The following is a 115,244-nucleotide window of genomic DNA, read 5'->3' as shown; positions in this document are numbered from 1 at the left end:
ACATCCCAAATTATAATTCTCTGCTAAAATTTAAGTAAAATGTAAGAATTTGAAAAACCTCTTTTCAGATAATAGCCACTGCTGTTATCTCTTTCCTACCCCCGAGGTAGATCTACAAATCCAGTTTAAGTAAAACAGTAGCCTCTGAAGGGAGAGAGATTAAGGAGGGCCCATGAATTAGTTAAAGAGTAATTAAAAGTTAGGCAGGTAAAACCACACATTACCCTTTAGAGGAGAACTTTAAACCTAATTAAATGATATTTGTTCAATTAAAAGGTAAAAATATTGTGCCCTTCTCAAAAGGTGAAGAAGAGTTATATGTAAGTGTAGCCAAAACATGCATGAATGACTGTCTTAACCCACTGATTACAGATAGTCTTTGATTCATACTTGCTAAAAGAGTCCTAAATTAAGTTCCCCAGTTAGTGAGTCACTGTTTTCAAGACTGTTTTCCAGATTAAAGTCCATAAACTTGGTCAGCCTGAGAACTCCATTGCAACATTTAAGCTATTCTGCCTGTGGCTTTAAGCACATGGTTAAAATATATAATTTAAGTCTCTGCTTCTAAAGATGCTTTCAGATTTTCTTTTTAAACTTCACGTTACTTATTTCAGCTTGCCATCTTAATGATTAATGCAGTCAATTGCTAAGTTATGACTCTGATATCATCAAAATTCCTTTAAGTAAAATGCAATTCGAAGCCATATTGCAATCCCCCATACCAAATGCTTTAACACTGTTTACTGATGGGTCTGGTAAACATGGAAAAGCAGTAGTCTAGTAGAGACCACATAATCCAATCACTGGATCTAGGTTTACTGGCACTCAAAGAGCTCAGGTTACTCTGTGTATTTGGTAAAGAACTTTTACAGCCTCAATTAAGTTTACTCTGGTGCACACTCTGTGTACTCTTTTTCTGACTTCGGCAATTGCTGGACCAACGTACACATCCTGTTTTTATTACACATATTCAAGCCCACAGCTCACTGCCTGGCCCATTGGCTTATGTCAATGAACGAGCAGACCTTCAGGTGATGACATCACTGCTAGGCCTAGCCACCCAATCGCATCAATTTTTCCACCAAAATTGGAGAAACTTATCTAAACAATTTCAACTTACTCAGAGGCTGGCTAAAAAAATTATCCTACAATGTCCAGATTGCCAGCTCACAGGCACGTCCCCTCCTTCAACAAGTGTTAACCCTAGAGGATTGGAACTTAAGCAGTTATGGCAAACATATTACACACATGCCTAAATTTGGAAAACTAAGATATGTGCGTGTATCCATTGATAATAACACTCATTTAATTAATGCACATGCTCTGCCTGTACAGTCTACTCAAGATGTCATTAAACATCTTTTAACTTTTGCATTTATAGGATAGCCCACAAAGATTAAAGCTGATAATGGACCAGCTTATGCCAGCTGACAATTTCAACAATTTTATCACACGTCGAATATTCAACATTCCACAGGCATCCCATATAACTCCAAAGGTCAAGCAATAGTAAAAAATCAGAAAAAGGGGAATATAGGTAAAGACCCTGCAACACTACTGGCACAAACCTTGTTTACCCATAATTTTCTAAATTCAGATGACAAATTTCAATCAGCTGTAGAAAAACACTTTGCTAAAACCTCTCAAGGCATAAAACCAGCAGTTTTATGGAAAAATGTGAACAGTAATAAATGGTGTGGTCCAAATAAATTATTAACATTAGAAAGAATGTGTGCATATGTCCACCCCTAGAAAGAGAAATAAAGGGAAAGAATGATTTAAAAAGAAACTAGAAGAAACAGATCAGAAAGAGACACAAAAAGAAAGACTAAGGAAAGAAAGTGGGAAGAAGGAAAAGGAAATATTTAAAAAGTTCTTAATATAAGAATGCACCCTTAGTAAGGAAGATTACAAAACAGAGTTAAAAAGTTAAGGCATGTCAAAAATTGTCTGTGAAAGTCGTGAAGAATGTTATAAAAGGGATTCATGCAGGAAATGTATAATTTTTGTTTTGAAAGTCTAAGCAAGTTGTAAAATGTTAATCGTAAAAAATTCTGTATGTAAACATATTGGCTAAATTTAAAAAAGTATCCAGTTTTTTTCTGTAAACTAGACATTAAAATGAAGCACAAGTTTTTCTTGAAGTACTATCCTGCTCTTTAAAGATTATAAAGATCTCTTAGCACAGGTACCACCCCTAGAATTTCCAGTACACCAGCACCAGCCTGGAGACTGTATCCTCATCCAAGGATGGAAAGAAAAAAAACTCAAGCCAGCCTAGGAAAAACCCTAAGGACCCACAGCCTCAACAATGTGGCTTCCAGGAACAGCACAGGCCTCACACATTATGCTAAGGAAGCAGAAGGCTAAGCCAAATAATTTACTCATTTTTAATTCTCTCACTTTGCCTATTACCTATACCTGCTACACTCTATTAAGCTCATCTTCTGAATCTGCCTTTTGTCAGCCCTTTTACTTAAACAAATACTCCCTTTCCAGCTTCTAATGACATAACTGCTTGGCTGGAAGGAGTTAACATACCCTCAGTGGGGTTCCTTAGCAACAGTACTCACCAAACTAAGATGCCAGGTAACACTACCGGTCACTCTTAGACTGGAAACAAATGTTGCTAATTGTACTCATAATTGTCTTGTATTATTTGCTAATTCTAGGATGCAAAGCCGGAATAAGAGCAGTGACCACCTCACCTGACAATCCTATGGCTGTACATATCTGCAATCTGAAATCAAAAAGACATGATACCGAAAACAAAAACGGGGAAATGTTGGGATTCACTCAGAATGGTGCCAGAAATATTAAAGGGAAACATTAGGGAAAGCAACAGGGAATAGTTTACAAACCTTTTTGGAAGGCCAAAATGTTACATAGCTTGTAATAATTAAACAGGCTGAAGGCAGCTGGTTCTTACCTTAGAGCATTAGGTCATAGGGTAAATACTAGGGACAATAGAGGCTTCCCCGGTTAAGTCTGATTACCCTACCTCCACTAACTAATCTTTGAGCCAGATGGCCCTCTCAGGGTGAGATTGACCAAAGATATTGCCCCCTAATGGAATTTACTTTAAACCATGGTACCTGAGTTTTAATCGTTAGTAGAACTACAATCAACCATGTTAATTATCCATAAGTGTGTTTATTCAAAGCTTCTGTTGTTAATTCTATACAAAATAAATGCCTGGAGTGCAAGCTGCTCAGGGCCAGCCACAGTGACAAACCTCTCTTGGTGTGCAGGCGGTCAGACACTCAGCAGGACTGGCAAAACAGAGTATCTGTGTCTCAGTGTACGAGTTATTCATAGGTCGTTTGGGTCAGGGTCTGTGGACAGACCCCACAGCTAATGCCGTCTTGTGAGAAGCAATACCTCACTGGATGTTTTGGCCAGTGAAATTAAAAAAAGAGAAAGAAATAAAAGGGCTTCTGAATCAGAAAGAAATTAGTACAATTATCTTAATTCACAGGTGACAGGTAATTGTAGAAAACTCTGACAAGATATGCCAGACTTTTGTCTTAAAATATATTGTAAGAATTTAAACAAGTGAACAGTAATAAATGGTGTGGTCCAAATAAATTATTAACATTAGAAAGAATGTGTGCATATGTCCACCCCTAGAAAGAGAAATAAAGGGAAAGAATGATTTAAAAAGAAACTAGAAGAAACAGATCAGAAAGAGACACAAAAAGAAAGACTAAGGAAAGAAAGTGGGAAGAAGGAAAAGGAAATATTTAAAAAGTTCTTAATATAAGAATGCACCCTTAGTAAGGAAGATTACAAAACAGAGTTAAAAAGTTAAGGCATGTCAAAAATTGTCTGTGAAAGTCGTGAAGAATGTTATAAAAGGGATTCATGCAGGAAATGTATAATTTTTGTTTTGAAAGTCTAAGCAAGTTGTAAAATGTTAATTGTAAAAAATTCTGTATGTAAACATATTGGCTAAATTTAAAAAAGTATCCAGTTTTTTTCTGTAAACTAGACATTAAAATGAAGCACAAGTTTTTCCCCACTTCAGGTTCTCCTGAGTCATCAAAGACAGCCTTGAGGAGCCTCCTGGGAGCCAAGGGGAGGGGCAGGCTGGCAAGGAGAGGGATGCCCCAGATCTGAAGGAGTGAGGCAGAACAGGATCTGGAGGCAGGGAACCTAAGGATGATTCACACTCACTTCCTAGAACTCAATCAAAAGGAAAATCCCACCTCTCCACAATCAAGTAACAAAAGGATCAGAGGTTACTCCCTTTGCAAATCATGCCACCAATTCCCGCTTTCCACTGCATTGCAGATGAAAAAGGGAAAGTACCTCTGTTTGGTCCCCTCCCGCAACCATTCAAACTGGTTGCGGGCCACTACTTCATTTCCGTAAGGTGTAAACAAAGTAACCAATGAGAAACCTCTAGAGGGCGTTTAAACCCCAGAATATCTGGCTCATTCAGAAAAGCAGGCAGCTCCCCTGTGACTTTACCCAAAGTCATTCAAAGCAATTGCACGTAGTTTGTTTTCCCTCTAGAGTGAGAAAGAAGGAAGGAAGTTTACAATTCTACGTGCATCTCACATTGAGATGTTCACCTGATTCTATCACTGCCTCAGAGACCTGGTAAAAATCCTGGGGATTGACAAATGGAGAAATGGATGCCCAAGTTCAGAAGGGATTCGGTCTGAAGCAAAAGTCTGAGCAAGTGTGCTGTGCCATAACTGGGAGGAAATGAGAAGAAAATTATTGAGACCCACCCCATTAGAATGCACGTTAAAGAATTTTAAGAAAGGCTATGTGAGGAATTATGGAGTCAAGGTAACCCCTCAGATGTTAAGAACTCTCTGTGAAATAGTATGACTCTCTTTTAGTGTTGGCTGGCTGGCTGAAGGCACTATAGATAGGGAAACAATTGGCCATGTATTTAAGGTGATGACCACGGTTGGAGGACAGTCAGGGCATCCAGACAAATTCCCCTATATTGATTTATGGCTAAATAGAATTCAAATTCAACCAGCATGGCTGCAAACCTGTCTGGCAGCATACTGTAAAATGCTTGTAGCTCAAGCCAAACCCAAAGTGAAAGAAAAATCAACGGCATAGGAAGGTAAAGAGACAAAGGAAAAGTCACAGGAAAGGCAAGAAAAGCCAGTTTTGCAGTCACCTCACGTGTTCCAATCTACCACCCTTTACCAAGGCTAACTTCCCCTGAGGAGTCAAGCTCAAATGGATACATGTCCCCAGTCTCACAGGAGAGGGAGGAATCGGAGCTTCAGGAAGTTAAAGGAGAAGGCCCAGAACATCAGGCAGGCCATCTCTGGTCTGGCTGCACCTGAGTTATGCAAATGCCTCTCAGGGAAAGAAGAGGACCCACTTATTATAATGAGCATGGCCACGTCCAGGGAGGAGAACAAACCTTCATTTACCAGTTTTTTTGAACCACTGGTCTCCTAAACTGGTAGCATCATACTCCCTCTGACACAGAGAAGCCCTAGGCCCTTATAGATGTAATGCAGTTTATCTTCCTAACGCACCATCCAACTGGGCCAGACTGAAACAGCTCAACCTGATGCTATTTAACACTGAGGAGCGCCAGAGAGTAACCCAGGCAGCCCTCCATTGGCCAGAAGCCAATGCACCTGCAGGCACAGTTGACGCCCAGGCATATACACAGGGCCAATTTCTTGAAGAGGATCCCCACTGGGATCCAAATGATGCAACCCAGTTTCAGCACCCACAGAGCTAACAAGAGACAATCCTGCAAGGGTTAAGAGATGACAGGAAAAAGGCAATCAATGTAGGGAAAATCTCAGAGCTGCTACTATGTGCAGATGAGAGCCCCATACAGTTTTATGACTCTGTGAGGCATTCCAGTTATACACTCCATTTAACCCTGAGGTGGCTGAAAATCAGCGCATGGTGAATATGGCATTCGTAGGGCAGACCAGGGAGATATCAAGTGGAAATTGCTGAAGTTAGAAGGCTTTGCAGGCATGAATGCTACTCAGCTTATTGAAGTGGCTATCAAGGTGTACATTAACTGAGATCAGAAGGCAAAGAAGGAGGCTGAACGGAGGCTTGGGAAAAAGGCTGATTAGCCAGCGGCAGACCTCACAGGAAGAGAAGCTGGCTTTGCAAGGGGTCATGGATGCGGTCATGGAAGAGGCTGGTCTGGAAAGGGATTCGAGAGCCGGCCAAGGCTAAAGAGAAATCAATGTGCGTGATGCAAAAGGAAAAGACACTGGAAGGATGAATGTCCAGAGAATAATAACGTGGAGAATGGTTAAGGCCACGGTATGAAAAAACCACTGGCCAAGGGCTACCATACCCTGTGAGGAACCAGACACTGACCTGATCAGGATGGCAGGGGCTGAAGAATATGAGGTCTCAGACAGACCGGGCTCCTTCTCTTTGGGCCCCTAGGAATATATGGTCATATTACTAGTTGAAGGCCAGCTGATGGACCTTATGGTAGACACCAGGACTGAACACTTGGTAGTGACCTGACCTATAAGGCCACTATCCAAGAACTGTGAAACTATTGTAGGTGCCACTGGAGTCTCAGCTGTTTGTGCGCTTCCCACTCCAACTATCTGGCATCAAATAAGACAGTTCCTAGGAGCAGCAGGGTTCTGCTGCATCTGGATCCCAAATTTCTTGCTCATGCCTAAGCCATTATATGAAGCCACAAAGTGGGGAGAAATGGAGCCCCTCCTCTGGGAGGCCAATTAGGAGAAGGCCTTAAAAACAATCAAAGAAGCGTTAATTCAGGCCCCAAACTTGGGACTGCCAGACCTAACTAAGCCTTTCTTTTTGTATGTCCATGAGCGAAAAGAAATGGCCATAGGAGTCCTGACTCAAGTCATAGGATCTTGGCATCACCTGGTGGCATACTTGTCCAGGCAACTAGAATCTGTGGTGCTTGGATGGCCTACTTGTTTCAATGTGCTAACTGCCACTGCCCTACTGGTGCAAGAAGATAATAAACTGACTTTATGGCAGCAATTGAAAATCCGGGTACCGCACTCAGTTATAACTTTGATGGACCAAAGGGGACACCTTAGGTTATCACAACCAAAAATGACTCGATACCAAGGGCTTCTATGTGAGAATCCCAGCATAGCTTTAGAGACTGTGAACACCCTAAACCTGGCTACCTTGCTCCCCATCTTGTCAGTGCCAGGAAGCCCCCTTTAGTCCTGTGTGGATATGGTAGATTAAGTGTTCTCAAGCCAGAGAGATTTGACAGATCAGCCCCTCGGAGACCCGGACATTGAGTATTTTACTGATTTGAGCAGTTTCATACTAGAGGGAGTACGCCAAGCGGGGCATGCAGTGGTGACTTTGGACTCAGTAGTAGAGGTGCAGTTTTTGCCTACTGGAACTTCTGCTCAGAAGGCAGAGCTGACAGCTCTGACAAGAGTTCTCTGACTAGCAAAATACCTAAAAGCAAATTTTTAACCACACTCCAAATATGCTTTTGCCACTTTCCATGTTCATGGGACTATTTACAAAGAAAGAGAACTCTTTCTTTCCTCCTGCAGTTGCAGGAGGAAATAAACTAAAATACAAGGAAGAAATTCTACAGCTCTTAGACACTGTATGGGCCCGGAAACAGGTGGCAGTATTGCACTACAAAGGGCACCAAAAATCAGGAACACTAGAAGCTAAAGGAACAGGAAGGCAGATAAAGAGGCAAAACAGGCAGCAATGGCAGCTTTGCCTTCTAGAGAGAAAGCCTTAGCTATGCCTCCCCTCTGGGAGATCCCCCTCCCAGAGACCCCAAGCTACATTTCAAATGAAAGGGCCTGGTTTGCCCAAAAAACTGGGAAATACATTGAGGGAGAATGGTGGAAAACCTCTGAAGGGAAGCTAGCCATACCTGAAATGGTGGCCCCCAGGTTTGTGAAACAGTTCCACCGAGGAACTCATATGGGAAAAATGGCACAAGAAACATTGCTAGGATGACATTTCTATGTGCCATGGCTCACTGCCATTACCTGAGCCATTTGTGAACAATGTCTAACTTGTGCCGAGAACAACCCTCAGCAGGGGCCTACCCGAACCCCGGGAATTCAAGAAATTTGAGCCACATCCTGTGAAAATTTGCTTCTGGATTTTAATGAGCTGCTTCAAGCAGGAGGCTATTGGTACATGTTGGTGTTTATTTGTACCTTTTCGGGGTTGTTTGAGGCTTTCCCCACCCAGACAGAGAAGAAACGAGAGGTAACCAAGGTGTTGTTAAAAGACATTATTCCCAGATTTGGACTACCCCTGACTCTGGGGTCAGACAATGAACCAGCATTGGTGGCTGAAATAGTTCATTACTGAACTTGGCTATTAAAAATAAAATGGAAGTTACACACAGCCTACCGGCCACAGAGCTCAAGAAAAGTGGAGCACATGAACTGGACACTCAAGCAGCTGCTGAAGAAATTTTGTTAGGAAACTCATCTGAGGTGGGATCAGGTCTTGCCCATGGTCCTCCTCCAAGTCAGGTGTGCCCACGCCAAACAAACTGGGTATTCGCCCTAGGAGAACTTATTCAGCCGGCCACCTGAATTATATGTCAGATTAAAGGTGATCTCTGTGAGCTAGGAGAACTAATTTTAAGGAGGCAAATGCAGGCTTTAGGTATGGCCATGCCAAAAGTACATGGCTGGGTGCGGGAAAGAATGCCTATAAGTCTGACAGACACTGTATACCGTTTCAAACCTGGTGATTCTGTTTGGGTTAAGAAATGTAATCCAACCACATTAGGACCCATATGGGATGGGCCCCATCCTGTAATCTTGTCCACTCCAACTGCTGTTCAAGTTACAGGAACTGTGCTTGGATCCACTACAGTTAGCTGAAACTAGCAGCCCAGGACAAGTGGACCAGCCAGGAGTACCCAGACCATCTGAACCAGCTGATAATGCCATGAGACCGAGATGTCACTGAGGACCACAACAGCCTTGCCCTGGTCACTCCAGAAGCTAACCATTCCACACATGGCAAAACCTTGATAAAATAGCAAGCCCTGCTCTAGTCACTCTGGAAGCTGACTAGTCTAAGCACAGCCGAAGCTTGCAGAGTCACCATCAGATGAGTAAATGTGGCCAGAAATTTTAGGCCCAATAACTTTCCTTATATTATTAATTATACTTCCATTATTCTGTCGCTTTGGCCAACCCCCTCCCCTGGGAAAACACCTCTTCTGCCCATGCTGGGTGTAAGAATGTTAATCTTTGCTTTACCTTTGATGGCAACCATATCTATGCTATAAGGAGAAGAGCTCATAGAAGGATGCCCTCCCTGCATGCATACTACATGGAAAGGAAACACAGTAGTTAAGACTTTACTATACCATACTTACTATGAGTGCAGGAACCCACCTAGGAACCTGCATGCACAACCAGACAACCTAACAAATTGCTGCCTAGAAATCAATGACAATGGGAAAGCCATTATAGAAATGACTGCCAAGATGTGAAAATTAGCTCATGTTACAGTCCAAACCTGGAAACCAGGATGGTCTGCAGATTCCCTCTTAGGAGGTTGGTTTTCATTCTTTGGTGGATTTAAAATATTAATAGAAGTGGTGCTGGCTACATTAGGAGGTTGCTTAAGACTCCCTTGCCTCTTGCTCCTTCTTACCAGGAGCATCCAATCAACCATAGAAGTCCTAGTAGACAAAACAACCACCATTCAACTAATGGCTCTAACTAAGTATCAGCATTTGCCAAAGAGAGTAGATCTGCCTTGTCAGTGAAGAAAAAAATTGTAGTGAAGCTTTCTATTAAATTCCATTTATAGGAAGCATCAAAGGAGGGAAATGAGGCAGGAAATTAAAGAAAGAAAGAAAAATACAATTTAGAAGAGCAAAACATACTTTCTATATTAGGCTGAATCATCCCAAAGGCAGTAACAGGCAAAACCTGGACCCAGGTGAAGTCTTGATAACATTATCTAAGAAGCCAGGACTGAAAGGAATGTGCTCTGGAGACTTCCAGCATTCCCTCCACAAAGGGAGAAGAAAACAAATTTTCCTTTCCCCCATGATATGAGTAAACTTATGAGTTTATAGATTTCTGTTTTCTGTAACTAGTAACTTCAAGTATCCTGTTTTTATCTATGCAGCATGTGAAGGTCATGAGATGCCTGAGCAGGCAGGCCTGGACTGCAGCCATCTAGGCACCATAGCAAAAGTTATGAGATAAGCCCATGCAAAGCACTAGAGCAAGCCTGGATAACAGCCATCTAGGCTGTATAGCAAGAGTCACATGTAATCCTGAGTTATACACCTGTCACAACTTGATTAACTGCCTTTCTTCTGCCTCTGTATCCTTGCTTGTGTGCCACTACGTTTTTGCCACCGTAAGCTTATTTCAAGCTAGCCCACCTTAGAAGCATGTATAAAAGTCAAGTGCTGTCTTTGTTCTGGGACCAGTGTTTGGCTGTTAATCTGCTGGGTCTGAGTGCACTCAGTAAAAATCCTCCTGTTTAACTCTGTGGTCTCTCTGGTCCTCCTTCATTCCCACAGCAATCAAAGACAGCCTTGCGGAGCCCCAGGGGAGTCAAGGGGAGGAGCAGGCTGGCAAGGAGAGAGATGCCCCAGGTCTGAAGGAGTGATGTAGAAGACAGGATCTGTTGGCAGGGAACCTAAGGATGATTCACACTCACTTCCTAGAACTGAATCAAAAGGAAAATCCCACCTCTCCACAATCAAGTAACAAAAGGATCAGAGGCTACTCCTTTTGCAAATCATGCCACCAATTCCCACTTTCCACTGCATTGCAGATGAAAAACGGAAAGTACTTCTGGATGGTCCCCTTCAACAACCAATCAAACTGCTTGTGGGCCACTATATGATTTATGTAGGATGTAAACAAACTAACCAATGAGAAACCTCTAGAGGGTATTTAAAACCCAGAAAATTCTGCAACCAGTGCTCTCGAGCCCCTTTCTCAAGCCTGCTCCCACTCTGTGGAGTGTACTTTCACATCAATAAATCTATGCTTACATTGCTTCATTCTTTTGTTGCTTTGTTTGTACCTTTTTACCAATTCTTTCTTTAAAATGCCAAGAACAAGGACAACTTGTAGTCAAGACCATCCACTGGTAACAGGAAGAGGACTGGGGAGTCACTCCCTCACTTCCAAACCTCAGAGGAAGGCTTTGACTGGGGAGCAGATTCCTTGAGGGCCAGGACAGGGTCTGAAGTGGACTGAGGATTCAGTGCCAGTCCCAGATTGCACTGTGAAGCCTCTGTGGGAGGTAGTAGGGTCCAGAGGGTGGAAGCACACATCCAGGCTCTGCTACTTTTACCACCCACTGTGTGACCTTGGGCTACTTGTTTAACATCTCTGAGCTGTGCTTGGTAAGTGAGATAATATATGTAAAAGGCCAGGCTCTTATGGGGAGACTTGGTAAGTGTGAAGGCAGTAGAACCATATGGGGTAATTGTACTTTCAGCCCTAAAGGAGGATGTAAAAATCTGCCCTCCTCCTAATCTCCTCAGAAGCTATCAGAGAAGCAAACATGTCAAACAAATGTAATTCTTCTTTCTACAGTTCGATGGGACCTGAGATCTTAAAGAGGCACTACGGAAAAGTCACCATGCCAAAAGAGTGAAAGTGGCAGTACAGGAGGCAGTACAGAAAAGTCCCCATTCCAAAAAAGACTGGAAGAGGAAGGAGAGTCTAGGGACAGCAAATTCCAACTAAAACATGTCTCTTCCTTTCCAAGGTTGTGGGAAAGTATGTGGTAGTGGTGGTGGGTTTTCTGCTAAAGGTATAGCAAGATCTATAACTAAATAGGGTAAATCAAATTATCTGGCTCATTCAGAGAGGCAGGCAGCCCACCTGTGACTTTACCTAAAGACATTCAAAGCAACTTAACTTAAGTTTCATTTCCCTCTAGAGTGAGAAAGAGGGACGGTTACAATTGTGTGTGCATCTCCCACTGAGATGTTCACCTGATTCTATCACTGCTTCAGAGACCTGGTAAAAATCCTGGGACTTGACAAACGGAGAAACGGATGCCCAGTTCCAGCAGGGCTTTGCTCATGGCCTCTCACATTCAGTATCTATTGGAGAGCAAGGATTCCACCTGCCTGGCAGTCCCAGTCGGTGTCTGAGTGCTTGCCATCATTCTGCATCAGAATCACCTGGGGGTTTCTTGAAACACAGATTGCTGAGCCCTAACCCACAGGATATGACTTAATATATCTGGGGTGAGTCTTCAGATTGTGTTGATCTTGCTGGCCCAGGGGCCAGGCTTTGAGAATTCCTGAGTTAAGGCAAAGAGCAGCTGGCCAGGCCCAGCTACCTTAGCTCCTCTCTACTCTGAGACCTTCTCTTGATGGCCCCCAACTACCTTCCCCTCAGTCATTCTAGAATCCACTCACTCTTCCATCTATAGCTCTGGGATCCAGAAGAGGGGCTCACATGGGAAAGGAGGACCCGGCTCTGTTGAAGGTCCCTTCACTGAGCCTTAGAAAACTCTGTGGGATGGACTTTCTGGGACACAGCATTTCACCTCACCAGGAGGAGACTGTCTAGAATTAAAATCAGAATAAATTACTGAATTGGGTAATCTGCACTTACTGTATGCCTTCTAAGAGTTTATGTGTGACTGGCAGGCATATTTGGAGATACTGTTATGCTTTGTTGGTAAGAATAGAAGAATTTTGAATCAGCAGAATTTAGAGCAACATGTTCTGTCAGCAAGATAGCTAGAGAAACAGAAATGACTGAGGAATAATAAAGGGGAAATGACTAAGGGCCAGGACAGGAGCCAGAGCCTAGGTGTAATCTGAGCTGAGATTCTAAGATTTTGGAGTCTCCTACACACTGCCACTGTCTTGAGGCCTTGGGGCACAGCTGGAATTGACCACATCCACTGCACTCCCACAGTGAGATTACTCTCAACCCCTAGCAAAATAGCCAGAAAGGCAAATAATGCACCAGGAGGTACATATCCTAGTGAGACAGAGTAGGGACAGGACTTGCCTCCACCCCCATAATGCATTTTTCTCCACCCACTGACTACCAGACCTTGAACCTCCACTGGTGCCATCCTCACTGGCTGGAATACCATAAAGAAACTAAGATAAGAAGCATTCTATCATAATTCTCATTCAAGGGAGTTAATCCTATCACCTCCATGCACACAGGACCAGAACAATGACCAATCTTTACCCTTTGCCTCATTATCATATGGAAATCCCCATCCAGGGAGGGATTTGTCTACCATTTTTTGATCATGCGATGTAAGTACTAACATGATATCTCACCGGACCTGCACACTCTACACTCCTCCCAACACATGTAATGATATTAGCTTACCTTATGCTTCTCATGTCAACTTTCTTAAAACACCAAAAAGACCTGTCTTTGGGGAGCCATCCAGAGACCTCTGACTCTACTGCTGACTCCTATGTATTCAAGCATAAGCCCCTAATAAAGCCTTGTCTGGGAAACTCACTTGGCCTTGTGTCAATTTCTATTGCATGGGAGACTAAAAACTTGTGGCTGGTAACACAAGAAACAGAAAGTTTTAGTGTCATGGATGCCACAACAGTGGCAGAGGTGTGGAATTGGATGAGAGGGTGGGACCTGCACGTGTTAAAAGCAGAAACAGCATGGGAATGAGTGGTGGGGTCTGGAACAGCACAGAACCTTCCTATTCCTTAGCTTTCTCTACCTTTTCTCCAGATTGTAACAGAACCAAACCTTGTGTTTCCCTGACCCCTACATCTAAGCCTGGCCAGGGTTGGGAAAAGAAGAATAGCATAAAGAGAGAGAAAGTGGCCCATATCCCATCCCTCTGACCACTCTTGCCTCATGAGGAAAACCCACGCATGTTCCTTAGAGAGTTCCAAGTTTAATGGAAGGGACACAGGTACTGATTAGTAAGTCAACAAGCACTAGACCTACTTGTCAGTCAACAAGCACCCTCCCACCTCTGAACCTTTGTACTTGCTGCTTCCTCTGTCTTCAGTGTTCTTCCTCAATATATTTCCATCTAAGACTCACCTGCTCACTCCTTTGAGGTCTCAGATATCACCTTATCAGAGAAGCCAACTATGACCACTTCCAAAACAGCCTCCTCCATTCTCTTTTCCCTTCTGCCCATATCAAAACAGACACACATATGTGCATGCACACACACACAATTTATTTTTCCCTTCTCCCTCTATGGTGTCATCTCCAAGAGAACATGAATATCACTGTATTAACTGGTATATCCTTGGTGCCTGTGACATACATACCAGGCAAGTAGTTTTGTAAGAAGTGTTCATTGAATAAGTGATCAAAGTGATTGAATATCTACTACGTACTCACCACTGTGCTGGCCAATGAGAGACGAGGAAGAAAAAGGCAAAGTTCCTGTCAGTGTTAAAGTGCTTGGGTTTTAGTTTCAAAACCCTCTTGTCATTTCTCCTCCCTCTCTGGCCTCCACAGTTTAAGCCCTACATCCTCCATCTTTCATTTCCTTCACACCTCTCATCCACTCCATCTGCTCCTCTCTACCCCTCCAGCTCCCAGCCTCAGGCCACTCCAGGCCCCCTCCCTTTTAGCCTGGATGCCTGTGGAATAGCCTCCACTCTCAACTCCTCTGCCCCTTCAAGCATCTTCCCATCCCCTCTTTTCCAAGGCCTATGAGAGTGGAGTGTTCTGGCCCCTGTCCTCCCCTCCCTCTGCCCCATCTCCTGCTTCTCAGCTCCTCTCCCCTTGATCCCAGCTACATTGCTCACTCAGGCCCTGGACAAAAAGCCCTAGCCAGTCTCAGAGCTTGTGTACTCACCATTCTGTATGGCCTTCCATTGGATGTCTTCAGGGCCTCCTCAGAGGCCTCTCAAATTCCCCAGCCAGAGTAGCACTCCCAGGCACACACTTGCCACTTTCTCTTACCTTTGTATGTTCTTGATCCACTAGCAAAACTTTTCTATTTGTGTGTTTCCTGGATAATCTATTTCCCTGTTTAAAACGTAAGGTCCACAAGAGCTGGGACTCTGCCCCTCTTTCACATGCCCAGTCCCTAAAGTGGGAGCTGGTCAATAAAGTTTGCTGACTGAGGGGCCAGGCTTCAAATGCATTCAGAACAAATACCTCCCCTCTGTTTTCTGTCAAATTGGAAAACATTTCCCTCCCAGTGGTGAGACTCCCATAAGACGTAAATAAAGTACCTGGCAGACTGTCACATCTGGCATACAAAAGTCCCAATAACTTATTATCTTGACCATCCAGTTTTCAGAGGGCTCTAAGTCTGGGGGTCTCTGATGGAGACATGAGTACATCTGTGCAGAGCTTTTGTCTGGGGAGGGAGATTCCAGTGCTGGAGGTTTATCCTTTGAGGATTTTAGGGAGTGTGGAGGATGCAAGGGTTTCTGGTCAAAGGGGCAAGACAGTGCGGACACACTCCAGAGACCCAGAAGCAAAAGCAGGAAGTCTGCTAGGAGGAGCCACTAACAGTTGACTGGACAATCTTAAAGCTGCATGATGTCAGGATGACTAACCTTCTTTGTCACTCATGCCTTGTACTTCTGATCTTTCTAGTTCTTGCCTTGTCTCCTGGCCTTGGAGAGAGTAATGCACAAGTCACATTGCCCCTTCAAACCCCAATCCCTGCTGTACCTTCATTTACCAGGTTTGCCTATTCTCCCAGGTGCCCTCCAGCAAAAGAAATTAAACAAGACAAAAATAAATGGAGAATATACTTGTTCAAGATTGGAAGACTCAACATTCTTAAGATGCTAATCATCCACAATTGAGTTAATTTTTTACACAATGAACACACAATTTACACAAACACACAAAATTTGACCCAGATATCACACCATACAAAAATAAAAACTTAAATCAATCACAGGCTTAAATATAAAACTATAAAACTTCTGGAAGAAAACTTAGAAATGATTTTTGTGATCTTAGATTTAGCAGAGTTCTCTGATGTAAACAACAAAAGCATGATCCGCAAAGAGAAATAAACATATAAAGTAAACTTCATCAAAATTGAAAACTTTTCCCTCCCAAAACAGAACCAAGAGGATGAAAAGACAAGCCATGGAGAGATAAAAATCAGCAAATATCACAAATATTATGAGAAAAGCAATATAACAAAGGACTTGTTTCCAAAATATGTAAAGCCCTCTCAAAACTCAGATATAACTAACCAGTATAAAAATGGGCAAAATATTTTAATAGACATTTCACCAAAGAAGATATGTGGATGATATAAGAACATAAAAAGATGCTCAAATTATTGGTCATTAGTGTAATGCAAATACCACAAAAAGATGCCATTACATACCTATGAGAATGAAAGAATCAGAAAAGCTTTGTGTTGACAAGTATATGAAACAACTGGAACTCTCACACATTGGTAGCGAGGATGCAAAATTATACAGCCATTTTGAAAACATTTTGAAGATTTTGACAATTTCTTATAAAGTTAAACATACACTTTCCATGAAAGCAATTCCACTGCTAGGTGAACTCAAGAGAAATGAAAATTAACCTTCATACAAAAACCTGTATGCAAATGTTCCCAACAGCTTTATTTACAAAGCCCCCAAACTGGATACAATTCAAATGTTCTTCAGTGAGTGAATGGATAAACAGATTTTGATACATTCACACAGTGGAATGTTACTCAGCAATAGAAAAGAAAAACCTATCAATGCATGCAACAATACTCATGAATCTTAAATGGAATGTTCTGAGTGAAAGAAGCCATGCTCAAAGGGTATAATTCAGTCTATGTTCCATTTACATGATGTTCTGGAAAAGGCAACACTAGAGTAACGAAGAGATTAGTGGTTGCCAGGGACTGGGGTGAATAGGGGATAAGTGGGGAGCACAGGGAATTATTTAGAGTGATGGAACCACACAAGGAATTAGTAAGGGTGATAAAACTGCTTTGCTTCTTGAATTTGGTCTTGGTTACATGACTGTAGGTGTTTGTCATAAGCCATTGAACTGTATACTCAGAAGACTGAATTTTACCATGAAATAAATAAATATAAATGAAACAATAAAAGTTAAAGTCTTTCAAATAATCTGTAAGACAATCAATTGGGCATGGGGATTTTTGTGCTCATTTCTATCATCGTTTTTTGTAACTTCTACTGTTTCTAAATTTTTATTTCCTTGCTTTGTTGCCTCCATCATTTTTCCCTCTCATTCTATTTTCTCCACAAACAGTTTGGCAGTTTTACACTCTAGTTCTGTTCTATAAGTGGATGCCATAGACTAGTACTGCCTAATAGCATGTCTGCAGTGATGGAAATGTTCTACATCTGTACTGTCTAATACCACAGCCACATGTATTTCTTAAGTATTTGATATGTGATTAGTGCAAATGAGAATTTGTATTATTCACCTTTTTCATTATTTGATTTTAGTTAAGTTTAATTTAAATAATCACATGTGATTATGGCAACTGTCTTGAACAAAATAGCCTAGGCATTTTATCATTAATATTTAACTTAACAAAGTCTAAAGTGAGTTGAAGAACTCCTCCTAAGCAATACAAAGATAAAGTCTGTAAACACGTCTCCTTTATTTACAGAAGAAAATCCAGAAACCTACACATGGAATTCAAAGAAGGAAAAGATACTGCAGCTATTTTCCAGAAAGCTATTCTACCCCTCTCCCACTTTTTAGGAGCCATACATGTATGGAAATGAATTCATGCCAGTTTAAGAATATCTGTAAGTGCCCTCTCAGTCACAGGGTTTTGTGCAGGAATGGGTGAGCTACTTAAGTTGGGACAATTAGATGGCAAGAGAAGTTTCCTTAGAAAACCAGGATAGACTCATTATTGGGAGAGTAAAACATCTGATATTACTGCAGCTCTGTTTGCCACTATGCAGGAAGCCAGCCAGGGAATAATATGAAAAGCAGAACATAGAGACCGAACACACAAACAAGCCCTTGAAGAAATTGTATAAAACTGAATTAAGAGCTCTGCTGAATTCTGGAATATCCACTCATGTGAACAAATGAATCCATTTTATTGTTTCATTATTAGAAAATATTTTTACCAGCAATATGGAGAGCTCTTATTGATAGAAAGCCTTCTGAGATCTTGGCACCACACTACCTTACCAGTCTAGAAAGCATTATTTGCCTACTACATTATTGAATTCTCCTTATATACCATCAAATGCAGCTGTCTTATTCGCCAAATATATTTTCACGTGTACATGACTTTATTCAGGCCATTCCTTCATCCTTGATACCCAAGTGAAATGTTATTCATTCTTTTAAAAGAATAAATTAGTTTTAGACATACAGAATGCATAACTAATGTACATAATTAATGTATGCAACTTGATGAGTGTGGAGATACATTATCACCAGAATCTATGACATCAACCTATCTATCACCTCCAAAAGTCTCATCCATTCTTCCCTCATTTATTACTTTTGTAATAAGAACACTTAACATAAGATCTATCATTTTAGCAATAATTTAAGTATACAATATTGTTAACTATAGGCACCATGCTGTACAGATCTTGAGAACTTATTCACCTTGTATAAGGAAACTCTGTACCCCTTGACTAATACCTCTGTTTTCCTCTCTTCCCAGCCCCTGACAACCACTTCTACATCTATGAGTTTGACAATTTTAGATTTATTATTCATTAGGATCTGTCTCATATGACACTGCTTTAATTTCTTAAGTCTGAATTAAGAATTCTTCTCTCTGTACTCTAAAATCACTTGCTTATGTCTCAATTTAGTATTATCATTTTCCATATTTTGAACAAAATAGTGTGGGTCAAAAACCAGCCTCTGCAGTCTGATAGCCTGGGTTCAGATCCTTGCTCTGAAGTTCGTTATTTCTGCAACTATAAGGAAGCTGAGCTTCAGTTTCTTTTTTGGAAAATAAGGATGATAATATTACCAACTGCATAATAATATTAAGTGTTAAATGAGATAATTCAAATGATGGAACACAATTCTAGGCACACAGTGTTTCCTCAGGAAACATTAGCTAATTATTTTTGCCTGTGTGTACTTTCCATGATTTTAAGTGTCCATATTGTTTGTTACTCATCTTGGTGTCTTAAGACATGTTTATCATTGTTAACTCATACCCTATCATTTTGCTTTACACAAGCACTTATGTGTATGAGCTCCCCAAATATATTTTAAACAGCCTAAGATAAGGACTTATAACTATTATTCTTTAGGAATTTATCTCCAAGAATCTGAACTGGCACCACGGTTAGACTATCTCTCCGGTGAGGAGTTGTAAAAAAGTAGATATGCCTTTGAAACTTCAGGTCTAGCCCTCTGGTCATCCTCTATAGCACTAAATGACTTGTTCCCTTCAGTCTTGATGGAATTCATGATGAGTTCAAAGACAATATAACTAACTTCTACTAGTGGAGAAAATGGAGAACCAAGGATTGAATTTATTCTGCCACCTTAAATGTCTAAAAAAACAAAAAAACAAGATCTATGAAATAACCACTTTCAAACACTGGACATCAGGCTGTGTGGGATCTCATCTCTGATATCTGAGAAGAAAATCATATGCGGTAATCCCTATGGCTATCTAGCTTACTGTATGGCATTTCCAAGGCATATCTCAGGGAGGGGAAACAGGCAGAACCTGGCAGTTTCCCCGAGTTGAGAAGACAAGCTGGGAGTTGTGGGAGGCCAAGATGACTGGAGCTTGTATGGCAGAGTACTAGGATGAAGAGCGCCACAGGAGCACAGAGGATCAGAGATGTGCAGTGGGCAACCCTTGAGATTTCAGCTTGGTCAATGCATGAGTATAATGAAACTGTTGAAAAGGAACAGGAAAAGAACTATCGGAAAGGAGCAGATGTAACAATTTCTGAGGCTCATACAGGACAGAAAATGGTTTCAGTTCCCCAAAATCCGACTAGAAAACTTCATAATTCATAAAGTATCAGGGAGACTACTCAGAAAGTATTGCTTCCATAGTGGGACAACATTAGCCCTTGTTCTGGTCCCACCTAACAAATAAATGCAAGCTTTGAAAGTATGAAATGGTTTCCATGTAAAATAACAACGTACTGGAACAAAGCTCAAGAATATTGATAGGAATGTAAAAATTTTTGGCACCCAAAGTTGTGAAATTAACAAAGCTTGATATCTAGTCAAAAATCAGGAAGTATTTAAAACGTGGAAAAAATATGACCCACAATGACTAGAAACATCAGTGAATAGAGACAGATCCAGAAGGGAGAGAGATGATAGAACTAGTAGTCAGGAACATTAAAAGTCATTACCTTGAATTTCTGGCCAAAATGGAGTAACAGGGACTGGATTTTCCCCTAGCCTGAAAACAAAACAAAACAAAACAAAAAAGAGCGAAATACATGAAATAATGGTTTGCAAGGAACTAGACATCATGCAATTAAAGATGGTGACAACTGAGATGCGTCCTAAATTCCACTCCAGCAGACTACCTTGAGGGATTCCAGGCCAGTGTCGCAAGGAAGGGCAGCAAGACAAAGACAATTGGAAGTCCAGATTTCAGAAGACAAAGCTGAGAGACCAAGGTGACAAGAGATCACAGGCCACAAACCTGGCGGGAGACCTGCAGAGGCAGAGAGAGAGAGACAGAAAACTCAGGATATATGAAGAGGGTTCCCCTAAAGCATTCAACTGTGTACTGATCAGAGCCCCGGCTGAGAAAACTTCCCAAGGCCAGGAAAGAACCACCCTAAAACTATTATGGTGTAACTTTCCTCCAACCCTCTCCCTGTACCTCTGTTAGGGATCCCCATTTCCTCATTTCTAAATTAAGGAGTTTGGCTCCGATCAACCTTTTATTGTTCCTGTGAATTGGCTCCTCTGAGCTTTTTAAAAAAGGATTCCACATCCCACCTTCACAGACTCTGATTCAGTATGTCGGGGTGTAGCTATGGAATCTGCACTTTTACCTGCCTCATCCCACAACCCCCGCCACAAATGAGCACCGCGTTGTTTAAACAACCGTCTATGTGGCCACAGAATGACCTCAATGCTTTCCTAAAACTCCAGAACCTATGAAGGTAACCTGTGCTTGCAGCTGTGCTTGCTTACAGAAACAAAGGCTGGATGTCAGTAACCACCGTGCTACAAGATGGGAAAGAGCTCAGCAGCGCTACCCTAACATGAATCTTTGCTAATTACCATACCTAAATCTCTGCCCCGGGGAGAAATGCACCTTGCTAGGCACATGTAGTGCTGTGGTGCAACAGAAAGAATGAGACTGCCACATTCAGGTCTTCCTGGAAAGCCCCACCTCTTTCCAGGAATCCTTGTCCTCAGTCTCCACCTAGGACTCCTAAAAGACCTTAAAAAGCACCCCCTCACTACACCCCAGGAACTTTGAACAGGAGCTCTCCTATTCCATTCCCTGATCAGTGAATAAAGTTTCTGCTCTTGCTTAACCGAACCTGGTCTCATTCTATGGGTGCAAAGGGCACCAGGGAAGGAAAGGATCCACCAGGGTCAAACGACACTCTTGAGATTCAGGAACACCCAGACGATCTCCATGTATCTTTTCAGGAGTAAAACTCTTGGCCTTTGAAGCTGAGAGGCAGGAAGGGAATTACCACAACGGGCGGGGCCCAGCTCCCCATCCAAAACCTCCTTGGTTTTGGGCTGAGATCCTTCTGTCTACTGCCCCTGCCGGCCATCCACCTAACTCCGGGTCCGACCCAGGACCAGAAAAACCACTCAAAGAACCGGCGAGCCTGACCAGGCAGTGCACGTGCTAGTGCCCGCTGCTCCCGATTCGCAGGTGTTGGGAAGACTTCTCTCTTGCCTGTCTAAGCTGAACTTTTCCCGCCTGGAAGAGCAGGCTGGCGCGCGGGAGGGAGCCTGGGAATTGACACTCTCGCTGGCCAATGGACGAAGAGTCTCTGGAGGCTGTTTTCTCTCATTGGATGGAAATGATTCATCCTCTCATCCACTTTGGAAGCTAATTCGCATCACTCCAGACAGTGATTGAAGAGAGGAAAAGGGATGAGAGTGCACGCCTGGGCGCACGCGCGCGCGGGCGGGTCAGACGGCCAGGCCGAGGGGACTGCGCGCCCACCCGCCCACCCTCCCTATTTGTCCAGATGACCCATCCCGGTCCCAGCGATCCCCTCCCCCGAACCACTCGGTCCACAGCCAGTTCCCGCGTACCAGGATAAACTAAGCAGTCACTGCCCTGCTTCTTCCTGCTCATCGGCGTCCCCTGTCTCCCAGTGGAAGCCAAGGAGGGGTTGCGCGGCAGCCGGGTGGGTATGGGAGATGCCTGGCGGTTTCGCGCTTTTTCCGCCTTTTGATTGCGAGTGGGAGCAGCGCGCTGAGGAGAGCTGCAAGGGGAATAGCCCGCCAAGGTGATTCGGTGTGTGGCCATTGCTGCCCTTCTGCCGCTGGTGGGTCGGCGGCGGTGGCGGGACGTGCATCCAGGCGCGATCCAGCGGCAGCAGCAGAGAGAGCTCCACCCTGATGATGCAGAGGCCCAGCTTCCAGCTGACTGCAAGTCGCAGAGCAGGCTGCACCCGCGTCTGCGTGAGGTCTAGAGAGACTTGGCCTGCTCCGCAAATGATCCAACTTCGTGGAGGGGCTGGCGAACACAGACAATGCCAGCCTGGACGAGGAAGGGGCCAGCACTGCTTAGGCCTATTTCCCAGGACGCGCATTACTGGGTGCAGAACTTTACCCCTCAGATGAAGAGTATTTAGGCCTGTTTCCCAGGAGGCGTATTACTGGGTGTGGAACTTTACCCTTCGGATGAAGACTCCAGAGTTGGGTATCTCCAAAGTGATAATCAAGTAAGTGCTTTGCATGGGGCTTGAGAAAACATCTTACTGTTTAAGAACAGAACGTCTTACTGTCTAAGAACATGAATAGAAGGAGATGCCTTCAGTATTGAGTGTTATTTTTGAGAAGTTGGTCAAAGAAGGGGAGAAGATGGTGGATTAATAGATGATGGTGAAAATTATTTTGTAACTCATAGAAGGACAGATGTTTATGTAAAAGTTGATAGTTTTGGTGGAATCATGAGCATGTTTCTGAACTTAATGTAAAATACACAGAGACTCCTGAAATCACTGCTTAAATTACATGGGTCTTGTGGTGTTTGGAAAGAGCAAACTTTAGAAGTGTAATTGTAAAAATAATATCAAACAGAAAAAGGGAAGAGAAAACGTAAAGACAGCTTTCTCAAATCGCTGTTATTCTTAAATCATCTGAAAGCAGTGCACATGACTGGCACTAATATGCATCGGAGAGTAAATCATTGCACAAGGAGACTTGATCTTCTTTTCATTGTAGAATCTGGAGGAAAAAAGCTGTGAAAAGCAAGAGGTGGTAGAGAATAGTATTGTCGAAAGTTTCTGACATCACTGGAGATAGAGAATTTTCCCTGGAAAAAAGTGCTCCTTAGGGAGGAGCATCTGCACATTCCATTAGCATAAAGCACCTGGTCAGCCATATGAAGAAGTCTGGATTTTGTTATAAATATGAAATTTATTTTAAATGGAGGATTTGTAGCAAGGAGTAATATAACCTGACATATTTTTAAAAATCTCTCTGGCAGCTGTGTTGGGGACAAACTCTAGGAGGACAATAGGAGGTGTGGAAGGGAGAAGGTGGCTAAGAGTATATCCCAGGATTGCAAAGATGTCGGAGCCCAGCCTCAGACGGTAATGGTGGAGGTGTTAGAAAATGCTGAATTCCACATTTATTTTGAAGGGCGAGCCCATGGAATTGGCTTGTGAATGGGGTTTTCCATAAATAAGAGAAAAAGAGAGCTCAATGATGATTCTTGGGCTTTTGACTTGAGCAACTAGAAAGATAAAGTCTGCATTAAGTGATATGGGGAAGTCTGAGGAAGGAGATGCTGTGTGTGCCAGGAGTGATGAGTGTGTCAGTAATTCTACTTTTGATATGTTGACTTGGAGATACTAATCCATTCCAACTGAAAAATAAGGAGAGAAGTGGACACTCAACACATGTGGGTGAATGCCCAGAGAGCCTTAAGAAGGGGCAAGAGGCTGAACTTGGGAGAGAAGAGCATAGATCAAAATAAAAGACACACAAAAGGAGAAAGAGAGGGAAACTAGGACTTATGATGGTAATGTTGGCCATTAACTGAGAATTATTTTATTTTATTTTATTTTTTGAGACAGAGTCTTGTTCTATTGCCCAGGCTGGAGTGCAGTGTTACAATCTCAGTTCACTGTAAGCTCAACCTCCTGGGTTTAAGTGATTCTCATGCCTCAGCCTCCTGAGCAGCTGGTATTACAAGTGCCTGTCACCACGCCCGGATACTTTCTGTATTTTTAATAGAGATGGAGTTTCACCATGTTGGCAAGTCTGGGGTCGAACTCCTGACCTCAGGTGCTCTGCTTGCCTCAGCCTTCCAATGTGCTGTGGTTACAGATATGAGCCACTGCACCAGGCCTGAGAAATATAATTAAAGTACAGGGAAAATTAAAAGGGAGAAGAAAGTTCACAGAGAGAGATCATGGCAAATGATAAATACAAAAGCCTGCCTTGTTTCCCAGATTCCCTGTGTCTTAGGTGCCCTGTATTTTACCTCCCATTGAACCACTCTTATCCCTTTGTAATGGTACTCCAAGCGGCACTGCTGTACACCAATTCCAGAGCTTCCCTGCTCCTTGAGCCTAGGAATAGCTATGCTTCTAATTCCTCTTTATTTGCTCATCATTGGAGTAACAGCTGAACCACACAATTGGAATAAGTAACCTGATGTCATTTTTAGTACCAATCTTCCATTTCTTCCTTAAGTATAAAAGTGACCCTCACAGAGAAACTAACTACCTAGAGCTATAGGTCCAGAGCAGAGCTCTAGCTTTGATTTTCCTTTTGCAGCTATGATCTGAGAGCTTGGATGCAATCCACTGAAATTTGATATCAGTGACAGGGTAGGGATGCTCAGGGAATCTGTTGAGCCACCAAGGAAGCCTCACTTTCAGCTAATGCTTACATGGGGCTGTGGAAGTTGTCCAGCATCCCTGAGGACAGAGTGTTTGCCCTGAAAAAGAACATTCCCTTGGCACAAAGCATCTTGTTGGCTGGATTTTATTATAAATGTGATGAGAATACTTTTGGCCAAGTAACTGGTCGTTGGGTCATTTTGTGGTAGTCAAACCCATAAAGAAGAAAAGCCCTCACATGGTCGGGTGAGGTGGGAATGGATCAAGCACTAAGGCCAGGTCTGGTGAAGTTAGGGAGTAAGGCCAGTGTTTATGGAAAGGGATTCCTTCATGAACCCCTAAAAGATGCTTCTAAACTCTAACAGTAGGCTGATGTCTGTATTTAGAGTTGCAAACAACATGTTCTGGGAATATAGAGGAAGGCACCACTGCCTCTACCTTGGGAGTATATCACAGAGAATGAGATTTATATTTGGACTTGATGGATGAGAGATGAGTAGGAGTTTGACAGAAGAAAAGAGTGGAACTGTCTGGATGTACAATGGCAGAAGTGGCAGGAAGGACTGAGGAGAATTGGCTTCTGGGGATGTGTTAGACATAAGGGCCTGGGCACCACATAATGGAGCTTGCAATGGGGTATGTGAAAGCTTAGATGAGATGGTTTTTTTCCTGTCCTCCTGTGGGTTCATAGTGGGCTCACCTCACTCACTCCTGCTAACAATCTGCCCCTATTGATAGATAGCTGAAACGGGGTCTCTAAGCCTCCAGCAACAGCTTAGGAACCAGCCTTGAAGTACTGGCAGCTAACACTTCCCATATAGACCCCGTAGTCCATCCTATCTTAGGAAGACAATGCACTCATGGGGATGGTAACATCCACCTCCAGACTCCAGAGGCTCCAAGGAGTCTGGAGTCTTTACTCTTCAAGTAAAGAAATATTCACTGAGCTGCGTGTGGAGGTTTACATGGTTTGGGACCAACATGTGGCTGGGTGACTTCACTTCCATCCTCATACAGTGGTACTCAGAGATGAATGGGGGATAGAGTGATCAAGATTTAGTTCGATGTCTACCTCCAGTGGGGCAGTGCTTGGTAGTTGACTCATTTTGGTCTCTTTTGATATTCACAGTCACCCGTTGAGGTAGGTGTGACTGTTGATCCCATTTCACAGATTAGGACAGGATAATTTGCTAGAGGTCACAGGACTAGTTGGGGGAGGGAAAGGGTGTCAGGTAGGATTTTAACCTTAGAGCTTCACGTTTTCTTAGGATCTTGCAGGGAGACCTTGAGCAAATTCCTTTCCCTCTTGGTGGGGGTGGGGGAAGTCTCCATTCCCTAAGTATAAATTAAAGAGATCTGCCAGTTTGTGATTCTCTTTACTTTAAAGTTCAACCGTATCACTTGGATAGGTGTTTTGTTTGTTTGTTTGTTTGTTTGTTTTAATGGGGATTCTGGGAACCCAAATATATTTAAGTTCAATAGGTCTGGGGTGAGGCCCAGTAATCTGCAGCTTTTAACAAATCCGGACATCAACAAAACTACCTGAGAAACTCAAGCAAAATGTATGATGCATGAAAATCTTATTGTGAGCTGGTCAAAACACATATCGCTGAGCTCCATCGGTAGAGATCCTGTTTTGATACCTTTGGTTGGACTGTGGCTCGGTAATTTGCATTTCTTAGAAGTGAGTCCATTCAGCTGGTCAACCGCCCCGCCTGTCTCTCTGTGACCCTCCCAGGGCGTCAGCGGTGCTTTTTTACTTGCATCTTGTGGGAAAAGGATCCGCGCAGGCAGCCCCCGTTTAGCACCGCCCTGAGTACACAAGCCAAGCGCTTAAAAACCTCGCTCAGCCCTGGATTTGCAGTTACTCAGGGCAGGCGAAGGCGCGTTTCCGCGTTTGGTATATTCCCGCGTGCTGCCAGCTGATGGCGCCAGAGAACTAACCTACTGGTATAGGGAGGAGAAAAGAAGCAGGGAAGAAAAGCGGGAGGTGAAGATTGACATCCATTAAGGCCAATGGTAGCTTCCGTTCTCGGACTCGAAGATTCCCTTAATGGGTTGACATCAATGAAAGCCAATGGTAGCTTCCATGAAAGCCAAAGCTGACCACCTCGCCAAGCTTCCCATTCTCATAGGAGGCTGCATTTTTGGTGCTAAATGGAGGGATGGGCGTGGGAGATGCTGGAACATGTGTTGGCTGAAGATACACCTGTTAGTCCAAGGTTGCTTCGGCTCATAGTGGCTCAACCCTCTTTGTCAATTAACCTTCTCAGTTAACTAAGGCTGCCTCACCTGTCTTTAGGCAAACCTACCCCCCGTCACGCTGGGTTTTTAGAGTTTTTAAAAGCGTCACGGTGTAAGGCCAGCGTTGCTTTTCGTATTCTTAGCGGGTATTTCTGGTGCTGACAGCGGGGAGCTGCCGGGCGGGAGTAGGAGTGAAGAGAGAATAGGGAGAGAGATAACAGGTGTGAAGCGTCTCTCAATGCCAGGCATCCTGCTTTCGCACCTTCCATAGGTTTTTTCGCAATCGTCTTTCTATTTAATCATTTTCTGTTTCATAGATTAGGAAACCTCAACTAAGTTGCCCAAGGACAGCCCTTGAATAATTTTAACTTCTGTCAGACACCAAAGCCTAAGGTCTCTTATTTTGCAGAGGCTGCTTTGTCAGGATTTCAATGCATGCAGGTCCTGCGAATCACTGCTCCTCACTCACTGATCCATCCTGCTGTCCACGCGTTCATTCACCCATTCATTTCTTAGGGGTCATCTACAAGGCATGGGGCTAGTTGCAACTAAAAATACAAAAGAAAAGGGACTCTGCTGTAAAGCAGAGGAGATTTTTTTAAATGATTTACACAGAATTCCGGTGCTCCGCATGGTTTCGATCTTCCCCCACCCCCCAAAATACTACTGATACCTATTTTGTTCCACACAATTCGATGGATTCTGAAAATACAGAGAGGGGTGAAATCTATCCTTGCCTTTCAGGAGCTTATTGCCGTACGCAAGAGTAATCTCTGAGCTTTAATTTTACATACCAAATTTTTAACAAATTGAGCATCAACTATATATGTATGTGTGTGTATATATATATTCTGTTGTAATTAACATGTTAAATAAATATTAGGCACACTTAATTTCTTATTTTTTAGATGAAGATGAATCTAAATGCTGGTTCAAGTATGTCCTTTGTTCACCCTAGTGGACCATCTTGGGTGATTCCTGGAGTGCTTTCTCAGACTGCAACCCTAACCCGCTGGTATGTGCTTGGCTCTCTATTCCTTCTTTCTGCAGCTGTCTGTCAAATGCCAGTCTTTTGTGGAGGCCCGTCCTAACCCCTTCCTGTTTCCTCTCCTTTTTGTCTGCTCGTATCTGAGGCCTCTTTTCCTATTTATTTGTTGTTCTTTCTCCCTCCATCATCTTCTGTCGTCAAATCATGTGTTGTTTTTCATATACTACACCTGAGTTTATAGGAAATATGTTTACTGTTTTTGTTTTTTTAATTTTTGGTTTAGTTTCTGCCTCCCTGCTCCAGAATGTAAGCTTCAAGAGGGGCAGTGAGGAGTTCTTAACACCCCACACTGACTGAGAAACGGTTGGGGGTGGAGGGAGACAGCTTTACCCTGTACATCCTGAAATCCTCTGAGGTGGGGGTGGGAGTGGAGGGAAGATCAGGGAATGTCCATTCATTTTATGAACTTGAAGTTGGGTTGAACCCTATTATATCCTGTGATGTTGGTTGTTAATCTCAACCTGAAGCCCTCATCGCTAGTCATCCACTTCTTATTAGCTTTGTGACTTTGAATGAAGGTTCAAGGTTACCTTCTTTCTTTGCACCTCAGTTTCCTTATGTATAAAATGGAAAAAATTAAATTTGGTCATCCTAAAATGTGGATTCATAGGGCATCAGTCCCCTGAGTGTAAAAGAAAAATATTTGTGTATTTATAAGGCTGCAGAAATTATATTCTTCTGAGGGTCAAATAAATATATTTGTGGTTTTGAAAGTCTTCACATATTATATCAGTAGCATATTTACAGCCAGGAAATATTGGAGAAAGAATTTTATTTTATTTTTTTAAGATGGAGTCTTGCACTGTCGCCCAGGTTGAAGTGCAGTGGCGCGATCTTGGCTCACTGCAAGCTCCACCTCCCAGGTTCACGCCATTCTCCTGACTGAGCCTCCGGAGTAACTGGGACTACAGGCATCCCACAATGCCCGGCTAATTTTTTGTATTTTTGGTAGAGACAGGGTTTCCCAGTGTTAGCCAGGATGGTCTCGATCTCCTGACCTTCGTGATCTGCCCGCCTCGGTCTCCGAAAGTGCTGGGATTACAGGCGTCAGTCACTGCACCCGGCCTAGAGAAAGAATTTTAACTAATCAAATAGGAACAGAGATCTCAGATAAGAGCAGATAAAAAAAAAAAAAGAGGAAACAATAGTGAGTTAAAAACAATCTGGCCAATTTTATGTAGAAAGTTAACTCTAAATGGACAATGTTAGGCTCTCCAGGAAGTGTAATAAAAGCTTTAAAGAAGGGTTCTTTAAATAGAAGAGACACACTGCAAGGGAAATTCTGACCATCTGGAACTAAAACAGCCAGAGATTGGTCTCAGGGGGATGAATGGTAGAAGAATAAAAACATTTGTCTCACTTAGCACACTCATCTGGATGTGAGGAGGCAGCAGAACAGGGAAATGAATCTATTGGAAGATGTCGTCTTATTGGGGTACAGGAGAAAATGGAGAATAACTGGTACTTTATTTTATATAATAGTAAAGAAATTTGTGTTCAATTATGAGCATTAGAAACAAATACTAGTGATTGAATAAAAATTACTAAGGGAATATTATGGATAATTAAGTTAATAAGAGAACTTGATGGATAAGTGAATTAATAAGACTCCATAGTGGGGGCAATTTCCCCTTTTAAAAAGCAGTATCTCTTGAATATCTACAGGATATCCTTTTCAAAAGAAAAAAATGTATATGGGGAAACAATTTTCACTCATTTTCTAGGCAATCAATACTTTTCCAGGGATAATCTATGGCTATACAAGAATAATAATTCCTTTTCAATATATTTTCCAAGCAACTAAAAAGTTCAGTGTTTGTAATTGTAATAAGAAGACTGCTGATCTAGCATGAAATGAAAAGTTTTACCTTAGATATATGTTTCATAAATAGTTTTTATGAAGTCAGGGAATATGCTTACAAAGGGATTACCAAGGCCCTATAACACATGAGTTTGGGGGCACAGGGAGATCAAGATTTAGAATAAAGTTAGGTGAGATCTAGGGCCAAAGGATAGCAGGAGGATGTGTGTGTGTGTGCATTTATGTGTGTGTGTGCGTCTGTGTGTGTGTTGGTTGGGGCAGGTGGGAGCCTTTGGAGATGGCTGCTAGTGGGGTGCTGTGATCTCTAGGCCTTGGTAGGTCCTTGTGAAGACACACAGTTCTAAAAGGTTGGCACCCTTATAGGTTTTTAAATATTTTTGTTATCCACAGGGCTGACCTTGGACATCATTACAAAAATATAAAAATTTCACCCCTGGGCATGCAGGTTACCCTTCTCATGGTGGCACGGCAAGGCTTGATTTATAAGAGTTTCTTTTGGACTGTCCCCAATTTTTTCCTTTAAAAATGGGAGCTCCTTCAGGGTGAGGAAGGAAGGAGGAAATCATCCCTTCTAACCTACTTTCTCTTCTTCATTCCAAGGACTCTAGAAAGGCACAGCAGGTTTGGTTTTGAAATCTGTGGAATTTTAGTGCTGTCCATTCTCCCAAGTGGATGCCTTTACTGAAGGTAAAAGGAAAGACTGTTTGCTGTGTCAAGGGAAGTTTCATATGCAAATCCCAAGACTCAGATGTTATTTCAGAGGAGGTAGTGTCCATAGTAAAGTAAAACTGGCCCGGGTTCATCTGCCTACACGGGCAACTGTATGAGGCAAATATGAGGGAACTGGCAGAACAGGAGGTGGAATCTTCCTTGGAGAAAGAGTAAAGAGAATTCTAGGTGAAGAGGGGATCAAGGTGTGGACCAAACACATATCTGTCTTCTTAATTCCTATATGAAACGTTGGAAAAGACTTTAGAAAAAACAGTAAATATGTCATAGCAGGAAAACAAAGAGCAGTCTTTGGGCCAAAATAGAAACTGTTAAAATAAAAACAAAACAAAACAAACACGTTTAAATTTGAAAACGACAGAAGTTAAGAAGTGGAAAGTTGCCTAGGATATGCTTTTATTGCAGCCTCTCTAATAAACCCGTCCCTACTCCATCTTTGTGTCCTTGTTTGTCCTAAGCAGCATGGTGGCAGCCGTGGCATTCATCAGGCTAAAGTGACAAGATGCCATTTGGCACTTGGGCTAGAGATGGCAGGGAAGCAGCATCATTTGTCTAGGGAAATGTCAGAAGTTTGTTGTCTCACACTATGGAAATTGAAGATGTGGATGCAAAAGGAGTGGGTTTAAGAGTGGAAGTTTAATAGGCAAAAGAATGAAGAGTTTCTTCGTGCATTGAAAGGGTATCTGAGCAGGTTTCCGGGTTTGGGGCGAGTTGCGGTTGGTTTTATAGATGAGCTTGAGGAGGCAGTGTCTGATTTACATAGGGCTCAGAGGATTGGTTGTGCCAGATGTGCCATTTAGGTGATGCATGAAGAGGCTGGCCATACCACCCCAAACTTTTATTATGCAGATGGGGTCTCTACCTGGCAGGTGCCATGTCGCCTGCACAGGTGAAGACAAAGAAAAGAAAAGAGGAGGCCAGGTGCGGTAGCTCATGCCTGTAATACTCGCACTTTCGGAGGCCGCGGAGGGTGGATCACAAGGTCAGAAGTTCAAGACAAGCCTGGCCAAGTTGGTGAAACCCCATCCTACTAAAAAAATATGAAACAAATTAGCCAGGCGTGGTGGGCACCTGTAATCCCAGCTACTCAGGAGGCTGAGGCAGAGAATTGCTTGAACCTGGGAGGCAGAGTCTGCAGTAAGCCGAGATCGTGCCACTGCATTCCAGCCTGGGTGACAGAGCCAGACTCCTTCAAAAAAAAAAAAGAGGAAACCTCCATGTTGAATATGCCTGGCTTCCAGGTATCCCTTTTCTATTGGCATAGGTGCCGGCATTTACTTATGCAAGCTTTTGGCTTGCTTATCTATGCTTGAGGCTTGATTTTTCAGGCTGATTTTGGTTAGAAAATGAATTATATGGGGGCTGGTTTTTTATTAAAAGAAAAATCTTACCGAAAACTCCCTTACCCACATTAACTGCCTAAATGATTTCTTTTTAGCTTCTATATCAGCAGTGCTGGCCCCTGATAGGTGATGATCATGAGGGGGACCAGGAGCCTCTAGACTTAGAGACAAGATGCCAGCACTCTGAGATTGCAGCCATCAACAAGCTGAGAAAAGAGGAATGAGAAGGAAACTTACCTTGCTAGATCTTTGTCATGTCCCTTCCCAGGTTCCAGAAAAGTGAGAAATCAATTTCTGTTGTGTAAGCCACTCAGTCTATGAAATTTTGTTATGATGGCCAGATTAATGCATGCTTCTTGGACTTTGTTTTTAACTCAATGTGAAAAACATATATTTTAATAAGAAAATTACCCCATTCATTTGTATTGTGTTTACTGATAATTTTGGACTTACCTTGTGCTCTATTTAAGAAATCCTCCTTCCTCTTTCCCACGCTTTCTTGTTGTTTTTCTAATCCAAGTGCATGTTAAGGTTTGGGAATCACTATCGTAACAGGGCCATGAAGTGCTACGTAAGGGAAGCTGGTTTGCATTCAGGGAAGGGACAGAGGAGGGAAGCTGCCAGCTGGACAGTGCTAAGATGACCTGAGTCCCACACCCTGGATGAACATCCTCTTCTGGATACAGGACCTGCCCGAGGCACCATTTTGAAATAGGCAAATTTTATTCGCTTTGTCTTCTTTTGTCATCTGTATTAGCTTTTGCATGTTGAGTGAAAAATATAGCTGTTTTCACATTACCCCAAGTTCCCGAGTTTATTTTTTATGTAAGAATTTTCCACCCTTTGAAATTCCAAATGACATGTTTCTTCTCTTTTTCAGACCATGCTTTCATTTCAGTCAATGTACCAAATCAGCCAGGTCTTAGTTTAGAAATCTGATTTGACCAATTCATACTAAGATGTAACAGATCTACCACGGCCTTCTAAGATGAATTGGAGTTTTTTTTAAAGCTCCATGACCTACACAATTCCTTAATTGCTGGAACTGCACACTTTAAAATCACATCAAATATAAACATTCAATTTTGTGGAGGCTTACTTTTTATGGAGAGATGAGGATAGGTGTTGGTTAATACTGGTAGACTTTACTCCCAAAGCCAACTCCATTAAGATTTCCTTTGTTTTTTTAAATCTAGACTATCAGAAAGAATGAAAATGCTTTTTTTTTTTTTTTTTTTTTTTTGCTATAGCTGCAATGTTCACAGTAATCCAAGTTCCAATGGCAGGGTGACAGAGCAGAGCCAAAGGAAGCCACATTTTGTTTGTGAAGTGTAATTCTTTTTTAAGATCAGGGATTCAGAATTGTAATATAAGTATTTAATTAGAAAGTTCTTATGATAGTGCTTGGCACGTGTCCTTTCCATCATCTGAATTTTCTGCTTTTTTTATCTGGCTCACTCCTACTCACTCTCCAGTCCTCACCTTAGTGGTCACTTCTCCCAGGAATGCCCCGACCCCTTAAGATAGCAGTGCTGCAAACACCAGACGCTGAACTTATAACCATACTCGCAGGCAACACCTTGCCCTGTGCTGTGCTTCGCTAATGACAAGGAAGTAAGAAAGAGTAGGAGAAAGGAGGCACAACAAGTGTCATTTCCATAGCAGAGGCCCCAAGCCCAGCCCACTTGATTCTCTGGAGATTCTTTTCTGCATAACAATGATGAAAGGTAGCCTAGGAAAGCCATTTGTCTTAGGCTTTACCTTTAATACCTAGCTAGTCACTAAAATAAGAAGCTGATTCCATTTATGAGCCATTGCCTCATAAATCCATAAATGGGGTATTTATTTAAAATAAAGTATCCATATAGATTAGGTGTACTTTATTGACAATTTTATTAAAGTCCTTCATTTATCTTCTAGATAGTAGATTCTATCTTCCAAGTTTCATAAAGAGTTCTGATTCCCAGAGATAAGAACTGAGCCTGGCTTTCTAGTTACATGTTTACTGGTAACCCCTTCCTTCCCTACAACACTTATGCATATTTAAAGACTATATTCCCCGCTTCCCACCTCCAGCCTGGATTGTAAGTTCCTCAACAGCATGGCTGTGTTTTTTAACATCAAGTCTCCATGTAAGAATAGTTCCTGGCATATAATAAATGCTCAATCAACATTTGTAAGTGAAGAAAGCTATTCAGTGGTGTCTGCTTTAATATTAAGAGATGGCTTGCCCAAGATTGCAAAGCACCTTCATTGTCTAAAATGGAACTAGATTCTGTGGTTAGCAGGTCCATTGGTGCCACTCACAGGTGGCCACAAAGGAACCGACCTTCACCAGAAATGTGTGGGTGCCTTTATTTACCTCCAGCACAGAGAGGTAAAATGGAATATTCTTATGACGCAGATATTTCGTGAATCTCATGTTCACCTATGTTATGTTGCCTGTCCTTCGGTATTTTTTCATGCTGTAGGCCATTCGTACTTCACAAGAAGGGTCCATGGTTATCCATGAGACCAGCACCCCCTGTGGACCCAGGATACAGGCTGCTGGCATGGCTCCTATGCAGCGCTTGATGTAAGGAAGGCTCCTCTCATTCTTCCCTCGCCTCCAGTTGTCATTTACCAGCCCAGAATAAGAGACACCCAGCTTGGCATATTTAAAGTTGGGAGTTTCACTATAGAAAACAAAAAGAAGAGATCCCAGGCACTCCTCTTGTTTGAAGACCTACCATTGCAAAGTTGCGTATTTTGACCATTGACAACCTTTATTCATCACAAGAAAGGAATTCATCCTCTCTTTATTCCAAAACTGATTAATGTGAATTACAAAAAAGTACAAGGAATAGCAATTATAAATGATAAGCACCTGTTTTTGTACCTCTCAAATTCATCATCTGGGTGGCCTATCTCATCCCTACTTCCAAGCTTGCTTTTATTGCAGGCATTGAGCTTCAGGATATCTTCCATAATACAGAGGAATGCTCTCGAATGCTCTACCTTCACTGACTTTGAAAATGCAGCTGCTCTTATCCCCTCACCTAAACTTTCTTGAAAACCTGGGAAGAAAGGCAAGAAAGCAATATTGTCAGACGTGATGTTCTCGACTTACACTGCTCCCACCTGATTAATCATCAATGCTTAATAATTCTCAGACTTGAGTTTACACCACAATCAGATGGAGTCCTTGTCACACCACAGATTGTTCTACCTCTCCCATCCCCCAGAGTTTCTGTGAATTTACATTCACAATGTAATGGTATTGCTAAAGGTATTAGTTGAATGCTAATTCAACTAATGAATGAATGAATGGATGCTGATGGTATTAGTTGAAGACTCAATTTGAGAAGCACTACTGCTAGCCCATTTCTTCAGACTCCTCCAAGGGAGTATCTGTTTCCAGTTTATGATTTCACAATTTTTCAAAACTTCTTGTGATTTTTGAGGAGCTTTGGAGAATATATGATATACATTTGTGTATGAATCCATGTTGTCAGTCATATCCTGTATAGGATGGTGAAAGATCAGATCATTCCCTTGAACTTTTTCTTCACCTCCCACTGATTGCAATTATCAGAAAAATGAAAATTCAAAAGAAAATTTTAACAGTGGCCTACGATGGCTGCAGTTGGGCACATGGATAATAAAACCTAGGCCTATAAGCTACTGCTGACCACTTGCCTGTGTAACTGGAGTTTGTTAAATGTTTCACTGACAGATACTGGTTATAAACCTGCTTATTAGATACAGAACAAAGACAGGATGAAATTAGTCACCCTCCACCAGGCCTTAAGATGCCTCACCTTTCTTTCTACCCACTCAACTGCACATTTACCTTATTTTATATATAGCATCACCAAGCACCCAGCAGAATCAAAAGATTGCAAGAATTGCTTCTCTCCCTGCTTCTCTCACCTCTTGGGCCACACATATCCCCCTGTTATATATACTGTGCCCCATGTAACCTCCTGTGGAACACATTCTGGGTTGTACTGAGTCTGTGTTGCTAGGATTAAATTTTTAAACTTGGCTCAAAGTAAATTTAACTGTGATTTCTCTAATTTTTAGTGCCTACTGTTTAACCAGACACCTAGAATCTGTAGTGTCCTAGAGGGTGGAGGGAAAGGGGCTGGGTTAGAAAACTACTTATTGGGTACTATACTCACTACCAGGGTGATGGGATCTGTCCATCCAGGGCTTGGGCAAGATACTTTAGTGAATACAAACATTAATGAGACATTGCCTTTTCCCAAGGCTACAGGATATCAGCCTACTCAAAGAGCAACAATGTCTTTACAGCCAGAAGCCCACAAAATAGAATGAAGTAACTAAATTTTTGGTAGCATTCTGGGTAATTTATGTAGTGTTAGACTCATGGGTTTGAAAGAAAGAGACTTGTGATCCCATTCTGGTAAGCCACAAACTTCATGGCAAGATCAGTATGTGTTTCTCAAGGGAAATATAAACAATAAGTGTGAGAGGTTTAGCAGTGAATGTATTAATATTATGTTGGAAATTGTGTTGTTAAAGAGTAAAAGAAAAAATAGTGTAACTAATTTTAAAGAAACCTTCAAGAATTTGAGGGTGCTTTTATAAATGCAAGTTCCTGAATATGGCCAAAACCAAAATCTCAGTGAATTTAAAAGAGTAGATGTTTTAAAAGACTCAATTTTAAAAGAGTGACCGAAAATGGCCAAGTAAATATTCAAATAATTATAAAAAGAATATCAAAGTAAACTAGTAAAAAACAATGGAGCTGTTTATAAAAATGAAAGCTATAAATAATGAAATGGAGAACAAGACATAGTGCAAAGGATATATAAAGCCAAAAGTTCATTTTTAAATGGCAGAAGAGAGAGAGAAGAAGAGAGAGAGGGACATACTTCTGGTAAGTCATTTTAAGGAAATGCAAGAGAAAAAGGAAAAAGCAAAAATAAAAAAAATAAGCACAGAGTATGAGAGATGAGAACAGAAACAGAGAAAAGAAAAAAAGAATTATAATAGAAGATTATATACTACTCCAAGACAACATATTTACTGATAAAAGAAATGGATGTTATCCCTCAAGAATAAACTATCAAAATTGACTTTCAAAAAAACAGAAAACCTCAACAAACTAATAGAAAATATTGGAAATTAAATTAAACATCTACCATTTAAAAAGTGAACAAGTATTATGGCCTCCTACTCCATCCATATTGCTACAAAGAACAATATTTTATTCTTTTCTATTGCTGCGTGGTATTCCATAGGAATATATGTACCAAGTATTTTTTTAATCCAGTCTACCATTGATGGGCACCTGGGTTGATTTCATTTATTTCCTATTGTGAACAGTGCAGCAATGAACATACAACAGGATGTGTCATTTTGGTAGAATGATTCATTTTCTTTTGGCTATTTACCTAGTAATGGCATTGCTGGGTCAAATGGTAACTCTGTTTTAAGTTCTCTAAGAAATTTCCAGACTACTTTCCACAGTGCAATAATCCTAAGCAAATTAATGCTGTAACAGAAAACTAAATATCACATGTTCTCACTCATAACTGGGAACTAAGCTTTGACCATACATGGACATAAATGTGGGAACAATAGACACTGTGGACTACTAGAGGGTAGAAAGAAAGGGGCTGGGTTAGAAAACTAACTATTGGGTATGTGCTCACTACCAGGGTGATAAGATCTGTCCGTATTCCAAGACTCATCATCATGTAATATTCCCATGTAACAAATCTGCACATGTAACCCCTGTATCTAAAAGGAAAGTTGAAATTAAAGAGTAAAAAGTAGCCAAAATCAGATTATTTTATATTTAAATTCTACATAAGCCAAAAACAAACACATAATTTTAATACTAGACTTTGGTAACAGATGAAAAGTTCCTAATGCCAAATCTGGCAAGGAAATAACAAAAAGAGAATTATTGCCCATATTCCCTTATGAATACAGATACAAAAATTCTGAATGAAATGTTCAGTAGTATATCAGAAGGATGTGAACATGAACAGTTTGTTTTAGAAAGGCCAGAATGGCTTTGATCGGAAGATCTTTTAGTGTAATAAATTAAAGGAGGAAAAATTTCATGACTATATAAATTGCCAAAAAAAATACAAAAATGAAATAAGATAAAATTTACCCTCCATTCTAAATATAAGTTCTATGAATGTAGGAACAAGAGGAAAATGCTCTAAACCTGTAAAGACAGAATCAAATGTAATTCAGATGTAAGTTGTTATAGCTATTTCATTAAAATCAGGAATGAGACAAAAATAGAACATTATTTTTGTTAGTTGATATTGTTTTCTTAGGTTGTACATTATGCAATAAGGCAAGAAACTAAAAACCCATGTAAATATTGGCAAAGAAGCAGCAAATTACTTTGTTTGTAGAGTACAGTATTACGCGTTTAGAAAATCCAAGAGACTTTGAAAAAACACAAAAACAACACCCCCCCCACACACAAAAAAACAGGTTTTAAAGAACAGTGTGACGTATTTGGAAATCACGAATACAAATAAAAAGCAATAACAAAATAATAATGCTCAGAAATAGAAATGGAAAAATAATTTAATATTCTTCACAAATAGTATTAAGGGTAAACTTCATGGAAAATCACATAGTTTACCACAGGAAAACAATAAAATTTTGCCAGATGGCATAGAACAAAAACTGAAAAAAGTGAAAAAAAAGAGCATATTTGTAGATGAAAAGATTTAGTATCACAAAAAAATTAATCCTTCCACAATTGTCTAAAAAAGCTCCTCCAACAATAATCACAATTGCAATAATTAGTTGGGGTAGTTGGTGGGGAACTGGAAAAATTAGTTGATGTTCATATAGTTCATAAATTTATAAGAAAAAGGAAAGTAAAAACTTTCTTAGGTTGTACATTATGCAATTGCATACCTTGCATAATGTACAATGTATGCAATTGCATACATTGCATAATGTACATACATTGCATAATGTACAATGGTGAACCCTCCCCTTGGTGAAGGGTGATTTGCTTTATTAGATATTAAAATTTATCACAAAAACAATGAAATAGCATGAGAAAAGACTAGAAACAAATACAGAAATAGATACAAAAATATATAAACATGTTATATGACAAAATAGAGATTCATGTTTCAGTAGTGGAATCACTTAATAAATAGTACTAATGTAATTAGCCAGCCATAAGGAAGAAAAATATAAAAGAATGTTAATTCATGCTATTCAAAAATATATTCCAGGTAGAATGAATATTGATATGTCAAAAGTAAAAATTAACTCACTGTAAGATTAAATAAGAAAACACTTGTATGATCTTGGAGTAGGAAAAATCTTCCTAATTATTAATTAAAAAAACAAAAAATTAGAGGACATAGTGAAAAAGGTAATATATTTGATTACATGAAAATTAAAAATTTCTTCATGTCAAAATCTCCATCAATCAAGTAGAAAATAATTCTAAATTGGGCAACAAATTTGTAGCATACACCTTGTGTTAGTATCCCTAGTATCCAAAACACTTACAGAATTTTCAGAATGACAAAAAACCCCAGTGTAAAAATGGTCAAACAATATAAAGAGTTCAGAAGTAAACCCCAAATGACTGATAAACATATGAAAATATAATATGTTGAATATTAATAGTCAGGGAAATGCAAATTAAATCTACAATAAGATGCCATCTTTCACCCACCAGTTTGGCATAAATTGAAAAGGGACAACATTCAGTGCTGGTGAGAATGTGAGGCAACAATTCTTCCACACATTGCTAATGGAAATAAAGCTGTGGAATCCTTTGTGGCAGTGCCTACTTAGGATAAGGTAAACTCTGACTTGGAGATATCCCTTTTGGAAATCAATTGTATTGAGAAAAGTTTCCAGGATGTAAAGACATGTATACAAGGATGTTTACTGAAGCATTGTTTGTAGTGGCAAAGAAGTATGAACAATTTGAACCCAACAGCAAGAGAATGACTGCCTAAATAGCATTGCATTGACTCTATGGAATGCCACAGTTATTAAAACGAATATGTTAATGCTGCATTGATTCACCCGAAGGGATGTCCATATGTGAAAGGCAAATTAAAAAGTGATGACAGAAGAGATCATCAGTGATTATCCCTTTGTGTGTTAATATGGGCAAGGACACTGATTACCCCAAGGGGTAGAAAAGGAGGAGAGGAGAGAAGGGGGAGGAGAGAAGTTATTAACTTCTTAAAATCATGTTGGATTTTTCCACTTGTATAATCAGCATATATTATCTTTGAGATTAAAAACCAATTAAGAAAAAGGTACTTTTTTTCTAGATAAATTCTCCTGCATCCCACCCTGAAAAGTTTTACTCAAAATCGAATTGACTTTCAATACTGAAAGAAACGTGGTATACTATGGAATCAGACTAGATGAATGTATTTCCAAGTAAATTGCAGCATATTTCATTATTTCCATTTCTTTGGTCATAGATGTGTGGCATTCAACTTTCATATTTTCATATTTTTGTTTATTGACTAACTTTATAAAAACTAGCCTTGTTCAAAGCAATGCATATATGAAGTTATGGTTTGATGCTATAGTTATGTTGCTAAAATACACATAATAACTACAAAGTTACTGAAATAAAAAGAACTACTTGACCTCCTACAATTATTTAGAATATCACACTTTTAAGAAATTGGACCATGGATTAAATAAACTAAGCATTAACCTTTGATCCCAAATTATCAGGAAGCCAGGAGATCAAACGAACATCCCTAGGGAAGGTGTTAGGCTCAGCCTGGTTCCCACCCCCTTTACCCCTTTGTTCCTCAAGCTAGGGTCATTTTGTCGCTTTCTGCATCCCAATCCTGACCCAATGTGCAAACTAGTCTTGACCTGGGGTGGCTTATTTATTATTTGGAGGCTCAGTGTCTATACCCACATGAAGCTGGGCTGGCCATGAGGCTTCAGTTCACTAACCAGATATGCATAAAACACACACAAAAAAGGGGGAGTCTTTAGGACAAAAAAATAGACCTAGCTTTGTATTACTATTTCAGCTTAATCATGTATTCCTTGTATGTCCTCAGCCAACAATGGCCAATTCTGGTAGATACTATTTAAAATTATGTGCTATGTACTAAGTGTTTAACATACAGTATCTCATTTAAACCTTGTGTAATCCTCTGGAGAAGATCCTCTTATTTTTCCCATTTTAACAGATGATGAAACTCAGAGAAGGGCCTATGGTTATATAGCTAATAAAACTGGCAGAGTCCAAAGAACTTGAATTCAGATTGGACAATGCTTTAACATCTGGTATCCAGCAGCTATGTGATTTAATATTTCTCAGTGTCATTTCCTCATCTCTAAATTGGAAATATTAATGGTCACTTAATAAGATTGTTCTGTTGATGACATCCACTAACAAAAGACGTGCTTCCATATAGTTGACACACAGTAATTATGAGTCCTTGAGTCCCTTCCCTGATTCCTGAGAAATAACATTTTTTTTTTAAGACAGGATCCCACTCTGTTGCCCAGGCTTCAGTACAGTGGTGTGATCTTGGCTCAATGCAGCCTCGACCTCCTGGGGCTCAAGACATCCTCCCACCTCAGCCTCTTGAGTAGCTAGGAGTATAAACATGTACCACCAAGCCCTGCTAATTTTGTTTATTTTCTGTAGAGATGAGGTCTCACTATGTTGCACAGGCTGGTCTCAAACTCCTGGACTCAAGTGATCCTCCTGCCTTGGCCTCCCAAAGTGCTGGGATTACAGGTAGAAGACACCATGCTTGGCCCTGAGAGGTAATTTTACTGGTAGACTTCTGCCTTGGTTTTTGTTTCTAAGCCACTGTTCTGATATCTCAGACACCCAACTTTTCCTGTAAATTGACCTCCTTTTAGCCCCTGCAGGTGACCCCTGCCACCTCAAAGGGCCCTTAATCTATGAGTGTCAGCCTTGTCCTTTTCCTCCCCTTCCCCCTCCACCCCTTTTCCCAGAAGAGTCCTATGCTTTACAGAAAGGGTGGGAACATGTGGCACTCATGCAAGGTGCCAAGTACTGAAGGAGTGTTTTAAAATACTCACGTTTCCTTTCACCCTATAAAAGCAGCCCTGGTGTCTGAGCTGGTCAGTTCCTCATGCCCTTTGGGCCTGCCTGGCTCCACTAGTCCCTGTTTGTGTGCCTACCTGTTTTGGTGGTTGGATAATAACTATCTGATACTCGGGCCAGGAGTCCACCAGCACCTCCATGTTGAAGGGGTTCCTATGATTGATGTGATACACACAGCCATATACATGAAGGAGAGATGGAAAAGACTAGGAGAGGTTGAGATCCCTAGAGATGGGGATCTGGATGTGAAGAGGAAGAGAAAAACGGACGTCAAAAGACAGTACTGGGACCAAGTCAGTAATGGTGAGATGAGCAGCATCTCCAGGACCATGCTGATGGACGTGAAGTTACCAGCAAGCAGGCAGAACTCACAGATAGGTGTCCTTGTGATACCAAAGAGCTACTGTGCACTAGCTTGGCACTTGTCAATGCTCTTAGCACTTACATTGTATGGATTTATTCAGTGTTCACAACAATTTTAAGAGGTAGGTGCTAATATTATTCCCATTTCATTGATGAAAAGACCAAAGGTAAAGGCACAGAATGGTAAAGAAACATGCACAAAGCCATCTGACTCTCCCACTGCCCCCTCACCTTCAGGGACTCAGGAATGCTCACGGCCAGGGATTCGTACAGGGTCAGCAGCATCTGGGAATTATTCAGCAGGATCATTTTGTGGGATGCTTCATTCCTTGAGCCCTTCAAGAAGAAACCTAAAAAGTTAATAAGTGAAGGAAAAATGTTAAGGGAATAAATGAATTTAAAATGCACTTTATACATCTCCATTCAAGTAACACTCATGATGTAGGTACTGTCAGTATCACCCTCATTCTAAATATACCAAATCTCAGAGAGATTAAGTAAATTTCTCAAGTTCTTACAGAGATAAATGTCAGTCAGATTTTGAAACCATATATGAATGGCTCCAAACCCCATGCCCTTCCTCCCTGGTGGAATGAATTAAAAGTGAATATTAAGAGTTCTGTGAGGTTCCCAAATGCCTGTAGCAGAACACTCCACCACCATCATCATAACTTTTTCCCTGTATTTTGGTCATCAGATGCCTGAGAAGTATTCTTTCATCTGGAATAGAAAATATCAGCCCTCGCATCCCTTGTAAGTTGGATTCCTAGGTATTTTATTCTCTTTGAAGCAATTGTGAATGGGAGTTCACTCATTATTTGGCTCTCTGTTTGTCTGTTATTGGTGTATAAGAATGCTTGTGATTTTCGCACATTCATTTTGTATCCTGAGACTTTGCGGAAGTTCCTTAACAGCTTAAGATTTTTCGCTGAGACAATGGGGTTTTCTAAATATACAATCATATCATCTGCAAACAGGGACAATTTGACTTCCTCTTTTCCTAATTGAATACTCTATTTCTTTCTCCTGCCTGACTGTCCTGGTCAGAACTTCCAATACTATGTTGAATAGGAGTGGTGAAAGAGGGCATCCCTGTCTTGTGCCAGTTTTCAAAGGGAATGCTTGCAGTTTTTGCCTATTCAGTATGATAGTGGCCGTGGGTTTGTCATAAATAGCTCTTATTATTTTGAGATACGTCCCATCAATACCTAGTTTATTGAGAGTTTTTAGCATGAAAGACTGTTGAATTTTGTCGAAGGCTTTTTCTGCATCTATTGAGATAATCATGTGGCTTTTGTCTTTGGTTGTGTTTATATGATGGATTATGTTTATTGATTTGTGCATGTTGAATCAGTCTTGCATCCCAGGGATGAAGCCCACTTGATCGTGGTGGATAAGCTTTTTGATGTGCTGCTGGATTCGGTTTGCTGGTATTTTATTGAGGATTTTTGCATCAATGTTCATCTGGTATATTGGTCTAAAATTCTCTTTCTTTGTTGTGTCTCTGCCAGGCTTTGGTACCAGGATGATGATGTCCTCATAAAATGAGTTAGAGAAGATTCCCTCTTTTTTTATTGATTGGAATAGTTTCAGAAGGAATGGTACCAGCTCCTCCTTTTACCTCTGATAGAATTCAGCTGTGAATCCAGCTGGTCCTGGACTTTTTTTGGTTGGTAGGCTATTGATAATTGTCTCAATTTCAGAGCCTGTTATTGGTCTATTCAGGGATTCAACTTCTTCTTGGTTTAGTCTTGGGAGGGTGTATGTGTCCAGGCATTTATCCATTTCTTCTAGATTTTCAGGTTATTTGTGTAGAGGTTTTTATAGTATTCTCTGACGGTAGTTTGTATTTCTGTGGGATTGGTGGTGATATCCCCTTTATCATTGTTTATTGCATCTATTTGATTCTTCTCTCTTTTCTTCTTTATTAGTCTTGCTATTGGTCTATCAATTTTGTTGATCTTCTCAAAAAACCAGCTCCTGGATTCATTGATTTTTTTGAAGGAGAACTACAAACCACTGCTCCACGAAATAAAAGAGGACACAAACTAATTCAAGAACATTCCATGCTCATGGATAGAAAGAATCAATATTGTGAAAATGTCCATGTTGCCCAAGGTAATTTATAGATTCAATGCCATCCCCATAAAGCTATCAATGACTTTCTTCATAGAATTGGAAAAAAATACTTTAAAGTTCATATGCAATCAAAAAAGAACGCACATTGCCAAGACAAACCTAAGCAAAAAGAACAAAGCTGGAGGCATCACACTACCTGACTTCAAACTATACTACAAGGCTACAGTAACCAAAACAGCATGGCACCAAAACAGAACTATAGACCAATGGAACAGAACAGAGCCTTCAGAAATAATACCACACATCTACAACCATCTGATCTTTGACAAACTTGACAACAACAATCAATGGGGAAAGGAATCCCTATTTAATAAATGGTATTGGGAAAACTGGCTAGCCATATGTAGAAAGCTGAAACTGGATCCCTTCCTTACACTTTATACAAAAATTAATTCAAGATGGATCAAATACTTAAATGTTGGACCTAAACCCATGAAAACCATAGAAGAAAACCTAGGCAATACCATTCAGGACATCGGCATGGGCAAGGACTTCATGTCTAAAACCCCAAAAGCAATGGCAACAAAAGCCAGAATAGACAAATGGGATCTTATTAAACTAAAAAGCTCCTGCATGGCAAAAGAAACTACCATCAGAGCGAACAGGCAACCTACAGAATGGGGGAAAATTTTTGCAATCTACCCATCTGACAGAGGGCTAATATCCAGAATCGACAAAGAACTCAGACAAATTTATAAGAAAAAAATCAAACAACCCCATCAAAAAGTGGGCAAAGGATATGAACAGACACTTCTCAAAAGAAGACATTTATGCAGCCAACAGACACATGAAAAAACGCACATCATCACTGGTCATCAGAGAAATGCTAATCAAAACCACAATGAGATACCATCTCACACCAGTTAGAATGGTGATCATTAAAAAGTCAGGAAACAACAGGTGCCGGACAGGATGTGGAGAAATAGGAACACTTTTACACTGTTGGTGGGAGTGTAAACTAGCTCAGCCATTGTGGAAGACAGTGCGGTGATTCCTCAGGGATCTAGAACTGGAAATACCATTTGACTCAGCGATCCCATTACTGGGTATATACCCAAAGAATTATAAATCATGCTACTATAAAGACACATGCACACATATGTTTATTGAGGCACTATTCACAATAGCAAAGACTTGGAATCAACCTAAATGTCCATGGACTGGATTAGGAAAATGTGGCACATATACACCATGGAATACTATGCAGCCATTAAAAAGGATGAGTTCATGTCCTTTGTAGGGACATTGATGAAGCTGGAAACCATCATTCTGAACAAACTATCACAAGGACAGAAAACCAAACACCGCATGTTCTCACTCATAGGTGGGAATTGAACAATGAGAACACTTGGGCACAGGGCAGGGAACATCACACACTGGGGCCTGTCGTGGGGTGGAGGGAGGGCAGAGGGATGGCATTAAGAGAAATAACTATTGTAAATGATGAGTTAATGGGTGCAGCACACCAACATGGCACATGTATACATATGTAACAAACCTGCACGTTGTGCACATGTTCCCTAGAACTTAAAGTATAATAATAAAAAAAAAAATCAGCCTTCTAAAAACAGTTTTGACTGGAAAGCTTAGAACAGGAGTTGGCACATATTTTCTTTAGTTTCTTAGGGCCAAATATTTCAGACCTATGGCCATTTTGGAACTTGTCCCAGTTTCATTACAAAAATTAAAAAAAAAATGAATAATTTTGACACATATCTGTAAACTTCCATTGAAATAACATTCAGAATTCTTAGAAATGTGCCAATTATTAACAATAACTTGGAGAAGGTTATCATCACAACTGATAGTTTCAAAGCTTAGGCTGGTTCCAAATTTCAATTCTGTCTCCTACTTCTTTGTTAAGTTGTTTAATCAATCAGAACCTCAAAGTGTTTTCTGACCACTTTGGAACTGGAAATTAGAAGGCATGTTTTCCAGAGGAATGAGATTACACAATGTAATACATATAAAATGCATACCTGGCATGAAGTAAGAACAATATTTAACATATGTTAGTTTTTTTAATTGACTTCATAATAATCAACATGTCATATATAGATTTAACAATTAAATCCAACGATGTAAAAATAATTAAAAATGTGAAGAACTTACAAGAAACTTAGTTAATATAAGAGAAGTAACCCATGGATCAGATATTTGAAACAATCATTAGCAAATTAGTCAATACAGATGTTTGAAATTTTTTATCTTTGAAGGTTAAATAGTTAACTAATATGTCTTAAGTAATAGGCAAGGTGACATATTTTGTCTTGTCTGAGGTCAAAGGCCTCAAAGTTAAGCTATGTTCTGTAGCTAGGTGAAGCAATGTTTAAACAAAGGCATCCTTTTGCAAGAGCTCAGAATTTCAGAATGTTTGAATACTCAAGGAAATTTTAGTAAATAGAACTGGATCTCTAACATGAGCCTATCCCCTGTTTGACTCTGCTGTTTTTGTAGTTGTAAAACAAACAAACAAACAAACAAACAAAAAAACTGGGTTTTTTTTTCCCACCTCCAACAGAGCTTTCTTTGCTGTTTCTCACCTGATTTAACTAAAATTACCCATACACTTGTGTTTTACTATTGTCTTCTCCTTTAAAGTTTTGGTAAAAATTTTGGAAGTTTTAATTCAAGATCTACCATGCTGTATCACACCCCACAAAAAACTTGCGTTCCATCTGCCTTGAGAATATTGTAGCCTTGGCTGATACATGAGAACAACCCCCACACTAATCAGCTGCCACATCTTCATCCAAAATACCTCTCCTATCCATTCCCTACTCCATCCCCTTGCAATGACCTTAGTTCAGGGCCTCCTCCTCCTCATACTGAATATTGCTCTTATGACCCCATCCTGGCCTCAGCTTCTAACATCTACCCAAAAAAAGTGTTCTCTACCCATATTCTTAACATCAACATTTCTTTTTTAAATTAGGAAGCTGCTAAAATCCTGGGTAGACCCCTCCCCCATACTCTTTAAGAAATTGTTGGCCGGGCACGGTGGCTCACGCCTGTAATCCCAGTACTTTGGGAGGCCGAGGTGGGCGGATCATGAGGTCAGGAGATCGAGACTATCCTGGCTAACATGGTGAAACCCCGTCTCTACTAAAAATACAAAAAAAAAATAGCTGGGCAAGGTGGTGGGCACCTGCAGTCCCGGCTACTTGGGAGGCTGAGGCAGGAGAATGGCATGAGCCCGGGAGGCGGAGCTTGCAGTGAGCCGAGATCGCGCCACTGCACTCCAGCCTGGAAGACAGAGCAAGACTCTGTCTCCAAAAAAAAAAAAAAAAAAAAAAAGGAAAAAAAGAAATTGTTGTAAAGTACACATAACACAAAACTGTTTAACCATACAATTCACATTCACAATGTACATTCACAATGCTCTACAAGCATCACCACCATCCATTTCCAGAATGTTTTTGTCATCTCAAACAGAAACTGTACCCATTAAAACACAATTACTCGTTCCCTGTATCTAGCCACTGGTAACTTTTATTTTACTTTATGACTCTAGGAACTTGCCTATTCTAGGTACTTCATATAAATGGAATCCTATAATATTTATACTTTTGGGTCTGGGTTATTTCACATAATGTTTTCAAGGTTCACATATGTTGTATTACGTGTCAGAATTTCATTCCTTAACTGGAATAATTTTGCATTATATATGAAACATAAGTTTAAAGTACACTGAAGAGAAATAATAAATTTGTGAATGACAGTTAGTAAATATGAGTTGCACACAGACAATTGTCACTGTGAAGACTATAGAAAAGCAATTATAATGAATGATGGGTAAAAAAAGCAAAATATATAACGTGTATATATCTTCCCAAAATATGTATGCACATGGACAAGGACTTGAAGGGAATAAATAAACATGAAAATTGTTTTGGGTGGTGAAAGAATGTGTGATTTATTTCTTATTTCAGAATTTTCTGTAGTACCATTCACATGTTTTTTATTTTTATGCAAGATTGAAAAAAAATGGAAGGGACTGGAACCATAGTTAAAGATGAGAATTATGAAAACACAATAAATGCTATTTTTCTTTATTTTTTTTCCCCAGCAGTCCCACCAGCTATCAAGTTTCCCCTTTTATAAGGGGGAGGAAAAACCTCCCCATGTCCCATGATTGTTTACATGCCTAATCCTGTCACCCACAGCCGTCAACAAAGAGTGCAAGGCAGATTATTCTAAAGAGAATAACAGTTGACATCCCATACTGCCAAACTCATTCTTAGCCAAAAGGGACTTTACTGAGGACCCTCATTTTTAAATGTACTTCAGTGCATTGTTGTTCATTTGAAATGTTCCACTCTAAGTTATCTTTAGAAAGATTTTGCCATTTCTGTAAGACTTCACTGTCTCACAGGCCTAATGTATAAACCAGAAGGAACTCAGTTTTCCAGAAATTCAGGATTCCATTTTTACCTAAAATACTGGCTTTACTCTCAGGTTCTCCTAGCCAGTGATTTTTTCCTACCCAGGTGCACAGGAAAAATGAAACAAAGGGGTACACCAAAATCCCTGTGAATTTTCAAAAGCCAAATTTTATAAATTCTGCAACATTACTGCTTATTACCAGTTCTTTTCTGACCCAGTCAGCTGTTAGAGGCCTCTAAGGGGATCGAAGCCAGCTAATTCTTAGATCAAATTCATTCCTAGACCCAGTCCATTTTCTGTTGCAACTCCAAACCCAGTTTGGATCACAAATTTGCTCAAGGAAATTCAGAGAGCTCAAAACACAAATGTGTGAAGATCCAAAATGCGAGAGGGAGCTTACCTATGATCCTCAGCCACTCTGAGAGATCAATGGACACAAGTGGATCCTGCATGTACCATCCTTGTTCACTTAGCGCTCCTGGGGATACTAGAAGCTCCACTTCAGATCCTGCTTCTGACACAGTCTGATAAAAGAAAAACTTCAGCTGAATTAAATTTAAAGGAGTTTAATTGAGCAATGAAGAATTCTGGAATCTGGCAGCCTTCAGGATAACAGCAGATTCACAGAGGCTCCAGGGGTGACTTGTGGTCAAAACAAGTTTATAGGCAAAAAAAGTAAAGTGATGTAAAGGAACGGGAAGTGAAGTACAGAAACTGAGATTGGTTACAACTGGGTGTTTGCCTTGTATGAACACAGTTTGAACATTCAGCAGTCTATCAGTGGTTGAAGTATGGCTGCTGGGATTGGCCAACATTCAAGTATAGTTACAGGTGCACACTACTAAATTAGGTTTTCAATTTTGTCTGACTATTAAGGTAGGTTACCGTTCACCCACAAGGACTGAAATGTAGAAGTACAGAGTCCTTCTCAGACTATATTTAGTTTGCTTTAACACTTTGTAGCAAAATTTATTGAAACTATTATCTATACATGCTATCTCCAATTCCCCTCCTAATCTTATCTAATTGGGATTTTGCTGCTACCATTCTACTGAAACACTTTTTAAAGCCATCAGTGATCTCTATGTTATTAAATCACATGATCAATTATTGCTTCTCATCTTAATAGATCATTCTTTAATGGACTTTCTTCACTTGGTTTCCAAGACAGCACACTCTCTTGGTTTTCCTTTAACTTCACTTGTTACTTCTTCACAGTCTCCTCTGTGGACCCTTCTTTTCTCCCCAATTTCTTAATTTTGTATCACTTCAAAGATCAATCATTGGCTCTCATTTGTATCCACACCTTCCACCTGGTGATCCCATCTGGTCCCATGACTTTAAAATCATTCTACCAGAGGGAGTGGAGCCAAGATGGCTGAATAGGAATAGCTCCAGTCTACAGCTCCCAGCGTGAGCGACGCAGAAGATGGATGATTTCTGCATTTCCAACTGAGGTACCGGGTTCATCTCACTGGGGAGTGCTGTATAGTCGGTGCAGCACACCATGCGTGAGCCAAAGCAGGGCGAGGCATCACCTCACCCAGGAAGCAAAAGAGGTCAGGGAATTCCCGTTCCTAGTCAAAGAAAGGGGTGACAGATGGCACCTGGAAAATCGGGTCACTCCCACCCTAATACTGTGCTTTTCCAACAGGCTTATCAAATGGCACACCAGGAGATTATATCCTGCACATGGCACACCAGGAGATTATATCCTGCACATGGCACAGAGGGTCCTATGCCCACTGAGCCTCACTCATTGCTAGCACAGCAGTCTGAGATCAAACTGCAAGGCAGCAGCGAGGCTGGGGGAGGGGCGCCTGCCATTGCTCAGACTTGAGTAGGTAAACAAAGTGGCCTGGAAGCTCGAACTGGGTGGAGCCCACCACAGCTCAAGGAGGCCTGCCTGCCTCTGTAGGCTCCACCTCTGAGGGCAGGACACAGACAAACAAAACACAGCAATAACCTCTGCAGACCTAAATGTCCTTGTCTGACAGCTTGGAAGAGAGTAGTGGTTCTCCCAGCACGCAGCTTGAGATCTGAGAACGGGCAGACTGCCTCCTCAAGTGGGTCCCTGACCCCCGAGTAGCCTAACTGGGAGGCACCCCCCAGTAGGGGCAGACTGACACCTCACACAGCCAGGTACTCCTCTGAGACAAAACTTCCAGAGGAATGATCAGGCAGCAGCATTTGTGGTTCACTAATATCTGCTGTTCTGCAGCCACCACTGCTGATACCTAGGCAAACAGGGTCTGGAGTAGACCTCCAGTAAACTCCAACAGACCTGCAGCTGAGGGTCCTGACTGTTAGAAGGAAAACTAACAAACAGAAAGGACATCCACACCAAAAACCCATCTGTATGTCACCATCATCAAAGACCAAAGGTAGATAAAATCACAAAGATGGGGAAAAACAGAGCAGAAAAACTGGAAACTCAAAAAATCAGAGTGACTCTCCTCCTCCAAAGGAACAGCTCCTCACCAGCAATGGAACAAAGCTGGACGGAGAATGACTTTGACGAGTTGAGAGAGGAAGGCTTCAGAAGATCAAACTACTCCAAGCTAAAGGAGGAAGTTCAAACCAATGGCAAAGAAGTTAAAAACTTTGAAAAAACATTAGATGAATGGATAACTAGAATAACAAATGCAGAGAAGTCCTTAAAAGACCTGATGGAGCTGAAAACCATGGCACGAGAACAACGTGATGAATGCACAAGCCTCAGTAACTGATGCAATCAACTGGAAGAAAGGGTATCAGTGATGGAAGACGAAATGAATGAAATGAAGCATAAAGAGGAGTTTAGAGAAAAAAGAATAAAAAGAAACAAACAAAGCCTCCAAGAAATATGGGACTATGTAAAAGACCAAACCTATGTCTAACTGGTGTACCTGAAAGTGACGGGGAGAATGGAATCAAGTTGGAAAAGACTCTGCAGGATATTATCCAGGAGAACTTCCCCAATCTAGCAAGGCAGGCCAACATTCAGATTCAGGAAATACAGAGAATGCCACAAAGATACTCCTCGAGAAGAGCAACTCCAATAAACATAATTCTCAGATTCACCAAAGTTGAAATGAAGGAAAAAATGTTAAGGGCAGCCAGAGAGAAAGGTCAGGTTACCCACAAAGGGAAGCCCAACAGACTAACAGCTGATCTCTTGGCAGAAACTCTACAAGCCAGAAGAGAGTGGGGGCCAATATTCAACATTCTTAACGAAAAGAATTTTCAACCCAGAATTTCATACCCAGCCAAACTAAGCTTCATAAGTGAAGGAGAAATAAAATATTTTACAGGCAAGCAAATGCTGAGAGATTTTGTCACCACCAGGCCTGCCCTAAAAGAGCTCCTGAAGGAAGCACTAAACATGGAAAGGAACAACCAGTACCAGCTACTGCAAAAATATGCCAAATTGTAAAGACCATCAATGCTAGGAAGAAACTGCATCAACTGACAAGCAAAATAACCAGCTAACATCATAATGACAGGATCAAATTCACACATAACAATATTAACTTTAAATGTAAATGGGCTAAATGCTCCAATTAAAAGACACAGACTGGCAAATTGGATAAAGAGTCAAGACCCATCAGTGTGCTGTATTCAGGAAACCCATCTCATGTGCAGAGACACACATAGGCTCAAAATAAAGGGATGGAGGAAGATCTACCAAGTAAATGGAAAACAAAAAAAGGCAGGGGTTGCAATCCTAGTCTCTGATAAAACAGACTTTAAACCAAAAAAGATCAAAAGAGACAAAGAGGGCCATTACATAATGGTAAAGGGATCAATTCAACAAGAAGAACTAACTATCCTAAATATATATGCACCCAATATAGGAGCACCGAGATTCATAAAGCAAGTCCTGAGTGACCTACAAAGAGACTTAGACTCCCACACATTAATAATGGGAGACTTTAACACCCCACTGTCAACATTAGACAGATCAATGAGACAGAAATTTAACAAGGATATCCAGGATTTGAACTCAGCTCTGCATCAAGAGGACTTAATAGACATCTACAGAACTCTCCACCCAAAATCAACAGAATATACATTCTTTTCAGCACCACACCACAACTACTCCAAAATTGACCACATAGTTGGAAGTAAAGCACTCCTCAGCAAATGTAAAAGAACAGAAATTATAACAAACTGTTTATCAGACCACAGTGCAATCAAACTAGAACTCAGGATTAAGAAACTCACTCAAAACCACTCAACTACATGGAAACTGAACAACCTTCTCCTGAATGACTACTGGGTACACAACAAAATGAAGGCAGAAACCAATGCCTTCTTTGAAACCAATGAGAACAAAGACACAACATTCCAGAATCTCTGGGACACATTCAAAGCAGTGTGTAGAGGGAAATTTATAGCATTAAATGCCCATAAGAGAAAGCAGGAAAGATCAAAAATTGACACCCTAACATCACAATTAAAAGAACTAGAGAAGCAAGAGCAAACACATTCAAAAGCTAGCAGAAGGCAAGAAATAACTAAGATCGGAGCAGAACTGAAGGAAATAGAGACACAAAAAGCCTTCAAAAAATCAATGAATCCAGGAGCTGGTTTTTTGAAAAGATCAACAAAATTGATAGACCACTAGCAAGACTAATAAGAAGAAAAGAGAGAAGAATCAAATAGACACAATAAAAAAATGACAAAGGGGATATCACCACCAATCCCACAGAAATACAAACTACCATCAAGAATACTATAAACACCTCTACACAAATAAACTATAAAATCTAGAAGAAATGGATAAATTCCTCGACACACACACTCTCCCAAAACAAAACCAGGAAGAAGTTGAATCTCTCAATACACCAATAACACCCTCTGAAATTGAGGCAATAATTAATAGCTTAACAACCAAAAAAAGTCCAGGACCAGATGGATTCACAGCCGAATTCTACCAGAAGTACAAGGAGGAGCTGGTACCACTCCTTCTGAAACTATTCCAATCAATAGAAAAACAGGGAATCCTCCCTAACTCATTTTATGAGGCCAGCATCATCCTGATACCAAAGCCTGGCACAGACACAACAAAAAAAGACAATTTTAGACAAATATCCTTGATGAACATTATTGCAAAAATCCTCAATAAAATACTGGCAAACTGAATCCAGCAACACATCAAAAAGCTTATCCACCATGATCAAGTGGGCTTCATCCCTGGGATGCATGGCTGGTTCAACATACTCAAATCAATAAACGTAATCCAGCATATAAACAGAACCAAAGACAAAAACCACATGATTATCTCAATAGATGCAGAAAAGGCCTTTGACAAAATTCAACAGCCCTTCATGCTAAAAACTCTCAATAAATTAGGTATTGATGGGATGTATCTCAAAATAATAAGAGCTATCTATGACAAGCCCACAGCCAATATCATACTGAGTGGACAAAAACTGGAAGCATTCCCTTTGAAAACTGGCACAAGACAGGAATGCCCTCTCTCACCACTCCTATTCAACATAGTGTTGGAAGTTCTGGCCAGGGCATTCAGGCAGGAGAAGGAAATAAAGGGTATTCAATTAGGAAAAGAGGAAGTCAAATTGTCCCTGTTTACAGATGACATTCTTCTGTATTTAGAAAACCCCATCATCTCACCCAGAATCTCCTTAAGCTGATAAGCAACTTCAGCAAAGTCTCAGGATATAAAATCAATGTGCAAAAATCACAAGCATTCTTATACACCAATAACAGACAAACAGAGAGCCAAATAATGAGTGAACTCCCATTCACAATTGCTTCAAAGAGAATAAAATACCTAGGAATCCAACTTACAAGGGATGTGAAGGACCTCTCCAAGGAGAACTACAAACCACTACTCAAGGAAATAAAAGAGGATACAAACGAATGGAAGAACATTCCATGCTAATGGGTAGGAAGAATCAATATCATGAAAATGGCCATACTGCCCAAGGTCATTTATAGATTCAATGCCATCCCCATCAAGCTACCAATGACTTTCTTCACAGAATTGGGAAAAACTACTTTAAGGTTCGTATGGAACCAAAAAAGAGCCCGCATCGCCAAGTCAATCCTAAGCCAAAAGAACAAAGCTAGAGGCATCACGCTACCTGACTTCAAACTATACTACAAGGCTACAGTAACCAAAACAGCATGGTACTGGCACCAAAACAGAGATATAGATCAATGGAACAGAACAGAGCCCTCAGAAATAATGATGCATATCTACAGCTATCTGATCTTTGACAAACCTGATGAGAACAAGCAATGGGGAAAGAATTCCCTATTTAATAAATGGTGCTGGGAAAACTGGCTAGCCATATGTAGAAAGCTGAAACTGGATCTCTTCCTTATACCTTATACAAAAATTAATTCAAGATGGATTAAAGACTTACATGTTAGACCTAAAACCATAAAAACCCTAGAAGAAAACCTAGGCAATACCATTCAGGACATAGGCATGGGCAAGGACTTCATGTCTAAAACACCAAAAGCAATGGCAACGAAAGCCAAAATTGACAAATGGGACCTAATTAAACTAAAGAGCTTCTGCACAGCAAAAGAAACCACCATCAGAGTGAACAGGCAACCTACAAAATGGGAGAAAATTTTTGCAACCTACTCATCTGACAAAGGGCTAATATCCAGAATCTACAATGAACTCAAACAAATTTACAAGAAAACAAACAAACAACCCCATCAAAAAGTGGGCGAAGGATATGAACAGACAATTCTCAAAAGAAGACATTTATGCAGCCAAAAACACATGAAAAAATGCTCATCATCACTGGCCATCAGAGAAATGCAAATCAAAACCACAATGTGATACCATTTCACACCAGTTAGAATGGTGATCATTAAAAAGTCAGGAAACAACAGGTGCTGGAGAGGATGTGGAGAAATAGGAACACTTTTACACCGCTGGTGGGACTGTAAACTAGTTCAACCATTGTGGAAGACAGTGTGGCAATTCCTCAGGCATCTAGAACAAGAAATACCAATTGACCCAGCCATCCCATTACTGGGTATATACCCAAAGTATTATAAATCATGCTGCTATAAAGACACATGCACACGTATGTTTATTGCGGCACTGTTCACAATAGCAAAGACTTGGAACCAACCCAAATGTCCATCAATGATAGACTGGATTAAGAAAATGGGCACATATACACCATGGAATACTATGCAGCCATAAAAAAGGATGAGTTCATGTCCTTTTTAGGGACATGGATGAAGCTGGAAACCATCATTCTCAGCAAACTATCGCAAGGACAAAAAACCAAACACCACATGTTCTCACTCATAGGTGGGAATTGAACAATGAGAACACATGGACACAGTCAGGGGAACATCACACACCAGGGCCTGTTGTGGGGTGGGGGGAGGGGGGAGGGATAGCATTAGGAGATATACCTAATGCTAAATGACGAGTTAATGGGTGCAGCAAACCAATATGGGCACATGTATACATATGTAACAAACCTGCACGTTGTGCACATGTACCCTAAAACTTAAAGTATAATAATAATAATAAATAAATAAATAAAATAAAATAAAATAAAATCATTCTACCTCCCAATGACTAATATATTTATATTATTACTCAAACTCTTTTCCAAACTCAAGACATATGTATCTAATGGCCTGTTTGACATCTGTTGAATTCCATCCAATAGCTATCTCAAATTCATTATGTCTCAGATCAAACTCCTTATCCACCCTCTCCACCCATCCTGCTTCACCTGTAGTCTTTCTAAACTTAGTTGATGGTAACTCCATCTTTTCACCTATTCAAATAAAAACTCTTGGAGTTATTCTTAAGTATCTTTTCCCCTCCCTCTTTACATCCAATCCATTATGACATGCTGCTCATTCTGGTTGGGAGACAATTCTTCATGGCCTCTCACATTTCTGCATATCTTATGAGCAGAGACTTTGAGAGTCTTTGCTCCTGAGTATCTTCTCAAGGATGCTTGTAAAGAGGACAGCTTGGAAGCTAGAGATATTGCTTTCTTCTGAAGCAGAGGGCAGGTTTGCTGCAACACACGTCTATTGCATATGCAACGTTAATCTGCCTTCTTATATTTCCTCTGTAGGACTTGTGGAGCAAGGAGGACTGACAGAAACAAGTAAATCATTCTGCCTGTTGAAGGAGTCATAAAATCCTGCCTTTACCCAGGAGGCTTGTGTCATCTGCCAGCATTTGTAAAACTGTGCCCCAAGTAGGGTAAACTTTTAGATGCTTCACAGTTCTTGGCAGTCTTTTCTGGATGGAGAATGTATTTCGTCTTTTCTCAATGGAAAACCAGAATGCTCCTTTTAAAAGAAAAGCTAGATTTTGTCATTCTTTTGTGCAACTCCTGCAATAACTCCCAATCTCATTCAAAGAAAGAGATATAAAAGCCTTATAAGAGCCCTCTAAGTTCTCCATGACTTAGACTCCAGTCACCTCCCTGAAATCCCTCCAGTCACATCCCTGACCTCCATCTCTTTAGCCTCTCTGCTTCAAGCACGTAGCTGTCCTTTTTCTTCTGCATGCATTCTGTTTTATCATTAGACCTATAGAAAACTCTATTACCTGCTTTAAGTCTTCACCTAAAAGCCACCTGCTCAATGAGGTCTCCTTTGGCCATCCTATTAAAAATTACAACTGTTCCCCTAGTCTCTCTGCAATGCTGCTGTGCCCCATTGTCATTCTCTGCCTGTAATTCTTTTTTTTTGACAGGGTCTCCCTCTGTCACCCAGGCTGGAGTGCAGTGGCTGGATCATAACTCACTGCAGCCTTGACCTTTCAGGCTCAAGCAATCTTCCCACCTCAGTCTCCTGATTAGCTGGGACTACAGGCATGAATCACTATGCCCAGCTAATTGTTTTATTTTCATTTTATAGAGATGGGGGCGGGGGTCTTTGTTTTTCAAGCTGGTCTCAAACTCCTGGCTATAGTTTTATAACCTTCTGTGCTAAACTCTGGTACCTTAAAATATCTAGCAGAGACAAATATAAAACCCAGACAAAAATGTATGCTGACAATTCTGAAGACATTTCTATTTTTATTTTACAATAATTTTAATGTTATCTTGCTAAAGATTTACTTAAGTAACATGAACATGAAAAATACTTTATACTTATTTACTTAATCTCTGAGTGCTCTTTTATTTTTAAACCAATTTGGTAGTCACAACATATAAGGTAACACATGTGCACACACATAAACACATCTAGATGCACATACATACAAAGATCCAATAGCTTTTAACTTGCAACTCTAGCCATGAGATAGTAATACAGTCTCACCAGTCTGAAAACATGTTCACATGGCTGAACTTTGTTAGCCTTGATAGCTAAACCAGTGAAGGCTGTGAACCAAAATTTTGGGTAAAGCAGTTTCCATGGCAGTTTGATTTTTAAAGGCCAAACCTCCCCAGACTCCAAAGAACACTGTTGTCAAACAGCACCATGTGAGAACATCACATAGTAACCTGGCCCGACCCTGCTTAGAACAGCAGCACAAAAACCCACTTTCCCACTCAACAGCAAACTCCAGATTCCAAACTATACTGGAGCCAAACAGTGTTACAAAAGAATATCGGTTTATCAAATTCTAATTTCCCATGACTATATCAGACACATGCAAACAGTCACTAGAACACAATCCAACTTCTGCAGCATCAATCAAGCCCCAAAAGTGTACAAACTCAATGAGTTGGGGTGCTTCCTCTCTCCATTGGTTGGGCTCAATTAAACTGCAAATAAAAATTCCTTCAGAATTTCTCAAATGGAGAGGAGCTGATCCCACCGTCTGGTACCCACAAAAGACACTCACTTGCCTAGACACACACAAAATGACAAACAACTCCCCAAGAGTGTCCATACTGAAACAATCAAGGTACTTCCCTCTCTTCATCAGTTGGGCTTGTTTAACCCACAAGTGGAAATTCCTTTAAAAATTTCCCAAATTTAGAGGAGCAGAGCCTTCTGTCTGGGCCCACAAAGGACAGTCACCTATCTGGATGCAGATGTCAAATTTCAAAAGCAGTTCTTCCAAGGTAATCAGGAACATGGTTAAGGCCAGCGGCGGCTGGCCCCAAAGAGAGGGAACTCATCTCCAGCCAAAATTGGGTAAGCAGCTGCTTAGGAGGGCTTTGAGACTCCTGGGCCATGGCCGCCAAGCCAAAGTGTTCCTGGTCAGAGAACCAAAATCTGTTACTGAAATACCAGGGGTGTGGTCTAGGTCCTGCTCTTCACTGCACGGAAAACCAATCAATATCACAAATTATTGCCAAGAAAGACGGCTGAATTGGATGCTGTAGCATAGGAGATGCAAGCTCGGTCTCAAATCCATCTCCCTGACCAACTAAAATTATGAGTTTACATAGCAGGGAAGAAATGTAACAATGTGTAGAAAAACAGGAACTCAGGAGACCTAAGGAAGCAATCATGATTTATGAGATGCCTGGTGTCCCATTGTCTGGATGGGATCATCTGGTGAGTTTCGATTCTTTGATGCTTTTTGAGGTACCTATGGCTCCTTTACTAGGGAAGAAATTCATATAAAACAAATGAAAGTATCAAGCTCTAAGACCAGAGGGTCAACTTCTATGTTTATACAAAAATCTATCTATGGGACTACAGGGGAGGTTTCAGTTCCAGTGCCAGTGCTAGCTGCAATCTGCCTCAAGTCTGCCTATGCTTCTGGCAAACTCTGTATCAGGACTTTGGCCAGGAGAATGGCTTCCTCTCCCATCTGTAGGCTCCTCTCCCATCTGTAGGGCTGCTGAGCTTGCCAGTTTCTTAGACCACTTCAGTTCCCGAGGAGACTCCTTTGCATCAGGCTTTCGGACCAGCTCTGGAGTGTCTCTAAAACTCAGCCCGTGCTTATGGGATGCAGTGGGGTAAGGCTGGAACTAGACCCCTATGCCTTCCTCCCAGAAACACATGCCATCTGACAGAGTGGTTACTCTGCAGGACTCCAGCAGGGGATTCTCCAAGTCCACTTCTCCGATATATCTAGTCTGTGGTTCAAAACCAAAAGGTTTAGCCCTATGTGTCACAGCCTTGAGGCTATCTCTGCCTAGCTCAGTTTTGATATCAGTCCCATCATACTCAGTATTAGTCATAAGTGACTTCCCAAAACATTCATGGCAGCTTAGATTCTGGCATGAACATGGGATCTCTGAATGGAAGCAATGAATTCTGTTTTCACATGTGTTGAGATTATGCTAATCAGCTTTAGGCTTTTCAGGCTGTGTGAGGGACCTCTGATTCTAGGTCTCTCCAGCTGGCTAGTCTTGAATGTTCTTCCATCTTTTGGGACTCTACAGGTCCATCATGGGGTCATGGTGGAGTAAACACCTATGAGAGCCATTTGGGCATTGACCCACTTTCACAAAGTGTCCCAAATTTGAGATTCTAATGTTATCACCCAATGGTACAGAGACTCAGACAGAATGGAGAGAACATATTCACCATAAATTACATGCTGCCAAGAGTCCACCCTGAATTAATGCTTTATAATTCCTGTACTGATCTTGTGAGTAGAACAATTGTATTGCATGGTATTTTTGTTGTTGTAAGCATACATTTATAAAATATACACATTTAAAATCTATTATATTATCTATGTGTTGGCCTATCTTTATGTGTTGGCATACTTCATACTACAAAGAGTGGCAATGAGCTGGCCATCTTTGAACCCCTATGAGGCCCTAAAACTCTTGCTCATGGCAGGGAATGGGAACCGCATGGCTGAGTGTCTGTGGGAGGCTGGTGGAGCCCCACCCTCTGCATACTCTCACAATGTGTCAAGGGTCTCTGGGCTGCTTCTTTCATATCAATATCCTTCATTATCCTTTAGCAATGTGAAGCTGGAATGCAGCAGCCATCTTAGGAAGACATCTGATAGCCATTGGCACCTATCCATAACATCTGAAAACTTCCTAGGATTCTGAGGACACTTGCCTTTGCAAGATCTTTTGGAGGACTTTGGAGACACCTAAAGGTCAAAGAATCACCCTATCCCAATCTAACTTATAATAAATTCTTTTAAAGTTACCTTGAGGCAGTGACCAGATGCCTGTGCACCTCTTCTGTGTAGTAGTACATTCCTGATCGATCTCTGTTCAACAGGGAACTGACCAAGAGACTCTCAGACTCTCAAATCTTGGAGAAATGTTTTTTCACCAGTAGTCCTTCTAGGGAAAAAGATTTCTTTACTGGCTTCTAAGATGACAGGTGGACACTGGGACCTAGGATTCCCCTGAAATACTTGCTGTATCTCAGAATTCCTAATGAAGTTCCTCCTGAAGGCCCAAAGGAGCTTCCTAACTCTTAATTCAGGAGCTTTGGTGATTGAGCAGATTCTTCACACCTGGACACTCAGGGAGGGGTTGTTCATCCAGTCAGAAGACCTTGAAATGATGGTGGCTTTAGATGTGGTTGCATCTTTCTGTAGCAAAAGAAAGCTGTTTTAACTGACTTGTGGCTGGTGGGAAGGCATAGAGGAGCCAAGTAAACACAGGTACTTTTGGGTCAAAAAGATAGCACCAATTAAATGGATCCCAGAAAAGAATGAGAGTTTCTGGAGTTTGAGATAAACAACAATCTGACTCTGTTGAAAAACTTGACACCAAAGTGGAATCTTGAAGCTTTTACAGAGGAAGAAAGGAGATGTTTAGGTACTTCATGGAGAGGGCAAGTAATGCCAAACTGTTCTGGGTTGGTGATGAGGTTTCAATGCCTCCAGAGAAATCAGGAAGTGGTATATGGTTTTAGCTAGATCAGGGATTTGGGAAAGTGTGGGATCCACAGGACATGCGTTCTTGGCTGGGGGCATCCGAGAACATTTTAAGGCTCTGAAGCTCTCTGATGTGTTCTAGTGTTCTTAGAGTCTAAAGAAGAGAAAATCAGAAACTTTGGCTATACTACAAAGTAATAGGGGACTCCTTTTATTGCTCCTAAATATTTTCTTTGTCTTTCTTTCATCTTTTGTTCACCAGTTTTCTACCCCAAATTTAGCTTTCATTATTTGCTTAGTCCCTGCTAATGCATTCTCTAAAGTCATGTCCTAAAACAGTGGTTAAGAAAGACACCTGAAGCCTTCTTTCTTCATCCTTTGTGACCAAAAAGTGCATCTGAGCACCTGCCTAACTTTCTGAAAGACAGGAAAATCAGATAGGAGGTTTATTAGAGATTGTCTAGTCTCAAGAAACTAAGTCCTGGGAACTGGACACATGATTGCATATGCAAAACTGAGACAAGAACCCAGACGTTCTGAATCCCAAGCCATTGTTCTTTGTTTTGGAAAATGCTGGTTTCCACTTTGTGATAAATATTGCATTTTGTGGCTCCAAATATCTCACCATGAGTCTCTTCCTCTTGAGGCTTTAGTTGAATTAGTTTACACAAATATTTGATCTGGAAACTTTTCTCTCCTTCTAGCCTGGTACTGGCTTGAATATCTTGAACAACAAGTCCTATTTTGTTAAGGAAAAATTTGATTGATTCATCCTCAAATATGTATTTTTGTCTTTTCTAGCCCAAAATATTATTTCTCTTATTATACTTATCATCAGAAAATCTGGAAGATTCAGTAACCATCAGAAATCTGAAATACAAGTCACACTTCATGAAGAAAGAGGCCAACAGTAGTTTTCCTCTATTGCGTTTAACTTTCCTTTTTTTTTGCAGAACTACTTTATTGTGGTATGACTGACATAGAAAAAGCTGTATGTGTTTCATGTATAAACCTTGATGAAGATAGAGATGAATACATACTCATGAAACCATCAACACAACCTATGCCATAAACATATTCATCACCTCCAAAAGTTTTGTCTGCTCTATTTATTGTTATTATTGTGTGTATATATGTGTGTGTTTGATAAGATCACTTAACATAAGGTCTGCCATCTTTCTTTCCAAATTAGGAGTACTGCCTCTGATGCTGCTGAGGCACTTTGAAAATCATTATTTAGAAATCTGACTGGATGCTGTGCAACTAGACATCAGCAAAATGTCAGAATGGGACTTTCTAGCACTTATCCTCAGAAAAACATCAATTTAAACAACTATCTGTGCACAAGAATACCTTCACAAGAACTAAGGATACCAGGTGAAAGATAACAGAATCTTTGTGTAGCAGAGAAATAAGAAAAGATGAATTGAAGAGCATAGGAAGAACAAGTTTACGTTACCTGTGTCACCCCACCCACAGGCATGGAACCAGGTACCAGAGCAGCAGAGCACACAGACAGACAACCTTTGTGTTGAAGAAGAAAAGGGAAGTGGGCACTGAACTTTGGTTTGGACCAAAAACACAGAGCCTGCTTCAGTGAAATACAGTAATAGGTATGCCCCTATGGCCCCACACTCCAGGCTGGTACCTGCAGACTGAGCCAAACCAGATCTCACAGGACAGGCTCCAGGCTTGCCTGGTGGACTTGGTTTCTGGGTACATCTTAATGCCAGATCTACCCCAGTGCCATAGGTGTCAGATGGTCCCTGGGACCAGGACAGCCCTAGTGGCTTCATGCTCCAGACTGCTCCCAGAATCATGATGGCCTCCACAACTCAAGGTTTCAGACCAGCCCCAGGACAAGGCTGGCCCCTGCAACTTTAGTCACCAGGCCAGTGTCCACAGATCCAACCTCCAGGCTGACCCCTGTGGATACAGACTCTAGGACTGCCTAGCGCCAGGCTAGCCCCTGTGGTCACAGACTCCAAGTCCACCCTAGGTGCCAGACTAGCCCAAAACTAGGTTGGCTCACAAAAATCCAGGATTCAGGCCAACCCCAGTTCCAGGTTGGCAGCCCTAGCCTTATCCCTTAGCTAGGTATCTGGCAAGCATCTGCAGACCCAGGCTCCAGGCGTGCCTAGGGCTAGGCCAGTTTCTGCCACCCTACTCTCCAGGGCCAGTTCCTATGTTCCCATCCTCCAGCAGACCCAGGATTCAGGCTCATCACAGTTGACTCCAGTATTGGGCTAGTGCCCACAGACCCAGTATCTAGGACAGTTTCTGTAGACCTCGGTTCCAGAGCAGTTCCTACAGTCCTAGGACCCAGGCAAGCCTTTGTGGACCTGGTCTCCATGCCAGCCCTGAAGACCTAGGTTCTAGGCCAGAACTCATACACCCTACCTCCAGGCCATTCCCCAGCTTCTAGGCCAGCCTCTGTGGCTACAGGCACCAGTCTACCACCTATGGTCTCAGGCTCTAGACTGGCCCCACCCCATCCCAGCCCTAGGCCAGCTTCAGGCTTCGGGCTGGTTTTTGTGACCCAGGATCCAATAAACTCAGGGTCCAGCTGTGCTCTAGCAAACCCAGCATACAGGCTGAGTTCAGTAGATCCTGATGCTAGGCTGGCCATCATGGATGAAGGCTCTAGGACCATCTCTGAAGACTCAGGCTCAAGGTCAGCCCCCATCTACCAATATCCTAGGTCCATTTCTCCAGTTGCAGGCTCTAATCCTGCGCCAGTTCCAGGCCAGTCCCTATGGACTCAGATTCCAGGCTCATCCCAGTAGACCCAGATATTAGACCCATTCCAGAACCTAGCTAGCACCTGCAGACACAGGATCAATGCCCACATCACAGCTGTGTCAGCCCCTGTGGACCCATGCTTCAGTCTAGCCCCTATTGGTACAGGCTGCATGCCTGCCTTTATAGACATTGGTTTTATGTTCATCCCCACATATGCAATGAAAATATCCACCCAGTGGATCCAGGATTTAGGCCTCACTCTACAGACCCAGGAACCAAGCCTACCACCAGCTAACACAGGCACCAGGCTAGCCTGCCTGAAGACTTCAGCAACAAGTTCACCTGCAGACCACAACAGACACCCTACCAAGAACTGCTGGATGACTGGGAAAGGGTGTTTCCAGATAAAGCCAGTATACAAAGACTAGAATAACTTTCCTGTTTTTCAAATGTGCAGACACCAATGCACAGCCTAAATATCAAGAACTATCAGAGAAAAATGATACCACCATAGAAAAAAAAAAAGAATAACCAATAGCTGACCCTAAAGAAATAAAGGCTTATGAACTTTCTGACAATGAATCTAAAATAATTGTCTTTAAAATACACAGTGAGCTTCAAGAGAACACAGATAGATGACTAAAAAGAATCAGAGAAATAATACATGAACAAAATAGAAAGTTCAACAAAGAGAAATCATAAAAAAGAAATGCTGGACATAAAGGACACAATGGTTGAACTGAAAATTTCATAGAGTTCTTTGAAAGCAGATTTGATCGAGTAGAATAAAGAATCAATGAGCTCAAAGACAGATCATTTGAAATTACTGAGTCAGAGACACAAAAGGAAAAAAATGAGAAAAAGTGAAGAAATCTTATGGTAATTATGGAATATCAGTAAGAGATCCAACGTACATATCATGTGTGTCCCAGAAAGAGAAGAGAAACAGATAAGAAGAGAAATCTTATCTGATGAAATAATAGCAGAATACTTTCCAAGTCTGGGGAAAGAGAAATATACAGGTATAGGAATATTAAAAGTGTTTGATAAGATTCAATCCCTTCAAGAATACAAGATATATTTTAATTAAACTATCAAAAATCAAAGGAAAGGAAGATTCTGAAAACAAAAGGAGAAAAGAAGCAAATAACATATAAAGGAGTTCCAATAAGGCTAACAGCAGATTTATGAGCAGAAACTTATCGGCTGAGAGCATGGAATGATATATTCAATGTTCTATACAAAAACAGTGTCAACCAAAAATACTGTTCCCAACAAAATCTGTTTTTTGTTTGTTTGTTTGTTTTTGCAAATAATGAAGAGATTAAAAACTTTGCCAGGCAAACAAAAATTGAGGGAGTTTATCACCATCAGAGCTGTCTTACAGGAAATGCTAGAGAACAAATGTTAGGACACAAAGCATGTCATAATAAATTTAAGAAGACTGAAATCATATTATTTATCATTCCAGATAACAATGGCATGAAAATAGAAATTAATAACAGGATACATTTTAGAAAATTCACAAATACATGAAAATTAAACAGCATGCTTCTGAACAACAGATGAATTAAAGAGGAAATTAAAAAAGAAATAAAAATTTATGCTGAGACCAGCAAAAATGGAAACTCAACATACCAAAACTTGTAAGATGCTTCAAAACATTTACATTGAAAAAAAAGAAAGATCTTAAACAACCAAATGTTACACTTCACGGAACTATAAAAAGAACAAACTAAGCCCATAGTTAATAGAATGAAGGAAAAAATAAAGATCAGAGCAGTTAAATTAAATAGAAACTATAAAAACATTAAAGAAAAACCCTGAAATTTGATTTTTTGAAAAGATAAAGAAGATTGACAAACCTTTATCCAGACTAGGGGAAAAAAAGAAAAAAAGAAAAAAATAAAATCATACATAAAAAGGAGACATTACAACTTATATCACAAAGGATCAGAAGAGACTATTATGACCAATTATATGCCAACAAATTGGAATAATCTAGAATAAATGAGTAAATTCCTAGATGCATAAAACCCACCAAGATGAAGAAATTGAAAATCTAAACAAACCAATAATGAGTAAGGACGTTAAATTAGTAAAAAAATATTCCATCAAAGAGAAGCCCAGGACCTTATGGCTTCACTGCTGAATTCCACCAAACATTTAAAGAAGAACTAATGTCAATCTTTCTAAAACCCTTCCAAAAAATCGAACAAGAGGGAATACTTCCAAAGTTATTTTACAAAGTTGTTGTTAACCCTGATAACAAAGATAGGGACACTTCAACAAATGAAAATAATAGGCAATAGCACTGATGAACATAGGTGCATCAATAAAACATTAATACTAGCAAACTAATCTCAACAGCATGTCAAAAAGTTCATTAATCATGATACAGTGGGCTTTAACATAGGGATGCAAAGATAGTTCAATGTACAGTTCTATAAATGTGAAATCCCACATTAACAGAATAAAAAACAAAATCCAATGTTCACTTGATAGATGCAGAAAAAGCATTTGATAAAGTTCACCATGATTTCCTGATTATGAACTCTCAACAAATGAGGTATAGAAGAAATGTAGCTCATACAATAAAGACAATATATGATAAACCCACAGCTAACATTACACTTAATGGTGAAAAGTGAAAAACATTTTTCTAAGATTAAGGACAAGGCAAGGATGCTCACCCTCACGACTTCTATTCAATGCATTAATGGAAGTTCTACTCAGAGTAATTAGGCAAGAGAAAAAAATAAAAAGCATCCAAATTGGAAAGGAAGTAGCTAAATATATTCCTGTTTGCATATAGCATGGTCCTACATATAAAACATCCTAAAGACTGCAGCAAACTAGGTTAAAACTAGTAAGCAATTCAGTAATGTGGCAAGATACAAAATGAACATACATAAATCAGTAGTGATTCTATACACCAACAGTGAAAGATCTGACAAAGAAAATCATCCTGTTTACACAGATACAAAATATAAATACTTAGGAGTAAACTTAAACAAGGTGGTAAAAGACTTATATAGTGGAAATTATTAAACATAAATGAAGGAAGTGAAGAAAACACAAATAAATAGAAAAATATTCCTTATTTACAGATTGGGAGAATTAATACTGTCAAAATGACAATAATGGCCCAAGTGATTTACAGATTCAATGCAATTCCTATCTAAATACCAATGACATTCTTCAAAGAAATATAAAACACCAAAAAATGTATGTGTAATCACAAAAGATCCCTAAGAACAAAATCAATCATAAGCAACAAGAACAAAGCTGCAGATATCACACTACCTAACTTCAAAATGTACTATGAAGCAATAGTAATGAAAACAGGATGGTACTAGCATAAAAACAGAAACATGAAGTAATGGAACAGAATAGAACATCCAGAAATAAATCCATGCATTTAAGGTGATTGATTTTTGACAAAGTTGCCAAGAACACATGAATGAGGAGTGAACAGTCTCTTTAATAAATGCTGTTGAAAAAACTGCATATCCACATTTGGAAAATTGAAATTAGACCTTATCTCACACCATGTATAAAAATCAACCAAAAATGGTTTAAGGACTTAAAGGTAGGACCTGAGACTGCAAAACCACTAGAAAAAAACACAGGAGAAAAGCTTCCTGATATTAGTTGGGGCAATGATTTTTGGATGGAATTCCTAAAGCACAGATAATGAAGGCCAAAATAGACAAATGGGATTACATCAAACTAGAATAGTTTCTATACAGCAAAGGAAACAATCGACAGGAAGAAGAGGCAACCTATGGAATGGAAGAAAATCTTTGCAAACCATACATCTGAAAAGGGGTTAATATTTAAAATAATAAGAAACATAATAGCAAGAAAACAAATAATCCAAATTAAAAATGGGCAAAGACCCTGAATAGATCTTTCTCTCTCTCTCTCTCTCTCTGAGTTTTTTTTTCTTTTTGCTAGTTTATAATAATCTTAAAAACTCTATCACACCCATAAATCACACAGGTGAGAGGATGAGAGAGAGAGAGAATGAATGCTACAATATGTGGACAGAGTGGGGAATCCAGGTATTCCCTAGGGTAGTGTGGAATGGAGGCAGGGAGTGTGAATAGGAGGCTGTAGCTAGGATCCTTATTGATGGATGGGGGTAGGCTAGCAGAGGAGAGAGGGACTCAAGTTGAACTAGGAAACAGGGAACATCTCACACCAAAGGCAGTGGCAGTTGGGGGCCAGGGGGATTGCAGTACATTTTCTCCACAGACTACAGGTGTGAGTGAGAGCTTCAGAGACTTCCACCCCTACACAGGAAGAAATCGGTTAGAGGTTTTTGACTTAAAGCTCCCAAATTGGTATCTGGTCCAATTTCCTAAAATGGCAGCTCACCATTCAGGGAGAGGTACTGAGAAGGAAAGTATAGCAAGAATATCTGGTTTGGAGATCAAATGAGGGATAAGGGGAGACAGTGGTGCTCTCTAAATCTGACTCAGAAAAGCAAGAATTGGAAGAGGACCTTGGGTGAAATGGTGGCCAACACTTTGGGAAATGACATTGCACCAGAAGCTGTAGGTATTCCTGAGGAATCAGGGACACAGAAGTTCACATTAGGCAGGAAAACAACCAAGAACAATAAATTAGGACTTCATGTTGCTGTAATCTGGCATAATATAAATCAGGTAACTTTTTTTCCTTTTTAAATATAAGGCAATTTGTCAACACAAAATTTAAAAGCTGGTCTTCAGCCACATTGCTTCAGATCACTAGAGAATTCTTGGCTAAAGAGTAGTGGGTAGTAAATAAAACTCAACATCTTAAGAACCATCAGCTCACATTGCCCAGAGACAAGTGGAAAGGGAAGGGCTTATTTGATCCAATTTTTTTTTAAAAAAGCCCAATTCTTCATCTTTAACAGAAAAAAGGTGTAAAAATTTATAACAAAGCATTATCTAAATTTAAAGTTACAGAAAAGTGTTAAATTTCTAGCTAACTTATCGTCAGTTGGGAGTGAGACCATTGGGAATGGAGTGAATAAAGGGGTTCCCTAAGAATAAACACAGGGCAAGAGGGGCTGTTTCCAAAGTAGGCTCATCTCCAGTTGTCAGAACCATGCTCATTAGGAAAAGGAAGCACTCAAGGAACTTAAAGCTTTGTGGAGTTTTTCCCCCCACTTTCTTCTTTAAACTGAGGGGCTGCACTTGAAGGTACTTGTGGAGCATTCACACACAATGCTACTCAAACCCACGCTACATTCACACAGACACATGACATTAAAATTTATACTGTAGAGCAATATTCTTATCCAGTGTAGAGAAAACAAGTGTGTTTTAAATGTTTTCTTTCCTTGTGTGTTTTTAAGCCCAAACTCCAATGTGAGCCATCATTCCTTGCCTACCTAATTCCTCAAGTAAGATATTTTTTGTTTGTTTGTTTTGCTTGTTTTTTTTTTTTTTTTTTTTTGGAGGGGAAAAGAGTAGGGAATGAGGGTAGCAGGTAAGTCAGGAGACAGGCAACAGTGAGAAAGGGATCTTGGTTATGCTGAATGGTCACTGTGCTTATCTAGATTTGGAAAGGGGAGTCTGGAGTCAAGATGCAAATACCAAGACAGATTTTAGAGCAAGGAAAAAAATTGGAAGGAAATTAAAAGTGCTAGTCCAGTGACAACATGAATGACGAAAGAGCAAAATGGCCTTATTGCTGTTTTGGAGAAACAGCAATAAGACATCAACACAACCTGGGGTAGTGGTTCACGCGTGTGTCCTGGAAAGGAGGTGAAGTTCACTCTGCAGCACTAGTGGTAAGGGTTCCAGCTCTGGGCTCTGCAAGCATGGGGCAGCTCAGCCCACTCGCCCCGCCCCAGGGGGATGAGTGAGAAGGATGAGAAAAGGCTTCTCCAGGTCTAGGCAGTGGGAGGAGGAGGAGGCTGTTCCAGGTCCCAGAATCACCCAGGGAAGCTCTCTGTGGTGTACAGACACCCCTCCCCAGCCAGCTGCCGCTAGCTCCCCACCGCCATCTTGAATAGACATTTCTCAAAAGAAGACATAAAAATAATTAATGGGTTTTTTCTTAATGCTCAACAGTACTCATTATCAAGAAAAGATAAATTAAAATCACAATATCACCTCACACCTTTTAGAATTGCTATTATCAAGAAGATGAAAGATAACAACTGTTGGAGAGGATGTGAGGAGATGAGAACCCTTGTGCACTGTTGGTGGGAATGTAAATCAGTGTAGCCTTATGCAAAACAGTACAGAGATTCCTCAAAAAGCTAAAAATAGAGCTATCATATGATCCAGCAATCCCTACTGCATATATGTTTAAAGGAAATTAAATCAGTACAGGCACACCTCATTTTATTGCATTTCACTTTATCGTACTTCACAGGTACTGTAGTTTTACAAATATAAAAAGTTTGTGTCAACTCTGCATCAAGCAAGTCTACTGGCACCATTTTTCCAACAAATGTGCTCCCTTCCTGTCTGTATTACATTTTAGCCATTCCCAATATATTCAGACTTTTTCTTTGTTATTGTGTCTGTTAAGGTGATCTGTGATCAGTGAGTTTTGATGGTGCTATTTTAGCTGTTCTGGAGCACCACCAACTGCATCCATATAAGACAGCAAACTTAATTGATAACTGTTGTGTGTGTTCTGACTGCCTCACCGAATGACCGTTCCCAGACTCTCTCCCTCTCCTCTAGCCTCACTATTCCCTGAGATACAACAACATTTAAATTATGCCAGTTATAAACCATACAATGATCTGTAAGTATTCAAGTGAAGTAAAGAGTCATGAGTCTTTCATTTTAAACAAAAAGCAAAAAATGATTAAGCATAGTGAGGAAGGCAGGTCAAAATCCAAGACAGTCAAAGAGCTAGGTCTTTTGCATCAAACAGTTAGCCAAGTTGTGAATGCAAGGAAAAATCTTTGAAGGAAATTAAAAATGCTAATCCAGTGAGCACATCAATGATAAGAAAGCAAAATGGCCTTATTGCTGTTTTGGAGCAAGTTTTAGTGCTCTGGATAGAAAATTAAACTAGCCACAACATTCATAAACAAAAGGTTAATCCTGAGCAAGACTCTAAATCTTTTAAGTTATTTGAAAATAACTAAGAGAGGTGAGGAAGATACAGAAAAAAGTTGGAAGCTATCAGAGGTTGGTTCATGAGGTTTAAGGAAAGAAGCCATTTTCTTTTTCTTTTTTTTCCTTTTAGACAGAGTTTCACTCTGTTGCTCAGGTTGGAATGCAGTGGTGCAGCGATCAGGGCTCACTGCAACCTGTGCCTCCTGGGCTCAAGCGATTCTCCTCCCTCAGCCTCCTGAGTCACTGGGATTATAGGCACCCACTAACACACCTGGCTGATTTTTTTTATTTTTATTTTTAGTAGAGATGGGGTTTCACCATGTTGGTCAGGCTGGTCTCAAACTCCTGACCTCAGGTGATCCACCAAACTCAGCCTCCCAAAGAGCTGGGATTACAGGCATGAGCCACCACACCTGGCCCATCTTCATAACATAAAAGTGCAAAGGGAAGCAGCAAGTGCTGATGTAGAAATTGTGAAAGATTATCCAGAATATCTAGCTAGGATAATTGTTGAAGGTGGCTACACCAAACAACAAATTCCCCATGTAGATGACACAGGTTTCTATTGGAAGAAGATGCCATCAAGGACTTTCAGAGCTAGAAAGGGGAAGACAATGCCTAACTTCAAAGCTGCAAAGGACAGGCTGACTTTCTCATTAGAGTTTATGCAGCTGGTTACTTTAAGTTGAAGCCAATGCTCACTTACCATTCCAAAAATCCTGGGGTCCTTAAGAATTATGCTAAATAGAGTTTGCCTATTCTCTACAAATGGAAGAACAAAACCTAGATTACAGCACCATCTATTTACAGCGTGGTTTACTGAATATTTTAAGCCTACAATTGAGACCTAATGCTCACAAAAAATATATTCTTATAAAAATATTACTGCTCATTGACAAAGCACCTATTCATTCAAGAGCTCCAATGGAGATGTACAAGGACATTAATTTTTTTTCATGCTTGCTAACATACATCCATTCTGCAGCTCATAGATCAAGGAGTAATTTCAACTTTACAAGTCTTATTATTTATAATTCTCTAAGGCTATAGCTGCAATACATTGTGATTTCTCTGATGGATCAGGGCAAAGTAAATTGAAAATCTCTTGGAAGGATTTTCCATTCCATATGCCATTAAAAACATTCATGATCCATGGGAGGAGATCAAGCTATCAACATCAACAGGAATTTGGAAGAAGGTGATTCCAATCCTTGCAGATAACTTTGAAGCGTTCAAGATTTAAATGGAGGAAGTAACTGCAGATGTGGTGGAAATAACAAGAGAACTAAAATTAGAAGTAGAGCCTGAAGTTCTGACTGAATTGCTACAATCTCATGATAAAACCTGAATGGATAAGAAATTGCTTCTTATGGATGAGCAAAGAAAGTGACCTCTTAAAATAGAAACTACTCCTGGTGAAGATTTTGTGAACATTGCTGAAATGATAACAGAGGATTTCTAATGTTACGTAAATCTATTTGATAAAGCTGTAGCGAGGGTTGAAAGGGTTGATTCCAATTTTGAATGAAGTTTTACTGTGGGTAAAATGCTACCAAATAGCATTACATACTGCAGACAAATCTTTTCTGAAAGGAAGAGTTAATCAATGCAGCAAGCTTATTTGTTGTCTTATTTTCAGAAATTGCCTTAGCTACCTTAATCTTTAGGAAGTCCCACCCTGGTCAGCAGCCATCAACACTAAAATAAGACCTTGCACCAGCAAAAAAGATTACAACTCTTTGAAAGCTCAGATTATCCTTAGCATTTTTAGCAATAAATTATTTTAAAATTACTATAGGTACTTTTTAAAGACATAATGCAATTGGACACCTAATAGACTACAGTATAGAGTGAACATAACTTTTATATGCACTGGGAAACCATAAACTTCATGTGACTTGCTTTACTGGAATATCCAGTTCATTGCAGTGGTCTGGAACTAAACCCTCCATATCTCTGAGGCAGGCCTGTATGTTAAACAGATATCTGCACTTCTATGTACATTGTAGAATTATTCACAATAGCCAAGACATAGAGTCAACCTAAATGTCTATCAACAGATTAATGAACATTAAAAATGTGGTATATATGCACAATAGAATACTAATCAGCTTTTAAAAAGAAGGAAATTCAGTCATTTGAAACCACATAGATGAACTTGGAGTACATTATGTTAAGTAAAATAAACCAGGCACAGAAAGACAAATATCACATTATCTAACTTATATGTGAAATCTGAAAAAGTTAAATTCATAAAAGCAGAGAGTATAATGGCGGTTACCAGACATTGGAAGAGGTGGTAGGGACTGGGGAGATGGTCACAGGATACAAAATTTCAGTTAGATAGTAGGAGCAGTCCAATAAATCTATTGTACAGCATGGTGACTATACTTAAATATACTATTTTATGAAAATTGTTATTAGAATACATTTTAAGTGTTCTCACCAAAACCTTAAAAGTATATGATAGTGCATATATTAATTAGCTCTATTGTGCCATTTTACAATGTATACGTACTTTAAAACATCATGTTGTACTCAATAAATATATACAATTTTCATTTGTAAATAAATAGTTAATAATTAGAAAACGTATTCACTAAGAAAAAAATATAAGGAAATAGATTTGTTTCAGAGTCCCAGTTTTGAAAACCAAAAATTAAATATTCATTTCTTTTTCTCCTGGCTGTGATTTTCTAAAAGGTGTCAGAGCCCACCCAAACATATGATACTTCCAGTTGATACTACAGTCGTCCCTCAGTATCCTGGAGGAATTGGTTCCAGGACCCCCAGTGATACTAAAATCCACTCATGCTCAAGTTCTGCAATTGGCTCTGTGGAACCTGCAGATAGGAAAAGTCAGCCTTCTGTGTACACAGGTTTTGAATCCTGCAAATACTGTATTTTTGATCTGTATTTGGTTGCAGATGTGGAACCTACCAATATGGAGGATTGACTGTTTTTATTGAAAAAGATCCAGCCATAAGTGGACCCATGCAGTTCACACCTATGTTGTTCAAGGGTCAATTGTGTTTGTCAGGATATTTAATAATTATAAATATTCGTATAGCCCCAAATCCTTCAAACAATCTTGGGGTCAGTATAATTGTCTATACTTTATAGATAAAGAAACCGTTACTTAGATGAATTCATCTAAAGTCACACAGGTGATTAAATGGCAGTGGTAAAACTATGTTTGAATAAATGACTAAATGATTCTTGATTACACGTGCAAATCAAAGAAACACCAAATAAATGAATACCAAATATATGGCTATGATATAGAGATACTTTACTCATTAGCATTGTTGGTTACAAGCACTTCACTGGCTGACTGAGGCAAAAAAGAATTCATTATTGAGGAAAGACCTTAGCACTCAGCTTGGGAACAGAGAGCAACTGTTAAGGACCATATTGTGTTCCCTCAAAATTCACATGTTGAAGGCTTAACCCCCAATGTGACTGTATTTGGAGACAGAGCCTTTAGGGAAGTAGTTAACGATTAAAGAGACTTCTAGATCAACAAGGAAACTGGCAGATAATATGGTCTCAAATAGCTGATGGCAATTAGAAGAAGAATATTTGTCTGTACATCTCACTTGAGAGCTCTTGGCAAAGGTTCGGTGGCCTTAATCCTGGATCGGCTATTTTCATTTCATGTAATTTTGAGCAAGCTATTTACCCTATCTCTATCTCAATTTCCTGCTCCATAAAATGTGGATAATAGTAATGATTACCTCATAGAGTTGTTGTGAGGACCCAATGAAACAATATACTAAGAAGTTTGAATGTACCTGGCATATTGTTAATTTCTCAATAAATGTAGGTTATTGTTATTCAAAACATATAGTCAGGCAATTTGGAAACATCACTGAATTTCTCTTAGTTACATTCTCAGTGTCCTTTAATTGAATGTCCATAGCAGCTTTAAAAGACTTTCCTGGTAATAGCAAATTCTTCTTCCTGAAGCATGAGGAAAAACAGGAGATGGGGTTGGGCATCTAATAGCCCCTACTGCAGAATTTTTTATTGAGACTCATACGATCTCATGGAAAGAGGGTTAAGGGAACTGAGTTTAGAAGGAGTGAGCCTATGAAAGTTCTGTCAAAAGTAAGCACATTCATAAATATAGTCATTTGGTTTCACAGTCATGAAAATATCTTAATGAAGACTTTAAGCAAATTATCATCTACCAATTTACATATTATTTCCATTCAAAGAATTAAAATTATTGATGATTCTAGTGGATCAATCCAGCAACTTAGATGCCAGCCTTCTCACTCTTTCTCAATCAATGACCAAATTCTGCAAACTCTACCTTTGAATTATCTCAAATCTATGGATCTCTTCTCGTCTCAATAGGCTATCATGCTAGCTCAGGTGGCAATCATCCCTTGTGTGTATCCCACTAACAGACAACTTCCTCCCAACCATGTTTTTCCAGTCCTAACTTTCCAGTGGCTTGCCATCTCCCCTGTGATGATTTAGAAATTCTTTAACATTACTTATGAATCTTTTCCCACATGTCACCCACTTATTTCTGTAGTTCTACAGAAGTGAGGAAGATACACCCAGGAACCATATAATAGTAATCATGTCTCTCAGATGTCTGCTGTTTCTGGCAGTGTCCAAATATTATGTAATAGAATTCTTTGGAAGAAGGCCAACTCAATTGTCTTTCTTGTTTTTTTAATTCTTTTTAATATTTAATTTTTGTGGGTGCAGAGTATGTGCATATACTGATGCAAAAATCCTCAACAAAACACTAGCAAACCAAATTCAACAATACATTAGAAAGATTATTCATCATGACCAACTGGGATGTATCCCTAGGATGCAAGGATAGTTCAAAATATGCAAATCAACCAATGCGATACACCATATCAACAGAATGAAAGATAAAATCCATATAGTCATCTCAATGGATGCTAAAAAGGGTAGTGGCCAGCCCCACAGGGTCTGTGGGTTTTTCTCCACATGTGCAGAGATGAGACATCATAGAAATAAAGACACAAGACAAAGAGATAAAAGAAAAGACAACTGGGCCCGGGGGACCACTACCACCAAGATGCGGAGACCGGTAGTGGCCCCGAATGCCTGGCTGCACTGTTATTTATTGGATACAAGGCAAAAGGGGCAGGGTAAAGAGTGTGAGTCATCTCCAATGATTGATAAGGTCACTTGAGTCACGTGTCCACCAGACAGGGGGCCCTTCCCTGTTTGGCAGCCAAGGCGGAGAGAGAGTACAGTTTACGCCATTATTTATTCTATGCTCTTTTCAGAAAGATCAAGGACTTTAATACTTTCACTAATTTTGCTACTGCTATCTAGAGGGCAGAGCCAGGTGCCCAGAGTAGAACATGAAAGTGAAACAGGAGCATGACCGCTGAAGCACAGCATCACAGGGAGACGGTTAGGCCTCCAGATAACCGCGGGTGGGCCTGACTGATGTCAGGCCCTCCACAAGAGTGGTGGAGCAGAGTCTTCTCTAAACTCCCCTGGGGAAAGGGAGACTCCCTTTCCTGGTCTGCTAAGTAGCAGGTGTTTTTCCTTGGCACTGATGCTACCACTAGACTATGTCCACTTGGTAATGGGCATCTTCCCAGATTCTGGCATTACTGCTAGACCAAGGAGCCATCTAGTGGCCCTGTCTGGGCATGACAGAGGGCTCACACTCTCGTCTTCTGGTCACTTCTCACCATGCCCCTTCAGCTCCTATCTCTGTATGGCCTGGTTTTTCCTGGGTTATGATTGTAGAGTGAAGATTATTATAATATTGGAATAAAGAGTAATTGCTACAAATTAATGATTAATGATATTCATATATAATCATATCTATGATCTATATCTAGTATAACTCTTGTTATTTTATATATTTATCGCACTGGAACAGCTCGTGCCCTCGGTCTCTTGCCTCAGGTGGCTTACCGCCCACAAAAAAGCATTTGATAAGATTCAACATCCCTTCACAATAAAACCTCTGAACAAACTGGGAATAGAAGAAACATGCCTCAACAGGTTAAAAGCTATATGTGACAGACCTACAGCTAGTATCACACTGAATGGGGAAAAGCTGAAAGCCTTTTTTCCAATATCTGGAACACAACAAAGTTGCCCACTTTTACCAGGGTTTGCTAGTATTTTGATGAGGATTTTTGCATCAATATTCATCAGAAATATTGGACTGTAGTTTTCTGTGTTTTGATGTGTCTTCGATTTTGGTATCAGGATAATATTTGCCTCACAGAATGAGTTTGGAAGTATTCCCTTCTCTATTTTTTTCACTTTTCCTGTTTTTCTATTGGAATTGTTTATCTTTTTTAAATTATACTTTAAGTTCTGGGATACATGTGCTGAACGTGCAGCTTTGTTCCATAGGTATAAGCGAGCTATGGTAGTTTGCTGCACCCATCAACCTGTCATCTACATTAGGTATTTCTCCTAATACTATCCCTCTCCCAGGCCCCCACCTACCAGAAGGCTCCAGTGTATGATGTTCCCCTCCCTTTGTCCATGTGTTCTCATTGTTCAACTCTCACTTATGAGTGAGAACATGCGGTGTTTGGTTTTCTGTTCTTGTGTTAGTTTGCTGCCTTCTCCTGCATTTTTCAGAACAGTTTGAGTAGGATTGATATTCTTCTTTAAATGTTTGGTGGAATTCAGCAGTGAAGCTGTCAGATCCTGGGCTTTTCTTTACTGAGAGACTTTAGTATAGCTTCAATCTTATTTCTTGCTATTGGTCTGTTCAGGTTTTGGATTTCAACCTCGTTCAATCTTGGTAGATCATATGTGTCTAGAAATTTGTCATTTCTTTTAGGTTTTCCAATTTATTGATATATAGGCCAGGTGTGGTGGCTCATGCCTGTAATCCTAGCACTTTGGGAGGCCAAGGTAGGTGGATTGCTTGAGCTCAGGTGTTTCTATTTAGGATAAAAGTAGTTTATACACCACAGTTAACAGCGTTATAATATTCTGTCTGTTTCTGTGTACTTATTATTACCTGTGAGTTTTAAAACTTCTGGTGATTATTTATTGCTCACTAATGTTCCTTTCTGTCTCAATGTTCTGTTCTTTCTTTAGCATTTCTTGTAGGAAAGGTCTGATATTGATGAAATCCCTCAGCTCTTGTCTGGGAAAGTATTCTTCCTTCATGTTTGGAGAATATTTTTGTGAGATAAAATTCTAGGGTAAAAGGTATTTTTCCTTCAGCACTTTAAGTGTGTCATGCCACTGTCTCCTAGGTTTACACTGAAAAATCTGCTGTCAGATGTATTGTATCTCCATTGTATGTTATTTATTTCTTTTCTCTTGCTGCTTTTATGTTTCTTTCTCCTTGACCTTTGGGAGTTTGATTTTAAATGTCTTGAGATAGTCTTTGGGTTAAATCTGCTTGGTGTTCTACAACTTTCCTGTACTCAGATACTGATCTCTTTCTCTGGTATGGGGAAGTTCTCTGTTATTATTTCTTTAAATAAACTTTCTACCCCTATCTCCATCTCTACCTTCTCTTTAAAGCCAATAATTCTTAGATTTGCCCTTTCAAGGCTATTTTCTATAACCTGTAGATGTGTTTTGTTGTTTTTTAATTTTTTTATTTTGTATCTTTTGAAAGCGCATTTTTAAATAGCCTGTCTTCAAGCTCACTAATTCTTTTTTCTGCTTTGTTAATTCTGCGAATAAAGGTCTCTGATGGATTCTTCAGTATGACAATTGCATTTTTCAGCTCCAGAATTTCTGATTCTTTTTAACTATTTCAATCTGTCTGTTAAATGTATCTGATAGAATTCTGCATTTCTTCTCTGTGTTATCTTAAGTTTCTTTGAGTTTCCTCAACACAGGTATTCTGAATTCTCTGTCTGAAGGGTCACATATCTCCATTTCTCCAGGATTGGTCCCAGGTGACTTATTAAGTTGATTTGGTGAGGTCCCATTTTTCTCAATGGTGTAGATGCTAGTAGATGTTCTTCAGTGTCTGAGCACTGAAGAGTTAGGTGTTTGCTCTAGTCTTCACTGTCTGGGCTTATTTGTAGCCATCCTTGTTGGAAAGGCTTTCCAGATATTTCAGAAGACGTAGGTATCATGATTTAAGCTGTCTCTACTTTAGAGAGCATCCCAAGCCCAGTAATACTGTGGTTTTTGAAGACTCATAAAGGTACTGCCTCAATAATCTTGGAGAAGATATGGGAGAATTCTCTGGATTACCAGGCAGAGACTGTTCTGTTTTCTTCCCTTACTTTCTCAAAAAAAAAAAAAAAAAAAAAAAAAAAGTCTCTCTCTCTGTTCTGAGCCAACTAAAATTGGGGGTGGAGTGACATAAGCACTCCTGTGGCCACCGCCATTATGACAGTGCTAGATCAGGCCTGAGGCCCGCACAGCACTGCATCTTGACCAAGGCGTGCTGTAATCACTCCTTGACTACTGCCTATGTTCACCTAAGGCTCTGGAACTCTACAATCAGAAGGTAGCAAAGCCAGCAAGGCCTGTGTGCTTCCCATCAGGGCAGTAAGATTCCTCAGGCCCTGAGATACAGATGTGCTGTCCAGAAGTCAGGGACTAGAGTCAAAAACATTAGAGGGCTACCTGGTGTTCTATTATATTGCAGTTGAGCTGAGGTTCAAACCACAAGATGAAGTTCTTCCCACTTTTGTCTTTTCTTTCCAAAGACAGAGGAGTCTCACCACATAGTCACCCCTACCCACTGGTTGCCAGACTACCAACCAGTGTTCTCTTAAGGCCTAAGGGCTCTTAAATCAGCTTGTAGTAAAGTCTACCTGGCCTGGGACTCACCTTTCAGGGCAGTGGGCTTCCTTCTGGCCCAGGGAAGGTCCAGAAATGCTGTTCAAGAGCTAAGTCCTGCAATTGGGGATGTCAAGAGCCCACTTGCTGCTCTACCATGCTGTGGCTGTGCTGGCACCTAAGGTGCAAAACAAAGTCTCTTTATTTCTCCTTCCACATTTCTGAAGCAGAAGGAATCTTGCCCCAGAGCCGCCACAGCTGGAAATGTGCTGAGTCTCACCTGAAACCTGCTATCCTCAGATGCTCACTCAAGGTCCTCAATGTACTAATAGTACCTGGGTACTGCTGTAGCTTATTCAGGGCTCAGGGTTTCTTCTACCAGGTGATGAATGCTGTGAGGACTGGATCCTTTTTTTAATGCAGAGAGTTCCCTTCCAGCCCAGCCTATGTCTGGAAATGTTGTCTGGGAGCTGGGGCCTGGAATGGGGGCCTCACAACTCTGTTTGGTGCCTTATCCTGTTGTGGCTGAGCTGATATCCAAGATGCAAGATGAAGTTCGCCTTACTGTTTCTTTTTCATTCCTCAAGCAGAGGGAAGGAGTCTCTTTAGCAGCTGTGAGCTATGCAGCCTGGGGTTAGGGAAGAGGTGATACCAGCTCTCCTTTGACTGACCCAGCTGGTGTCTCAGTATGTCAAGTGTCCCCCCAGTCCACAATTTCTGAGCCTAATTCAGCACTAGGACTCACTTAAGAGTTGCAGTCCTTATGGTTTACACTGCCTTTCAAGTTTACTTGGAAACACAGAGAACTGTAGGCCCTCTGTGGTGAGGTTTTCAGTCACTGAAGTTTTGACTGCTGGGATTGGTGATTCCCCTCGGGTTAGGGCTGGTTTAAATGCTCCCTCTGCCTCCATGGGCAGGTGTCAGCTGAGTTTGGTCTAGTTTTCCTTTGTGTCTAACACGACAGCAATGAGTTCAATGCCTCATAATTGCTGTGTTCTTTCTACCCCCGTGCCCCGAGATACACTGTGCACCACACTACTGCTACTGAGGTTGGGAGGGATGGGGGTTGGTGATTCAAGACTGTTTTTTTCTGTCTCTTCAGTGCCTCTTTCAGGGATATGAAGTCAAAACCAGGTACTATGAGTGCTCACTTGATTTTTGGCCCTCATGAAGGTATTTTTTTCTGTGTAGTTGTTAACTTGGTGCCTTGTGGGGTATGGGGAAATGATTAGTGGAGGCTTCTATTCTGCCACTTGCTTTGCTTCTCCTCCCCATTATAAACTATATAAAAAAAAATTTAATGGCTCAAGAAATTACTTAAGTAATACTCAGTATAGAAAAAAAAATGTGTTCTCTCAACTATCCACAGTGTGCTGTCAATTATGGAATAAAACATATGTATTGACTAGTTGAAATGGACCATTTTTTTTAAAAGGATGATTAGTTTACTGTATAACTCTATAAACTTTGATATGTATTTAACAAATTAATCGTTTACAATTATGAATATGTAAAAATTCTTTGATAGATTATGTGAACCACTTTTGGTTCAAAAAGTAGAGTAACTAAAACTATAAAACTCAATGCCTTACATAGCAAGAATGTGCAGATAGTATTAAATTCTCACTGATGATTTTTAATATGTCATCTGGAGTAGATGATTTAGGTTTGTAAGAAGATATAAACTGCCTAAGGGTAGAGAATCACTCTCTACAGAATCATAGTGTCATTAAAATAATTCAATATTTGGCCTCATATTCCAGACATTGCCACTGGTTAGTTTTGTGACCTGGGGGAAGACATTTATTTTTTTCTCAGCAACAGCTTCCTTATTTATGTAAAAATAACTCATGCTTTTCTCATGTTATAAATGATTACAATTTGTGAAGTTTCTTTCACTTCCAGAAAGTGGGTGAATTTTTTTTAATTAGAGATAGTATCTTACCCTGTTCCCCAGGCTGAAGTGCAGTGGTGAAATAGCTTACTGCGATCTCAAGTTTCTGGGCTCAAGTAATCTTTCCATCTCAGTCTGCTGAGTAGTTGCGACTATAGACACATGCCACTACATCTGGCTAATTAAAAACCAAAATTTTAAAGACTGGGGTTTTATTAGGTCGCCCTGGCTTGTATCAATTTTTTGCCCTCAAGCGATCCTCCTGCCTCAGCTTCCCAAGTAGCTGGTATTACCGATGTGAGCCACTGCACCCAGTATAAAAATTTTATAACTTATATTTTCCCATGTTTTAATCTCGATGTCTTCAAAATGTAATGTTGATCAGATTCTTTTAGATAGCTTTTTATAACATACTGATTGCCAGGCACTCTGGGAGCCTCTGATTTACCTGATCTGGAAAAGTTCTTGTATTGTTAACAAACAAGCCTAACTGATCTTGAAGTAGATGGTGTGAGGAACACACTTTGAAAAACAATGTTTGTCTCTGTTCCACTACAAAGCTAATTCCAGTCCCCCTGAAACTTTTCTCCAGTAATTGATTTTTCTTCTTAAACTTACAATGCCCCTCCCTGTTGCTCCACTTTAGACAACCAGAGGACAAGGTATATGAAACTGAGTTCTCATTATTACAGTAACTTCCTTGAGGCATTTTTGGCTTTTTCCAAGCCACAAATGGTTGAAAGTATTAAGCCAGGTATTTTGCATTGAAATCAAACTTTCCAACTCTTTGTTTGCTCTACTGACATCATTTAAATAAGGCTGCAGCTGTGCTATTTTTGCCAACAATGGAAAATTGACTTAATATTGTTCTAGAATAGCCTTTCAGCTACAAGAGGTTATATATAAATCAAAAGATTCTTGAGTAAAACTTCTTAGAATTGTAGAAGCTGCTCAATACGGAACATATTCTCAGTCCTCCTCTGGTCCACAAAGCCTGTGATTTCTTGTCTATGGACAGAACGTCTGGTTTAATCTACAGGAACCCATAACTTCCTGAAGCTTTATGCTTAACAGTGACAACGTGAGTCAGTTGAATTTTATTGTGTTTCAGTCCATAGAGTGTTAGCTACAGAAACCTTTCCATTGCCATACTGAGAAAGTGCAGCAGGCAGTGTGCCTACAGGTCTACAAAGAAACTTCAGGTAAGCAGAATTATTTAGAACAGCCTTTTTATCTTGGCAGTTCAATTAATTTGGATTCTTGTTCTAAAGCATTTGTATTTGTTAATTTATTTCTTTTCCCCTGCAAAGCCTTGGAAAGAGCACTCCCCAGGGTCTCAATGTTGAGAATGAATTCTTCAAAACCTTTTAGGTACCTGAAACTGGAAATACTTCAGAAAAAGCCAGTGCGTATCCTTTTGAATTTGTAAAATGTCCAAATGCTTTCCTTGAATTATAAGTTATCAATATGCTTGTACCTTTCTCTGACACCCTCTAGATCTCCATAGTAATACTGTTAGCAAAAAAAAAAAAAATCAATATTCTCCTTGCCTCCAATCCTGCTTCTAAAGTATTAGTGGTTTATTTGCATAGAAAAATCTTCCTTCTTCCTTCTGTGTCATGTGGCTAGAATAAAACAATGCTTTTCTGTTGCCCTCTGCCAAATTTATCTCCATTCATTGAAACATTTGGCAACTGGTATCCTAATGTTTCTCTCCAACAAACTTCTGCTACATCCTATTCATGTCTGTGGTACCTGAAACTCCCATTCCCTTCTTGGCTCCTACTCTGTTGACTTGGAGTTGAAGCCAACAGCCCTACATCCCAAACTGATCTACCTCTGAGTGCCTCTGACATCTTAACCTCTAATAGTCTAATATCTGATCCCAATCTCCTATTTTTAAGTACATTTCTCCCTGTCTATTAACATTGCTCTTCTTTGACTTCATCAAGTACTTTCTTCCATGGCTTTTTCTATATTTTCTTACTTTATTGGTCTCCAACCTACTTTACTTTTTTTCTTCTCTCTCCTGGATGCTACAGTTTGTAAGTTTCAATCTCTCATTTCTATATACTCAAATGCTTTGTCCCTTATCTTTTTTGCTACACCAGCTCTGAAAAAACCAACCTTGGTTTGTTTTAATTTGTCTTCTCTGCTTCTACTCTCAGGGTGCTGAGCTCAATATATTGTTGAGTAACACTTCCAAATCATAGTGTCCATCTTTACATTATCCTAAGCATGCTTGCTAGTCCTTGCTAATTCTAGTCCACTCTTTCTCCCATTAACATCAAAAGCCGTTTAAACCCTAACTGTTTCCCATAAAATCCTACTTCTTTTTCTCGACACTTTCTTGGCATACTCCCTCACCCACTTACTGCTAAAAAGTGATTTTGGAAATAGGAAAAAATTTTACCTCTTCCAGGAAACAGACATTCAAAAATAACTTGCCAACTCTCTGCTCTTTTTTTCTAACCCTGTGTACTCCCATATAAAATTAGTCCTCACTTAACATTGTCAATAGGTTCTTGGAAACTGCAATTTCAAATGAAACAACATATAACAAAATTAATTTTACCATAAGCTAATTAGTATAAAGAAGAGTTAAATTCCTACAGCATATTTCTAGTCACAAAAACATCACCAAACTTATAAATAAAGAACCCAAACACTTCTAATATAAAACAATGAACTAAATGGAAACTGCATATACATTTAATAAATATTAATAAAAACAAGATAATTATTTACCTAATTTTTGGTGAGTCTGTGTGATGGTGGTCACAGTAGTGGTGGGTTAAATTGAGAAATAAATGTTTGCAAAGCAAAAGTTGTAAGGAGCACCTCTTGCCTCTATGAAGTTAAAATTCAATCACAAATATGGTGGGCTCACTGAGTCCTTTGGCACAGCATTGTTTATTGTCATTCATTTGTATGATTATCATAGACTTTATGAATTTTTGTTTTATTATGAATGTTTCATTCATTCATTCATTTTTCAACTGGCTTTTTCCAGTTCAGGGGAGCAAGTGACTGAAGCCTGTCCTGGTAGCTCAGAGCACAAGGCAGGAACCCACCCCAGACTGGACACCTTTCCATCACAGGGCGCGCACACACACACACACACACACACATGGTCTCACTCATCCTGGGACAATTTAGACAGAGAAAATCCATGCAGACATGAGGAGAACAGGCAAACTGCACATAGACAGTGGTCCAGCCAGGAATTGATGTTTTTCTCTTCACCATTGTAATGAAAAGATATTGAACAAAATGACATTATTTGATGACCTGCTGTATACGTACATACATACACCTGCATCTGCATCCATCCTAATTTTTTTTCTGACTTTTCACTGGAAGAAGTATTCTTCCAGTCCAAAACTTAATTTAACAAGTATGCTGAGAATTATCATTGACGATTACATGAATTAATCAACATAAAGAAGCTGAAATAGTGGTTGGCATTTTGTATATAAGGTCAATGAATTTCTGTCACCTTTCTATGTCCTATTTACACATTGGCCTATTAATGACTTACATCTTCCCTTTTGTAGTTAGTATAGGTATGCTTAACTCTCATCTAATAAGAGAAATGCCTTTTTTGAGCTCTTGTACCTCTCCTCTGTCCTTCAATATTCTCATGTTCTTCTTCCTTTCCTGGTCAAGTTCTTTGAAAAAGTTACCTTCACTTCCTCACATTTCATTCCACATCTCTTACCAAGTCAGTAATCAACTCCTAACTCCAAAATGCACTGCCATCTTTAGTACTCATATCTTTTAGCTTCTCAGCAGCCTTTGACTGCTTTGGTCACTCTTTCCTTGAAGCTGATTGCTCTCCTCTGTGGAATATGCTACCAAAGCCTGCAGAATGGGCAGAATGCTGTGCCATTTGGTTAGTGCACCCATCATCCTAGACAGTGACAGAAACACATTAGCTTTTTCTAGATCTGTGGTTTGCCTCAAAATATCTATTTTGTGTCAATAGATTTATTCAAGCAAGTTACATGTAGTCCATCTTTGAAGTTGCAGTTTTCTTCATTTATGTTTCTGTCCGGTGGAATGGTCACCTTCACTGGATTAGAGGTCTTTAAAATGTCCTTCAGAACCTTGTATATACACAAATTACCACCATGCTAAACACTTCACATACCTTTTCTGGCAATGAAATCATGACAACCTACAAAGTAGATATTACTATCCCCATTTTATAGATAATGCAACTGAGACAGAGACTAAAATAATTTGACTTACCTAAGGTGACCCAGATAGCCAGAGGAGGAGCCAGGGGTGGAGTTTTGGTTTGTTTAATTCCAAAGCCCATGTTGTTAACCACTGTACTTCCTTTTGTATTGATTATGGCTATACACTTACATATATACATGCATACATACATGTCATATTTATTGAGTTTTCTAGGATTGCAGAAAGTATTAATGGCTTCCTTGCAAACCATCAAAATAGTGTAGAAAATTTTCTATTTGTTGGTTCTTGGAAAATATGGCCATTCTTATATATTGCCTTCAAGTATCATATGAGGTATTACATATTTATATGTATTGTCAGCCGTGTATATGGCTGGAAGAAAGTTCAAAAGTTCATATTTATATGTTATTTATATACTACTTTGTTTCAGAAAGACTTTCAGGTGGGTATATGCAAATGTACATATACACAGATAACCATTCACCTATGCATCTTTATATTATTTTTTAAATTTTTATTTTATTTTATTTTATTTTATTTATTTTATTTTTTGAGATAGAGTCTCACAGTGTCACCCAGGCTGGAATGCAGTGGTGCGATATCAGATCACTGCAACCTCCTCTTCCTTGGTTCAAGCGATTCTCCTGCTTGGCTACTCAAGCCTCCTGAGTAGCTGGGACTACTGACACTCACCACCACTAGCTGGGACTACTGACACTCACCACCACAGCCGGCTAGTTTTTTGTATTTTTAGTAGAGACGGAGTTTCACTATGTTGGCCAGGCTGGTCTCAAACTCCTGACCTCGTGATCTGCCCGCCTTGGCCTCCCAAAGTGCTGGGATTACAGGCTGAGCCACTGCACCTGGCCTGCATCTTTATATTATTAATTGGGATTACATCATATGTTTTCCTGACTTTGTAACACAGACGTTTTCCTATGTCATTAAACACTCTTCAAAGACATCATTTTGATAGTTGCCTGGTAATCTATTATTTGGATACACCATCATTAACTTGATCATTTCTTCATAATGAATTTTGTATTATATCTTATATACAGTATATTATAATAAATTTTCTTATGTTTACATCCTTAAACATATCTATTATTATTTCCTTGGGATGAGTTTCAGGATGTGGAATTACTGAATAAAAGGGTTTGGTCTATTTTTAAGGTTGCTAACATATAATTTCAATTCCTAGATCTTGCCAATTTCTACTTGGTGGTATCATCACTAATCAACAATTTTTTCTTCCTATGGTTTTGTTCCTTAGGAGAAAAGGGACTACACACAATATAGTCTGCAAGGTTTTTTTTTTTTTTCCAGAAGATTACATTCTTTCTTGATAGCTGAAAATAGTACCCATGCTATGGGAACATTAGAGCAAGTGTTTCAATGCTTGGGGGTGGGGGGCTCTCCTGAGGGACAATCCCTGAAGAGATGCATTATTTTTTATTTGTGTCTGGACAGCGGAAGGCATTCACTCTCCATATTCTTTTACTGGTTTGAATCAAATGAGCATGGGAGATATATTTTGCCAGGTATGTTAATGTACTTTTTAAGTGGAATTGTATGGAGATTACTAAGGAGCCCTGAAGTCTAGTTACACCTCTGTGCTTTAGTTTCTCATTTGTAAACTGAAAAGTTTGGACTAGATAATTTCTAAAGCCCATCACTGCTAATAGTGTATGATGTCCCTGGTGACTTCTCCTTCCTCTTCTTTCTGGACACCTATCATATCTCTCTAGGTATTTTTGTTTTTGTGTTTATTTCCTTAGATCATCTTCTTGAGGGAAAGAAGCTGAAGTGCTACATAAGATGCTTGTGCTTCATAACTCTCAGAAGCTGCAGATTCTGTATAAATCCTTAGAAAAGAGCATCCCTGAATCCATAAAGGTAACGGAGTAGGAGGAGAACAGAGGAGAGAGATGGTTGAGTTGAGAGGAGGACAGATTCAGGATTCATAACCTTAATGGGGAGATGGGAACGCAAGTCTAAAGTGAGAATCTGTGCAAAGATGACTTTAATATCAATATCCAGTCAATCACCTACTTTGCTTCCTTTTTGTGACCTCTTAAACATCTTTTGAATTTATCCTTCTGCTATCTTTGGTGTACTTTGTCATCTCTTCCAGGTAATTGCAATACCTCCTTGTCTCCAATCTTAACAGCCTAGTTACAACTTCGTGATGAGAGTTATCTATATGACACATATAGGGTCATATCACTCCCTGGTTTTAAAATTTGCCATAGCAAATTTGCAGAGTCCATCTCCAAGGCTTAATTGGGTTACAGGGTTTATCCCAAAATTCTCCAGCCTTTTTTATTTTGCCTGTCAACATTCTCCTGCCATATACCACTTGCTACAAATATTGAGCCCCTCACAGTTCAGTAGACATGATATCATCTGCCATACTTTTCATCATTTCACTCATGCTTTTTCTCCTACTTGTAATAACTTGCTCTCATTCTCTATTTTGCCAGAAAAAGGCATAACATATTCATCAAGACCCAGTTCAGATATTGCTTCTGATATTGTAAGTTTCCTTATCACTTCCTAGACAGGTAGTGCTTTTCCTCCTTGGGATCCTATACCACCGTATACATATATCTCTCAGACCACGTGTCCTACGATGGTTGAACTATGTACTCTCTATCCTTCTAAACTTAACTGTAGGGTTGTAGCCATATCATATTCACCTTTGGGTTTTTCATGCTTAAGACAGACCTGATACATAATAGATGCCAAATAAATAGTGTGTTATGAAAGAAAGAAAGAAAAAAAATGAGAAAATTGCATGAATTTTTTAGAAATGAATGAATATCAGGGAAGCCAGTTCCTAATGACTCAGGTATTAACTTGGATTTTTGTGGATGCTTTTTGGGCCGTCTAGCAGTATAACTCTCAATGAGTACCCCAATGAGCCATCCTGGAAGCACTGGCCCATCCTAAGTCCTCCTATACTTCTTGTCCTTATTTCTCATGCCATGTCTTATTTCTCCACATGTAAGACTCTATATTGGAGAAGAACTTCATCCTCTCCTGCTTTGTTCTGTTGCATCGTAGGTATATGGTGCCATTTTCAACATAAAAGATAAAAACCCTTTCAACATGGAGGTGCTGGTAGATGCCTGGCCAGATTACCAGATCGTCATTACCCGGCCTCAGAAACAGGTAGGAGCAACAGTTACTGAATATGAGGGTAGTCACTCTCCAGACATTCTCTGCATGGCAATGAGGGAACTGAAACTGAGGGGTGGTGAGAAGAACATTGACAATGTTGATGTATGCAGGTTTTGGAAGGGCTGTTTGGGAGACAGGGTAGGGCAGTGAGATAAGGCTTGAACTTAGATCCAGTGATCAGTAATCCAGGATGTGTAAATAAAATTAGGATTCCACCCAGTCAATCTATTCCATCAAGATTCTGATCATAGGAATACATCCCAACCTAGACTTCTATGGCTGAATGTGATTAAGAAGTGTTTTCACCTGCAAGGACTCCCAAGGGGAAGTGTCAACAGCAGAGGGTAGGCAGGCATATGGAGGCAGACTGAGCTGTCTATTCTAGGTACTACTCTGGCTCTGGAATGATGGTTCTTTCCAAAACTTCATCTATTCACATGCACACCAAGAGCCAATCACTGAGCCAGCCCCAGAGTGCTGGGTCAGGATTAGCACAGGTGACACCTTGTCAAAAACCTGGAGCCTTGCCAAACCTGTTCTTTATATTTCTTTCCATACCTTAGGCACCTTCACTTTTAAATGCTTAACATACACCATTTTGGGTACACTTCCCATTCTAGACAATGGAGTTATTTACTCACCCTCTCAAGGGCAGCTCACTTTAGTGCCCTAAAAGAAAGAAACTATCTTCAGTGTATCAAGAGTGAGTTATTCTTGAAGTGACTCCAAGGCCATTTTCTACACCTGTCTCAGAAAAACAGAATATTTCAAACAATTGAATCTCTAGCACTCTAGACCTATGCAAGAACATTTTTTAAATTGTAGCGCTATGTAAATATAATTGATATTTGTTATATCAGGAGATGAAAGATGACCAGGATCATTATACCAACACTTACCACATCTTCACCAAAGCTCCTGACAAATTAGAGGAAGTCCTGTCATACTCCAATGTAATCAGCTGGGAGCAAACTTTGCAGATCCAAGGTAACTAGTCTGAGTTAAAAGAAAAAGATCCATGGTTTATTCCTAGCCGATATGGAAGGCATAAAGTGGTACTTGTCTTTCTCCTTTCTCCAGGTTGCCAAGAGGGCTTGGATGAAGCAATAAGAAAGGTTGCAACTTCAAAATCAGTGCAGGTAGATTACATGAAAACCATCCTCTTTATACCGGAATTACCAAAGAAACACAAGACCTCAAGTAATGACAAGATGGAGTTATTTGAAGTGGATGATGATAACAAGTGAGATTTTACCTTTTGCTTCCCAAATTCCTTGATAGAATTACTGAGTTGCCACAAAGGCTGTACTTGGAAATGTAGGATTTGAGACTAAATTATGATGGGCTACACAATTGCATGGGTAAAGAAAGGGAGTTATGTTAGCAACTGTGTACTGAGCATGGACAGAGCCTTCATTAGACAAGGTCTTTATGCATATTATTTCACTTAGGGCTCACAACGTCCTTCTGAGAGGGTAATGGACATCATGGTGACATCAAAACATGTTTACTGAAACTATTTATGTCTTACAAAATGCTGCATGCTTATAGAAAATACATAAGTATATAAAATAAAAAATAAAATCTGTCCACTTGGGTTCCCTTGCTAGGTGTAAATAATTTTGACACTGATATTATGCTTTTAGTACTCTATATGAGTTATGTATTTATTTTTACAACACATACACATACTTTACTGCAACTTCTGCAATGAATATCATCATAAATAGATCATTGCACAGTTGTGTAAATATATCTGAAAGATGAATTACTAGAATTAAAATTGTTGAGTCAAATAATATGCATACTAAATAAATGATGTTAACAAACTGGATGGCAAGATTTTCATGAATTTAATGTGTGATATCATAACTTATGAAACAACCTAAACATCCAGTAATGGGGAAATGGATAAATTTATTATGGGACATTGAAACATTAGAATACTATGCAGCCATTAAAAAGAATGAAGTAGCTCTACACGACAGATTATAAAATATTTCCAAAATAGATTGCTACATGAAAAAAAATAAGGTGGATAGAACAATGTATATAATATGCTACCATTTGTGTAAATAAACAAATGTACATATACATCTAGAATTGCAGAGAATAACTGGAAAGTTGTAAAAAATATGTTGGCATTAGTGGTTGCTTCTAGACAAAGTAACTGGGTAATATGAGATCAGAGAAAGAAGAGAGATTTGCTTTCCTCTAGTAATCCATTTATGCTTTATATTTGTATTACTAATTGAAAAAATAAATAGAATTTAAACACACACTCACAGGTACATTTGATTTAGCCAGAAAAGTCAACACTCTTCAAATCCTGCTTTGCCCCACCAGTGTTCATATGAGACACTTAAGGGGAACATATACACAGGGAAAATGATAAATGGGGATTAAATAATATTTAGTAGTATAACTCTGGAAATCTGGCATGAAATACCTGCCCTAAGGTGATTCCTCTAAGCCTACATGGATATCTTGGTATCTTGCCACTCTCGGTTTGGCTATCCACAGGAGAGGGTACAGGAAAGGATACTTGAGATCTTTCAGGAAGCAAGTCCAGGATCAGGTGAAGTGAGCAAAAACAAAGCATCACCCATAGAAAACTTAGCGTTCTGTTGCCCACCCACTGGCAAACATGAAGTGACTCTGAAACTGACAAACTTCTCAAAACTCTTTCTCCCTGGAGAGGGGCAAAACTTCCTGGAGATCTTCTCTCTTCCACCATCCCCATATTTACAGACGATATTACTGTAATTTCACAAGCAAGAAAACCAAGTAAATAAGAGAACATAACCTTTCCAAAAGAAAATAATCAGGATTAGAATCCCAATGGTTAGCACCAAAAATGTAGTATTCTTTTTCTTATATTGCAGCTTCTTAAACTGCGTTTCTGGGTATGTGATGAAGGGCTTTGGGACACGTGAAGATGTAAGATCAGCATTGTTCTCATCTTCCTGTAAAATATGTTTTATTGGAATATCTGTTCAATGAAATACTATCTTGTATATTTAGATATCTTGTGATGTAGAACTCAAAATGCACATGGTTTCATACATGCATCTTTCAAGTAAATTCAGCCATGTGGAGGGCTTCTATGGCCTATATTCACACTCTTTTAGGGACATGTGTTCATTTTCTTCCTTAGGGCACTTAGTGGGATATTTTGAGATGTCCTATAACATATCATGCTGTCTCTCTGCTATTAAATGGGCCATAAAACACACAGTGTTCCCCCATCAACTATTTGGAAACATTTTGAAGCGGAAATAGAAAAGGTAGTTGTTATGCATCTATTGCCTCCTCCAGGCTGTAGGGTCCTTAAGGAAAGGAATGGTGTTATATCTATTTTTTGCAATTCCAGTGTTTGGTAATATTGGCTGAATAAATGTAAAATTCTTTTTCTTCACAGGGAAGGAAACTTTTCAAACATGTTCTTAGATGCTTCACATGCAGGTCTTGTGAATGAACACTGGGCCTTTGGGAAAAATGAGAGGAGCTTGAAATATATTGAACGCTGCCTCCAGGATTTTCTAGGATTTGGTGTGCTGGGTCCAGAGCGCCAGCTTGTCTCTTGGATTGTGATGGAACAGTCCTGTGAGTTGAGAATGGGTTATACTGTCCCCAAATACAGACACCAAGGCAACATGTTGCAAATTGGTTATCATCTTGAAAAGTATCTTTCTCAGAAAGAAATCCCATTTTATTTCCATGTGGCAGATAATAATGAGAAAAGCCTACAGGCACTGAACAATTTGGGGTTTAAGATTTGTCCTTGTGGCTGGCATCAGTGGAAATGCACCCCCAAGAAATATTGTTGATTGATTCCACTGTCCATTTCAAATCTTTCTTATCAGTAAAAAAACATTAATTCAAACACAAGCATTGTGATCTACATTAGCACAAAATGCAACTGATTATCTAGGATCTGTGTATTACTTAAGCTCACCCTTAACATTTTTACCTTCCTTCTCCTCTGTATTCTTACAGAAAATTAGAAGCTCAATCTTATGGTCTCATAATTTCCTTTATGATGACAGACATCTCAGAATTAAAATCACCCAATGCCAATCATTAGTGCCAAGATAACCCTTTAACGGCAACACTTTCTTAAATGAAGACTATTTCTTTCATGAAAAAATTCACTTTTATGACTTTCTTGTTAAAATAAAAAGTCTGCTTTTAAAAGTGTCTCCTCTGGTATTCTTCCCTTCCTTCTAAAAAGTTATCCCAAGGATTTTTAAAAAGCCCTCAGCATCATTGCTTTTTCTTCGGAGTACCCTCTGAGGAGCTTTGAGATGCTCCGCTAAATTAAATTTTGTGGCCATGAGTGAAAATTTGGTTTTCTAACTTGCTTTTTATTCACAAGGGGTTGCTAGGTTGAGTTGCAAATTTAAAGCTTAACTTTAAATTTTCAAGATAATTTTTATGTCTATGATGTATTAGTTTTGCCATTATAACAAATTATGATAAATATTATGACTTAAAGCAACACAATTTGTTATCTTATATTTATGGCAATCAGAAGTTCAGAATAGGATTTATGAGGCTAAACCCAACATGTTGGCAGGTACAGTTCCTTCTGGAGGTTATACGGGTAAATCAACTCCCTTGCCTTTTCCAGATCATAGAGGCTGTCCTCACTCCTTAGCTTGTGTCTCTGTATCACATCATCTTTTATCTCTCTACTTTGATCATCATCGCATCACTTTCTTCTCTTCTACACTCAAATCTCCCTCTGCCTCCCTCTTAGAAGGACACTTGCATATACATAGGACCAACCTGGATAATCCAGGATAATCTCCCCATCTCAAGATTGTTAATTTAATCACACTTGTGAAGTCTCTTTTGCCATATAACACTCAAAGCTTCTAGGGATTAGGACCTTAATATTTTTGGAGAGGCATTATTCGGCCACCCCTTATGTGTACAAGTATATGTTTTTTCCTGAGCAAAGTTACCTCATACTTTCAGAATTTAAATGTTCTCAGTCCAAGTCTGGTCATGATTTCTATATTCCAGGTCCATGTTGATGGAAAACTGAACTTACTCTAGCTTGAGACCTTATCTATCTCAAATCCTATCAGCTATGACTTAAGGGTAAAGATCATTTAAAAAAATTGGTAGTTGGCCGAGCACGGTGGCTCACACCTGTAATCCCAGCACATTGGGAGGCCAAGGCTGGCAGATCGCGAGGTCCCGAGATGGAGACCATCCTGGCCAACAGGGTAAAACCCAGTCTCTACTAAAAATACAAAAATTAGCCAGGTGTGGTGGCAGGGTAGTCTCAGCTACTCAGGAGGCTGAGGCAGGGGAGTCGCTTGAACCAGGGAGTCGGAGGTTGCAGTGAGCCAAGACTGTGCCACTGTAGTCCAGCCTGGCAACAGAGCAAGACCTCGTCTCAAAAAAAAGAAAAAAGAAAAAGTAATCAGAGCACATTCATAGAAGGGATTTGGGGGAGAAGACACCATAGATAAAAGGTTTAGTTAAATTTAGGCAAAATAGAATCAACATCTTCATCTTCAAAATATCCTTGTTGCTTGAAGATAGGTGCCTACCAAGGCTGGTAGAGATGATACAGTCAACCCACAACAGGGGACCACAGTCTGAAAATCCCTGTCATTCTCTGAAAAGAGAGAAGCTCCCAGGCACTCTGCCTTTACAGTGAGCCAGGAACTTAAGGACTTGGCTTCTCTCCAGACTCCACTTTTCCTATCCTAATTTACATTTTAGGACTTGGTCCTTATGATCAAACCTTCCAGCAGCCATGACACACCTTGGCTGTATAACTTAAAGTAGAAAGTGCTGACTCAAGATAGTATCGAAGTAATCATAGAGATGCAATAAAGTGAGTGAGAAATGTTCACACAATGATAAGACCTTACATTTTAGATAGCACTTAGATTCCAGGCAGCATTCCAAGTGTTTCACACATTTTAACACCTTTAGTACTCACAACTATCCCAAGAGGTAAGCAGACATTGTCATTACAGAAGAGAAAACCACACTAGAGAGCATTTACATCCCTCCTCCAAGGCCATCTAATGAATAAGTGGCCAATTCAGGAAGTGAACTCAGCATGGCTTCCAAGATAGTACTCAACTTCTGAGATATAACTAGTGACAGAAGGCTAAGGCTTAATAAACATTAGCAAATTAAATTATGAATAATTGCATTTTAGCAATATCAGACTCTGGACAACAACATTCTCTTGTTGACTATGATCCATCATGTAATTTTGTACCAGAATCCTCCCAATTTCTAATAAAAAGACCCAGGGAGTCAGCCAACATACTTTATACCCCTTTTACTAATCAATTCTGATTGATCCTAGAGATAACATTAGCTCTAGAAACTCTTGCACAACTTTCAAGTCCTCACCTCAATGCCTCTGGCTGCATTTTTTCTTGGCTGGATGACTTCACACAAGGGGTGCTCACACCAAATGTTGAACCCAGAGATAGAGTATTTCATAGGTATTTCTGCTATTGTGGGATCATTCTAATGTCCACAATCCTACCTAAAGCTAAGCCTAGAAGATGATTCAAACTTTGCTCCTCTAGGGAACACAAGGTAAGTGAAGTGTGAACGTTGCTTTGTGCTGCACTTGGCCAGCCTCTGGACTCTAGCTTTATTAAGAGAAGATGACAGTTGCCAAAAAAGTAACTTGTTGCTAAAAATTTACCAAAGTTGGTTAGTTAAGATTGGGTTCAAGTAGCAATGATCAACTTGAGTTACTCTGAGCATGAACAAAGTGTTTTATTTATTTGAATATAAATTAAAAATATAAAGATATGGATTCTCAAATACAAGAATATAGATTGACCCCCAGGAAAAAGGATAGACCCTGGAAATGGAAAACTACCAGGGGCTCTGGGACCACTTTTTCTCCATGCTTGTTTTCTCTGGACAGACAGGCTTAAAAAGTACACACACACACACACACACACACACACACACAGTGGTAAAATATATATAACATAATATTTATTATTCTAACCACGGTAAGTACAATGCAGCGGTATTAAATATATCCACAATATTATATAACCATTCTCATTGTTTCAGAGGCGCAGACTGCAGAGCCGCCCAGGTCCTGAGCCTGGGAGGGCGGTTGCAGCTGCACCTCTGGGAGCTCTCGCCCTGCCAATACGCAAGAGGCAGGGCTCCCGCTTGTCCCCTGCTCCCCTGGCTCCCTGTAGCTTGCAGCCCCCGGGGTGCCTCCGAAATGGGAACGGGCGCTGACAGCGGAGAGAAGCCACGCAGTGGGAGCAGGCACTTCTGAGCCTGTGGGAGGCAGAGGGGTCTTCCTGGGCCCCCAAGAACACAGAGACGCGTGATCCCGAGAGCCATGGCAGGGCGGCTGCAGGGGCACCCAGGGAGCGCGGGGCTCCTGCCTGCTCCGTGGAGCGTTATAGCCCTGGCCTGAGCCTCTCCGCGGTATCCTGTGTCTTGATAGCGGCGGCTCTAGATGGGCAGCTGTTTCCGTCACTATTACGTACACCTAAAACTTTTTCATCATCTCCAGCATGAACTCTGTACCCATTAAACAACTCCTCATACTCCCCTCCCTCCCAGATCCTGGTAACCTCTATTCTATGGTCTCCATGAATTTCTCTACTTTGGGCTTGTCACAAAAGTGGATTCATACAACGTGTATATATCATTTTGTATCTGACTTATTACATTTAGCATAACGTCATCAAGGTCCATTAATATTGTAGCATATATCAAAATTTAGCTTTTTTGTGGCTGAATAATATTCTACTGTATATATACACCATATTTTGTTTTTCCATTCATCTGTTGATGGACATTTGTGTTGTTTTCACCTTTGGCTATTGTGTATAACGTTGCTATGAATGTGAGTATACAAATATGTTTGAGGCCTTACTTTCAATTGTTTGAGGTATATGTCTAGGAGTGAAGCTGCTGAATTACATGGTAGTTCTATGTTTAGCTTTTGGAGGAACTGCCAAACTGTTTTCCACAGTGGTTGCACTCTTTCTTTCCTTCCAGCAAAGCACAAGCGTTCCCTTTTCACTCCACATCCTTGTCAATAACTGTTATTTATCCCCTTTAAAAGAATTATAGCCATTCTAGTAAATGTAAAATGATATTTCATTGTGGTTTTGGTTTGCATTTCCCTAATGACTCATAATATTGAACATTTTTTATGTGCTTATTGGCCATTTGTGCAGATAGGCTCTTGAATTACAGCTCTAAATTTTTGCATTTCTGCCATTCAAATGACTCATTCAGATAGATACTTAACTTTCTTAGTCACAACTCCAAATTCATCAGTGACTACACCACTACACCTAAATGCAGCAGCCAGGTGCCCACTCCTGGCCCAGTCAGTTATGGCAAGTTCTGTGGCCCAAATACTATATCAAATAATACCTCCTGGTGTCCCTTTGGTTGGAACAGAAGTGGGCAAGGGAAAGAAGTTAGCAGAAAAGGAATTACTTTTATCTGGAAATACCAAAAACTGACAACATTTCTCTTTTATTTATTTTATTTTACTTGGATTAGGATAAAACCACTGAACACAATAACTACACAATATTTGGCAAAAAATCCTCAATAAACTAAAGAAATAAGCTGAGTATTTTCTATGCAGAAAGCAGTATGTTCAGCTGAACTTGCTTCTCTTTTAGTTTTCTGATGGCCAAGCCCTAGTAGAACATTTAGGAATCGACTTTTCTTCTTATTTTTTTTTTTATAACTTTGGCATGTCTCTGTTCTGCCAGCCCCAAGTTGGCCCGTCCCTGTTACAGAGAAAGAAGACAAGGAACCTGCTGTCTTCTGTAGTTCCCAACATTTTATGCTTTTCTTCTTTAATCTTTTAGAAACTTTCTCCAAGGTAGAAAGATTTTTGAGGTGGCTCTTTAGGAAAGATTAAGAAAGCTTTGGCATATTGGTGGCTTGGTGTGGAGAGCCAGTGGGAAAGCTTCAGTAAATTGCGTAGATCAGAACCACTTTTCACAGAAACTTTCCTTACTTATCTGACATTTCCAAAAGGGAGTGGCAATACAACATACAATAACCTAAACAGTGGCCTATAAAGTGATATACTGTCACATCTAACTCAGGATGTGGTACACTGTAAGGGATGACGAGTTGAGGCTCAGGGACTAGGTTCAAGTTTTAGTTCTCTCTCTTGCTAGCTATGTGATCCATAGTAAGACCCTTCAACTCTCTGAGCCTCAGTTTCCTCATCTGTGGAATGGGGTAATTATGCCAATTTGTAATTGGCTTATTTATTGTATGTATAATATATAATATTGTAATGATCAAATGCAATAAAATAAGGAGTTTCTAGTATATAGGACATGCTGAAAAAATGGTTGTTTGATGATAATGTTGTTATAGTAGATATTTAATAAGTATTAGTACCTCTTTGATCCCCACTAGTCCCTCAAATTCTTTCTTAGCAGCCACACTGATGGGTGTTGACTCTTTATGTAATTTGCCAGTCTGTGTCTTTTAATTGGAACATTTAACCCATTTACATTTAAGGTTAATATTGTTATGTGTGAATTTGATCCTGTCATTATGATGTTAACTGGTTATTTTGCTCATTAGTTGATGCAGTTTCTTCCTAGCGTTGATGGTCTTTGCAATTTGGCATGTTTTTGCAGTGGCTGGTACTGGTTTTTCCTTGCCGTGTTTAGTGCTTCCTTCAGGAGCTCTTGTAAGGCAGGCCTGGTGGTGACAAAATCTCTCAGCATTTGCTTGTCTGTAAAGTATTTTATTTCTCCTTCACTTATGAAGCTTAGTTTGGCTGGATATGAAATTCTGGGTTGAAAATTCTTTTCTTTAAGAATGTTGAATATTGGCCCCCACTCTCTTCTGGCTTGGAGAGTTTCTGCCGAGAGATCAGCTATTAGTCTGATGGGCTTCCCTTTGTGGGTAACCCGACCTTTCTCTCTGGCTGCCCTTAACATTTTTTCCTTCATTTCAACTTTGGTGAATCTGACAATTATGTGTCTTGGCATTGCTCTTCTCAAGGTGTGTCTTTGTGGCTTCTCTGTATTTCCTGAATTTGAATATTGGCCTGCCTTGCTAGATTGGGAAAGTTCTCCTGGATAATATCCTGCAGAGTCTTTTCCAACTTGATTCCATTCTCCCCATCACTTTCATATACTCCAATCAGACGTAGATTTGATCTTTTCAGATAGTCCCATCTTTCTTGGATGCTTTGTTCAGTTTTTTAAATTCTTTTTTCTCTAAACTTCTCTTCTCACTTCATTTCATTCATTTGATCTTCCATCACTGATATCGTTTCTTCCAGTTGATTGAATCAGCTATTGAAGCTTGTGCTTTCATCACGTAGTTCTTGTGCCATGGTTTTCAGCTCCGTCAGGTCATTTAAGGACTTCTCTATATTGGTTATTCTAGTTAGCCATTCATCTATTCTTTTTTCAAGGTTTTTAACTTCTTTGTGATGGGTTTGAACTTCCTCCTTTAGCTTGGAGAAGTTTGGTTGTCTGAAACCTTCTTCTCTCAACTCATCAAAGTCATTCTCTGTCCAGCTTTTTTCCATTGCTGATGAGGAGCTGCATTCCTTTGGAGGAGGAGAGGCACTCTGATTTTTAGAATTTTCATTTTTTCTGCTCTGTTTTTTCTCCATCTTTGTGGTTTTATCTACCTTTGGTCTTTGATGATGGTGATGTACAGATGGGTTTTTGGTGTGGATGTCCTTTCTGTTTGTTAGTTTTCATTCTAACAGTCGGCACCCTCAGTTGCAGATCTGTTGGAGTTTGCTGGAGGTGTATTCCGGACCTCGTTTTCCTGGGTATCAGCAGCAGAGGCTGCAGAATGGCAAATATTGCTGAACAGCATGTTGCTGCCTGATTGTTCCTCTGGAAGTTTTGTCTCAGAGGGGTACCTGGCCATGTGAGGTATCAGTATGCCCCTACTGGGGGGTGCCTCCCAGTTAGGCTACTCAGTGGTCAGAGACCCATTTGAGGAGGCAGTCTGTCCATTCTCAGATCTCAAACTCCATGCTGGGAGAACCACTACTCTCCTCAAAGCTGTCAGACAGAGACATTTAAGTCTGCAGAGGTTTCTGCTGCCTTTTGTTTGGCTATGCCCTGCCCCCATAGATGGAGTCTACAGAGGCAGGCAGGCCTCCTTGAGCTGCGGTGGGCTCCACTCAGTTAGAGCTTCCCAGCCACTTTGATTACCTACTCAAGCCTCAGCAATGGCAGGCACCCCTCCCCCAGGCTCACTGCCACCTTGCAGTTTGATCTCAGACTGCTGTGCTAGCAATGAGTGAGGCTCCGTGGGCATGGGACCCTCTGAGCCAGGCGCAGGATATAATCTCCTGGTGTGCCATTTGCTAAGACTATTGGAAAAGCTCAGTATTAGGGTGGGAGTGACCCAATTTTCCATGTGCCATCTGTCATAGCTTTGCTTGGCTAGGAAAAGGAATTCCCTGACCCTTTGCACATCCTGGGTGAGGTGATGCCTCGTCCTTCTTCGGCTCATGCTCGGTGCACTGCACCCACTGTCCAACAAGCCCCAGTGAGATGAACCCAGTACCTCAGTTGGAAAATGCAGAAATCACCTGTCTTCTGCAGTGCTCTCACTGGGAGCTGTAGATTGGAGCTGTTCCTATTCGGCCATCTTGGAACCGCCCCCCGTGACTATGTGAGGGACCTTTCCAAGAAGAACTACAAACCACTGCTAAAGGAAATAAGAAAGGACACAAACAAATGGAAAAACATTCCATGTTCATGGATAGAAAGAATCAATACAGTGAAAAATGGCCATAATGCCCAAAGTAATTAATAGATCCAGTGCTATTCCCATGAAGCTACCATCGACTTTCTTCACAGAATTGGAAAAAACTACTTTAAATTTCTATTTTTTTTTTTTTTGAGACAGAGTCTCCTTCTGTCACCCAGGCTGGAGTGCAGTGGCACAATCTTGGCTCACTGCAACCTCCGCCTCCCAGGTTCAAGCAATTCTCCTGCCTCAGCCTCCCTAGTAGCTGGGATTACAGGCACCCGCCAGCATGCCTGACTAATTTCTGTATTTTTAGTAGAGACGGGGTTTCACCATGTTGGCCAGGATGGTCTCAATCTCCTGATTTTGTGATCCGCCCACCTTGGCCTCCCAAAGTGCTGGGATTTCAGGTGTGAGCCACAGTGTCCAGACAAAAAACTACTTTAAGTTTCATATGGAACCAAACAAGAACCTGTATAGCCAAGACAATCCTAAGCAGAAAGAATAAAGCTGGAGTCATCATGTTACCTGACCTCAAACTATACTACAAAGCTACAGTAACCAAAACAGCATGGTACTGGTACCAAAACAGATATATTGACCAATGGGACAGAATAGAGGCCTCAGAAATAACACCACACACCTACAAGCATCTGATCTTTGACAAACTTGACAAAAACAAGCAATAGGGCAAGGATTCCCTATTTTTAATAAATGGTGTTGGGAGAACTGGCTAGCCATATGCAGAAAACGGAAACCAAGCACCTTATTTATGCTTTATACAAAAATTAGCTCAAGATGGATTAAAGACTTAAACGTATGACCTTAAACTATAAAAATCCTAGAAGAAAACCTAGGCAATACCATTCAGGACATAGGCATGGACAAATACTTCATGACTAAAACACCAAAAGCAATTGCAACAAAAGCCAAAATTTACAAATTGGATTTAATTAAACTAAAGAGCTTCTGCATAGCCAAAGAAACTATCAGCATGAACAGGCAACTTACAGAATGAGAGACAATTTTTGCAATCTATCTGTCTGACAAAGGGCTAATATACAGAATCTACAAGGAACTTAAACAAATTTGCAGGAAAAAAAAAACCTAACAAAAAGTGGGAGAAGAATATGAACAGACATTTCTCAAAAGAAGACATTTATGTGGCCAACAAATGGATGAAAAAAAGCTCATCATAACTAGTCATTAGAGAAATGCAAATCAAAACCATAATGAGATACCATCTCCTACCACTCGGAATGGCAATCATTAAAAAGTCAGGAAACAATAGATCCTGGAGAGGATGTGGAGAAATAGGAATGTTTTTACACTGTTGGCGGGAGTGTAAATTAGTTCAACCATTGCGAAAGACAGTTTGGCGATTCCTCAAGGATCTAGAACCAGAAACACCATTGGACCCAGCAATGCCATTACTGGCTATATACCTAAAGGATTATAAATCATTCTACTATAAAGACACATGCACATGTATATTTATCGCAGCACTATTCACAACAGCAAAGACTTGGAACCAACCTAAATGCCCATCAATGATACACTGCATGAAGAAAATGTGGCACATGTACACCATGGAATAATATGCAGCCATAAAAAAGAATGAGTTCATGTTCTTTGCAGGGATATGGATGAAGCTGGAAACCATCATTCTCAGCAAACTAACACAGGAACAGAAAACTAAACAGCACATGTTGTCCCTCATAAGTGGGAACTGAACAATGAGAACACATGGACACAGGGAGGGGAACGTCACACCCCAGGGCCTGTTGGGGGGTGGGGGCAAGGGGATGGAAAGCATTAGGAAAAGTACCTAATGTAGAAGATGGGTTGATGGGTGCAGCAAACCACCATGGCACATGTATACCTATGTAAGAAACCTGCACTTTCTGCACATGTATCCCAGAGCTTAAAGTATAATTTAAAAAAAAAAAGAAACTTATTTTCTTTAAAAAAAAAAAATAAATCTCCTTACTGTGACTTGCACAGACCATTTATGACATGCTTGGACTTTCTGGTTTGTCCTGAACATCCTGCTTTTTAAACAACCAGTCATTTTATTCTCAGACTAAATTTATCATACAAGATTCTTTCTCATGTGAAATTATCTCCCTTTAAGCTTTCTTATTAAAAAAACTATTTTTATAACCTCTTTACATCTCTTTTATTTCCTGGTTCCTTTTACCTGGTTTTATCCATGACCTTTAAATAAGCTTTGAATTAGATGAAAATTGTTCACCTTTTTTTAAAAAAGGTGCACATGTTTTTAAGAAAAAATGTTTTCCTACAAATATATTTTTATTGGAAAATACCCAAATAATGAAATATGTACTATTAATTTAGAATAACTTTAGATTCTCAATTATGATGAGTTTGTCTACAAGTATTTATCCTATTACATTTACCTAATTATTTTATTTTTTAATCATTTACCTAGATTATCTATAAAAATTGTGATTGTCAGTATTAAGGTGTAGGACCACCATTACAAAATTATAACTGAGACAGGAAAAAAAGATTTGACCTAACTAACTCTATGTTCCTTCTAACCTCCAAGCTGTCTTTGTTCATTCCTGAGCATAGGCTGAACTAACTTTGGGAGGAACTTAGTTTATAGTTTAGCTTTGAGACAAAGACAATAACAGTCCTTTCGCAAAACAAACTTTACTGCCTATGGACTTCACTGACTAAAGCCGAAAGATTAGAAGTTATGGTAACCTTACTAAATTCAAGATGCAGTTATTTTTATTAAATAAATATGAATGTCCTATTTATTAAGGGTCCCACAAGCAACGATCATTCTGTCTTGGGCTGGATTTATAGTTTTGTAACCCTTATGCCAAATTTTGATATATTGCAGTATTTGGAAGGGATAAGTATGAAATTTCTTGATTATAAATTGCAAACGAAAATGTATGCTGGCAATTCTTAAGACATTCCTAATATTACTTTACCAATAATTTTAAAGCTAACTTGTCTATTAAAGCTTTTACTTAAGTTATGTAAACTTGAATAAGCATTTGACTAGTCTTGTCTTTTTGCTGATAAAGTAATTTGGTTATTTCCTTAAGCCAATTAATTAGAGCTCTTTAATATATTTTCAGTAGTGAAACATTGTGTACACAACACATTAATATATAGAAGTATTAGGCATGCCAATAGAAGTACATCTTATAGATTTATGAAAAACCTTTTTTTCCTATCTTAGACTTTCAGATTCTTAACCTGTTTCACAACCCTAGGCAGTTTTCAGCTAAATAGGCTTAAAATTGCATATTAAAGGAAACAACTCAGGTGAAAATGAAATAGCAAAATTTACATCATAGGGTACAGAGAGGAAACGTTTGGTAGTGTTTAAGGGAGATTAAAGATGGATGCCAAATCAAACATAAAATTATATAAATCTATCATAGGATTGTATAAGGAGACCAATTTTATTTAGGTAGGGACTACCTATCTTTTAAATACACCTCTGAGCTCTGGGCAGAGCCCATATTGAATCCTGGGTCTCCAAAAAAGGAAAATTATTATGAGATTATACCATGTGATGCTTTTATGATGCACTTAAATTTCTTTTTTACAAAGACATTTCTAAATTTCTAGATCACACTCTTCCTTAAAAACCCAATAGTAACCTCTGTTGCGGTAACTATTTTTGTCCAAAATAAAGGTAACACAATACAAAAGTAGGCAGTTCAACATCTGAGACAAAATTTTCTGTTTACTTTCTTGGGGTTACATAAGAAAAAACAGGTTTATCCCCTAAAGGGAGTCTGGTACCTTCTTCATTTTCTTTAAGAAACCCCAGGATATTATAAACTATTTGAGGTCCCCCATGCAGCAGAGGGTGCCAGAGAAAAGAGAGACAGCCAAAGTAAGTGAAGAAAACAGAATTCAGTCAACTGAGAAGAAAAAAACTTGTACTGAAAAAAAGACAAGTTCCTAGAAGAAAAACAAAAATAAAAACTTGAAGGCCTTTTAAATACAAACATACACATATGCACACACACACACCTCTTTTTTTAGGGGAATTTAGCCACTTCAGAGGACTTATTCCCCATAAGTTGGAATTTCCTTCAGATTTGATCAAGTCAGATAGAGTCAATCAAACTTAATGGGAAAAAGACTGGAACAACGACAAGAGCAGAAACAAACAACAACAACGACAACAAAAAGTTAAGCCAAACGATTGCACAACTTATATGACTACTGAGCGCTCTAATGATAAGGAGAAATTAAGACCAGCTTGTTGTTAACTTTAGCCAAGACAAAACCTCAATTTAGCTACTTACCTAAGGATGAGTCTCAGGCTGAAGACAGCTGTCTACCATCCTAGAAGCAGAAAAAAAAAACCTCATCTTCCTTGTCAGAAGTGAGCTCAAACTCCACAAAGGAGTTACCCACCTTCCATCATCATGGAATTAGAAAAACTTGTCTTTCTTGTTGGAATCAAGTAAAACTCCAATAAAAGAGGGAGTTGTACAGCAAAATAAACTTTAGATCTAAACAACATTTGAGGAGATTAAGGATTCTCTGAAGGGGGTTCTCTCAGACCTCAGCAAATTGTTCTGTTGGTTTGAGTCATAAAGTTAGCTCATGCTGGTATCTGGCACTGAGAGGAGATTTCTCAAAGTTCAGCGACACCTCCACTCAGAATCCCTTCATAGTTACCAAAATGTGAACCCTGAAAATTTGAGACAGGTCTCAGTTAATTTAGAAATTTTATTTTGCCAAGGATGCACATGTGTAACACAGCTTCAGAAGGACCTGACAACATGTGCCCAAGGTGGTCAGAGCATAGCTTAATTTTATACATTTTAGGGAGACATGAGACATTAATCAACATATGTAAAATAAACATTGATTATGTCTGGAAAGGTGGGACAACTCAAAGTTGGGAGAGAACTTCCAAGTCACAGGTATATGAGACAAATGGTTGCATTCTTTTGAGTTTCTGATGAGTCTCTCCAAAGGAGGCAATCAGATATACATTTATCTCAGTGACCAGAGGGGTGGCTTTGAATAGAATGGGAGGCAGGTTTGCTCTAAGCAGTTCCCAGCTTGACTTTTCCCTTTTGCTTAATGATTTGAGGGGCCAAAGATATTTTTCTTTATTACCATGATGGGTGCTGGAATCTTGACCATCTCAGGTTACAGAAGCATAGGGTTTCCTCAGTTAAGTAATTTACTCATCCATATTTCTTCTCATTCAATAAATAAGTCCCAAATTCTGGCTAATGCCAGATACTATGATTGATCTTGGGGATGCAAAGATGAACAGAACAGTCCAACAGCTGATGATCTCATAAGGGAGACTGGTGATATAAACAGATGTAATAATTTAATATAGAATACCATTACTGGTTATATACCCAAAGGAAATGTAATTAGTATGTTAAAGAGTTATCTGTACTCCCATGATCATTACAGCATTATTCAAAATAGCAAAGATGTGGAATCAAACTAAGTACCCATCAATGGATGATGTATAAAGAAAATGTGGTATGTTTTGTACACATATAGTACACCGTGGAATACCATATAGCCTGAAAAAGAAGGAAATTCTGTCATTTGAGACAACGTGGATTAACCTGGAGGACATGAAGTTAAGTACAATAAGCCAGGCTCAGAAAGACAAATGCTTCAGGTCCTCACTTGCAGGTGAAATGTTAAAGTTATTAGATGTAGGGGGTAGAATGGTGGCTACCAGAGGCTGCAGGTAGGGGCAGCAGAGTGGGGAGATATTGGTAAGAGAAGATAAAGTTTCAGTGCAGCAGAAAAAAACAAGTCATTGACATCCATTTTACATCCTAGCAACTATTGTTAATAATTTATTGTATATTTCAGAATTGCTAAGGGAGTAAATTTCAAATGTTTTTACCACAAAAATAAGTATGTATGGTGATTGATATGTTAACTTGCTTGATTAAATCCATCCACATTTTATATCCTTTCAATGCCAAAAAGACCATTATAACATATATAATGCTATATTATATTATAACATTGCATTTTATACCATAGATACACATAATTATAAACTCAATACAATTTCTTTAAAAATAAAGTACAAAACTACTGAATTGTCATAAAAAATGCACCTTTTGCATGACTCTAAGGTTCTACTAAAATCACACCAGTCCTTGACAAGACTCCTGAGTCCCTGAATGTGAGGTAGGTGAAGAGGGAGGGTTGAGGATGGGTGGATGTATCTTAGACCCTTCATATGGACTGTAAAACAATTTTCTTGCAAACATAGAACCCTAAAGCTGTCAGCCTCTGTTTGCTGCCTGGGAGATATTTGAGATGTTTCCAATGGCTGCTGAAGGTATCTGCCATTTCTTCTTTGGTCTTACTTGTGAATGACTGAGAGTCAATCTTGCATTGGTGCAATTAAAACTCACCCATCAATTTCTACAAACACTTTAGGAGACCTGCTATGTGTCTCTGTGTGTTTACATCACAGAAGGTTCACAGATAATACCATCTGACTTACTTGAGAATGGAATACGATAGTGACAATTTATTTCCTTTTTTTCAAAGAGAAGGGGAAAAATTATTAAATATAGAATAAATTAATGGGCTACTAAGGGAAATTTGGCCAAGTGTTTCACAGATCATTTGGCAAAATATCAAAATGAACTTAAGAAGAAGTTTTGGTGATTAATATCCCAAAACTAAATTTCAGCAAAATTAAAAGTACAGAAACCAAATTGTGGGGCACTGGGGAGAGAGTGTGTTAGAACACTCAAGACCTTTGTCTTTTTGGCTTTGAAAGGATATAAAAAGGGCAAAAAATTAAGGAAAGACTTTTGCTGTTGTTGCCTGATATGGTTTGGGTCTGTGTCCCTGCCTAAATCTCATGTCAAAATGTAATCTCCAATGTTGGAGGTGGAGCCTGGTGGGAGGTGATCAGATCATGGGAGTGGATTTCCCCCTTGGTGCTGTTCTTATGATAGTGAGTGAGTCCTCATGACATCCGGTTGTTTAAAAGTGTGTGCCACATCCCCCCTTTCTGCCTTCTTCCTGCTCTGGCCATGTGAGTGGTTTGCTTTCCCTTTGACTTTCACCATGATTCTAAGTTTCATGAGGCCTCAACAGAAGCCAAGTCAATGCCGGAATCATGCTTTCTGTACAGCCTGTGGAATAGTGAGCCAATTAAATCACTTTTCCTTATAAATTACCCAGTCTCAGGTATTTCTGTGTAGCAGTGTAAGATTGGACTAATATATTGCCTGACACAGGAATATTTGGGAGTTGAAGAAACAAAGCAAGGAGAGAGAGAGAGAGAGCTCTGAAGGTATGATTATTGTGAAAAAAGTGGAAAAAAATTTCATTTCAGAGATGAAGAAGGAGATGTCTCCTGTAGCCTAGGTGGACACAGGAGTATTGAGACAAGTTATTTAAGTCAGAGTGAGTGGGGGCTCAAGTACACTTGCAAGCTGTGTGGGGTTTGGATAGTCTTTTGTCATTTCTGTTTCTCAAGTTTTTCAAATGTGAAATGAGAATTTTACTCCTTGGGATGTAATTTGGTCTATAAGTTGCTCAGTACATTGCCAAGTACTTAACATGCACCTAGTAAATGGCAGTTATTATTAGTGTAAATATTTTAAATTTATTTAACAAATATGTGTTGCACACCTACAATGCAACAGGTAGTGTTTTAGGATCTGAGACTTGGGAGTAGAAGTGTTGTCTTCTTAGACAAAGTTCATTCTCTATAATCTCTTCATGTTGATTTTGCTTGAAATCTTAGCTGTGTGGCTGAAAAAGACAAGAACAGACTTGGATGTATAGATGTAGGAGTGACAGAGAAGCAACAATTGCATCTCCTTACTCTTTGCCCATTCCATACAGGAGGTGATAGACAACTTGGACCACTATACCCCATTTATGATATATTCACCAGGACATCTCAAAAACTCCAGAAAATCCTTGATTTTCTCAGGGTCTTCAACAGGTACCAAGCCTTCTGTGATGGTTAACTTTATGCATCAACTTGACTGGGCTAAGGTATGCCCAGAGAGCTGGTAAAGATTATTTCTGGGTGTGTCCATAAGCATGTTTCCAGAAGAGATCAGCTTTGGAATCAGTAGACTGAATAAAGAAGAGTCATCCTCACTGATGTAGGTGGGTATCATTCAATCCATTTAGGACAGAAATGATCAAAGAGGCAGAGGCAGAGTGAATTCTCTCTACTTGAGCTGGAACATTTCTCTTCTCCTGCCCTTGGGCATTGGAACTCCTGGTTCTCTGGCCTTTGGAGTCAGACAGAGAATTACACCATTGGCTTCTCTGGTTCTCAGGCCTTCGGACTTGGGCGGAGTTACACCACCGGCTTTTCCTCCAACTTGCAAATAGCATATTATGAAACTTCTCAGTTTCCATAATACTGTGAGCCAGTTCCTATAATCTCTGTGTGTGTGTGTGTGTGTGTATGTGTGTGTGTGTGAGAGAGAGATAGAAACACACACACACACACACAGAGATTGTGATTGGATTGCCATATAGCACATGGCAATCTACTCACAATCCACAAAAATTTGAACAAATGCTGAGACTGAGATGGAGGAGATTTTTTATCACCCGTCTTTCCCTAGTTACCTTAAACTTGGAAATTATGTTGGGGTTTTCCAGAAAAGAGAATATATAATTCACACACACATACAAACACACACACACTGAGGAAGGTTAGGCATTAATTCAAAATCCTTCTCTGCCCCCATCCCACACACACTTTCAGCTATTTTATGGATCAAGAGTTTAATTTTAGGATATATGGAAACTTTTAAAGTTCAGCCCCTTATTTCAGATTACTGTAAGTGCTTGCCACTACCTCCTCCAACACACAGCTATTTGTTCTTTGCCTCTCTCCTTGTCTTAATACTCAACACAAAGTATGGGTATAGATGTGTGTATGTGTGTGTGTGAATTATATAATTTGTTTTCTGGAAAACCCTAATATACCTTCTAAATCCTAGGTAACTAGGAAAAGATGGATGAAAAAATCTCCTCTGTCTCAGTCTCAGCCCTTGTTCAAATTTTTGTGGATTGTGAATGGATTGCGTGTGCTCTAGACTATAAAGGCTGACATTATATGGAGGAGTTTAATGTTGAAATAAATCTGCAACAAGTGATATGACATGTATTTTAAAGTGTGTATGTTGTTAGGGCCCCTCAGAAATTATCCCAGTTGCCCATTTCCTTACTACCTCTGCTTTGCACATTGGCCAGGTGAATCCAATATCCAAATGCTCAAACAATTGAGATTATAAGCATTCCAGGAAGAATGTAAAAATGAATAGAGTCCCTGAGTTTATTGTGTCAAATAATGTCTCTTTATAACAATAGAAACCAAATGAATGAAAGAAACAAAATACGCCTTTAAGAATATTTAAAGCTGTAGAAATAGCAGCTGGTGAAAACAGCATAAGGAATGGGGGAAGGGGTACAGGTAAGTCTATTAGTAAGAAACAAACAGCTGCTTTATCAATTTATTATAATAGTGTAGTGTTATTAGTTTGCATTAGTGTATAGGATAATTTGGGTAGCTAGAGAAAATCTGGAGTGTGGGACACTGTGGACCATGATGGAGTGCACTTTAGATAACAAGAGGACAGGGAAAGATTTCTGAGAAAAAAAGCAGAAGAAAGGGACAGGATGGTTTTTTCAGAAATGAAAGGGAACATAACAAAGAAAAGTAAAGTATTTTGAATTTTTGACTAGTGCCAGTCCTCTCAGTTCACTGAACACCTTTCTATCTATACCTATATTCAACTTTGTCTTGAGTATTAAGACAAGGCAAGTGGCAAAGAACAAATAGCTGTGTGTTGGAGTGGGTGGTGGCAAGCACTTACAGTAATCTGGGACAATTGGGCTGAACTTTATTTTTAACCGTTTCTAGATATCCTAAAATTAAACTCTTGGTTTATAAAATAGCTGTAGGTGTGTGTGGGGGGGGGTGTGGACAGAGAAGAGTCTTGAATTAATACCTAACCTGCATTTTTTCCTCATTTTGAGACTCAGTCCAGCAGGGATTAACATCCAGGTTTTGGAATTAGACCTTGCTTTGGATTCTGGCTCTTCTGTTTTAAGTCTGAGTTAATACATCTTAGAATGGACAATAAGAGAATCTTTCTTAGAGTTACAATGATGACTAAAAGAGATAACACATAACAAAGTGTTTCTCTCACAGTGCCTATAACATGGTAATGGTCAATAAATGGTACACATTATCGTTTATTGTTATTATCTGTCAGGGTTGTTAGGGGGATTGGGATCAGGTGATAAGGAGGACTTCCACTTTAAAGTTAACGCAGGTGGATATATGAGCGACCTACTTCTTATTAGATGGCAACCAAATCAACTCAGGAATTGAATCCCCCCTCCCTCGCCCCACCACAAACCAAGTTTAGAACCTATTCTGATGTATCCAGCCCAAATGATGGAAAACCGAGAGGTGAGAACAGATCTTGGGTACCTCTGTTTACTGTAAATAGCTTGCTCTGTTTAAAAGAGGTAAAACTGCATGAGGAGGGTAGATTCCTTTGGAGTGTGTTAGGAAGGAAGGAAGTCTGGGCATGGGCAGGTTTGGAATGTTATGACTATGAGTGGCCTATGAGTAACTAGTTTGAGGTATGAGTTGGAGACTACAGCTGACTTTAGATAGAGGCTCATGGAATTGAGCTATGAGAGGGAACTTTTAAGCATATATACAAGATATATGGCAGAATGAGCCAGAAGCCAAATGTTCTAACCTAATCTCTATGTCACCTAGTTATCACATGGGAAGTTTTCTTTGTCGAGCAAATCTGGTCATCAAGATGTCTTTGCTGGAGGCCCCCTATGCAAGGGTGGTGAAAAGTAACTGGAAACATGATCGGAATAAATAGAGTTTGAGTTGTGTCTAGTGATGCATTCAGCACTTTTCTACAGAGCACAAAAAGATACCCTGTCTCTTGGTGTGTGATGGAACAGTCTTGAGAAGTGAGTATGGCTTACACTCATCCTAACTTCCACCTCCAGGGCTTCTCAGGGCAGGCCAAAGGGCATAAAATGAAACCTTTCACTGAGCAGGGCACTCTATTTTATGGGGATATATGGCAGAAGAAAATGAATAAATCTTAAGGATCAGGAAATGCTTGGGTTTCCAAGTTGATCCTTGTGACTGACATCAGTGGAAATGTACCCCAGTTCAGGTTGGCCCATTTGGAGACCCCCAAATTATTCTCATTCATTACAGTCAAAGAAAAGAGTATCACAGGACTTCTCTCATACACACCCCTTGCTTTTGTCTGATAAATTAATGGGAAGTATTATATGCAGGTTGAAGCTTGGGAGATATTAAGACACAGCTCTGGATGTTTGAGTTGAGATGGACCTTAAAAACTATCCAGCTCTTTTAATTCTCCAGCATGCAAACAAAATGTAGTGGGACATCTTGGCCTCCATAATCAAGTGAGTCAATTCCCATAATAAATCTTCTCTGATATATCTACATGCATCCTGTTGGTTCTGTTTCTTTAGAGAACACTGACTAATAAAGTGTACATCTGTCAAAATTTACAATATTAAAAAATAAAACTAATAATTCTAAACAGTATATTTATTAGAAATAAGAATAAACTAATTAAATGTTAACATAAATTATATTTTTTGTGATAGCATAAGATATTTTATGGAAAATAACTATTTTCCAAAAAAAACCTAAGTGACAGGAATGGCATTGTTCCATATTTTAAAAATGTTTAACTTCATAGGAGATAGCTGTATTCTCACATCTGCTTCTACATTAATTTTGTTGTAATTTGCTATTATGAATGAAGTGTATAAAGAAAATCCAGCCTCACATAAATATTCAGATGGAAAAAGAGTATTTAATAGCTATCTGATATAATTATTTGATACTACACTAAAAGTCAAGAGGTAGCATTATGAAGGTTAGTTGCAATATGAAATATAAAAAAATACATTTTCATGTACTGTTATGTTAAAGTCTATTGATTTGTCTTTACTGTGAATATATATTTTATTCATGTGTGCTTTCATAATATCATGCTGTGGTCATTTGAAAAATATTAATCCACTGACTTCTGCAGATCTTCCAAATGTTTATACAATTTGTTATAAGATGTCAAGAAATCTCTTTTGCTAATATCACCACCAATCTGAAAAAAGAAGTCTTTAATTATTGGGTAACTTTCAAGCTTTTGGTACTGCATACAAGTTTTCTAACTTTTGCTTGTGTGCTCAATTTTATCATTGTCAACAAATTTCTCAGTTTTTTTCAGTGAAATGCTGGGCTCAATGTGCTCTAGTATGAAACTGAAGGGTATATACGTATTTCTCAATTTGTCATAAAGAATATTAAAAATACAAATACTAAGGATTTAAGATGTAATGAAATTAATCATTTTTCAGCTCATTAAGAACCTTCCTAAGTGAATTTGACTTTTTAATATTGTGAGTGGGTAACAGTAAAAAATATATATATATATATGACTATCAGCACAATTTGTTGTGGCTTTCTAAAACACCAGAGGTTTACCCAGATTTATTTTGCACCATCAAAACTAGAGTTTGGAAAATAACTCTATTTTCTTTAGCCTCCCCTCCTTATTACCCTTCTCAGCCTCTGGTAACTTCTATTTATATTCAATGTACCCATTAATTCAATTTTGGTTTTTCTAATTCATGAACACTGAATATCTTTCTATTTTTGGTGTCCTCTCCAATTTCTCTCATCAGTGGTTTATGCTTTTGTTATAGAGATCTCTCTCAACTCTTTGGTTAAGTTTATTCTCATGTATTTTAATTTTTGTAACTATTATAAATGGTATTGATTTCCTAATTTCTTTTTCAGGTTATTTACTTTTGGTATATAAAGTGCTATGGATTTTTGTGTTTATTTTGTATACTACAAGTTTATGGAATTTGTTTCTCAGTTCCGTTTTTTTGACAGAGTCTTTAGGGTTTTCTAAATATCAGAGTATATCATTTGCAAACAAGAACAGTTTAACTTCTTTTCCAATTTTCATGTCCTTTATTTCTTCTTTTTTTTGCTTTTTTTAAAAAAAAATCAACTTATTTAGTGGTACATGTGTAGGCTTGTTATATTTGTATATTGCATGACGGTGAGGTTTGGGATACAATTAATCTCATCGCCTAGGTACTGAGGGTACTGAGCATAATACCCAACAGTTGCCAATAGTTTGTTTTTCAACCTTTGCCCCCCTCTCTTCCTCTCCTCTCTAGCAGTCTGCAATATCTATTGTTGCTATTTTTTATGTTCACAAGTATTCAATGCTTAGCTACCACATATAAGCGAGAACATGAGGTATTTTGTTTTTAGTTCCTGTGTTACTTTGCTTAGGATAATGGCCTCCAGCTGCATCCATGATGTTGCAAAGGACACGATTTTATTCTTTTTTATGGCTGCCTAGTATTCTGTGATGTATATGTACCACATTTCCTTTATCTAATCCACCATTGATGGGTACTTAGGTTGATTTCATGTATTTTCCATTGTGAATAGTATCACAATGAACATATAAGTTCATGTGCTTTTTTCATAGAATGATTCATTTCCCTGTGGGCATATATCAGTAGTTCTGTTTCAAGTTATTTGAGAAATCTCCAAACTGTTTTCTACGGTGGCTGAAGTAATTTACATTCCCACAAATAGGGTATACATGCTCCCTTTTCTATGCAGTCTTGCCACCATCAGTTGTTTTTTGACTTTTTAATAATAGTCATTCTGACTGTTGTGGAATGGTGTCTCATTGTGGTTTTGATTTGCATTTCTCTGATGATTAATGATGTCGAGCGTTTATTCATATGTTTATTGGCCACTTATATATCTTCT

General features: G+C 39.6%; 1 protein-coding gene across 4 annotated transcripts; it reads left to right on the top strand.

Annotated features, from left to right (window-relative positions):
- Positions 1-22,200: 22,200 nt before the first annotated feature.
- On the top strand, positions 22,201-93,817 carry GLYATL2 (glycine-N-acyltransferase like 2). 4 transcript variants are annotated; one of them, XM_063784055.1, is made up of 8 exons: positions 22,377-22,771; positions 28,054-28,160; positions 83,340-83,430; positions 88,216-88,333; positions 89,504-89,611; positions 90,481-90,607; positions 90,701-90,863; positions 93,042-93,817. In XM_063784055.1, exons 4-8 carry the CDS (start codon positions 88,256-88,258, stop codon positions 93,448-93,450), a joined length of 885 nt encoding a protein of 294 aa, XP_063640125.1. In that variant the 5' UTR covers positions 22,377-22,771; positions 28,054-28,160; positions 83,340-83,430; positions 88,216-88,255; the 3' UTR covers positions 93,451-93,817. The 4 variants fall into 4 exon arrangements, with proteins under 4 accessions (XP_016776423.1, XP_063640125.1, XP_063640126.1 ...); XM_016920934.4 differs by lacking the exon at positions 28,054-28,160 and having other exon boundaries at positions 22,201-22,771; XM_063784056.1 differs by lacking the exons at positions 83,340-83,430; positions 88,216-88,333.
- Positions 93,818-115,244: the final 21,427 nt, after the last annotated feature.

Source organism: Pan troglodytes, chromosome 9 (assembly GCF_028858775.2).
Source record: "Pan troglodytes isolate AG18354 chromosome 9, NHGRI_mPanTro3-v2.0_pri, whole genome shotgun sequence".
NCBI classification, from domain to species: domain Eukaryota; kingdom Metazoa; phylum Chordata; class Mammalia; order Primates; family Hominidae; genus Pan; species Pan troglodytes.
This window is presented reverse-complemented; position numbering and strand designations above follow the sequence as displayed.

Bases quoted from the DNA above. Each gene is read 5' to 3' on its own strand.
- GLYATL2 (XM_016920934.4), top strand. From the start codon at position 88,256: ATGCTTGTGCTTCATAACTCTCAGAAGCTGCAGATTCTGTATAAATCC. The intron at 88,334-89,503 runs GTAACGGAGTAG...GTTGCATCGTAG, and splicing joins GCATCCCTGAATCCATAAAG to GTATATGGTGCCATTTTCAA. The intron at 90,864-93,041 runs GTGAGATTTTAC...TTTTCTTCACAG, and splicing joins GAAGTGGATGATGATAACAA to GGAAGGAAACTTTTCAAACA.